Genomic DNA, 138,846 nt, shown 5'->3' with positions numbered 1-138,846 from the left:
TCAGAATATGGTCGGGAGCAGATTTCACACATGGAATCATTGGTCTGGATAAATATGAAGAGTCAAAAACACTGGGACAGCTCCAAGACTCCCCCAGAATATGTGTGTTTTAAAGCTACAAACAATCCATTATATAACTCACTCTTAATGTTATGTACTGCAGGTACTGACTCCTTGCGCACCTCTATTGCTGTGTATTAGAGATGTTTGTCCTCATCCGAATCAAAAATGAAAGATATATTGTTATTTTTGATCTAAAGTCTATATTATGTGCTGTGCTAATTAAGATGGGTTGGCTTTGAGAACAAAGAGACAAATTAAGGTAAATGAGAGGATGAAGGGAGAAAAAGAAGTGATTCTAAAAGAAAAATGATAATAGATGTCGGTGGTGGGAGGATGTATCATAGCTTCGACCCTACAAATTAAGCATAGCTTCAAGCGTGAACCTTCATTGCAAGATTCACAGCAGCTGGAGAAACCACATCTCCTCCCATGGAGCAGAGCCAGGGCCACAAAAGAAAAAGAAGGCAAAACTGAGTGAAAGACAGAAGAGGGGGGAGAAGACGGTTTAGAAGGCTGCAGTAAAACGGAGGCTGCCTGCGTGGGGGTTTGGGGGTGTGAGGCTGAGGAAGGAAACCGCAGGAGGATTTCAAGCGAGGGGCTCTGTGCTTCAGTTAAACTTTTCTCTGTCTCAGAAACCTTTATATAGACTTGCTGACCCTCTCTACCTCAGTGAGAGCTTCCTGCCTCTGTCTACCATGCAGAACCCATCACCCGCTTTGAGCTAAATCACACCTCTTAGCCGGACTGTGCCAGTTCATGAATTGCTCCGCAGAGAGGTTTTCTAGCCTAGACTCACTTCCGTGACTCACTTGTAGGTTTTCCTGTTTGGCACTCAGGAACATAGCTCCTCTGCTCTGATGAATAGTAAACAAAATATAAAAGAGGTAACAGGAGAGGATGATTCACATACTCACCGCTGTCCAAAATCTGTATTATTTAACCCCATCTGAAACTTCCTGTTGACCCTGGTCATGTGACAGGGATGCCAGTCGTTATTGGGTCTTTTGGCCTCATCTGGTCAGTTTTGGTTCCTTGGGAGGAGCTGTGCTTGGCCCTGCTTTACTTCCCTGCCCACAGAGGTTGGTGTTAACAATGGGTGAATGTTACGGCTTGTGTGTTTTTATGTCAACACAAGATAATTGTACCCTGTCCAATGGTCATCCTTGGACCAGAACATTATAAGCAGTGGGTGTGCGTCGTTTACATTTTCGGCCCTTTTACGATTCTTTTCTTATTTTACTTTTCACTTTTATATGTTATTTCCTTGCTGTTAAAAGTTTAATGTACAGCTGTCATTATTGCAGGATGATCAGTAACTGTCTCTTGAGTATAATGTGTCTTTTACAGTTTACAGTAAGGTCCTAACCACTTACATTGTTCAGTAGAAGCCCTGGAAGTCGTTCCAGCTGCTCTATTTTTGCTGCAGCCTGTGTAGTACAGCACTTGGCTTATAAAATAAGTTAAATTAACACAATTCCACTGTATCCTTTTGCTTTCTACATTTTGTTTATTGACTCAAAGATTCCCTTTTTTAATGTAGTTTATTGGAAGACTTGCTACTTCAACATTGGAGCTATAGTTTAGAATTAATATAACACACATCACATCTCTGCTCATCTCCACAAATCTGGAAGCTAGGAAGAAGAGAGGGAACATCTGCAAAGAGCCTTCGTAATTATATCTGAAGATGTGGAGAAAAAAGAAGGAGGGGGTATAAAGGAATAAAATGAGGGGGGGTGAGGAGACAAAAAAAAATGTTCTGACTGCGAAATGACTGCCAGATTCCTATTTGTGTGTCTTGAAAGGCCCGTGTCTCTGCCGCTGCATATGGGATGTGGGATGAGAGCTCTGGCAAATCAAAGCGCGCTGGATAAAGATCTCTGGAAGCCCATGCTGGTAAACAGGCCTATAAAAGCGGCTTGAGGGGTGGAGCGCCAAAAGGAAAAACTTGAACATCTGCCCACCTCCAATAAAGCCGAAGCTTCTGCAGGCGTCAGTTCCAGTGCCGCGCACGGCCAGGCGTTTGGCTGCTGGTGGTTTGGATCTTCATTGTTGTATCATATCCTCTGATTAAGGGCTATCAGTCATGCAGAGCACTACTGTGCCTCAGATGGATTTTCCAACTTTTCTATGGTCTTTTTTTCTCAACGTTTGCTCTCTTTTTGCCCAATTTGCCCACCACCCTGCGTGCCAACCCTCTCGGTCTCTATTATACACATTTTGAACACTTAATTTTCACATTCATCCTGTCATTTTGTGTTATTATTAACCACCAGTTCTCCTCAAACTAATCCACAAAGCAATGCCTTTTCCAGCAAACAAAGCCCGCTCCTGCATTTGCACTTGTGGCATTAACGCTAGCAACGCAAAACCGCTGAGTCAGCAGATCTGAAGGTTTTTGCAGTTGCTTCTTCTTTTTTTTTTTTTTTTTGCTCTTTATCACTGCCAACCGTCATTGCACACTGCGCTTTTTTTTCTCCACCATCAAGGATGTAAGTGCTTGTGACATTGTGGCTTGGGAGGTGAAGGGGGGGAGGAGGTGTTGAGGCTAAAATATTTCATTTGAAATAACTCAAATCCGGTAGCATTCCAGTGCAGGCAACCATCCTGCAGTTTGCCCAAGACAGGGAGAAAAAAAGGAAATAGAAAAACATGGCTGCGAGGTTTGCGGTACACAGGCCTTCATGCTGTGTGGCATTTATGTGTTGTTGTTTTTCAACTTGGGAAGCAAAGCACTTCCCACCTTTTAACTCTGGCATTGGAAACATGTAAATGGCACATATGGGTGGATTTTTTTTGCCTTTTCTGTTACCAATACCAGTGAAATATCTGGGGATTTAGACTTTAACATATACTAGGAATAATTCAGGGAATTAGCCTGCATCAATCTTTTTTTTTTATTTTTTTTAATTGAACATCACACTCATTCTCCCAAGGTTTTAAGAAAATTGAAAGTTTGAAACTTGCATTACACATACAAAATGTGTCAAATATTTCATATAGCCTGAATTTGTTCCTGTTAATCCTCCCCTGTGTCTGTTTCCAAATCATCTGCCAACAATGAGCCCTCTGTGTGAAGGCAGACGGAGCAGTGCCCTCCAGTGGTGTAGCAGCTTAAAAAGGGCCCCTCAGAGCCGAAGAGCCTTACATGCATTCCTCCTCGGTCGTAGTCAAGGGCTTCGGCTGACAAAGACACACACAGCAGCTTTAAAAAAAAAAAAACTGTTTCCACCACAGTCTGAGGAATGTTTATCAGTGGTAAGCACACTGCCCTGGAAGCATATGGTGTGGTTTCACTGCTTTGGGTGCACGAGAGGTGAACTTCAGGAAAAGTCGTATGATCATAGACCTAACGGATGGTTGAACATGTGAGTTTCTAGTAGTAAGTTCTGCTCTGTGTGGTCCTATTTATCTCATAAAATAATAAATAAAGGAAAAGCAGCATTTCCTTTGACCTCTACTTTTTTTACACCTTAAGTTTAAAACGCCCTGAAATCACTCGCACACACGCAGATATGCAGTCAACAAGCAGTATACTAAGTAAGGAGTGAGCAGTATGCTGCTGCCAAAATAAACACCAGTGACATGGGCAGCTGGCCCTCACAACCAATCACACTCTTGATGTAAGTTTTTGTTGTTGTCATTTGCTGACTGGTTTGTATTTTTTAGGGGGGAGTTTGATAAGAAAATAACTGGTCCCTCCATTGTGTCATAATTTTGATTTTCTGATCTTGGTAGGAGATAAATAAGTACATTTAGTCAAGTATCGTTCTTGCTTACTTTAATGTTGTACTATATTACCTTTCATGACAGGATTGGACTTTTAAAACATATGATCAGTTTTGAATTTTGGACACATTTTCATAGATTAAACAAACAAAAGGTATATTAAGTATTTAGAATAAGCTTCACTTCAACCAGCAACAGGATAAATGTGCTACTTATCTGCTTATCAATCAGTAATGATCATCAGTGATATACATACTGTACATTTAGTACTTTCATGTAATTAAATCATTTCTCCACCTCTGAACGCACAAGTGCTGGATATTAAAACATGAGCACCTGCAACCAGCAAAACAACTTATTCATTTTCAGATAATATTGAAGAATTGTTTATTTGGCATTTCATTTTGGGATTTTTGGGGGGGTGGGGGTTGTGTTCGAAGATACAAATCACACATTCCTTGAGGTTCATGCTTTGCTTTCTTTATTAAAGTTTGGTTAGAGGCACCTGACAAACAAATTCACACAGAGTTGGTGCTAATGAATCACATGTAGTTAGAATTATGCCATTTCATATGAAAAAAATTTAACTATGTTAATGTTACAGAAGAAGAAGAAACAAATATAGACATTTATGTACGTTTACATATTACGCAAAATGACTGGTTAGGCTGACAGTGCAGGGCGGTGTGATACCCTGTTACTCTTCATAAAATGATACAAAAACATTTTTAAAATGAAACCTAGTCGTAACAGGCAACATGACTCGATGTGTTGTAACCACAATATTTTATGACACCAGGCCACAGCAACATGTAAAAAATGAAAAATGCATTGTCATGAGCGGCAACGGGATCTTGTGAGGGCGTCAGACCAATTGTAACCGATTACTTTGCATAAAGCGTTTTATTTGCATGAAAATGTTTTAAAATGTTTTAAAGGGAAGTGAAAGAGAATGTAGAACTCATAAGTTTAATCTTTATTTTTTGGATAAGAAGCAATAGTTCCAGTGTTTAATTGCAGTTAATCCAAAAGTCTTCACATATTCTTTCTTACTGAATGGATTGTGTTATTAATTACAAAATTTGAAGATTTTTATTCAGTTACAGACATTTAAAAGCCTGATTCCTCATTTCATTCTTGCCTTCTTCACTCCCTAACTCTTGCACATATGTCACACTTTGCCGACACATTTAGCCAACATGCAAGAAAACATAAATTCCACATGCATGCCCCTTAAAAACACTGCTAACTCTTCCAACTCATCATATATACACACAGCCTCCTAGCCTCTGTCAACAAGACCTCCAGTGCCCCTCGCTTTAATGACCCTCTCCCCAGTAGGCCTCGTTAACTTCTCCTCAGAACAAATTAGGAGGTGTTGCACATGTCAGAGGTCACTCCACTGCTCTCGAGGCAGAGCACAGTCCTAAATTCACAACATGTGTTCACATCATCTGTAACCCTGAAAGGTGTGAACTCAAAGTTCGTCACCTCATTTCAACTTGTGGTCGCTGACATAGCTGAGTCACTGGGGATGGCAAACGGCGATGGTTTAATCAAAGATGGACACGGAGCAGTTTCAGCAGTGTGGAGACGTTTTGCTGGCAGATACGACTGCCTGTGACAGACCTCTGCTTTTCTGTGGTTCAGTTAAATAGGACCTCTGAATGGCTGGAAATAGAAGAAAGGACTTTTGGTATTATGCAGCCATCCAATGGAGGGATAGAGTGGGGTATAATGCCGTTGATGCAGAGATGTTGGACCAGAGGATGAAACTGTAGACAATGTGGTGTTATGCCACATGCTACCAGTTGATATTTTATATGGTATTTTTAGATCAGAGGCAAGACGCATGTTGCTCTGAGCTTTGTGGTGTTAAAATAGCAGCCTGTACATAAGTGTTTCATCAAATGTTGTATTGTACAAAAAGATTGATATTCCACCTCTTCAAAAGCTAAAAGAGCAAGCTGATAAATGCGCTCTTAAATCTGCTGCTTCCAAGCTTTTCCAATATGAATCAAATCAAGCATGCACAGCTACATCTTCACCCAACAGATTATCAGTGAAATCGGAGCCCACTGGAAGGGATTCATGTAACACCCCCTGCACTCTTTGGAACAAATACACTTGTTTATTTTGGTCTGGACCCCGTGATTTCTCGAGTATATGTGTAAATTACATGTCGCCACCATTAAAGATTAAACCCAGTGGAGCATTAATAATTGATTGCATCGCTACTTATGCGACGGTGGCTGAGAAGCTGGTCCAAAGAAGCTCTTTGCATTAGGCTGTTCTTGAGGTTAGAGACTGTGGCCACCATGCCCACCCACTTCTTTTGAGCTGGCTGATGGATGATTGCAGGAAGTTCGTAAAAGAAGATCTCCCCCACCAGAATGGCAGCATCTTGGGGAGGGAATGACTGGCTGCTTGAGTGGGTGTAAGTGCTTCTTCAACCACAACTAAGTGTGTTCTGTGGACTAGAGGACTCTCAAGCTGTGGGCATGATGGGTATAATGATTGGTTTGACAGACTAGTGTGTGTGTGTGTGTGTGTGTGTGTGTGGACAAAGTTGTACACAGGAGGTTACCCACACGGCTTCCAAAGCCTGTTAGCTACTCCCTCCACCTCCAAAGTGGTGTGTTTTGGGTGGTTCTGGTATTTGAACGTGCTACCGCTTCAAAGTTTTTTCAACAAATGGACATCCATAATTATTGTGATTATAAAAGCTAAAAACCACTGATGGAATTTGATCATAAACACATCTTCTCTGATGTAAGTCCAGAGCCAGCACACATATAGAAACCAGATAGTAAACAGTGTTTATTGTGAAACGCTATAAACTGCACATTATTATAGTACAGAGTATTTTAGTGCAGGGAGCTGTAAAAGTCTCTCCCTGTACAGTTCAACAGTCTCCTGCTCTTTTAGTTCCTCCTGGCAGTAATCAATACAGCTTAATAATGACCTATAATCAGTCTCGTCACTTTGAGAGTGATGGTGACTGATAGACCTCTGCTGTCCGCCTCCTGCTGGCACTAATGCACTGACTGTCTGTGAACGACTGTTTATTACTCAGTAAGGAGATTTGGAAATAGCCTGATCAATAATGAATGGTGTTTCCTTAACTCTGCCTGCATGAAGGCGGCAGAGAAATGACATCTAAACAATAAAACGTTCTGTGCAGAGTTAGACGAGTTGCTTGAGCTGTTTTATTTGCTTATTCAAAATTCACAAAGGCAGAGTACACCCTGGACAGGTCGCGACTCCATCGCAGTAAAAAATGGTTTTCCCTTTTACCTAGATAAGGTGGAGGACTTGTTGTGTCAATAAAAGGTGAAGTAAGATGTGTTCACACTTGACAGGTTTAGTTTGATTAAATAAACTCATTAGCAGTTAATTACAGGTGTCGAAACCATCGTTTTGCTGCAGCATATCTTCATTAGTGTGTGAACAAAAGGGCTTCTGGCACTATTTTGAGTCCTCTATACATTTCAAAAGTTCTTCATAACATTTCTGCCAGTAAAATATATCACCGTATATAGTCTTCTCGCATCCAATAAGAGCATTTATCCAAACATACTGCTTTGCTTTGGAAGTTCTTCCAACAGATCATACAACAGAGAAGCTGTCCAATCAGTGTCTTACCTTATCTAAATGTCTTTTAACAGGCATTTTTTGGTTTGATTAAAAAACAAAAAACTTAATCAAAACTGTCAACGCACCCTAAGTGGAATTGGAACAGGTTGATGAAATAAGTTCAATGGAAGTTGTATCTATTGAAAAAACAACATCCATAAATAAATTTAAATTAGTGTTCCACCTATTATCTCTGCTTTTAGTTTTGGAATTAATTTCAAACCATTTCGGATGGAATTTTTTAACACACCCGCTCATATAATTTAATTAAGTCTGTTTATGACTCAACATAGCCTACTTGTGACAACAAGAGATACATTTTTAGATTGCGTGTGTTTTTGCCCTTACATGCAGACGTGGAACAACTTTTTAACAGGTATTACCATCATTGTCAAGGTTGGGGTTGCTTTCTAAGACTATATGTAAAATATAATATAGTATTTGAGTCTTTGGCTTCGGTTACAGAGGAGTCTATGAGTTTTTGTTCAAGTCTTCCTCACACAGCAATATTCATTAAATAGATGATGGTTCCATTTACAGTAAAATTGCTTTGAAGCGGGGTTACATTATGATGGACAGTGGGTGTTTTGCGTGTCTGCAAGTTCTCTGTCAGATCTTTCACTTATTCATCAAGACCGGTTTAAGAAAATCCAGATGGAGATCTGGGAAATGCAAAATTCAAGGTTCAAAATCTTATTCCACAGCCAGTCAATATCATTATGATCATCTGTCTTTTATATACAGTCTATATTCTGTGCATGTAGCCAGTACATTGTAACTTCATCACTTAGTCAGTGACATTAAGTCTGGATCTGCTGTTATGGTCATATACAAATACATGGCAGATTAAGAAGTTAAAATCTTAAAATCTATCTGAATTTTATATTTTATGCCATCTGAACAACATCAGTAACAATTTAATGTTCAAATGTAATCAGAGTTATGATGTTCTAGATGCTAATCTGACTGGCTGTATACATTTTAGGTTATTTCGTTCATACGATTTTATGTTTAAAGTAACAGCAGCAGCTAAACAGATATATGGTGAGGTCCAACAACAGTTTTACACTTGAAATGTAAGGGAATCTACAAAAACCCCACAATTAAGTGAAAATACTGAGCCTCTGATTTCACCACTGAGTCATCATCATGCTGAAGAGAATGACGCTGTTGAGGAAAGACAGAAAACTGCTCAAAGCAACAGAAAGTTTCACTGTTTTACAGAGATTTTCAACTGATTTGAAACGTTTAAACATGACCAGTAATGTCTAAGGAAACAGACATTAGATACTGCAAAGCTGTAATTCAGTTCTGCGGTCTGAGGTGTCCCTCCCTCTCAATAGAAGCCCATTTCACATGGTCAGAGTACTTTGATTCTGCTTGGTGAATGGTCCTTTTCAGCTGACACTCTCACTTTCAAACAGCAAGGGCGACAGATATATAAAAGCAGCTCTTCAGGCCATAGAAAATATTTTGGGAAACCAAAATAGCCTGGTACTTACGAGAGAGGACACTTTTTTTTCTCAATGTAACTGGAAAGGCGACAGGCAGTTTTTCTGCCTGTTGAAATCTCATTGGATAAAGAAAGTATTTATTTTTTTCCCTCCCTTGGCCACAACTTAGAAACCGAAGGAATCTGCTGTCCTCCTCGCTCCTCCATCTGATGGTTCAGTGTTAGTGTTTGCCTCCCGAGTCGTCGGGGCGGGATTTCGGTTATGGTGGGGGGGCTGATGGACTCTAAAAGTGGCTGAGGTTTCCTCAGGTCCTGTTTGGGCACAGCAAGACCATCCTGTGCGGAGCCCAGCCTGCCACCAGAAGTAATCCGCTGAGAAAGAGAGGAGACGCCCCATCGCCTGACCGTCTCTGTCATAATATTTGTTCCACATGGTTGGAAGCTGTGTGAGTGTTGTCTGTGAGTGTGTATGTGTGCTCAAAAGGACAGTTGGTGGCGCTCCATGTGTGGGCAGTACCCTGGCAGTCTTGCCACCCTTTGCCACCACACAAATTCTCTCATCTCACCTTTGCAGGACGGGTATATGTCCGTCCCTGTCCACACACACACACACACATACACAGTAACACCACAGTCAGACCACCCAGGCATGAGGACAACCATGAGAAGGCCACTTTATGCTCCCAGACAGCCCAGTCCGACCACAGTGGCGCCCCTCTAACACCCATGCAGCCGCTATTACCCACAAAGCTTGTGAAGCAAGCTTGTGTGTGTGTGTGTGCATGTGTTTAGAGGTCTTCCGGCCCATCCGCCTGCCTTGACAAATGTATGTGGATGGAGAAGTGACTCTTCTCTTTATATTCTGCCATCGACAGGCACCAGCACATTTAGCTGGCTTAATTTAGCTAAATGGCTCCAGTGAATCAGACAATTCAAATTTGCTACCTGGCAAACTTCTACGTGTTAGCCTCAAATCCAGCCTCAGTCATCACATCACAACTTTCTGCCGCACAGCCATTTATGCTGACTAATATTTATGGGGCTGGTGTTTGTTGACAGAAGAAGAATAGGAGGCTAGAATGGTGAAAGTGCTGACATTTATCCTGCGTGTCTGTGGCTGTGATGGTTTGGTCGGAACTTGTCATGTGACCGCCTCGGCTTTTGTTATATCTCCCTCTGTAGACCATCACCCGACCATGATGGAAATTGCCAGGGACAAATTAGCCACATATGTTGAATAATGGTTACAACAATTGATTGGGCGCAGCTTGCCTGAGGCGAGTTTCTATCTGCATGTGTGTGTGTGTGTGTGTGTGTGTGTATGTGTGATTGAGGATGTATGCCTGCTGACTTTGTGTTAATGTTGGATGTGTGCAGTTTGCAGCACCGCGCCAGCGGGTACTGTAACAGTACTGTGTGATACTTGCATTTGTTTGTTTTCATATTTGTATCGATTCGTTGTCAGCTATTAACAATCAGCCGCTGACATCTTGTCTGATTGCCGTGACATTCCAGATGAGGGAGGAGGAGACACATGGGAACTGCACCAACAAATCTGGAAAGGCATGAGTCATTTTCTATGATTCTTTTCCAACACAACCTCCCACCATGACAGACGTTGATTGATGAGTTCTTCTATTGTCGGACTTCGTGCCTATGATCTTTTAATAAAGTTTGTTTTCACACCCAGAGAGCTGGTTGGACTCGCTGCATGGCGGGAATGTTGCTCCATCACAAACAGTATAGACTCATGAACTCAGCTGCTGAGAATGTTTGAGGCATGATACAACCATTCCAAAAAGGCTAAGACACTGAGTCAAATGGAAATAATAATGTGTAATGCAGTGATTTGCAAATCTGCAGCAACTGTTCCTGTGGTGAAATGAAAATAAATTTGAAATCCCTTTGGGAAATCTTGAATGCTGGGTCCTCCAGACTAAAGAGGAGAAGAACTATCTGGTTTATCATTAGAGCCCAATTCAACAGCCTGCATCTCTGATGGTATTGAGGTAAATTAGTGCCTATGGAACTGAACTGGCAACTTGCACATCTGGAAAGGCACTATCAATGCTGAAAGGTATGTACAGGTTTTAGACCAATGTATGCTCCCATCCAGAAGACATCCTGCTCATGGAAGTCCTTGTATGTTTCAGAAAGACAATGCTAAACTGCATCTATTAAAGCAGCATGGCTTCACAGTAGAAGAGTCCAGATGCTGGACTTACCTGCCCCGCAGTCCAGACCTTTCATCTACCGAAAACATCTGCAGCATTAGGAAACACAAAATACAGCAAAGGTGACCCAGGACTGTTCAGCAGCTAGAATCCTATATCAGACAAGAATGGGACAAGATTCCTCTTCCAAAGGTCCGGCAGCTGGTCTCCTCAGTTCCCAGATGTTCATAGACTGTTGTTAAATCAAGAGGGGAATCTACACAGTGTTAAACATGACCCTGAACATTTCTGAGACGTGCTGCCACCATCAAATCAAAGATGAGCTAATATTTTTCATGATATAGTAAAATGTCTTATTCTTAACATTTGATACGTTTTTCTATCCTCTTTATGAAATTAGTAAATCTTTTTCACAACTTTGTTGAAATTGCGGTTGTATATTTATATATATATTGTTCTGAGGAGCGTTCAATTTGTACAGTTTCTTAAATTTGTAAAAGAAACGGTGCATCCGTTTTATACTTAAAGCTCAGCCTGCTCGGCAAGCTGATCCTGCTTATAAAAATACTTTGTAAAATGAACTAAAAGTCCCACATTTCAACCTCTACTGCTTATAAACTCATCTCTGTTATGTAATGCACAATGAATTTTGTTTATAAATCACTTTTACCAGACCATAATGACATTTCATGCACTGTGTCTAAAAGTGGTCAGCACTGGAAAAGATGAGAGGGAAGGAGCAGCAGGGGAAAAATGGGAAGTAAAAACATTCTTACAAACACTGTCGCCATCGCACCCGACACACTAGCAGGATGATGAAACCACCAGTGTGAGCTGCCCGTTAAAGGACAGAGCCTCCTTTTTATTTTCCTTTCCTGCCGTCTGATTGGCCGGCAGAAGAGTGCGCAGCGAGCTTCCCCTTCCAGAGCCCGATGACAGATCTAAAGGATAGTTCCCTATCCCTCTTGTTACAAATAACTTCCTTTGACATGCTTGGGCACGCTGACAATGTTATGAGTGAAAACAGCTTTCAGGGTTGGATGGGATACAAGCTTTCAACCCCTAGGGTGGGCTACTTCTTCAACTGCTGCTTTATCCCTCTGACGAGAGAGAGCAAGAAGCATCGAAGAGAGACACACAGACCCCAAGTAAAGCTGGGATTATGGACTGCTCAAGACAGTGAAGTATCGTGAATAAAAACAGTCTGAACTGGCTTTACACTGTGACACAGGCCTGTTTTTTTCTCCCGTACCCTGTGTCAGTGCTTTAAAGACATGCAGGAGAAGGGAGGGGACAAGCTGGAGCAGAGGTGTGTCATTGCTGACACAGACGGTGAAGAATGCCTGGACAGTTTTCCTCTGTTTCTGTGGCTGGATCCGCTTCTGTGGTCTGGACTGTGTGTTTAGAGGCCTTCTCAGGTCGTTGCGTGTGATCTGTGTCGTGGGCCCAGACAAGCTTTGTGTCTGCTCTTTGTCCTCCAGGTCTGAAATCATTGAGCAGAACACGTTCTTCTGCTTTGCGTAAGCCACAAATCATTTGTTTTGAATCAGTGTAGTCACAGAAGCATTGCTGCTGTGCCTTCTCTTTTAACTCATTTACTGAATGGCAGCTCTTAAACAGAAATGGACAATTCAAAGGTTGGCAGCTGTAACTATGCACGTCAAGTCTTTGAACCTTGAATTTTTCCATATCCATAACTATTGCGTTTGGAAGAACGTTTAGTGTATATTGCATTAGTGTGAAAGATTTTGAATCCTCTTTTAGACTTTCCAGAACAGGAAAGAGAACAGATCAGATTAAAACTAACTCGTGCTGCTCATGTTAACATGAAGGTGTAGCTGAGTAGCACATCATTAACCGTCTTGATCTTTTTGAAAAAGAAAACAAACTCTTGTGTAGTATTTCCCTACAGTGTGGATGCAGGTTCTCGATGCTAACACAGTTAGCAGCTCTGTTCTGTGTTTTGCTGCTTTTAGCCAAGCTAAAGTTGCCCCAGTTACACCGTTGCATGTGCCAAACGTGTTGGTTCGTACTCACCTTAAAGATCTTTTTGTCCAGGGATTGTAAATGTCAAAGCAAAATGTGTGAAGTCTATTAGAACACTGATGCAAGAGCAATGCAACTTCTGCCTTTAAAGTTTTTAGGGCGCTGCATCAGATTTGAGTCGGTCTTACTGCCAACACATCACATATCGCTGCTTTGTTAGGAAGATTTGGCTTCGCACAGCAACAAACTGGATACACCTTTTCAATGTTCCTTTTAACAATGTTAAACTGTGAATTTTTAAGCCCAACAATAATCTTTTCTCAATATTAATCAAGAGGTTTTCCCCCCTAACTTTAGCCAAGAAACTTCTGGTACTGTTATGACCCAGCTCAGCCAGGGAAATGGAAGTAACATTAGAAACCGAAATCAGTTTGAAATCAGGGCCTGAAGATATTAATGAATTAATTAAATTAGTAGATCAAAATGGATATTAACAAGGGTAACTGAGATGATTCTCATCTAAAAAAAAGGAAAGTAAGTAAGTTGTTTGCTGTGATCCATGAGATCTGAAGAGGCATGAAAAACAAAGTGTAGAGCCAGTTCAGCCACAGTTATTTGTCATTAAGATTTAGGGCCATGTTAATTACTACAGCTTCAAAGAAGAAATAACAAGGCAGAACGTGCCTTGAAATATGAGAGAAATATGAGAAAACAGGTTTGTTGACAGGATAGTGCACTTCATTTAATCTCTGACTGTCTGGATGACGCTTTGGAGCATTATGAATATGAAATAGCAAAAGCTTCATGAGCCTTAAAGTTAAACCTCATGTTTCTTTAACCTCATTTTAAAGCTAAGTTGGCTGTTGAGGTGTTGGAGAGAAGTGGTAGAACGTTACATTATTAGCCACTGAAGGAGTGAGCAGGTGGAATAAATGATGCACATTTGTAAAGTATTTCACTTGGGTGGGAATGACAACTGGATAGAGACAGAGTTCAATTAGCTTATTTTTAGAATATGTCAGCTGAAAACATTCAAATATTTTCTGGAAATAACATATTCAAACAGCCTTTTCATAATCAAGTCAGCACCAACCAGACCCAGCTTCCAGCTGATGAAACCCTGTCCTGACAAAAATGGACCAGAAATGCAGATCCTGCTTTTGCCTGTATTTGCATCAAATCCGTGATCAGTTGTTTCAGAGATGACTAAAGATGGGGGAAACTGGTAAATCCGTCTAATCCAACATGAAAGATGTTCCCAGTTACACGCACGGTTGAGGCAAGCTACAATTATAGTTTGACTTGATAAGTTAATTGGACCTCCCAGTATACACCTACTGGCGGATAATCGTTTTAATAACAGAAGTGTGTCGAGGCCACAATGCTCTTCCCTGAGTCATTCTGCCACTTATAACTTTTTATGTGGGCGATCATCGTACCTGTAATTACAGTATGATTAACTGCCAGGACATTGTCTGATGATGCTGTGGTTGTGAAATCAGAATTTTATTAGAGCAGAGTGATAGTCTGGAAATGCTTGAAGTGAATGAGAGTTAATACGTAGTCTTAATGGGCCGATTTTCAGTCACAATTTCTGACACCTTTAGCTGTCTGACTAAAGAAAGAGAAAAGTATATTTGAACGAGAGCTTTATTAGGAATTTGTTTGTATAGAAATAGACTTGTGCTTTACTATTTTTACAAAAAGATGCAAAAAGATTCAAGTTTGGACAAAAAGCCTGTATACCCATTTGAGTCTAGTGGAGTGTAGACATGCAGCAATTCAATCCCCAGTTGCATCATCTGGGTATTTTAGTCTAGCTTTGAGCGATTAGTTTTCATGATTTTGGTTGGAATTTGTTTTGGCCAAACAAACAAAATAGTTCATTTATCCCTGATGTGGCTCAGAAACGAAGTGGAGGGGAGCTTGGTTATTAGTCAACTCTGGCCCAGTCCACTTTTTGTCCTTGTCTTTATTACACTTTTACCTTCTCTTTTTATCAGCTGTCCTTTGGGAAGAGTCTTCCTGATCAGGCCCATCGGAACACTGTTATGTGCCCCTCAATTGCCTAATCGGAGGAGATGGTGAAATCAATGCGGTGGATGGATCCTAACAGGAATCTGAAATGAACACCAACACGTAGGATCAATGTGAGTGTTAGTCTGTGTGTTTCTGTATGTTAGTGTGAAGAGCTGAGGAGGTTCGACCTTCGCCAGGTCAACACTCACTGATGGGACTGGATTGGATTTTGGGAAATGATGCTGGGGGAGGGTTTTAATTAGAGGCTGAAGGTCTACACAAGGCTTCACCGCAATCAGAGCTTAATCTTAAACCATATCAATCTATTTATTGTATGAAAAGACAACTGATCCTTTAGGATCAATCACAGCCACCATGAGAGATGTGTGAGTTGAAGTGAAGGAACATTGATTTAGTTCACTGCAATTATATTGGAATCCAAAGGCAATTAAAAACATCTTGATGCAGATGGCAGAGGAGGACGAATCCCCGCAATCTGAGAGATAAGATAAGCAAAGAACTGAAACAAAACCACATGGATGAGAAGTGAAGAAGAGTGGCTTGTCACCATCTATTCACCATCTGGTCTCCATCACCTCTGTCATGACTCCAGTGAAGTCACTCTGAGAGGAGATGGTACCAATTAGATCCAAACTAGATTGGAGACATCTCCTGAACAGGGAGATATGGGCTCAGTTCCAGCCCTAAGTAGTCTGCTAAAATCAGTGGGTGTCACACCTTAAAAGGTTTTGACCTTTGCCACCCAGGTGAAGTGTGTTTATGTTTACGGTGGCAGCTAATTCATTGATTATTGATCTTGTCTTAAAAGAGGGTGTGAAGTAAATCACATTGCTTTTATTCTTGTGACTCAGTTTTGCAGATGACTGTGTGGTTGGGGAAATTCATCACATTTTAAAGCTCCTCTGTTACCTCAGGAGCAAGACGAGCAGCGTCGGCTCTTTTATTTCTTTATCAGGACCGGAGACGGCTTAGGCACTTTCCCAGAATCTGTCAGGGCTGGGCGAGCGCAACGCTTCATCCATCACAGGAGCCAGCTCCACAGGCTTTTCATTTTACTGGGGAGGCCAACTTCAGAGGCCAGGCCCATTAAGTCTTCACATTCGTGTCCCAGCGCCTGTCATTTGGCTCACATCAACCAAAACACTCTTTCATTCTCGCCGTTTCTCCTTTTTCCTCTCGTACCATTTATCTTTATTTCTGAGTTTTTTCCTCTCTGCCCGCCGTCGCTCCTTCACTTTTCTCACTTCTAATGAGGAGAGAACTTGTTTTGAAAATAACGACGTGATGGCAAAGTTGAAGTCTTAAATGAAACACACATTTCGAGGATGTGCGAGGGCTCTCAAAATAAAGCTGTTTCAGGCACTATTAGTTTCTCCATGAACACAGAGCATCCCACTTTAATTCTTAATCCTGAAGTGCGAACAATAGACTGAGAATGGTGCTGTGTTTCTCAGCAGTTAAGCAGAACATTTCTGGATCTGCTGGATGGATGACTTGACCATTCAGACGCTATCGGGTTCCCACTATTGCTCCATTTCCTCTCCAAAAAAGCCTGGCATGCAGTGTGTGTCATTCTGGAGGGCCCGTTCACAAGCAAACACTGTTGACGGTCAGATTAGGTCTTGGAATAAACCTGATGCCTCAATCGCTTTTTCCTTCTTCATCTTCTGTATTTAAAAAGTGGTTCTGGTATCATTGCCAATCATTCCGCAGACATTTTCCCTAATAGGAATCTGATGACTCAAAGCAATTTAGCCCTCATTTTGGCGCTGCCTGAAATTGTTGTGAGGCCACAAATTTTGCATGATAGCATTTGGTCTCAAAGGAGGCTCAGTGGAGTCAAACTATCCCTGTTAGGTTTTATATGTAACATTATGATGCAACACTTCTGAAGCTACTGTTATGTGTAAAAAATGTGAGCTTAAACTGCAGGCTTCCAGCATAGAGTTCTTTGTTTAGGGTACCAGCTGCCTTCAGATCAGGAAACGCACTCAACCACTGTAGAATATCTAATTTCTTTACTTTCCAAATTGCAGGGTTGTTTCACATAATCTTTTGGGTTGTGTCCATTTGTACAGCTGCATTTGACTGAATCTGAGTAGACGGTCTATACCTGACTTCTGTCACATTATCAATAAACACCAGGGACTTAGTGTAATTCAAAGCGTGCCCATGCTTCCCACTGCCACTGATTATGTTGTATGTTGTAGATTATGAGGCCTTTTTTACTTCTCATCACTCTATTACAGGTTGGTCATAGTTTCATCAGTCCAAAGAATACTGTTCCAAAGCTAGTTTAGCTTTTTGAGATGAAGGCTAATCTCTTGTTCCTGAGGCTTGTGAATATTTGCTCTTCGTGATTAACTTCCTGTATGTCTTCTCATATTGTTTTCTATTTATGGCTGACTTGGATGATAGGTCTTCCTCCTGTAGAGTTCTTCACTTGGCTTGATGTTGAATGGATTTTCTGTGCTATAGAAATGATCATACAATCATCTTCTACTGTGACACTTTGCCCAGCTGCTGTGGCCACTCCTGATGGCCCTACTATACCTCGGATCTATTTGTTTTGCTATAGCAGATCAAGGGTGGCCTGTTTCACTTGAATTTAGAGCTGCGTTAGCTGAATGTTTGTACAGCATCCAGATGTAAATGTAAACATTTTATCTGCTTCATTGACGGAAAAAACTGCAAATTGATAGACCAAATGTGTCGGTGGAACACTGTTTGAGTCAGTTTCTTTTGAGTTACTGGAAAAGACCAACTTGATGTCATACAGAATGTGTAATACCTGCATCGGTCCACAACATGTTGCAGCTGGGCAAAAGTTGTGCAATGACATTTTCCTGACTCAATTTCCTTTGTAAAAACTCATGCAACTAACAACTTTCCACACGATAACATCAACACTAGGCATTTCGCTAAATGATGGCATTGATGTTATCTCTATGTATGTTATTACGTAAGTTTTTGACATCTTGCATATGACCATCTTCTCATTTGACACAGTTGATTTGACCACAAACAGTTAGAGGGAGAAAGGAGAAAGGAGAGGTGGACAGGAGCATTACACCACTGAGTCCCATGTCATAGGCCAGTAGTTTGATACCCATCCTCCTCAACGGTTTCCACGGTCATTCCACTTTTCTACTTCATTTTCATTGTCATTAGGCTTAGAAAAATATACATCTTAGGTATCAGTTAGGGCTTTCACATGTAAATACTCTTTTCTGCGATGTCATGTGGATGCTACCCTTCACAAAACAACTGTCTTGGAATATGTTGCCATCTCATGATTTCTAACCATGCATCACAACACTACAATGCTTTGGATATGTGGACAGTCAAGTTTTCTAGTTAGACCGGGCAGAAAAGAATGCTCCACATGTGATTATTGTGACCATTTCCAAGGATTGCTGCAGACCTCCAATCATGTATAATTTTATTTTCGCTAAAGTTATCCATTTGACATGTAAAGCACACTGAAAATAATCACGTGTTAAGTAGGTTTGACCAATGTTGGAAGCGTAAAACAATTAGTGTCAAAATACAAATTCTCAGCTGTTTTAAAAGCACAATGCTTCTGCTGAGAAATTCCCTCAAGCTCATTATTGCCAAACATGCCACATTCTGTAGTTAATCCCATGTAGTATTTCTATAATAGGTGCTCTGATTGTAACCACAGCGCCCACTTCATTAGACATGATCAGACTTGACCAAGGTTGGGTTTTGCCATCTCATTTAATTTTATGTTGCCATTGTTGCTGTGCCAAACAGTAATTTATGGCAATCCACATCAGACTGCCAGTAATGCGAGATTTAAAGTAGACATACAGAATATTCCTGTGTGTTGTGATTGTGGTGCAGTGTGTTCGCACATGTTTTTTGACCATGTTTCAACCACAAGTTGCCGTCAACAAAGAACATTCAAGTTCCAGAGCAAAAGTATTGATTTGGGGTCAGCAGTCAGTAGGCAGTTTATTTACACTTCTCTGCAATTTGAAGGGAGGAGCTGACATACCTTCTTGAACAGGCTCTTTGTCACTTTTGACTTGCCCTCCTCTCTTATCCATCTCCACCAGTCGTACCTCCATCCAGGAAGGAAGCAGTTGTTGTGAAACGCTCGGCCGATCGTGTTCATTATCTGCAAGCTCTGAGAAAAACAACCACAAAAGCAGGAGGAGATGTTGACAGTGTTTTATCTCCCCTTCAATGTGCTTTCTTGCAAAGACAAAAAGAAAATACATCCAGCATTTAGCTTGCAGACTTTGTGCATATGTGCAGCATTTAACTGAAACTCTTATCTGAAAAGACGTTTTGCATTTTGACTCGTTCCCTCGCTTCCCTCTCTCTCTCTCAGCCCTTTAAGGTGTTTACATAATGAACATATTGAATTTGTTACCGAGCCCAAGTCTTATTTCCACTTTGCTCTGGGTAAATAAAAGGACAGACCCTATATTAAAACATATTTTTTAAATTATATGATAATTAAACCAATTACAAGTTGTTTATGGGCCCATGCTAGGGTTATGGCCACTTTGGGCATGCCATTGAACAATGTGGATCTTGTTTGGCTGCCGTTTGAAGCGGTTTTGCTGTTTGGAGGGTCCCGTTAACTGGAACTTTTAAATAGCTGCTTTTTGAAGCTCTGTCGTGCGCTCTGCACTCAGCCTAATCCACGGGCTCCGAGAAACCCAAGGGAAACATTATCAAATTTAACACAAAAACACACTTTCTGTTTTATATTTTGTCAACCATATCCCGTCCACCAGCCCCTGCCCCCTAATGCATATTTTTTATAAGAGCTTCACCGGCTGTATTCAGGTGTGCTGGTGTTTGTCATGTTGATGAATCAAGCACGCCCTGAAATACATCTATACAGAACAGGCTTCAACTGTATTGCTTCAGAAACCACATCACCATCTTCATCTTCATTGCCACTAACAGCCAAAACTACAAACTTGTAGAAATGTTCTTCTATTTCAATGTTAGCGTTCAAAATATCAGAGTTTGTTTTGAGAATTTCATCAGGAAAAGCTCTGATGCTCAGTTTCATGTCTGTCCCACTGCAGCAAGACAGTGGGACAGACATGAAACTGAGCATCAGAGCCTTTCCTCTCATTCATTTGAGAGAAGGCTTTCACAAACCACTGGTAAAAATGTTTGTCTCAAGTTAATGGTCCTCTCCTCACACTTGAGACCAAACAGAACAAACAAAAAGCACTTATGTCAAACAGCATCCTTCATTACATAGGAAAGAGAATGTTTTATTCACTCTAAATAAGCCCCACACCTATCGTAAACACCTATATTACTGTAATGCTATCATTAAATGAGCAAGAGGAAGGCTTTCAGTCTGATAAACAGCAAACAGCTCTCCATTTGCTTCTGACTAAAATGATTTAATGGACAGATCGAATCGGTGAAATTAAGTTGTTGTTTCAGTTGTAATGTATAAGCGGTCCAACTTCAGCCAATAGGAACTTACAGTGTATTCCTCCTACTCCAGGTAACTATAACTTTTTAATGTTAGCAGACATTTACAGTACAGAGGCCCAACACTAACAAAATGTATCAGACTTGTTAGAAAAATGTTAAACATGTCTTAGTTATCTTTACTCCAGACCTTTTGACTTTTTCGACTGATTTGGACTAAAATTAAAAGTGTGAATCTTTTCCTGGATCAAGGTGCAACACAACCAAAAGAACTATGGTCCCAAGTAAGAGTTGGTCCAGGTCCAGCTGAACCATTGTTTGGTTTTTAAGGATGATTTAGACTTTTTGGAACACAAGAAGTTACCATAAAATTTCACCAAAAATCAGAAGGAGGAAAAAATTAGCTGATGTGGCCTTTGAGGAGAAAAATAAACCAAGTTTTTATGTGAAATGTTGTCTAATGATGTGGAAAAATTCCGTTGGTGAAAAAGCTGTAAAACGCCAAAAGTTTCCAGATATTTTCAATGTGCAAGGTAGAGAGAGGGGATCTGAGAGGATGGGAGTGCAATGCCCCAACAGCAGTACACAGAGCTGGAGGATGCCATGAGAAAAGCAGAATGATGACTGATGTGTGAAGAGCAGGATAGCATCATAGACAGTTGGCCAACAAGCTCATCTGTAAAGGTTGCAATAAAGACAGTCAGCATGGTTACATGCAGAGTTGAGATGAGCTATGGTTATACACATTTAACTAGACCAACACTCTTCTAACTGTTTACGTAACTGGAATGGGAAACTGAAGTATTTCAGATGCTGTGGACTGTGTGAGGAAAAGTTCAAGACATTCTGCAGCTTCTAACCTTTGCTGTGGGAGATACATTGTACATGTAAGCGTAGCTGATGTCACTGCACGGACATTGTCTTCAAGTGACTTGAATCGTGGTTTTGTCAGATGATCAGGATTTTGCTTTAGGTGACCCTGAATTGACACGTAGTCTTATTGGACCTAATGTGTGAACCTTTCGAGCCGAGTTAAGCATATAAATGTAGGAGTGATTCAAACTCCAACCGCATTATCTGGCAGTGTTGGTCTGGCTTTGAGAAGCTCGATTATGTACGATTATGGTCAGACTAACATGTTTACATAGATTTAAAAAATCTGATATTAACTAACACAATTAGTTTTTTTTCTGGTGTATTTCATCATCTGTGATCAATCCGTAAGCAGGTTCAATGATACAAGAAAAAACCAAATCTAATTACTGTGTTAGTCAGAGCAAAATACATCTAGGTGGTCCTATTAAATGGCCAAATTGAACTTAAACTGTAGCTCTTGACTCGACTGTAAATGTAACTGCTGAGTATTGTTGTCTCCCTCAAAACAGTCTCGCCAGCAGCCACGGAATTTCCCAAGGTCTTCGCCTTCCTGTTTGGTCAGCAACTGTACAGTTTTTGTGTGATGAGGAGGTTCTCTTGGTGAATTTAAACTGGCCCTATTTATTACTCTTGAAGTTGTTGCTTTGGTAATAATAAAATCATAACAGTGACAATGAAATGATCCCATTCCTTCAATTCTCTCCATTAATTCTGAAGGTTACTGGCCATTTGTTAGCACTGCAATGATTTCCACCTGTCTTAAAACAAATCATTGTTAAGTTTTGGGAGACGCCGATCACAAAAGGAAGTAGGTGTGTCACATAAAGTTTTTTGGTCTGCTTGTATAAAGTGCAGCAGGTAACAGTTTTGTTTTAGTCTTATGACATCAGTTGTTATTAAGTGTTTCACCTGAGAAGGTTCTATTCTGGTGGGTCAGATGACAAAACCCTGAACTTCTCCTTAATGTAATAAATTTGGTAATAAATTAACACAAGTCTTACGTTGGAAGCTAAAAGACATGCCTCAAAAGTGACCATGCTGGCTTCAAGTTTTGTGAATGCTCTGATTATTAAATATTGGCCTACATAGCTAATTCATTATTCGTGGCGACAGCTTAGTTTTGTCTGTTTTGAACACATAGTGGCTTTGTGGTGCCGTTTGTAACTTTCTCCGCCCGGACCCACCAGAGCAGAACCATCTCTGTGATCTCGGACCTCCGTGTTTACACATTAAGCACTGAGAAACGCAATACGAATACTAAGAAAATGAAACAGTGGCACACCCTGTGTCATGAGGCATGATGAGCAGTGAGGAGAGAAAGACTGTTTATGATACTTAAATCAATTTTGGACGCATGATCCATTAAATATTCAAATTTTACAAGGGTAATGGCATGCTCTCAAAATTTCAAAATCTCACAAAAATTCCCGAATCATGCCTTCGGGGGACTTTGTGTTTAACTGATCCAGACAAACATTAGCGTGCCAAGCAGCTTTAGGATGAAATGCTGCTCTGTTGCGTGAATGAAGGTATTTATTTCAGAGAGACAAATTAACTTAAATGTGCAAACAAAATAACTAAAATTAGCTGATTAAATAATTCAAACATGTAGGCTGATTTGATCTATTGTTGTAAAATGTTGTGAAATTTCACCTCAGATATATATGCTTGTATTTTTGCTTAGGCCACTCTCAGGCTCTGTAAAAACCTAACATTCATCTGAATGTTACCTTTACATCATAAGCATCACATGACACCCTCATCTGTCCTGTGCAGAGCTGTTTTGGTGAAGGGGGCCCTCACAATGTTAGGTTATGTTTTGATTTTGTGACTGCACACTGCACATGTGGTGAAGGGGAATACGGATTGGTGACAAAACGTGTGACCATCCATCATAAGAAATCAAAATTAATTATTTTCATATAATTTATTGCAATTAATTTGCAGAAAAAAGGGAGACATTTATTTAAATTGAAAAATTGTATTTATTCACCGACGGCGTTATTTGTTTCTGTGCTCAATCATTTTGAAAACAGGTTTTAACAATAACTTTCTCATGCACCCATAAATCTGTCGACCGTTTCTAATGTTCCCGACAGAGCACATGCAGACACAGCATCACTGCAGCATTGTACTGCATGATAAGGTTTCATTTTGAATATCAAACAATTTGAATTGCACAAGCAGGGAACCCACACGCCTTCTTGTGTGGGAGGACTCCCAGCCCTGCACTCATGCCTCTGGTTAACCATTATCTAACATCAGGTTTAATATGCTAGGCCTGAAAAAAGTGGTTGATGTGAAGAGTCTATGTGGGGGCGGGGAGGGGTGGGGGGGGGGGGGGGGACTAGGTCGGCCCAGTCGAGAGGCGTTAGCTACACCAGTAGTACTGGTCCTGCTCTGAGTATTTTTAACTGTCAGCACTAAATGCCTCATTCAGCCCCAGCGTACCCCCCACCCACCTCGTAACCTCAGCCAGAATACCTTCACTTCTGTGTACACAGCACCACAGGCAGGCTTGCCAGCTGTTTACACATAGACACACACCCTCAGACATACACACTCACTTAAAAAACACGAATGTGCAGCAAGCTCTCTCTGCTACAGTACGCACACTGACAAACAGATACAGATCACATCTATATAAACTCAGTCTCCATGAAAACATATTCATAGTTACAAATGTAGTCACACAGATACACTCCTCTTTTCCAACACACCTACACACACACAAACGCATCATGTGATTTGGCCTGAGCCTGTTCTGCCTGCTGGCAAGTTGGAAGTGTGGAATGCAAAAGAAACGGTGCCCACACATCGAGCAGACACCCAGCACTCGGGTGGGTATAGCACTGCGTGGGGAAGTTTACCAGCTGAAGAGCAGGAGAGGAATGCAGACATATAACTTGTCTTTGATAATAAATACTGCAGCAATTAAACACTCTCAGTCTCACCTGCTGTCTTACTCTCCCTATGTTGGATCGCGGAGATAATGAGTGGCACTATGATGAGACGCGATATCTTTGTGAGCCAGCCAGAGAGCAATCAATCATTTCGGTGAGACAGCTTTACGACTTCAAATGAATTTCTCCCACGCCACCACCAATGCCAGATATTTAGTCACAGCCAGAAGATGTTTTTGTCTCCAGGCTGAAATCTGAAGGAACGAATCTGAAGTTGTACTGTCTCTCTTCAACACATATTTTTGGGTATAAAGTTGTCTCGCAGTGGGCAGCCATTGTTTTTCACACTTACTACACTGTTAGAAACATTTAATCTCTCTCAGTGAGCAGCCATCTCTCCGCACTACCTGTTATGTCCCGAGTCTGCTCAGTGCTAATGAATGAACGAGGGGAGCTGTGGCTGAGCTGCTCTGTATTTTTAGGGCTGTGCGCCTGTGGTCTATGTGGCCTGTCCCAGTCAGAGGAGCCATGGGGGGATATTTTTGGCCACGGGCTGAGCTGAGTCCAGGCCCACACAGAATCGCTGACAGACGCAGGCAAGGAGGAAAGAGGGATGTTTTCCTATTGGGAGGAAACCAGGCCTGATTATGGAGGGTTTGAGAGAAACCAAGAGAAAAGGCAGATGACTGTGTTTGAATGTCGGCAATAGTTTTTTTTTTTCTTGATTGCCACACCCTTCCTCTTTGAAACCAAACTACTTTTGAAATTGACATTTGCATCAAATGAGGAAAACACTTTTAAATAGTTTCTATGTTTGTTTGTTGATATTGGCTGGTGACTCACATACAGGGTAAAAGTAGCCATGTACCACAGTGTGTTCTCATGTAAATTAATGATAATTACTGTAATTATTTCCCAGTTTTATATTATTTTTTCCCTCTGCAGTTGGTTTAGTCCATATTAATGATATTAAAGATAACCATAGTCATATTTTTACAACTCTCCAGATGCTATTTCAGTTGGCTCACTGATTGGAGCGATTTGCATGCTCCATGTAATGTGGATACAGCTCTCAGGCTATGATTCCCCCATATTAATATTTAATTGCCATCAAAGTGTGTTTTCAAAGTATTGGGTGACGCTCCTGTCTCTCAGCACAGTCACGATAGAGCTGATTCCGGAGAGGGGTGAGGAGCTTTGTGCGGTTCCAAAGAGACGAGTTTTCGGTCATCTTATCCACACCCCCCCCCCCCCTCGTGCACTGGCACCTGTAGCGCCTCTCCAGCAACAGTAAATCACGTGACCATTTCCTCGAGAAGACATCCTAATCCTTGTGCCAGATCCGTCCAGGCGCAAGCTGCTGCCTCGGCCCAAGACATGTTGAAACCCGAGGCGGCGGCATTAAGAATTAAAAACGCCAGAAAGTGGTCCCTGTGCGCACCTTGTTTTGTCATCAGTGTTCCATTAGTGTCACTTTATTCCACGCCTACCCTCCTTCTCCCCTCTCTGTGTTTGAGTCAATATCGGGAAAAGCCTGCCCGTTTCTGCCCAAATGGTTACAATATACCTTCTTCACGCCTAAACAGCTGACAAAGGCTATTAGACTGACCTGGGTTTTGAGTAGCGGAAAGAGCTAAACAGATAAATCAGAGCTGTAACAGATATGTAATCTCAAGCTCTGGGAATTTGCACTGAGACTGAAAGTGTGAGGGGGCATATTGAAGTCCATTAATTGTTATGAGCCCTGGAAGTTAAATCACGTTAAAAATCCAGACAAATAACCAAACACACTCGTCGCTCAGTGGTTCACGCTTCATGCAGTTACCTTTTAATATTCTCACAGCAGTGCAGCTGACTTCCTGGACAGTGGCCTCAGTGTTTACAGGCTTGTCCTCCAGCAGGAAGTTGCATGGATATAATACCTATGTGTGGCTCCAGCCAGTGGCCAGTGTGGTGATGTTGATACAGAAGCAGACCTGACACACAGCTGTTGTTTATGATGTGGCTAGCCCAGGTGGACGGGCCACAGCCACAAGCCAACCTAACCTCTAATCCACAGATCTATAGTCCTGACCAGAGTTGTTTTGGGGAAAGTCAAGTGAGGTCTGTCCCAGCAAGTAAAATTCCAGCTCCTTTCGAGCAAGTCTGAAGCAGGTCTGTATCATATTAATATGGCCAGTTACTGCACAGGTTTTTAAGGCTTTAAGAGATTTTAACATTTCCATTTGAAGTTGATTTAGTAGTGCTGACAATAGATGGAGTCCCCCGAGGTGATTTTGATGGAAAATTATACAAAATTTGTGTTGTTGTTCGTATGTTAATCTGGAATGTGCGCACGTTGAAATTTATGAGAACGCACCAAAAGGATAAATACTCTGCCCCTCTCCAGGTCATTTTTTTGTTTTTTTGCTTCCAGGATCTGTTTTCTGATAATTTCAGGAAATTAGTTTATATGCAACCCTTAATTTACTTTCAAATTTCCTGGAACCATTGTTGTCTATCCATTATAATGAAAATGGAGTAAAAGTGAACCAGATATGGTTGATAAAGGCCTCTCAGTTTATTTAACTTTCTAAGAAAAATGGCAGTAATTATAGTATCGTATAGTAGTTATGTGAAAATAAAAAAGGGTCAGTTTGACTGAGTTCATAAGAAACTGCTAGTACCTAAAAAATATTTTCTTGGAAGGAACCGTCAGGATTCTGGCAGCACATCTGGAAAAACCAAAGCAAAAGAAACCTCCTTTTCATTTCATGTAAGTTGATTCAGTTGTTGTAGAACCGTTATAAAGTGAGCATTGCATGCCAGCAGTGTTGGGAAAATTTACTTTTAAAAGTAACTAATTGGAGTAAGTAGTTAGAGTACTTCAGTGTGGCTATTTAAGAAGAACTCCTTTCTTTACACACTTTAGTGCACTGCCTTTGGATGTACTTTTTCTACCTTGTTATGAAGCCTATACTGTGGTTCATAATCAGAAAATGTTGGCTTAACACAGAAATGACAGAGGCAATATTTAATTTACGATTTTATGTGGTCCAGCAAACGTTGGATGTGGGCCTAAATGCATACAAGGTGCATCAAGTTAAAGGGATTTGAATGTTGATCTTACAAAATATTGAATATATACTTGATTTATGCATCAGCCAAATGTGTACCACTGAAGCTGCTGTGGAGGTGTGGTGCATGTGCTTCTTCAAATCTAAAATGTAGATGACAGACATTTATTATCATCCAAAAACAATATTCCTTTCACTTTTACTTCTTTCTTTCTTTCTTTCTTTCTTTCTTTTTCTCTTTCTCTCTTCCACGCTTACATTATTTTAACATACGTGCATATATTGTGTGGTAAAATAACGATAATAACTAACTACTTATTCAACAAAGTACCTGGAAACAGATTACTTTTATTGCAAAACTAAAAGGTTATGTTACTAATTACAAAAGAAAAATCGGTATTTTGCTTCCCTCAACACAGCATGTCAGTAAAAAACAAAACAAAGCAAATAATAGTTTTTTAGACAAAGAAACATCAATCAGTGTGTTTACTTGCACAATTAACTTGAGCTACACTTACAGCTCAGCTCAGGCATTTTATTGGAATACTGTTCTACTGTTCCCAATGTACGAACACAGGAAAGAAATCAATTCATTGATTGAAATATGTCTCTGCCACAACAGGTTCACCTGTTACATCACAGACCAAAACAACTGACTGACCAAAACTTAGCTGGTGAGCGATAGTTACCATGTGAAGCAGTGAATTGGACATCTTTACAGCTCTGCAGATTTCACATGTGAAGTGAGCTTTTTTTATCTTCATTCAGTTTTACAAAGGAAATGCATACTGTCCTTTGTAATTATTCTGACGGTACCTTTTTCTTCTTCTGTGATTAGGTCAAAGCCCATTGTGGGAAATGAAGCATGCACAGAGTGTCAAGGCCAGTTTGAGCCCAAGTGAACATATACATGCTGGAGTCCTTTGAATCCTGACTGCATTATCTGGCTGTGTTAGTTCGAATTTGAACATTTTGATTTGTTACCGTTTTAGTTGGAATACATTTTAACATGTACTTTAAAAGCCCAGTCGGTTTTAGTTAAAGTAACAATAACTTAACAACAATTATTTGATTATCGTTGAATGTCATGTAAACATACTGAGTTACAGGTTAGTTGAGTCTCTGTTGTGAGTGGAGACCAGACTGCTGTATCAAAGTCGCTGAGCTGCCTTGTTAGCCTCACTGTTGAATGAACTACACCACAGTTGGAGTTAGAAAGTTGGAAGATTAACATCTCCTTTAGATCGGTTTTCTAAAAGTAGAGCTCAAGCTAGAATGAATTTGGCATAGCTTTGCATAAAGATTGGAAACAAAGAGCAATCGCTTGACTGGTACTGCTCGGTTTTGGCACAGATTAGAGTAACTAAAAAAAGCTTTTTCACTCTTTCCAGTTTTTATTCCTAAATTAACTTAGTGCTGCTGGCTGTAACTTTACTGAACTCCAAACACCGCAAATAAGTGTTATTTCCCAATTAGATAAGAATAAAAAATGCTTAGAGTTGTTAGCAAAGTACTATCATAATAGAAAAGGGTTATGTGCATTTTGCTCGGGTACAGTAAAAATGTGCATCAAATGTAAATACCACATCTCTTACATCTAACCTTACAATCATTACAGATCATTGTACAGAACCATGATTCTGTACTCAGCCTTTACACTTACCAAAGAGACTGGACTATAGTGTGTTAAGTTTGATAGCACCCTGACTGTCAGTTTGCATTAAATTTAAAAAATGCATTCCCAGTTAGTGGTTAAACTTTAGCTTTCTGGAAGACGAGAAGGCAAATTCATGATCTCTTGTCTAAACAGCCCATAATATGCTCATTCACAAGTTCATAATTGTACTTCAAGGTCCATTTGAATGGGTTTACATGGTCATACATACATCACTGCTACACTTCCTGTCACTTTCTGTTCGTAATGCTAAGTATTAGCCTCTGTGTCTTTAACTGTCACTCCTTAAAGACCCGGTTCAGTTGCAATATGTCAGCTGTTGGGTCAAAAGTGACAGATTAGCATTACACACACTGTGTTGTAGACAGGTGGTGAAAGGAAAGCCTGATCTACAAATCAGTTCTTAAGGATTGGTTTTAAGAGAATTACTTTCTTTGGTGTCAACCTTAGGATTAGTAACTCAGCAGACCTACTGCATGCACAAAAAAAAGCTATGTGGCATTGAAGATTAGAGAAAAAAACAAAAACCACAACATGTCCCCTCATTAACAGGCCACTAACCAAAAGGCTCCAAACACACTGATCCCAACAGATGCCATTCTATATCTATTGTAGCAGAGACTAAAAATGAAAACTTAGACCTGAAATTAGTTGCTGTTAAAATATTCTTAAACTCACAGCATCCTACAACCTTTTCTGAACGCTCCAGTTGCATTTTCTTCACCAACAACTAGTCAGTTTCATGCCTCTTCCCTAGAAATTCATGGAGCTATTAACCATATGTTACAGCTGTGCTATTTGTCACATATCAATATAATTAGACTAAAACATTTCTGAAGAAATAATGTGGAAATAAATTCCTTTTATAAGCACTTACTGAGAAACAAGGGATCTCAGAAAATAAAGATGCTTATCTGTTATTTCAGTACAACTAAAGATATTGATCTACAGGATGCTTTCAGCGTTGCATAACACAGACTTAGCAACCTTTATATAGGTCTTCTCCTCTGATTTATGAGATCTGTGGACCCCTAAACAACAAATATCCAAAAACACGGTTAAAGGTTGATGCCTGCAAGTGCAGCACATGCACTAAGTAGAACTGATATGCATCTACACACAAACACAAAGGCAGTAACAGAACTCTGCTCCCTGGCCTTCGCGTCATCTCCCTACATCAATAAATACAGCGAAATAGCATTAGCAATAACTTCAACTATATGACCAGGCTCTAATATGATAGAATTAGTATCAGTGTTTTAAGGTTTGGCCATTTAGGTGAAATTCTAAGCCGGGCAGGGAGTAATTTGGACACAGAGAAAATTGATTTTGACCATCAGCACTTTCTCATTTTCAAACAGCGCCTGTGGCTAAATGGGTTAGCCTGTTAAGCACATTACACAGGTAGCCTCTCCTTTCCTCCCCAATGATTATGTGTCCGCCTTGAGCAATTGATATTTCTTGCAAATAAGAAAATTATCATATTCCATGACTGGAAAGAGAAATTAGGGCCTGCTGTTATAGAGTAGAGTCTCTGAACTTAGAAAGAGAGGCCAAGATACATTTTCCTTTTTTTGTTCTGTTTTTTTGGGGGGTTCTTGTTTTTGAGGGTGGGGTGTGCGTATCAAATGTCCGAAGCTATATTGGAATTGGGGCACTGTCAAGTCTCATCAATAAAAATATACAGTGATAGACTGTAAGTGGTGGAGGTGGGGAGGGGTAAAGGAGGGATGGAGGGGCACCGAAACAGAAGGACTGGCTTTGACTCGAGCAGAAATAGCTGGGAACATGCACAGCAGTGAAGGGTGTGCCTTAAGAAAGCTGTAATTTCATCACCAATCTGTGCACTGGTCCATAAATCATAACTGTAACAAAATTTCTCCTCTGAATGTTTGCTTTGCTTCTCTGTCTGAAGTTTTATCCTGATCATCCACAGTTTTCCATAATTTAATTGATGCACTAATTTTAAGAAAACATTCCATTTCTTTGTTCCTTCACGTAAAACCTGACCTTTCTTATCATTAATTGCAAGCAGCGAAGCTCTATAATAATCAGAAGACAGACACACATGCACTATGCCTCAAAGGCACCACAGAGGCCACGAGGCAGCAATGAGGTGTGTGCCATGATGTGGATTATTTGGCCTGCTCCATACAGTCGCTGGGGCCTGCCCCTCTTGTGGCCTAAGAGACTGTCTGCAGACTGTAGCTGGAGCCCCTGGCGGTCTAAGTGGAACCACATGGGGGAACCTGATAGTGGTGCTTCATGACCAGAGCAGAAGTTAACCTGGGCTGCTCCACACTTGTAAGATGGATGATAATGCCGGGCTTGACCCTCTGCATACACTTTTGAACAATATGATCATGTTGGGTTGTCATACATGTAAACTTTTGCACAGAACTGATCCACCCCTCTTTTCTGTATATTTAGCTTCCAAGCATCCAGACATTCTTGTAATCTTTTAAAGTGGTCTTGGTCAATATGTCCTCAAGGCTTTCTGATGATCTTTCACAGTTTTACTTTGGACATTGACTGCTTTTTCATGCATATTCAATCCAGTCCTTATACCTGACTTTTCATGGGAATATGCTTTATATTTGTTAGGACACTTCACACTGACCTGTAAATCCATAAAGCATAAAAAAAAGGCCCTTAACGCAAGAGATGAACCAGTGTTGAAAAGAACCTTTTTCAAATTGTGTCTTTAGTTGTTACTGGCTGCTTGTTGCAAAGACATTTGTCTTTGTTGTTTTCCCTTTCAGTTGCCTTTGTTAAAAATGGCAAAGATAGCACAGTTTGACTGAAATATTACTTTATACACCGACCAAATGATTCCCAAAGAACGATTTGCCAAAGATATGGCACATGTCAGCATTGTGAGCAGTGTGCCTTGAAAAACAACTTGGAAAACTGGACAAGTGGAGGACAAAAGAAGAAGTGTCAAGCCTCAAGAAAAACAGCAGATGAACAGTATCTGAGAGAGATGTCCTTAACAAAGGGGAAAAATCCAGCAAAGACCTGAGAGATGCATCTGGACCTTCGGTTGATCCATCTACTGTTGGCCGAAGCCTCATCAGAAATGGGCTCCATGGAAGGGTGGCTGTCAAGAAGCCGTTCTTAAGGAAGGGAAACAGGGAGAAAAGGCTGAGATATGGCAAATGACACAAGAAGCTGTTTGAAAATCAGTGGCAACAGGTCTTATGGAGGGATGAATTAGAATTGTACAAACTCTGTTTTTACTTTCTATACATTTATTCCACTTCGGTTTTTAAATAGTTTCCTTAAACCACTGTACGTATTTCCTGTTTTGCTGGCAATATAAAAAGAAAAGAGAGGTGACCCAAGTGTTTTGGACAGTATTGTATACATGCACATTTACATGCATACCTGAACAGACATACACTTTCTCTCACGTGCACACATCATCCATTCTACACCCTCAGGGGCTTCTGTGGCCGCAGTGCCCTCAAGAGTGGCCAACCGATAAGCAACATTTACCGGAGGGCCAGTCGGCATGCGAACAACACCAAACTCACTAATGGGAGGTAGACAAAGCCACAGGCCACAGACATCCAGTAAACAGCAGACCACAGTCCACGAGATGTATGCTCTTTCCTCCATTTGACTATGCAGGTACATCAACCAGAGTTGTGACTTCCTAAACTCTTTTGTATCTTTTACCACTTGGCCTGTGGCTTGGGGAACTTGAGTAAGTCCCTGCAGTAGGGCTGAACATACCAGCAAAAGGTCTGCTACTGTAGGATAGCAGCGTCATTAGGCTGCTTGCACCTCTCAGAATATTTAGCTGGTGGGTCACTTAATAGGAAAAATCAGTCTGTGTCTGTCTCCCTGTCTATCTAATGTGCTCTGCGCCCATATGCTTCTAGTTAAGTTGGCGCTCAGCGCTGAACAGGGGTTAAGTGAAACTACCTGCTCCTCTGTGTCTGGCGATTATTTGCTTTGTCCACGGCACTGCCAGATCATAAAACACTTGCATCCATTTTCCTCTTGCCGCCCCCCCCCCCAGTCCCTGGGGTTCATTACTGTTACGCCTGGATGTGTGGCTATACAAGCCTGCCTTTTTAATGTCACACAGCGACAGCCCACTGAGGCTTTCACTAACAACACGTACCGCAGGCCGGTATTTCATCAGCAAACTATCATACACTTCAATCTTTATCCAGAAAGATCTATGCCCCCCTTCATTTTCACAGTATTGATGATCTTCAGTCTGGAAGTGATACAATAAATAATGAAAAATGAGGTTTCTGCTGGCAAATGGGATGAGACATGAAAGTGGACTGGAGTGCTGGCTCTGGTTTCCTGTCTGAATGGCTGTTAATTAATGGAGCAGACGAAGGCCATAATTCTTCACTGGCCCGAGACTGCCACATTGCCAGGCAGTTCAGTGATCACAGTCATCCACATGCTTCTTGCCTCAAGCTTACATTGTTGCAGCACAGTGATTTTTTTTTTTTTAGTTGGAGTTTGCGCCATTAGTTTTCAGGGAAACTCTCTAATCTTTCTTTCTGTTCACCCCCACACACTTGCAGAAATAAGGAGATAGGTAATCTGAAGCAGCAGCGATCGAACAAAGATCAAGCCTTTTTCACCCCCTATCAGTATGGAAAGTCAGTCAGTTCTAAAGGAATTTCCCAAAACCGCAGGTGATTTGTCTCTGTCTGTCCCTTTGACTTCATTTGCTGAATTCAAAGATCAAAAGGACCTGCTGCTCCTCCAAGATGAGCCCTAAGTGCTTCAACTTCAGCTCGTTCATTAGATACAGTATGGATGTCTCTGCTCCCTGGCAGTTGAAAACCGTCTGCTGAAAAGTTAGTCCTAGAGAGTCCTTCTCTCTTTAGCAGACGCTGCTCATGTGGAATCATTGGCAGCTCCCATAGACTGTGATTAAATGAACTAAATGAATGAAATAAGATATGAGGAAATGAAAATGATTAGTTTTAGAACAGGAACGTCCAAGCCAATAAAGCTACTGCATTCAACTGTAAACAAGGGGCTAGGCAAGCAGGCATGAACACTGCAGAGGAAGATGAAAATTACACTGATTGTGTACTCAGACCCATGGATTCCTCTATGAAACATGGTCTGATTTCAGAGGTAAAGACAGGAATCAACTTAGCAGTGTCTGGTTCTGTTCATTGACTTACACTGACATGTCTGTAAGGCAAGAGCATAATTTCCACCAAATTACCTCATTAAAATCCATTTGACTCCAATGGCTAATCTACTCATACATTTTTAAGACAGCCACCCCCCCCCCAAAAAAAAAAAAATCTGTCCACAAAAGGACTGATTTAAAATAGAAAATCTCCCTGATGAAAGTACAAAAATACAACTGAAACACTGTCATAAACATGCTAAAGCCAACTGGAGCCGTCTTCCTCTTTGTCTCTAATGAAGGAACGCCGCCTTGATTTTCCCTTCTGTGGGGGGGGGGTTGTTGGCCAAGTTAATGGTCGGTTGCCAGGTTCTTACTGTATTTTCACTAACTTCTTCTGGTCTTTAAGCTCTGTTTGCTAATAGTTTGTTTGTATGCTTGTCCCATCACAGGGTATTGCTACCTGTTCTTCTTCTGTTGGCTCCAGGGCAGACTACACACTACGGGGACAAACATCTATCTATCCGAAAGTGTTGCCATTGTATATCTCAGGTGCATAGTACATAGATTTTTTTAAATCATTGAAGGTATTGCTTTTACTTATTCATGAATAGCTGTAATTTAATTTTTGATTTTTTTTCCACAAAGAGCACCTTGAAAGCAGGCTGTGTGGTTACCATTTGCAAACGCAGCATTTAAACTTAACCACTTCTCCACATGCTTGACAAGCTTGAATGTTTTCAGATAGCGAAAGATAGATTACAGCCAGTACCGGAATAAAGCAGAAATAAAATGTAATTCACCAGCTGTGTTACTGCAAAGAAATACACCAGCACACACTTACAAAGGGTTATAAAACATGATTGACAGAGATTACTTTTGGGGAGCAATATTCCATTTAGTCTATCTTTAATTTGATAGATTTATTTAATGAATAGTTTCAACTGATTTAAAAGAGTTGAAGAAGTTCATCGTAAAATCTGCTTTAAAAAAAAAAAAGCTAAATTCTACAGCACCATAATAAGCATCCAGGCACTGAACATGACAGATTTCCATGATATATTATATGGCTCTTTTTAAAATTAGATTCAGACATAGTTTATCCATGCTGTTCTTGTTTGTTGACTTATTGACCCTGCTTTACACAGTCAGTTTCACTCTTCACGGCTGTATTTCTTGTTTTATTTGTGCACGTTTACTCCTCACTCATCCTCTGTCTTCAGGCGTGGGTGTCAAAGGGACCACATTCCCAGTGGAGACAGTTAAGTCCCTCACCAGGGGAAGTAGTCGGAACCAAACCTCCAAATGATGAGTGTCCCCATCCGACCAGAGCCTGTGAGTGGTGGTTGGATTGTCCCGTCCTCACCACCACACTCTGGGCTGGGGTTGTCCACTGAGATCCCGCTATGATAATGAGACACTATGGGGACAACAAAGGATCTGCCCCTGCTCTGAGTCACATTGCCAGTATGTATGTGAAATTCCCATCCTCAAATACAGAATGCAAATTCTGAGTTTGAATTGTGATGCCCTTGACTGACAAATTACAGACGCTGGTCATGGTGAAAATGGTACACGCTGTGGAATATGTTTTGAAAGTACACATGGAAGAGGAATTAAAAACAGAATTGAAAGCATAAACACCTCACATTATCAAATCCTTTAGTTGGGCTTTTCATCTTTAGGATAAACTGTCCAAAAGAAATCTATTTTCAGTTGCATGTCGTGTGTCATTTCTTATCAGAATAGGAAATGGAACTAAGCATTTTAATGAATGTCTCCTAAATGGCGTCGGTATATGAAAAAAACCACAACTGACATACATGAATGATTTGGGCAACATTTGAATGAGAAGTCTGAAACATCCATTTGGTTCACCACTCCTCAGACTCAACACACAACCACCCCCACCCTCCAAGAGTCTGTTTGATTCGAGGCCTGGGTCCACTCACCCGCCTCCACAGTGCCCTCTTTCATCCCCCTCCCACCTGGCATTAGAAGAAAGGCTGCCACTAAAGTCGAGATAGATTGGGACGGGCCGAGCCGGCATCCCGCCATGCGTATATTTCCACTTTCTCTCATTGCCTGTTCTGTGTGTATCCCCTCCAGAAGACATACACGAGCCACTGCTAGGCCTCCGTCTCACCCTGCCCAGCTTCTTTCCGCCTCACAACACGACTACAAAGCCACGATCTAAATGACGAGAGAGGAGATGATGCACAGCGTGACGAGGGAAAAAAAACAAGTGTGTGTGTGTGTGTGGGGGGGGTTGATTTTAACATGGCTGTATTAAAATGATCAAGTTGGAATGAGGTCACAGTCAAAAGCTGCATCACTGAAAGAGTGTGAGTCTGTGGATGTCATGGCTGATCGCCAAGCTGGAAGCTTCGGGGCCTTCCTAGTCGTGCACAAATTGTCACATGCACCAGTGGCCAAACCTAAACCACCATGACCAAGAGTGGAAGTGACATCATTCTCTATGGCTTGGCAGGCAAGAAGGATGGCATTATAATAGCGATGGCGTCGCTCTGGAGGGACGCGGCAAGAATCAGTTAACTACTTAGGAAAGTCTTGGGGGTACAATGAATGATAAGAAAAGAAAAGCGGGATAGAAGTGAAGTATTTATGGCTTTGATTAGAATTTAATATCTGAAGTTAAATCATATTTCTTATATATGCACACTTATTTAGTTTTTTGCCGGCCAAATATCAATTTGAAGCAGCCTTATCAAATGGCCCAATTTCACACCTATTTCACTCTGGCTTTGCTCTCAGGGCACTGAACTTCTCAAACGAATGATACTCCCGCAGCATCCTGAATGTGTGTTTATAAACAAGACTCAATATTATTGTGATGTCTGAGCTGAATTCGATAGATTCCTCCTCTGTCAGTTTTGCTTCCGCTGCAATCTGATCTGAAATTACATTCAACAGCAACTAGAGACGATCAAGGCTCATTCTCTCTGTGCTGTAGCACTCCGGCCCCCTCTCTAACTTCATCATAGGGGCTCAACGGGGCTCGCAAGGGGCCATGGGAGTCTGAAAACACCCTAGTCCATTACTCAGAGTGAGACACTAACCTGGAGTTAGAGTGTCTTGGCTATCTCCATCAGAGTCCCATGTCTGCCTAGAAGCGTTCCCTTCGAGGCTTTTGGCTTTAATGGACTCTGCTAAACTCATTCTCTCTGCATATTACCTTTAGAATTGCCCCATATCTGGTTTCTATACACCCTATTTACACGCAGTTCAAGCTTGTTTCTGCCTGATGCTCCCTCTTTTTCATCAGTTTATATCTGAAAATATCAATTTTTCACCCACTGCATTTCTGTCTTTCTGCTTGTCTTTGGTGGGCACACTCGCACAGTTTTTCCTTGCATGTACAACATTTCAAAATGGACCTCCAGTCCTGAATTTTCAGTGAATATTTTCCATCGTACTCCGCCTGTTCCTCCCATGAGGGTCAGGTTATTGCTCACATTAGGGGAAACACCTCATTCATTCACACACGTAACCCTACATCACTGCAGATTGTCTAACTGAGACAGTCCATTGACTGTGGAATATCTGTCATTGTTTTCCCTCTCCTGTTTAGCACTCCCACATGTGCATCTGGTTTTAATGACTGCAAGTCACCCACAGTCCTGTTGTGAGTGGATAAACCAAATAGTGCCAACCCCACACTGGAAATTTTTACACTTTAGATTTTTCTAACAGCAGCAATTGCTTTAGTCATTAATTGAGTTTGGTTGTCATGGTTTGGGTTTGCGCCACGGCTCTGTCCCCCTCTCTTTCCTCCTCTTCTGCTTCTAATTCTGCTTCATAATTTCATTTTGAATTGTGCGCTAACCAGCTGATTAGCTCTTTATTTCCTGCAACAGGCTTGTCACCTTCCTCCACAGCTCCACCTTCACAGATCTTCATAAGGTGTTTACAGAGCGGTTATCGACCGGTATTACCAGGATGCCTTCATGTCAGTGGCTCAAATTAAATAAAATGTGACATCTGAGCAAACGCAATCAAGCAGAAAGCGCTGCAATAAAACCAAACCACAAATCAAACACAACAATGTTCAATTATTTGAAAAGAAAAGAAAACACAAAACAGATAAAGCAATATTTCCGACAACAAAAAACAAAAGGAAACACATTTCTGTAAACAAAACAGGAATTTCTACTAACAAAATGGAAAATATAACCCAAAAATAAAACAAATAACACAATAAAATAACATGAAACAAACCGTAACATTTCCCAATAGCAATTTGACAACAGCATTTTGTTTTTTTTTTCTCCATGTGATCCTTCGCTGTGCTTTGTTTTGTCTGCACTGTCCATGTGAAAAAATGTCCAATAAATGATAAAAAGCCTGCTTATATAGTGCTTTTCTAGCCTAGTTGTGCACTCATTCACCCATTAACACACACACTCATACATCACATCTTAGTCTAAACAGCGTTACAGGCTACACTGCACAATGTGGGGTTCGGTGTTTGCCCAAGGTCACTTTGTAATGTGGTCCAGGTAAGCCGGGAGTTGAACCATCAACCTCTGATTGGCATGTGACATCTCTTCCTCTTGAGGTGTAGCTGTGAAAATGAGCAGCTTACCAGAGGTATAAATGAAATCTGCTTATTTTTTTTACTTTTAGTTGCAATTATTAGTGCTAACTGTTGGACTGTGTTACCTACCTGTACATACAATACTACTATAATGCAATATGTTAGTCATTAGAGTAATATTGTAGACAACGTTTAATGTGTTCTTTCGTATTTACAAGCTTTTTTGTTTTATTGTTTCATCATCTGTTTATGCTGCTCTTCACCTACCACTCCTCCTGTTTTGGTGCCCACAAACTGTCCCATCTGAAACGCATCTTAATTGTGTGTCCAGACAGACAGGGTCGGAAAGGTCACCATTGTCAAGATAGTTTACAGTCATCTGCATGTCTGTGTTTTCATGTTTTTATTAACAAACACATCACAATTGTAATTCACCACTTCAATTCATCACGCAACGTTGTACAGAAAACGGTTGAAGAATAAATATGGGCACGTCAAAATGGTCATTATAAGAAAAATCAATACACATGAAAGTAAAAGCAAAGTCAAGTTTTATCTTATTGTTTTCAGTGTGGGAGACAACCTTTGAAGCACAAACTATCCTTTGTTTTGTTACAGGTGGTTATAGGTTCAATCTGTCTTCCATTAAAAGCTGCTGCCGCCCGTGACTGTGGATCCTGTCGAAACGTTTTAAAAAATGACCTCCTACCGTCTTTTCCTAAGCTCTTTTCCTTGACCTCCTGGAAAATGTCATGGGGTTAAGGAAAGATGGTAGGAAGAATTCTTAAAGACTTAGGAAAAGACGACCACACTGCAACGAGAATCCAACCACACTTACACTGAGCAGCGATGTGGGTCTGCAGCACGGAAACTACAAATGTTCAAAAAATCTTCCTCAATAAGTGCTTTAGATACTTGATACAATTTGTTACGCTGTCATTTGAAAATTATGCCACATAAATCATAATCATATCATAAGAACAATAATTATCCCGTCCTCATATTTACCCACATGAATCACAGTTAGTACACGTGGATGAAAATAATCAAGCGTTGTTATGAAAGCCCCGGCCGCTGGTGACTGTTGGACTGAATTATGTCTTTTCTCTCATAAAGGATGGTCCGGGGTATCCTCTGCTAAAGGAGATAATTAGGGAAGCATTTGAGCTCCTTTCCTTTGGCATTTGAAGAATTCAAACAGCTCTTATTTTGGCTGCTACTCAGATGCTTCCATCATTTCCCTCTGTCAGAAAGGTTCCTAAACAAAACACTATGAGACTATTCCACCGGACCCCTGTAGTAACTTGTGTATGTGTTGAAATGGTCTCCTTCAATCCTTTGCATGGCAAAATGATCTGTATCATGTTTACTGAATTTGTAAAGCTTTTATGAAACCGTAGAGGTACACATTCCCCATTTTTTTCACTTCACTTATCTTTACATATGTTTTAAAGCTTTAGTGTCTTTTGGTGAACTTTGTTCTGCCAATTATAAGACTAATTTTTCTACAAAAATATTACATTTTCTCACTCAGAAAGTTCTTCTTTTACATTTTTCCCAGGGGAAAATACTCTCCACTCTGAAAATTACTTAATTCGAGTTTTCTGCCCTGCAAAATAAGTTTGCCCATTAATGTAAAAGACCTCTCTAATCCCTAAATAGTTCAGAGAATAAGCCATATTGTCAGCGAAGAAAGAGCTCATTTATCACTTAGTTCACTGTGATGTTGTTGTTGACGCTTGTTTTAGTTATTTGGCTCTGATTTGTTCATCATCAGATTTGAAATTAGATCATCGGCGCCTTGAACCTAAGATGAAAGAAGCCACCGCAGTTTAAACAGATTGTTTGTTCTCAGAGAGCAGAATTGGGTGGGAATGGGACTCACTTCTTGTGTGTGTGCGCGTGGGCGTGCGCGCGTGTGTGTGTGTGCATGTGCGTTGGCGCAGCCTCATGCATTTTGACACGTGTGTGTGATTCTGTGTGAAGTTATTTTATCTGGCAACTGATTTTGCGTGTCATGCCGGAGACAAATAGAGAAGACTGTTCGCCTACACAGCTGCATGTCCAGAGGCTGTTGAGTGGCCACCTCTTATCACGACCGTATACAACAGAGTATTGTTTGGCCAGATGAGAGCTTTACTCTCTCATTAAGGTCACTGGGTAAGAGGATGGGAACTCAGAAGCGGAAACCCATGACACTTTTGGGCCCCGCTCAAGGGAAGACACTTCTGTTGAACTTGTGTGTGGGTCTGGTGGTGAATGGATGCTTCACAGTTGATATATTGGGCCCTCTGCTTTCTTTTCTGATGGTGAGAACTCAAATCTGCTGGTAATAGTGGCATTGTGAAATGAGGGTCATGTAGCTTTAGTTAGAACAGGCATGAAAAGTGGCCTTTTCATTTAATATCGTCACTCAAACTCTGGTGAAATATCAGGAAAATGGCTCCCTCTTGTGTTAAACAGGAGTGGTTTGAGTAGCTTCAGACAGTGCTTGTCATCCCCTCAATAAATTCTCCTCAGAATGAGCATCTTACAAACACTCTTCTCTGACAGTCCCCCTTGGCCCCACTTACCGGAATCGCTCAAACTTTTTTCTTTTTTCTTTTTTTTATTGCAGTCCTCGGAGTTTATATTGTTGTTGCACTTTAATTTTGATCAGTAATTATGATCATAAAGTTTGCGGATCAGTCTGAGTTCCTTTGGATGACAACACAGGAGACATCTGTGCGCCCGCAATGTACGGGTCGTGGAGCTGCTCTCCCTGCGGTTGCTGCTAGTGGAGAACCCATAATGGCCTTTAATTGGAACTTTAATTGTGTGTGGTGGAGCAAAAGCATTGACTACAAAACTGGTGGTATTTGAGTGCATGCATGCATCTTTTGTGTAAGTATATGTGTGGCTCACCAGATCCTCTTCCCATCTCTGCCTGAGGAAGGCTTCAGTTGGAGCCAGTGCAGCTAGAACTGTGTCAAATCATATATGTCACGATCTACGTTATGTTAGCATTATTTTGCCTGCAGGGGAAGACTTAATTAGTGAGGCATACACTGTATAACAACACACACACTGTCATTTGTGCCCTCACAAAGATGCATTAAGTGATGGGGGGACTATCATCCAGTTAGAACCTCATTCACTCCATACATCCATGCCCTTTGGACATGTGTTTATCTTAAGGCAGCAACAGCTTTCAAATCAATGGAAAGCCTTTAACCGCTTATGATGGCTGACAACAAAATGCTGCGAGGAAAGCCTCAGATGAACATTTTCATCATGACATATGACGCTGTCCCTTCTTCGAACAAGTTTAACAGTGTTAAGTATTCACAGATTGAGACTGTGTGAACAGTCTTATCATCACCCTTTAGGTTATTTTAACAAGGACGAGAGAAAATGAATACATTGGAAGCCTAGTATAAACAGAGAACAGGGTCTCGATGCATGTGTCGAACACATTGAGAGGCAGCGAAATAACAAGAGCAGGAGGGGGTAGGGGGATGAAACAGGACTGCTTTTGCCTGTCATGATCATGCTGGCACCAGCTGGGACATTTGGAGGAGATGGAAAACAAGACGGCATCTTGTCTTCCAATCATGTCTGTAGCGTCCTGGCCTCTGTTCACTACACACACTCACTCAAACGCACACTGGCAGAGCGAGGCAGGAGCTTGTGGTTCCAGTCCAGTGACAGCAGCCTGTAGTCAGGGTGGCGACGCTTCGGAGCAGCTCCTCGTATTGGAGAACCATGTTTGTGTTGGCCCTGAATTAATAACTTTTCATTTAGTGCGGAAATGACAGGAATAGTAATTAAGGAAATGGAATGATTTTATTGGCCATGATGTTTATATTAAGTTCCAGATGTGAAGCAGCTGCCTGCTCAGCAAGAGGCCCTGCCCCCCCTGTGTGCTATCTAGAGGAGCTCTTATTAAGAGCGTGATAAGAGCACCAGTCAAACACGTGCATGTGTGCAAAAAAACATATAGTATCTCATTCATAGCATTAAGCAAACTCAACAAACTTTTTCCTTTATTAATGGGAGGCTGTTATAAAACACCATGAAGTCTGTTTCATATTTATAAATCTGCCACCAAAGTGCAATTTATTTGCAGATATAATGTTACCCTATTTCAGAACTGATTTGCTTGACTGGAAAAGTTAATATTGAGGAGTGACTGTTCAGCATTTTTGGGTGGCCCCAACATGTGAGATCCATGTCCTACTGCACTAAAGTTTAGTATTCTTTAAATGGCCACGACAACGTAACTGAGATCCTTAGGCTGCCCGTCACACATTCAGTCTGGATTTAAAATTGAAAGCAAATCTGTGTCTATTGCAGGAAATGAACATGTTGTAGGCTCGTAAGAAGTGTTGTCAAATTAGTGATCTTCCATCCATCCATTTTCTATACCCACTTAAACCAACTCAGGGTCACAGGAGAGCTGGAGCCTATCCCAGCTCTCATTTGAGGATTTGAACCAGCAACCTTCTTGCTTCTTGATTATGCAATTTTTGGAGAAATTACACAGGATTGCAGAAATTGTCTCTGTCAACACTTCTCTCTTGATGAGTGCTTAAGAAGTTGAAGTTAAATCTATCAGACAGAGGTGGGAGAAATTGTTGATTACAAAATGTCCATCAACTGTGAGTTGAGGTTACCTCAAAATTTACTTTTGCTGTCTCAATCTGCTGCCTTTCAGAGGAAAACTGTAACTCCTACTGATATGACTGAGCCTCTGTGAGCACTAGGCCCCGCACACATCAGTAAGACATTACAAAATGTGGCGATATGAACTACTTAAAAACAAAGTAACCTCTGGATTTCACTGAAAAACCTGCTCTCATTTTGTGTTGAAGTTTATGTTGGCTGTTGGTGGTATTCTTGTCATTTGGAGGCTTCCAGCTCAAAAAGTGCCGGTTTGTTGCCTTTGAGAGTTGTTTTATGAGGATAAGAAAAAAATTCTTAAAAAATTATTCAGGTAGAGTGAAAACTGTGGAAACTTTCTTTGTTCCTCATCTCTGAACATTTTAGGCATTGATTTTGAATTAGGATATTTATTTGTTTGTTTGTTTGAGTTATTTCACAGTTACTTGTGAGTTATTTAATCAGAAAAGGCACTACATACTGTATTTATCTGAGAAAAGTCATAGCAATCGTTGCTCTGCTCTCTGATAAGCGCTGCAGGACAAATTTTCAAGTTTTTTTTTTTTTCATTCTGGCAACATAAAGTGGGATTGTGCTTCATAGCAACCCCACAAATAAAGCATATATATATAAACTTAGTGAACTTAGAATGCTGCTTAAGCCTAATGTGTTCATGATCCTGTTGTGCTTTTGTTACATTCTCCCAACTGAGTCTTGGAAACCATCAATACTCTTTAATCGTTTGAATGTGCTTTGAATGTTGCAAAAATCAAATATACTACACATTAAAGTATGTTTTATTTACACGTATTGAACATCAAACTTTATGGTTACCAGTGCAGAGGGGAGGGGGGGCATAAAATTTGAGTAATTTATAGGGGACAGATAGGTGGCAAATGAGGTATAGCTGCAAAGTAATGTTTGTTGGCAAGCAAATCCTGATCAAACGCCAGCTATGAAGTCAGTGATTAGTTGAAAACAGCAGGGAAAGTTATGGGAATGCATTTATCCTTCACTTTGCAAGACATTCTTCAGATTGACAGGATTTTATCTGATCCATCTGAAATGTCATACTCTGGATTTATGTTATTTAACACAAGAATGACTCTACACTCATGTAAAAAAAAAGAACAGAACAGAACAGCAGAAAGGGTTTTAAGATAACAGCTTGTTTGCAGCATTTAATGTCGGAAGGGCTGTTTTTGTAACTTATGAACTGATGTGGAAGTCTGGAGAGGGATGTTGTCATATGTCAGATTTGAATGTTTATAGCTGTATAACTCTCGCAGTCAGCATAACGTCTGTAAATATTTCACTGGTTTCTATACATCTTTTTTTCTCTATATTCTTGTTATGTTATGATTCTTGCAAGATTATGAATCTGTAAATCATTGCTTCCCTAAAGATCCATAATGGAGGACATCATTACTGCTAATGATCCGTTATCAGGCACCAGATCGGGAGATCCCCTATTAATGAATTGTTAGGTAATAATTGCTTCATTGATATCTGTGAGTTGATCACAGTCAACACCTCCTGCATGAGTGGACTCTGTTTAACTGAGCAAACTCCTGCCGACAAGCTGTCGACTTCTTGGCTCCGTTTCTTTCTGTTCTCGATGGACAGAGAGCACAAAATGTTCGAATCTCCATGAGAGTGAATGAATACACCCTGAGGGAAGTTGACATATGAGAATACTTGAGAACAGTGAATAATGTGTAAATGACATCAACAGAGAGAGATTAACAGCTATCAAGAAAAAAAATATTCACCCATAAGACACACTGTAAACTCATGACTGTTCTGTATTTACGTCTGGAGATTTTAAAGTAATAAACACCACTCTAAGTTGTTGTGCTCGTGTCCATTTTGAATTTTAATCAAGCACAGAGGAAATGCTCTTTATTTTTCATCCTGTTTCTTACACCAGCCATTTTTTCAGTCACTTATTTGAGAGTCATTCGTTATGAAGATGTTTTCCTTTTTCCATGTTAATAGTAGACCCATGCCCATTACAGCACCCAGTGATGTTTTGCTCTGTTGTGATGTACTCCCATCTGGTTTCCAGTGAAAATGCATCACTCCATTAACATTGCCTGTGATCTAGAGGATGCTTTAATCTAAGACTATAAACTTCACTTAATTACATCCTCCAAAGGATCTCTATTAGTATAATGCAATCAAACAGGGAGCACATCCATTTCGGCAAGTCAAACATGCTCAGATGGCTTTTGGAAAGTGTTTACTTTTGTCTTCTGATCAGATCATTGAATCAGATTTGAAGGTCCCGTGTTCCAAGGCCTTGAATGATACTCGTGTGTTTCTGGGTAAAAATAAAATGCATCATAATACATGCAAGATTTAGTTTCTTTGCAGCAAAAACGACCATAACAATTGGGTTTAGGAGAGTCTAAACAGACTCTCTGTGTGGTACACTGAAGACTTTATGCCTGACCTTTCATGCCTCTCACTTTATAACCTCCAGTCATGTTCATAATTGCTGTCAGTGTGTGCCATGCCAGTTTCCAATACAGTCCGGCAGGATTTTTCGGTGAATTTAAACTTCAAAAGGAAGCAATATGGGCGGGTTTAAAATTATACACAAAGACATTTCTGTAAAACACAAGACGTCTGGCAATTACTTTTACCATGGTGCCATGATGAAATGAGCAAACATGCACACAACTGAGGAAGCATAACAACAAACAGTTATGAGTCTCTTGTGATGATACGACCAGTTTTGGGGGTGGTTTTTATGTGTCATAATAATTTGACTCTGTTTACACAAACGTGCAGTCGTCAGACTAAACAACACCAAATAAAATCAGCGAGATGGATCGCCGTCTTACAAGAGGAGTTTCCACAGGAGGTGTGGAAAATAACGAAACACACACACACGGAAAACGAATGTATCAAAGAGGTTCATTTTTATTCATGACCGGGTAGTGCGTTGAGTTTTCTTACTCTGCTCAGACAGCTTGAAAATAACAAAATAATGTACAATTGACGCAGATAAAAACCACCCAAGTGATGAGTGTATTTGTGTCTTTTTTGTTATTGTTGTTTCTGTGTATTCTCATTTACGAGCGTTAATTAATGATGCTCAAGAAGGATCTTTTTGATGGATATAGAAATTGTTCTGTTAAATTGTAACGTTGGCAAATCAGATGAGTCTTTAAAATTCTCCGCAGCTGGAAACAGTTGTAGAGGAAGGCTTTATGTTTTCTGCTTTTTTTCTTTAGAAAGGACATATTTCAGCAACTCTTGAAAGAATTACATTTTTACTTGGAATCAGATATGAAATGATTAAAGTTTTGCTGTCAAAAGTCATTGTGGCCTAAAAGATATAAGGATTTTGGATGTAACTCAGGACCAGATGTGTCAATTCCTACAAAACATTATGCAAAATTAAATTGTTTCTTGTGTAAAAACGCATTTTTCCCCTTTATTCAAAGTCAGCAGAAGTTAAGAATGTAAACAAAACTGTCATTTGATCATATACAAAATGATTGTCACTAGTCTTCGTTGCCTACCTTGAAACTGTTGTGATTCTACTTTTCCCGATATCACAAATAATTAATCTGTCTCAAAAAGTGTCTATCTCGGCTTAGAAGAAAAATAAAATTCCAACTCTGCATCTTGACTTGCTGATTTAGGCATACAGTACAATGACAAACACAAGTGGATTTATTCTTCAAATAGAAGCATCTGCATTTAATTTCCAAGTGTAACTTAATTGTTTTATTGACTGTTAGTTTAAGAAATCAAAGTGTAAGTCAGAAGCTGGGCTTGACATTATTTGAGGTGTACTGAGATTAATATTTTGAATAAAGCATGAACAGCAAATATTATATGAGCAGTTAAAAATAAGATCTCTCTCATGTGAGAGAAGCACGGCTCACAAAATAATGATGGGTTTAAAATCTATTTTGAAAAAGACCAACAACTGAAAGAGCAGAGATGGATGTACTATATTTCTGTCTAAAAGTAAATTAATGTATGGTTAAAATGATCAGGAAAGACTATGCTGCTGTTGTTTTATTCCATCTACTGAGTAGACCATGACGTTTATTTTTGAAGGGAGAGATCGACATTTCCGGATGAACTAGAATTACTTCAGCATCCCTTGAAAAATAGTTGTCTTATTATTTTGTTACTATTGCTGTTATTGTTACTATTACTATGACCGTTGTTATTGTTATAATAATAATTATTATTGTATTGTTTTGTTATGAATATACGTGTTTAGATTTTGACGTAATATCCTGTATGAAAGTCGCACTTCCGGTCCCTTTCCCCTGCCTAGCACAACAATGGCGTCGTGTAGCGAGGTTCGTACTTTTATGTTAAAGGATTTGGAAAATAGTTTTTGACATTATACGTGGGATTAACAATTGATAAATACTGTTGTTCAGAGTAATTCAGTTTCTGTTTACCGGAAGATTATGTCTCTTTTCCGTCTTTTTTACCGTCGTATGTTGTCGTGCTAAGCTAACAGTTCTTAGCGTATGTGCTAACTAACGTTACATCTCTGAGGTGTTTACATTTGTCTCACCCGTAGTAGACTACTCTTCGCCATAAAACAGGACGATTTTATATTTTGAATAACTGTTCTGACTTGCAGGAAACTGTCACAGCTGCTGAGGGGGAACCAAGTGAAACTTTGACTGGCCACAAGAGAGAAGCGAGACTTCGTAAATTTAGAGAGTTACATTTTAAACGGGTCAGTTGTTTTTACTTTAAATTATAAATCAAAACCATGCTTTAATCAACCAAGAGAAACCACTGTAACTTGTACAGGTTCTCATAATTAATGGTACGTGGTAAGCTGGGCTGTCACAAAGCTAAAAACAAAATCATAGAGGGCTGTTCTATTTTCAGTTCAATAAATCATGGTTTTGATTCCAGTCGTGTTTAGCGTCACTTTCTTGACATATTTCTCCCTGTAATCCTGTTTTTCTGTGTGTGTTCATTTTCACTACAGAACGAAGCTCGTAAACTAAATCATCAGGAGGTTGTGGAGGAGGATAAGAGGCAGAAACTTCCTGCCAACTGGGAGGCTAAAAAAGCTCGACTGGAGTGGGAGCTCGCTGAAGGTGAAAAGAAAAAGGTATTTTTGGTCTTTCAGTCTACATTTGTAGCCATAGACCTATTTTATCAAGATTATTCAGTTTTTAATAAGGTTATAGGCTCAAAACTCACTCGTCCTTTCTATCAACTGCCCCACTCCATTTTGATAAATCCAATATTTCAGGAACTTCTTCAGATAATTTCTTTAAATCTGGTAAAAAATATAGTTTTTCAGGATAAAACTGCTAGGGACTTAAAGGATAAGCTCACACTATACTCACAAAAAATGTTTGGGCTGTATTTCAAGAATTCATATGGTAATCATTACAACATTAAACACAATTATGTAGCTGGATAAAGTGGTTCATTTTTTTATATAAAAAAGGTGGAAGATCCTTTTGGATATGAAATGTACTTGGAAGAAACAGAAAGAAAGAACGATGGATATAAAGTTCAACTTTTGCTGGTTTGCAGAAGCACTAGAAGGTCCTTAAAACAACATGATAATAGTGGATGATTTATTGATGGAGCAAAGCAATTATTGGACTTTGTAAAATCGGAAGAGGGTAAGTAGTCAATCAAAGAAATGCACTAAATTAGGTTTTTAAGCACTAGACCCCTAAAAACCATGAATTACACAACTTAAGAGTTTAATCAGTAGTTATCATCATGCTACAGGATCAGCTTTAGAGTAAAACACCCAAAGAAACTGTGTGATGGACCAGAATCTTAAGAAAAATAGTGTCTAAAATTTCTCCAAAGTGTGTTGTCCCGTTTTCAATCCAACTAATCTTTGCCTGTTAGGAATGTGCCTCTCGTGGAGAGGACTATGACCGGGTGAAACTGCTGGAAATCACTGCTGATGATGCAGAGCGATGGGAGAGGAAGAAGAAGAAGAAGAATCCAGACACAGGATTTGCAGGTTGGTGGCGCCTCCAAAGATGGAGGCCGATTGTTTGCAGTTCACACTTTCATTACACGTGTTTTTTAGGGTATGAAACGGGTACTAAAGTGGGATTGTAGGATATAAAGTGAGCTGAGTGGTCAGGTAGCTTACCTCATGGTTGACATAAATTAAATAACCATCATCCCCTTGCTCCCTTTCGCGTTTTGTGTTTGTATGAATAAAAATGCCTAAAATGTAAGAACAATCTTAGTAAATAGCATCACTTTCTAGCGAAAATTTCAAGAGATTTTTTAAAAGGTTTCTCTTCAAATGAAAAATTACAAATCTTTAACTAGCAGGTTAATGTTACTAAGATGTGTTCTAATTCATTGATCCCAGGCTGGGACATTTCTGTGTTACAGCAGCCAGTGCAGAGCAAAAGAATAAGAAACAAAACTATGTACAGTAATGTGCAAATGGTATGAATATTGAATAAAGAGGGTGAACATAGGTGCAGGCATTTATAAACACAGATAAATACTTTTTCACTCATTGAGTCTCTGTAAGACGGAGGTGAACTGTTGTTAAGTCTGATGGCATACGACAGGAAGGCTTTCCTGTAGCCTTCCTTGTGAAAGCGGAGCTGAATGAGCCTCCTGGACGAGGAGGAGCCCCGCTGTTTTTCCAGTACGTGATGGAGAGGGTGTTCAGGATTATCCACGATCGATTAAAGTTGTTCGGAGTCTTCCTCTCCATCACGGCCTCGAGCGTCTCCAGATTGTGTCCAATCATGGAGCCAGTCTTCCACAAACGGAATGTGTGCAACTTCCATGAATTTGATGGCAACCAAACATGTTGATGTTTCTGAAGGGTACACGGTTGTGTTTCAGTCACAAATCACAAGAACAATCTCACTTGGTCGAACCAGGCGACATTTATTTATAGCTTTCAACACAGAACAATACCGAACTACTTCGAACCAGACCTTCGAAATGTCCTATAAAGCCCAGACATTTATTTATTTTAACGATCAATTTTCCACATGAAAAATGTATTAAATAATCAAAGCTAAATTATATTTTGTCTGTATTTTATAGTGGTGTCATTTTGTTGGCTTTTGACCCACAATTATCAGAACTTGCTGGAAAAACAACATCAGAGGCTTCGGAGCCGATTGCCTTAAGCAGTTAGACAGTGAGAAAAGTGTGATAGGATCATAGCATGCGTTTATTACTGAGCAGCCATTACAGACCAACAAAATGATTTTATCAATCTAAAGCAAATGAGATTAGGTTTAATGCTTCTGTCATGGTGGGAACAAAACTCAAAGAGGCGGCAGACTGCATATGAAGAAGAAGTGAAAGATTATATTGTAAACTGGAAGCTCCTACATGGATAAATTAATTAAAGAAATCATGTTGAATATGGTATGATAGGAAGGTCGGTGTTGTTTTATGTGATATTGAGAGCCTGGAGTTTTTTTATGTGTCAAATTGTCCTTATGAGTGGTTGAGTTCTTGGTTAGAATACAAGTTCGATAAATGAATGAAAGAACTATGTAACGGTGACCAAGATGCAAGTGAAAGAATGTCGTCGCTTTAACAGATAGATGTTGTACGATTGATTTATGTTGTGTTTCAGGTCTGAAAAGAGCTTTAGGTGATGAGTTTGTTTGTGCTAATCTTTCTTCGGCGCAGTATTCTAGGTTTTGGACATGCAGTGTACTGCAGCTTGCCTCTTAAGTCGACAGTGTTCTGCGCGTTTTTGGCAACGTCTCCCGTTTGATGACTGGAGATTTTTCTGTAATGATGAGATGGCAGATACCAGAACTTGTTGCAGGTTGTTAAATGATGTTTGGAAACAATCTCATGCTGTTCGTGTCTTCTGAAACTTGGCAAAAAGTTCACTGAAACTTCCTCTGATCAAAGAGAATCAAACGGAAAAATTAAAACCATTTGTGAGCATAAACCTATCCAAACATCCGGACCCGGTCTAAAACACTAGGATGCCATCTTTTTGTTACACATGTCACCAGCCACATATTCAATCGAAGGATTAATTTACTGGGACATTTCAGTTTGAAGTGCAGACTACAGACGGCAGCCTTATTTAGCTTCAGCTGATAGCGATCTAATCTGATTGAACATTTTGTTGTCAGTTAAGGATGTTTCACATTTAACACAGTTACGAAACATTGTTTAACACACTGAAATAGACATTACTTAAAGATTGTATTGACTTTGGAGTCTTTTTGTAAGGCTTTATAGTCGTAGATCCCTTCCAGCACGCAGTGATTTGATCAAACGGTTTTATTTTAGGTATGGGTAACCCTCCTGTCATGCCATAGAGCATCAGTCTATTCATTTAGTAAATTAATAGTAATTTAATACAGTTTACAGATGGGAAAAGGGTTGCACCGTTCTCTTGTTTTACTGTGGTGCGGCATGTGATCTCTCACACAGAGAAAGGTTGGTAGAAAACTTAGTAGCACAAAATAAAGCAATACTGGCTGTATGTGAGAGCGTGGATGCCAGTCATTTAAAACGGCTCCTAATTTAATCTACTGAGAAAAAAAGACTTGCTGTGTCTGCTGAATATGGCTGCCATCTGTTGCATCAAACCCCCTCCTCTGAATTAAAACCTCTGAGAGAAAATGATCACCAGAGGGGCTCCGAGGGAGGACGGGAGGAGGAGAGCTGCCTCTTCGGCCCTCCTTAAGCAGCCGCAGGTTGTGTTGCTGAGCCTCGTGCCTGCTTGCTGTTTGTTCCACTAATTATAACTCGATTTTTTTTTTTTGTTTGTTTGTTCTCTTCTCTCACACAAACACACAATGGACGACAGGTTATGCCGAGGCACAATTACGACAGTACCAGAGACTCACCAAGCAAATCCGACCAGACTTGGAAAGCTACGTGAGGCAAAGAGAGGAAAGGTGAGTCGAGCCTCCTTTCCGTCTTCCTTTCCACATCAGCAGCCAAGAATGCAAAGAAATGTCATCTAGCTTTGTAAAAGTTCTCTGAATTCTACAAACAGGGTAATAACGAGGATTTTAAGTCAAATTTCAAGTCCATTAAAATGAATAGTAACCATTAACTTGCGTTAATGAGCCCTTACATCATCCCATCACATGTTCATAAAGCCTTTTCTATATGTTCGGTCACCCTTAATTCCCCCTGGGTTTCGTGTTGACGTGGTTGCACGATCCAGAAATAATTTGAAGATTTTAAAGCGTTAATGTGTACAGCGTGCATGCTAAGGTCAAAAAGAATTCAGCGCCTGAAGGTTTCATCACCCTTAAAAAGCTGCCACATGCAGGAGCGCGAAGGATGAGCACATCGCCATGTGCCCCGAAGCCACGTCAGCATCCCTCATTTGGACAGCCATAATCACAATGATGGAATTGAAAAGTCAGTAAATGGTGATTATCTTTAATTATGTATTTCTAATTGTTTTGCTGGTGTTCCACAGTGGTGAGGATTTCTACCCCACGTCCAACAGCCTGATACACGGAACCCATGTTCCCACAAAGGAGGGCATTGACCGCATGGTGGAGGATGTTGAGAAACAGTAAGTCACACTTGGTAGATGATAAAAAGAGATGCCCTATCCTTTCCCAGTCCTAAGTTAATTTGAGTTCAGCCTCAAGTCTGCCCATTAAATACCAGCCTGACTCACTGGGCAGATTATTCGGGTCGATTTTCCTACCGACTGTTGTTGCCATTAACAAAAAGAAAAAGAGCACAAGACTGAGCTAACGAGCTGAAATCTATCGACAGGACACAAGTTCATCTATTCACGGCCCTTTTTAAGAAAAGAAAGAGTGGTGCTCAGGAGGATTTAGCCTCAAACTTTGATGGTTCTGATCTGCTCAGACAGTCCAAACAACCCCTTTTTTCCATTTATCATGCAATGATCGCTTCAGTCAGTCAAACGTAGAGATGGAAGCCAACTCCAGGGTATAAATCCTGATACAAGGAGGCAGATCGCTGGTAACTGTAAGCGGTCCTGGTCGGGGCACGGAACCTGCTGAGACCACATACATGACCATGTGTCAAATAAATGACAAATGGTTACCACAGAAATCCAAGCTGGCGTGGGTGGAATGGTTAAGCAGACTTTATTCCACACTGAAATGGTAAAGAGGAAAGAGTTGAGAAGTAGCTTTAGTGTTCTTTATTTAAACCGTGGAGTCTTTGAGAGTTTAGCCTTCAATACAGAAGTCTCTAACCTTTGATCACTGGTCTTTCCCTGAGCTGTTCTATATTTGAGGCAGTCTCAGGCCTGTGGTAGAGATGCAACTGTGGGGCATTAGACAAGGACTCGGCTGCCAGGGTATGACGCATGACAATGCTTTGAAGACACAGTGAATCAAGGGTCGGAGCTCACAGTTTGACTGTATTTTCCTCTTAAGTATGTATGTGTGCGTTTTCCATTGCCAAATTTAAATACATAACCCTCAAATTATTGCCCGTGGCCAATTATTGTTATTGGATATGGCATGGATAGTGGCCACGCTGGTTTATGAAATCCTCCATGACTTTGCCTTTATTTGCGATTGTCAGGATCGAGAAGCGGGCCAAGTACAGCCGGCGCAGGGCCTACAACGACGACGCCGACATCGACTACATTAACGAGAGGAATGCCAAGTTCAACAAGAAGGCGGAGCGCTTCTACGGCAAATACACAGCCGAGATCAAACAGAACCTGGAGAGAGGCACAGCTGTCTAGCGGGTCCAGTCACCTCAGTGGTTCTTTGCTTCTTGGCTGTATTACGTTTTGTTGTTGCATACCAAAAGTACATATACTTAAAAGCTTACGTGGAGTATTCGTTGTAAGACGAGAGTTATTTGAAGCTGACAAATCTCTCTCAAGACGTTTCCTTTGTATAGTATTAGAAGTCAGAACAGCTGTCATTATTCTTACCCTTATTTTTAAATAAACCCCTTCTAATTATCCTGCGTCCTTCTCTGTTCCTCTGAGGGTTTACTGTGTGTGGTCTCATGATGAAGACATCTTGAGCCTGAGAATGAACCGCCATTTAACCTCTGGGCATGTTCGGCAGAGGATGTCGGCCAAAAGAATGTTTTAGTGAAGGTGCACGCAGAGATAAGGATCATCACTGGAGTACTTCAATTTAGTTATCACCTCCATCTCGGCACTAACTCGCCTCAGGCTGCGACGTAAGCAGGAAAGCCTTGTGACTGCAGCAGAGACGGGCCAATGGGTTCCCATGCTTAACGAGCTCCAAACGTGGGGGCGCTGCACCCTCTGCAGGACAAAGTCAAACCAACAGAGTGGATGAGGTACTAAGTATTTTTGAAGTCTTATCTGATTAACCTGAGGACATCAGGTAGATGATTAAACAGCATAAATTTACTGTGGCGTGTCTCAGTCTGACACATCTGAAAGGTTTGATATAAAGCTTGTAAACACGACGAGTGCTTCGTGAGGACAAACGCGAACACAAAACATTGTTTTCGCTCGAGTCCTGCGAGATCAATCATCGGGTTAACTGAATTGTGTAACGGGAGCAGAAGCAACGCTAACATTTTATGCAGCGATATTTGCATCCCGCACCCTCAAGTAATTACGCAGAATCTCAGGTCAGGTTACAGCAGGAGACGCAGAGTCTGGCAGTCAGACATTCCAAACACCCTTTTATTACAGTTGTGATACAGATCTATCAGACAGATTTTAATTTATCACCACTTAATTACTCTAATAATTCAGTTGTAATTTTAAGGTGCTGTCAGAAGCTTTAGGGTGAGTTACAAAGCAGCCAAAACAGCATGAAGCCCCCTCCGACAGTGTTATGGTGCTTGTAGTTTCACATTTAGCTTTCCTTTGACTCATTAAGGGCCCTCTCGCTCAATGTTGGCATCATGAATGTCTGCAGCCAGACATGACGATACTGACACCATGTGGTCATTGTGGGAACATCTTCATAGTGACCATATTCGTTCTGTATGTTCATGCAGGATTATTCGAGGAGCTTTTCCATGTTTAAGGTTTTAAAGTAGTCACACGTGTCCTTAACGTCAAGTTGGATTTTATATACTTAGTGAGGGGCTTATTATTTTAATAATGAGACGAAACAGCTGGGTATTTTCAAAAAAGTCATTTTATTGAATCTATAAATAAACAGTACACAAAAGGGAAAGAAATAATCCCACCTGAATGTTTTCTTCACTCTTTCCCACATAAATCTGGAGAAGAAGAAAAAAAAACGACCACGAAATGATGCATCACGGTATGTACAAAATATTTACATGATTTACACTCCCTGCTACACTAAGGTGACGTGTCTTTAGTGTCTGCGTGCACGGGAGGTTCGGCCTGAACGGACTGGAATCCAGTGGCCGTAGGGCTTCCTGCTTTCATAGCTGTCCACTCTGGGAGTTACCTTTGCAGAAGATGGCAATGCTGCTGTGGGTTTGGCCACAGAATTCTGGAAATGGAACAAAGATTTGCATTATAATCCATTTTCACATTAGGTCAGGATGAGCTTGTTGCATTAACTGCAGCTCCATGTCACTTACATTAATGCTGAAGGAAATTTTCCTCCTTGGAGACAGCCTTGGGCTGGACTCATCAGGCTCCTCTTCATCGTCCTAATTAAAAAAAAAGAAGAATGGAAAGTTAATCATGAGTGAGAAACCAACGGCACAGTGAGCTTGACAGTCTGAAGTTCATATAGATGGATTACTACGGTTACATCATTTCTTTTGCATTAAAAGTATGTTCACACTGCATCCCTCATGCAGCCCTTCCAATAATTGAATAAATGCTTCAAGGACAGACCTTAAAGCTGGACAAAACAAAGATGTCAAATATTTATCAGAAATAAAAGATGTCTTCTCTGTCTACTGTGGCAGAATGATGACGACGCAGGTCCCCCAGCCCCTAAGCACACGTCCTGTGTACCAACTTATCTTTGGCATACGGAGTGGAGTTCTTCATCTGTTTATAGTTCTCTTGACAGGAATAGTCACTATAATGCAGTCCACACGCCTGCGTTCCATCAGCGAGTGGAGAACTCTGCTAAATAACAATAACCCATTTCATCTGCAAGCATAAATACATTTGTAATGTCAACATTCTACTACATCTATATATATGAAGGTGAGTTAGTAATATATTCTGAATTGTTTGTGCATCAATGTATGTGTGCAATTAGCAGAAGTGTACATCGTGGATATGCATGATCTGTATCTGGTTAACCCCTAAAAGATCACACATGAAGACATCACAAGACTCATCTGATAACCTTTCAGGTAAACATATTGTTGTCACCAAAGTCACATGACAGCCCTTTAATCCCAGGTGCCGATGAGTGAAGGAGACCACTGTCATGTTATCTATGAAGACAGGAATAAATACAGAGAGTATGTGTATTCCCTCACAGGTCCAAGGGTTAACAGACAGGAAATTCAACAGCACAGTTCAGCAGACAACTGAATAAGACCATGTAAGTTTGATTAAAATGGAAACAAAAAGAAATCAGGAACCTGTATGTATGGTGTAAAACTAATGGTGTGTGCACCGTTACCATGTGTATAAACAATTTTCTTTCTTTTAAAAAAAAAAAAAAAAAAAAAAGCTTAAAATGTTTAGAATGATTTGAAAACAACAAAAAGTTCCCGGTTTGACGGGCTGTGAGAAAACATTCTGTCTTTAGTGTGTGCTGTGTTCCTCAAAGTTAACAGTTTCAGATGCTCACCTGTGTGTCACTTTTTTCGGAGCCATGTCTCACCCTTGCCAGTGGCTCTGGTGACAACCCTCTGGACTCAGATTGGATTGGTTTCACGCTCTCAGGAAGTTCCAGGTTCTCCGCTCCCAGGATCTTCATCGCGTTGGCCTCGGCAACCTCAAGAAGTTCCCTTTTGTCTGAGCAACAAAAAAAGATCGACAGCATTTAATGAATTGGACTTAACCAGTCATTTCTAACATTAAGTCCCTGAAGTAACTAATGTAATTACCTTGCATGCTCATACTGACAGAGTGTGCAGGAGATCTGGATCTTGACCGGGCCCTGTGTGTTCTGGTTGGGGGTCTGGAGAATCTTCTTCTTAACTGGCTCACAGGTCTCCTGTATCCAGAAGACCTAGATCTGGAGCGGGATCTGTAATATCTGCTGTGATGGGAGTACCTCTCTACAGGAGAGCGACTGTAGGAGCGAGAATGAGCCCTATCGTGACGTGGTGGTGAACAGCGAGAACGGCCCCGGCCATATCTGCGATGGTCATTGCAACCACAGCAGGAGGAACGTCTGTGGCAACGAGGGTAGGAGCGGGACCTGGAGCGAGAAGAGGAACTACTGCTTGAAGATGAAGACCTGTGGCGTGTCCTCTGGGTTTTGCGTCCTCTGTAGTTGCCAGAGCGATGGCTGCTGCGACTGCTGCTGCTGCTTGTCGAGCGGGAGCGCGAGTGAGAGGAATCGGGACTCTTCTGGTCGAAGATCACGTTAATGCCATCGCTCTGACGAGCCTGGGCCATGTCAGAGTGGGAGTTTGGTCGTTTGGCCATTGTTTAGTCGTCTGCCGCGGGCTGAAATGGGAAAGAAAAAGAACGGAATTAGAACTACGGTATTATATAAGTTTTACACTTGCACCATACAGAGGCCTATGGTGACATTCTTGTTATACAACCCGAAGTGAATGAACAGAGAATGTTGCGTAATTGTTTTTCTTAGTGCTGCCCCTAGCGACCGAAGCGCCGTTGCATAACTTCAACGGCTGACTGGAAAGTTCTGGAAATTTCCAGAATGACGCAGGCTACAAATAGCTTTGCTAACATATGCTACCGCGTTGAAATCCTGCTTGAATTCGTCTTCATACCGGCTCCGTAATAGTAACATTCAATTAATTCAAGCATCACAAAGATAATACATTTCACGAAGCCAACCCTTTGAGTAATATATTCGCTAATGGTCAAACAACACAAAGCTTTATGATGTAGGCCTACAACTTACCAGGTGAACAGCGGCGTTGAGACTCTTTCTGAAAACGGTCTGTAAAAACAAGAAGTATCTAAGAAAACCGCCTCTAAATATGTATCACAAGGACACAATTTCTAAATAAAGCGAAACGGTGATCAAATTCGTTGATTTACAGCGTAAAATTTCGGAAACCAAGAACTTTGTGTTTTCCTCGTAGTCGGTCCGTTTGATGTCGTCACGCGAATGGCTGAGCTGCGGCAGCAACGGGTTTTAAGAAGAGTCTGGGAGTTTCCATTTACGGGGGTGCCCCGGACGAGTCCATTCTTTTAAACACCTCACTCTCAAGCGTTCATTTGCTGGAGCCGAACCTGTTCAGTTCACTCTTGATTTAACTTCTGAGATCTGAATGTCCACAAAACGAGATTCAAAAGTAATGTTCATATGCATCTTTATTATTGATTAATAATTAAACTTGAAATGGAGGCTGAGGAGGGTTAAAGGAAATAACTCGACTTCGGTCCTTGATCAAATAACCCAATCGTTCAGAAAGACCCTTAAAGCTGCAGGCAATGGGACGAGTGAAAGCTGTTTTGTTTTTTAAGATAAATATGCAGAATGGGTTTTTCGCAAAAATAATCAGTTCAGAAATGACAGTTTCTGTGAATTTGTACACTCAATCTTCACACCGATTAACAGTGAAATCAAGAATAACATGAAGGCTTACCTTGAGTTTGAAATTCGATCAAAATTGCACACATTATGAATGCTTTATCTGACTATTTATTTATTCATCTGTCCTTTTTGTAGCGGAAAATGTTACTGAATTGCTGAGAGAGCAATGTGCTTATCTTAATTGTATTTCCTATGTTCCCATTTGTTGTTAAACATTGGGTAATACGATTGAATCAGTGTATTAGTGCTCTCCAAAGCTGAGTAAAGATCGTGATGTGAGAAAAAAAGGTAACTGCAAAGGAGCTCAGCCCTGTGCAAAGTGTCTTATCATATACAGTATACATCTTTTAAAAATCCTGCCTGTGTGATAAGTTTTTTCATATCTTTATTGAGAGGTACAGCGGAATAAATTCAACTGTTGAAAATATTAGAGGCATTTCCCTTTATTTGTAATCTCGCCCGTGGTATGTAATCTCGCGATGTTTTATGTAACTTCTGCTATTTACCTTGTCGTTCCCGGCGTATAAAACCGTGGATTGTTCAACAATCTATTCTACTACCCTGAAACTTTACGCAGGTCATACACCGCTCCGAAATGGATATCCTAACTGTGTTACCATCTAGCTTCGGTTATGCCATATTTATTTACCTCTACAGCTGGATTATGCTAAGTTATTTAGGAATCAAGGTTGGATCCGCCAGGAAGAAATACGATGTTAAGGTAGTTTTACTTTGTACTTTAGTGCAAAAATAATAACAAAATTTCTTGGTAAAGTCTATATTCTGCATTTATACGGCTTTTTAAGCGTTTCGATATATGTTTATGCGAAAGTTATCCACATTTCACGTTTATTCTCCAGTATCCTACGATGTACAGCGACAAGGAGCCAGTGTTCAACTGTATCCAGAGAGCCCACCAGAACACCTTAGAGGTGTACCCTCAGTGGCTAGTTTTCCAAACCATTGCAGCCCTTGTTTATCCGGTGGGTATAGTACATATTTAAAATAAGATAGTTCTTTTTGTGCAACACGTTATATGCAGGCCACTAAAATGTTCAACCATTCGCAATGTGACAGGGGGTGGGGAAACCACTCCCCATGATCTTTGGCATGAATTCTCCAGATAGCAAGTCTAAAAAAAAACGGCTTCATGGTGATTAAGCACATTTTCAGCAAACAGCATTACTTCCCCAGTGGATTTTAATTGACGTGATTAACTTGTTTTTATAACCAGCTATCTGCATCTGTGCTGGGGGCTATTTGGGTGACCAGCAAGTTTTCCTATGCTTGGGGATACTACACAGGAGGTAAGACTAACTTTAAGAGCACCAAAGAACCAAGACTCATTTCACCCACAGTGATCATGCAGCTTTCATACCCACACAAAACAATCAAATTATTATTGTAAGAGATTTAACTCACAATGATATAATTTGCACAAAAGAACAATGCTAATGTCTCTAAGGTGCTGTTTACACATACCCGGGTATTTTGATAAACGCATATTTTATAACCTTCGTTTTCAGAAAAAACTAGGTGCACACAGCCCCGTTTTAAAAAAAAAACACGTCTACATTGACCGGAGAAATACGCTATCAAGAGCTGTTAAATTACGCCAAGCCTGAGTGGCAGTGTTAGAACAATGAGAATTCCACACAAGCCAATCAGAAGCCTAAAAGAGAACTGCTGACAGGAAGAACTGCAAAAAAAAGCTAAAGCTAAGCTTCTTCTGCCTCCGAGCCCTAATGCGTCTTTGTTGGTCAATACATTGTATGACTGTAATTTTCAAAATCACACAAGCGAGTATAGCTCTCAACAACAGAAATGCTGCTAGTACCTCCATGCTTTCCGGATAAACAATGGACGGAGAGAATGGCGTTATCAGGCTAGCATCCTGCCAACATGGCGGATAGGGGCGGGGCTCTGTACTATGAGGACAACTCCTCAAAAACTCCGTTTTTGTCTCTTTCAACCAGTTTATACACAAACGCTAAACGGAGTTTTTAAAAAATCTCCACTTTTGCCGGAGTTTTTTTAGGCTTCGTTTTCAGAGGGAAAAACTCTGTTTGTGTATAAACGAAAGGCACAAACAAGGGAAAGGTCTTTGTTTATCAAAATACCCGGTTATGTGTAAACAGCACCTAAAAAGCAGTCCGGGTTTCACAAAAATCACAGCTCTTTTATTGTTTCTCTTATAGATTTGCTATAATTACTTACACAACATATTATATTTTTAATATACAGTATTATGGTGTGTATGTGTATATATATATATATATATATATATAAATGCATTGTTTTACTTTATTTCAGATCCAGCCAAGAGGATGCAAGGGGTTTATGGCTACATTGGATATTTTGGAGTCATCTTTCTGTCCATATCTGTAGCCTTGCAGCTGCTTGGAGTTTTTTAAGATGATGGTCAACAAGCATTTGCCAGTCTTGTTTTTTTTTCCATGAACCACTGACATAAAATTGCCCTTTGAGCATAAGTATGTTCTTTGTTAATGTCTCCTATATGTACTTTACAATACCTGATAATCCTCAGTAATATATAGACGCTAACTGATGCTATAACCTCAAATGCATTCTCTCTGTGCTCTGTCCGCTCTCTTATACGCAGTACAGTTTGTGTCTATATAAGAGCTGGCAGCAGCAGGATTGAAGGCTCCATGTGACCCATGCATGATGTCTCAGTCACAAATCTCCCATCAGTTAGGGCATACAACAAATGACTTCTTGAAGATTTGCAGACTATATCTAACTAACCCTGCAGGACAATGTGTTTTTACTTTTTAGAAGATTGTTTCAAGGCTGTATTTGATTGTTAAAGTGCTTGTACTTGATCAGTGACAATAAAATTGAATCTAATCTGACATGACAGTGTACACTTTTATTTCTTTCCAATAAAAAGCATTAATTAAACCTTTTTTCTAGCTACATTTCTTGACCTAGGATCAGAATCCGAAAAAGCCAAATCAGTATGTGGCTAAATGCATGTTTTTTTCTGTCTTGTGTACTTGTCTTTTCATTATTTAAAGTATTAATTTCAGTTCCACTTACGTGTTTGCTGGCTTTTACCTACAGTCCAATGATGCGTTACAGCCTGAAAAAGCTTCCTGCAGAAATGTAAAACCATATACTCGACAAAATGCCGATCTCTAATGCTGTCCTCATGGTACTTACGCTATACTTCCAAGTAATGAGTCATATGTACTGCAATTTTATGCCGTTCATAAAAAAGCAGACATATTTTCATTTTTAGTCATTTAGCTTGTGATTGTGCTTTTATCTGAAGGAACTTGAAAGTGAGGAGCAATATTCAAGTTTTTTTTACTGTGAAACCCTGGTTACAGTGCTAAACCTATTTAACTGACAGAGTAATACTGGAGGAGGTACCAGAGTGCAGGCTAGGCGCAATAAAGGGATTATGAGGGCATGTGAATTATATGTTAGGCTAGGCACCATATACTGTGGAGGTTTATCAAATGGAAGAATAAGCACATGAATCAATGAATTGACTCTGATGCAGTAGTGGGAGCGATATTTAATATTTTTATTGCCAAAGTAGTTCATTTTATTCATATTATTTAATTATTTATTTCAAATTTCACATTTTAACATATATTATTATTAATTACAAACAAAAAGGCTCAGATATTGATCTCGTCCAGTTACTTGTTGCATAAGCTTGTGGAGTCTAAACATAAAGTAAAATATGACAATATTTAAGCAAAGTACTGGTAATTTAGAGCTTCAACTGAGTAAACTTACTTTACCGGTAGTAGACCACTGCTTCCATGTGCATTTTAATCTGTATACACCAAAATATACTACTTTTATCAATGTCAGACGTGCTTACGGAGTTACAAAATTCCCATTTTTGTCCACAGCACGCGAAGGCAACAATGTCAACAGTGTGGTTCTCCCATCAAACGGGTGTGGGTGAACTGCGCATGTGCAAAAGCAAGCTCCGTCGGAAGCCAAATCGGGTTTAACCAAAGGGTCTACATAAAAAAAAAACGAAAATAAAAAGGTAAGAAACACTTTGAAAATGACTTCACGCACAATTGTTGCTTACGGAGTGCTCGTTTCTATTCATCTCCAACGCTGTCTGTCTTAGTTTCGATATTATTTATGACGACTTTGTTACCAGAAACCTTCAAGGAAATGTTTGCTAGTTGCCAAAGCGATGAACAAAAGAGCCCGACAACACAGCCGTTTTATCCTCTCGGTTCACTGTCAATTTCTGTAACTTTAAACTAGATACGTATGCTGTCTTATTGTCAAGTAGATGTGACAACTCCTCTGATTTACAGTGTAAATCTTGAGTTACAGTATAGTTTGTGCTTGCGAGCCAGGGGGTTTAGCATCATTGTTAACATTGTTACTGTACGGCGACTGCGCACCAAAGTGATCATTGTTGTTGAGCTTTTATTTCACCGTCGGGGGAATTTTACTGAACCTCTTCTATATTTGGCGTTATACGTATTTTGGCCAATTGTTTTACCGAGATGAATGAGTATTTCTGATGTTGTGTTATCGCGTTGTTGGACCTGACGCCCTGTTCCAGAGTCATGTCAGGATTTCTGGACGGAATCCGCTGCGGAGACTGCGAGTGCAATGTGGACTGGGGAGAAAGGAGAAACGCCATCGCCTCCATAGCTGCAGGAGTTCTGGTATTTACATTGATTTCCTCTGTCAGGTCACCCGGACTATGGGTGCTCCCATTGGGTTTTCCCTCCTAGATTTTTTATGATTGATGTTGATTCCTGCACAAGCTCATCATACCATCACATTTCCGTAAATAGTCACTGAACTCAGACCAATTGTGATCATGTCTTTGCAGTTCTTCACAGGTTGGTGGATTATCATCGATGCGGCGGTGAAATATCCTGATCAGGGACAGTTTCATCATGCCTATCACACGTGCGGGGTCATAGCCACAGTGGCCTTTCTCATGTAAGACTGGCTTTTCTCATCTCAGTGTACAATTCTTTTGTCGTTTCTGAAGCTTACAGCCACATTACCAGGTGTTCATCACTACAAGGAGCTGCTTATTGTCATGGATAAGGTGTAGCTGTTATCACATGACCTCAGTACAGAGTTTCAGTCATGTAACGGCTGTGAGGGGGGTTGTTACCCCAGTCGTTGATCAAGAAGGGTCTCTGGTGCCTGATGTAAATAACTTAAGCCAGCACTGTTGACGACTTCTAACTCTTTTTCTTCGGTTCTGTGATCTGTTTTAGTTGTGATGCCTGACTGAAATCTCCATGCTGCATGTCATGTGATAACAACTAATCCATCTCCAGGGCAACTGAGCAAGGCCTTGTCATGTGGCTGAAACGATCCGCAAACAGTTTTCCCTCTCATTGCACCTTCATTGTGGGGGTTGAGACCCTCCTATTGATAGACTTTAAGCTAAGTGACGAGTTCATCGGATAAAAAAATGGCCCGCGGTACTGAGTGGGGGCTGTGATTCTTTAGGTATCACATGATTTGATTCAGATTCTCTGGGTCCTAGTTTGATTCCTGATTTAAGACTTTTCTATTCAATACAAAAGATTCAAATCTGCTGTGTTGTACAGCAGAGGTGTGGTATAGGTTTATCTATGTTTTCTATTTAAAAAGTTTATATTGATGTTAAACTACACATGTACTGTGAGATAATAATGATTATATTATTCTAATAATAATAACAACTATAAAGCAAGTAGCGTCCTTTTCCCCCTCAGTATAACCACCTGATGTCCATCTTTAACAACACTTGTAACCGCTCTCATAACAATCAAGTTCTCCCTCTTAATAACTGTATGCACTGTTATACTGAGGAGACATTTTATTAAACATATCGTGTTATATTATATATATCTATATATATTAGGCTGGGCAACGATTCAAATTTTTAATCTAATTAATCACATGATTTCCCTGATTAATCGCATTTGTATGTAAAATCCAAAAATGAATCCAAAAGTAGTGTATAGCTTTTAGCATTTAGTTGTATTTTAAATGTGCTGCCATATGAATGAAAGTGCCATAACATTTGTTGTGCAAACACACTTTTAACATCAGCATCTTTCTGTAGTTTTTATATAGAAGCCTCGCTCCACTGTCTGTTTTGTCATCATTCTGCCACAGTAGACAGAGAAGACATCTTTTATTTCTGATAAATATTTGACATCTTTGGTTTGTCCAGCTTTAAGGTCTGTTCAATTGTGTGTTTTACCTTTAAGTGATATTTTAGACTGGAACTACTACAATTCAACTTGGCAGTGTTTACAGATGACTTTGGTTCTGTCGACTCCGCCGTCTGGAAGAACTTAAAAAGAAAATGGCCGAGTAAAAGTTCCGTACCCTTCTCCATGTTTGGTGGATCCGCCGATTACTTTCTTTTCCGGTTCCGCAGCAGACAGCAACAGACTTTTACAAAATAAAAGCCTGTGAGCAACAGACTTTTACAATAATAAAACCTGCGTTAATGCGTGATAAAATATTTATCGCCGTCAAATAAATAACGAGTTAACTCGCCCAGCCCTAATATATATATATATATGTAGGTATACAGGTATTTTGAGCTGAACATAAACATGTATCATTCCCAAAAGTGTGTGTGAGACAGCTTTTCTCCCCACGCCTGCTCATGTTTTTTTTTTTATTTGAAGTTTGGTAACTTATTGTCATGTGTACTTTAAACCTGTCAATCTTCTATCAACACCAGGTGCTGGTATTTGATGTGTGGCATGGTGCAAAATATTCTAAAATCCAAAGTGTGTATAAATGCTTGCTTTCGTCAGTTAGTCAGAGACTTACTTAGACCAGTTGGTTCTGTTTTGACTGTCAAGGCTCTGGGTCCAGCCCCCACAAAATAGTTGAGACGGCATCACTAACTGTATGTTGGGCGAGGAATCACTTGGGTCAGGTGCCAGGGGGTGGATTATTATTATTTTTTGGCTTTTTATGCCTTTAATGGATAGACAGTTGAGAGAGAGACAGGAAGCAGGGGGCAGAGAGCTGGGGAAGACATGCAGCAAAGGGCCGTCCGGTGGGAGCTTTGAACCGGGGCCAGCTGCAGCGAGGACTGTAGCCTCATGGGGCGGCTGCTTAACCCACTACGCCACCGCCCGCCCGCCCGCCCCCCCCATGGAATAGAAATTTAAAGTGATTAAATTACATTATTCTCGGGACTCGCGGTACTTCCCATTTAGATTCTTGTGGCTTCAGTTTGGTTAGACTGAAAGTGAAAGTTAATTTCAGCAGAAACCTACTCTCATCCCCGTTCTTCTCCAACAATGTTAAAACAAGAAATGTGGAAATAAACCTGTCAGAAGATACATTTTTCCAGCCCACGAATCCATTCTATACAACTGAAAATAAGAATTAATATACTTAAGTGAATCTTAAGAATCTTCTGGTTTATTTGTTGTTAATTTGCCTCCTATTTGACCCGTCCAGGATAAATGCTGTTTCCAATGGCCAGGTGAGAGGAGACAGCTACAGCGAAGGCTGCATCGGACAGACAGGTGTGTATGATTAACTCCCCTTCTATGTGCGTTTGATATCTTAAATCATCATTGCAGCATAAGCAGTATCCAGACTAATAAAGAAGCACAATGTCACGTCACGGAGTAACCCACCCTTCCTTATCTTTCCTTGCAGGCGCTCGAGTGTGGCTCTTTATTGGCTTCATGCTGGCTTTTGGCTCCCTCATTGCCTCCATGTGGATTCTCTTTGGAGGATTTGTAGTGCCTCGTAAGTGCCGTTTCATCTGCTTGAATGCTTTGCAGTTTGCCCTCACTGCTCGGTCAGTTTGTGACACTAGAAAGCATTTTAAAGTGTTAAGCAATGCAGAGGCATGCTTTGAAACATTTACAGAGTGAAAGACTGGGAGACAGGCTGTCGTGTAACTTCTATGTAACTGTTGTGTTTTGCAGAGAAGCCTGTGGTGTACCCCGGTATTGCCATTTTCTTCCAAAATGCGTTCATTTTCTTTGGGTAAGTTAATAGTCTTAACTGGCATATTTGAGTCCTTTCGTGTTTAACGTACACAGATGGAATTTACTCATAATTTTGCTTGTTTTTCCTAATTTAGGGGTTTGGTTTTCAAGTTTGGACGCACAGAGGATCTCTGGCAGTGATGGACCACGTGTGTCTTTTTGTCCACGGTTATACACTCTTTACTATCTGTGTTGTATGAGATGACATGCTTCAGCAATTCTACGCTTTATATATTTTTTTAGCTTTCAAATTAACATGTTTAATTTATGGTATTTGCTGTATAATAGATCAATCACAACTAAGCACAAAATTTCATAGGTTTGTTGAAAGGTTGAATATTTTCAAATGTGGCACATCTTTAAACGTGTCTGTTTGCACTCAGACTGTGTAACCATGTTGTTAAAATGGTTTACAACTCGTGTATATTGGGAGCTTTGTGACTACTCCACCTTGGGTTGACTTTTTTTCGAAGACATCTTTTAGTTAGTCGGCTGAGTTCTTATGGTACAAGATATCATTGAGGGAAATGTTTCAGAACAATTGACAAATTTGCTGAATGTAACCAAATGGGGTTGTTTGCTTTTTATTTTTCTGTAGTAACACATCATCATCTCTGTAACTTTGCGTGTATTCAGATTTATTGTTGAATTCTATTAGCCCACACTGCAGACCTGCAGACAACAGCATGTTGTTTGTGTAACAGATTTGGATTCATGTGCATCAGCTCTCCATTTTTCTCATGTAACACCCCAAACATTGGGTCTGTTTCTGACACCATGGCAACATTAAACATACTGAGCAGTAAATGGGACTGACCTTTCTCTTTTCTACAATCTGACCTTATTTTTTTTTACCTCCTGCACACAAAAGCATGTAATAACTTCTTCACATGAAAAGAAAAAACTACATGAAATTACGGACACCAATCAGTGCCCCGATGTGTTGTGTTTCTCCATCTTCTTATTTGCGCACTGCATTATGTGGAAACTGCAAAACACAAAAATATATTCATAGCAGCTTCGTAAAGTCATCCTCAAAGGTATTTCAGAGCACAGCACGAGCTAATGCCAAACATGAGACCGTTCAGGAAAGAAATATACTGAAATTATGATTACACACCTCCCAGAAAGCTTGATCATCAAAGCATTTCTTGTTTTGAGATGGTCTCCAGAAGTTCCACTTTAGTAGAAACCCTTTAAACGATGATAAAATATTAAGGAAGAAAGCAGCTTATTGTATTGATCTACACTAGATTCCATCCAGCGTATTGGTGTCTAGAAAATCCAAAATCGGCTTTAACCAGAGCCTCGGCCAATAATAGAAAGCTCAATTTTAAAAAAAAAAAAAAAAAAAAAAAGAGAGGCATACCTGTAAGAATTCCCATGGACAAACTCGTACTGATGGTGATAAAGAGAGTACTGATGTGAAACACGGAAAAACGAATAGCCCTGCAAAATAAAGAGCAGTTACACAGGCTGCCACACCTCCTGCGTGTTGTTGATGCCTGTTGTATGCTGGTTACATTCTTACACTGTGTGATCATTGCAGTCTTTAATCTGCAGGAGGAGCTGTGCAAGCCATCCCAGGAGACCGGGGAGTCCGTGTGTGCTCAGAGTGGCACAGGTGTCGTGGCATTCGAATGCAAATAGCATGTGGATCTGGTAAAAAAAAAAAAGAAGTTAAGCATGAGGTGTATGTATAGATTGTTTAAAGTAGAGGCACATTTGCATCTTGTGATGAAAACCTTAAGATATTTGAATCCAGCGGTTGATATAATAGCAGCAGTGAATCCGATTGCCATGGCTTCCCATGGCTGATGAATTGCTGACATGGCAACCCCAACAGAGACACCACCAGCGAGGATGCACGACTGCATTTGGATCTGCTCAAAGAGTGAAGCAAAAGCCCCTTCATATCACTTGACTTGTTGGGTTCTTTTTTGGGATGTTTGACAAGAGTTTAGTCCCTGAAGCTGCATGATAACGTATTAACATATCCAGTGTCAGATCATACCAGGTTTAGTTTTCCTTTGGGACTGGAGAGCACGGACACAGCAGCTGCCGTCACTGCACTCACAGCCAGGGCCAGGTAGGTGCTACATATGGCCCCAAGCTTCCTCTCAGGAGTACGGTGGTCCACCAGGATCGAGTTAAAACTGGGCCAAAACATCCATAGAAACAAAGTGCCTGGAGAACAAAGACATCAAATCCCAGAATATCGATTCACATGTACAGCAGTAATGCAGATGCTGGATTTAAACATGTTGAAAATAAAAACATAACTTCAGGTTACAGACAGCCTTCTATTCACCGAACATGGAAAACAATCCTGATTTTCTGTCAAATTTCTCTTTTTCAAATCCTTGCTTTGAGCCTTTACGGTACAGGATCCACGTCAGCATGAGTCCAAAGAAGGCCCCGAAGACATGAAGCAGCATGATGCTGCTCAGAGGTCGGACCTGCAGACAAGGAAACATCATCGTCAAACAGATTGAAAATGTGTATGACACAGAGCGTGGGTAAAACACGGGCACTGTTTCATACCTTCAGGAGGGTCTGGAGGAGCCATTCATTCAAGATAAATCCCGACACATTTAGCAGGGCAATGAGGATGAGGTGGACAGGGTTGGCCTTCCCCAGCATTGCTCCGATTGAAATGAGGGCAGAAGCCGTACACATCTCACCAACCAAGATGCTACATCAAACATTATTAGCAGTGACTTAAAAATTAGGACAGTAGAAACTTACAAAATGGATCTCACATTCTGTCAAACAGATTCAAATTAAGTCATTTCTACTGTGTCATTTGAATTCAAATGTGACATCCTACCTTCTCAAACCAACTCGAATCTTTCCTAAGTTATACCAGGACTCGATGCCATTCAGTATGATTGCCCATTGGGAGGCGATGCCAACCACCAGGAGGTTGAACCCTGAACCACTGAAACCATAGCGTACTAGAAAGGTGCATAGGAAGCCAAAACCTAGAATCACCATTACATTAACATCCTGGAACTCTGTGAAAAAAAAGAAAAAGGCACAAGGTTTGGGTCACAAATAAAATAAATTGGATGTACTTCTCTCTTTTGGACTATATTAAGTTGATTTAGCTTTTTTTTAAGGCATGTAAAGTTGGTTTGAAATATGTTTCTCCTCATATATACAACACAAATGAAAAATAAACTGCCCCATTATAGACCCCAACTGCCCCAGTCCTCCACCCGTCCAAACGCACAAAACCTCACCTGCGTAAAAGTTGCTGAAGGTATTCCCATCCACTTCTACATTTTTTTCGATTTCAATGTAGAAGGCAGCTATGACGATAAAGCCTGTCTGCAGAAAACACAATAAAGGTGCCAAACGAGAGCGCAGACTTGGAGCGTACTGAGGAGCCATTGAAGGTGTTTTCTGCTTGGTTCAGTCGCCACGACGGTTTAAAAAATGGGCGCAACCAGCACAGGTCTTTATCAGCCGCTGGACACGAAGACAAGTATGTCTTTGAAGAAAAAAAAAAAACGTTGCCACGAAAAAAAAGGTTGATCTTTAATGCTTCAAGAGACAAATTTGAAGAATTACAGTGACTGTGTAACATATTTCACTCATGGTTTGAGTCGTGAAATTTAAATGTACCGTTTTGACTAATTAATTTGGGCCACTTTCTGTAATTGTTTTTTTAATTAACTATTTTGAATACTTACAATATTTAATCAAGCCTTCGGTTGTGATATACAAACGGTTTCATCATAACATATACAACAATAAATACAACCCCTACTTTTTAATAAAACGCGCACACGTCTGCTTTCACCGTGCGCACATTTTAACCTGGTAACAAAGCATAAATGGCATTCAGCGCCCTGGGGCAAATCTATCAATGAACCTCTCACAAAGACCCTGATATAAATATGTATGCTGGAATGGATGGTTTTGTATCTGACACAAATGGAGTTTTTGTACCAAAGACTGCATATTTTCTGCTCATAATAAACCAAATCCAAAGGCTAGAACCAAATGCCCCGCCTCTGCAATCATCTGATTGGTTAATGAACAATGCCCGATTTGTTCACAAAGATTTGATTGGCTGAGCGGTGAGACATGTCCACATGGAGTTTCTATGCTCTGTTCCGTTTTCTTTGACAGGGAAGATGTGAGCGAGCGGCCTTTGTGCAATTTGATTGGCTCATGTGCCTGCCAGTCAAAGAAAGAAGCATACTCAGACAGGTTGATTGGACATTCCAGCCGTCTGACAACTTGATGTCTGTAAAATACAGCGCTGTTTGGGCTTATTGAGCCTGCGCTAACAGAAAAAGAGGAGGTTCCCGAATAGAGTCCTTTATTTATTTCTTTGTGTTCACTGGGGGAAAAATAATAAAGCGACATATACCACAGGCACTTCATTTATTATCTTTGTCCGTATACACAAGAAAACTGGATAAGATTACAGTTGTTATTCGAAGGCCAAAGCCAAGGGGAGGAGGATGAAGCGGCGCAATGCGGACTGCAGCAAACTCCGACGGCCGTTAAAACGGAACCGAATCACCGAGGGTATATACGGCAGGTAACTTGCATGGAGCTAAACGAAAGGGGCTTCCTCACGACAGGATGTGGGGACACTGGCTAGACACGATGCAGGACGTTTAGCTTCCTGTCGTTATCACATATGCCAATGAACTGTCACTGCTTGATAGCCCGTTAACCTAGCTGGATGCTAGCTAAGCTAGCTGTAGCGATGTTTTCGTTGTACACTAGCAGGTAACGTTAGCTGTTAAGCTAACTGTACCGCTAGGCCCCAAAACAGCCAGTTATTAACCAATGTCTCTTTTACAGCAGTGTTGGTGTAAGGCGTATGTTGTTGCATATTTTTGCAAAATAACTCAAAAACCCTGACTTTTGTTTGCCCATGTCACTTGACATCTGCTGGTCCTGTCAAAACTAGCTGCTTCCCTTTTAGTGAACGTAACTTAGGTCAGCACCACAGCAGCTCTGCCTTCTCACTGCCAACATCATCACATGAGCCTTACTAATGCTAAAGTGCTGTGAGCTTTGTTAACACCAAACATCCCTTGATAAGATTGCAATCAGTCTCGACTTGTGAGGCGCTTGTTATGCACTCACGGGTTGTCTAATCTGAACAGAGGCTGGGTTGTTTTTTTTTTACCCTGACAGGTTCCACCTCTGTGTGACTTCCTATATATCTGATCAGCCACTAGTTAAACACGTGGCATCAAGATATAAAGATATAGGTCAGTTGCTGAATTATTGAGCAGGTGCCCCACATCATAAAATGATCCGATCGGAGAACCCCTCGACCGACCGTGTCCAAGTCTGGATCAGTCAACTATGGTCAAATATATCTTATCTTAGGGTGACCATACGTCCGTATTTCCCGGGACATGTCCGTATTTCACGGGACGCCCGGGACAGGAAGTGAAATACGGACGTGTCCCGGGAAATACGGACGTATGGTCACCCTATCTTATCTATTCTTTTAAGTTAATTGTAAAATTCAGTCAAAACCAGTTGCAAATCACAACAGTACCTATTCTCTGTGTGTGCAAATAATACAGCTCTTGAGAGATAAACATACTCTGAAGTAGTTGTGCATTATTGTCATGTGCAAATCTTCAGAATAACATATGAGAACATAATTGAGCATCGGTGTACTGTAGGCTTTTTCTCGAATGCCTTCAGAAGCATCCCTGCATTGTTTAACATAAGCTGCTTAAGATAATTGATGATATTCTTGGTTGATTGAAAGCAAATCTAATTGCCAGTGCATAAAAACACTCTTAAATGTTTTGTGTTTATATTGCAAAATATAATTTTTCACTCATTTTGTCTTTCATTCAGTACCTTCCTGTACCTGAAGTTCCTGGTGGTGTGGGCACTGGTATTACTGGCAGACTTTGTACTTGAATTCAGGTTTGAGTACCTCTGGCCATTTTGGCTCTTCATCCGGAGTGTGTACGACTCCTTTAGATACCAGGGGCTGGTGAGTAGCTTTGGATGTTTATTTATTTATTGGCCAAGCTTCTCCAAAGACTTATAAAAGTTAAACGAAATATGTAAACACAACAAAAATAAATATTAATAGGAAATACTGTTTGACAGAACAGAGATTCCTGAATTTTGCTGATAGAAGTTGTTCATAAAGTATAGATGCATGTCCACATTAAGACTGAAGTGTCTCTCACACTGCAGAATGTCCGTCATCGCTTGGCTAACTGCTTAAAGACCAGATGATATGCTGCTGATTGTTGTAGCGCTGTTTTATTAGTCAGCCTTGATTCAAAGATGCACTGGCGCCTCACCTGATTTCTAACAACTATCTGATATCTTCTGTGCACACATTTAGGAATTAGCATTGATAAAGACAAAGTGACAGCGTGGAGTACAGAGTCAGACCGTGTGCCGTCAGATATGCCACAAAATAAGCCACAAGATGGTCACATTGTTTCTGAGGCGGCCAAACCCAAACAAATATAGTAGAAACTTAATAAAAGTCTAGGAGGCAAAGCAGGGCTGTGTACACGGGTAAATCTAATCTGGGATTATTTTGCCTTTTTTTGTTTCAACATCTGTATTCAGTATTTCTAAGGTTCGAGGGTTGGCGCTCTTTAAATGTTGACCTCTCACTGTCCTCCCTTTTCCTGCTGTGCTTTGATGAGAATTTTGTAGAGAATTAGTCTCATCAGCTGTTTATCTTGAGGACAATTTCTACCATACAGGCGACGCCATGTTGATGACTCCCTGTTGATGTTAACATCATATATTTGCTTGGAAAGCCGCAGTAAAAATACTACAAGACAGCGTTTGACACATTTTTGTTTTTTAGCTAAGAGAAAATGGAGCACCCATTAACTTGGAGGATGCAATTAGTCAAATTTATTACAAAAACAAAGGCACTAATACCACCAATCTGAAATCCAACCTCTTTCCTCATCATAAGGTGCATGTGTTGATGACAACTGACCAGATTCATACTGTAAACGTGGCATAAAACACTATAATTGCAGTTATTTGTTTGATCATTAGCTTTTCGTGACTGTAAATTGAGTGGAGCTCTACTGCAAACCTAAAAACAACACGTCATGTTTATCTTCCGATCTAAGTTCTCATCATGCAAACAAAGTTGAGCTCTGATGAGACTTGCAGGTCATCAGTCAGCCTTACATCTGCTAAGTGTATGCTGATGGTTAATTTCTTATAGTTTTATTTAGCCTCTGGTCCATTATTGGTGCCGGGCAGCTTGCTATTATTAAAATGTGCAGTGTGCGTGTCTGTTTGTCTCTCTGTGAAGGGAGAAAGAGAACTGAAGAGGTCATATTTATAAAGCTAGTCATGGTTTTGTTTGTTTAGGGAAAGAAGTGGTTTATTCCACACGTTTTAAAGGATTACAATATGGTAGACATCACGTCTGTCAAACAGCTAATTCCTAATCTTCAGAGCATAATTACTCTTTGGGGGGGGGGGGGGGGGTTTCTTTGTTTCCTGCACAGTTTATCATAACCTCCTCTCTCCATCAGGCCTTCTCAGTATTCTTTGTGTGTGTGGCGTTTACCTCGGACATCATTTGCCTCCTCTTCATCCCAGTGCAATGGCTGTTCTTTGCTGCCAGTACCTATGTGTGGGTGCAGTATGTTTGGCACACAGGTGAGTTCATCCTGTGTCTGGGTTTTTCTTACTTTTAAAGTTGTTTTTTTTTTCAGTGTGAACAGAGGAATATGATCTAACTCGCGACAGTGAAACGATTTACTTTCGATAGTGAGAAAAAAAAAAAGTATGGACGGTTTTATGCATGAGCAGTGCACATTGTGTTATCTTGTTTACAAACAGTTGGCTTGTTTCTCAGAATTTTACATGGTGTAAGCGAGCTGCGCTCTGCAGATTAGCTGTCAGATTGATTTAGTGACAACTACCCGTGGCGACCAAAGGCCAGGTGTCAGATGGAAATCCCAGTGCCTGTTGGGGGAGGGACAAACCGAGTGGTTCCCATTTGCTTTCCGAGCTCTCGAACTTAACTCACCGGTGACATTCAGAACCATAGGATGTCACAGGGGTATTAATATCTTCTACAGCTCGGTGGTGAATGTGTGTGGTGATAGTGGTGGGCAGCAGAAACCTGTACACAGTGTAGAGTAGGGCTGTCAAGATATTAGGATTTCAAAGTAATGTTTTTCAGTGCAGTGGAGGGAAAAATATCAAATTAAGAGGTGTATAATCTTCAAATCGAAACTCAAAACCCATCTGTTTCAAGCTGCATTCTCCCTCTAGCCTCTTTAACTTGTGTTATTTTATTTATTGTATTTTTAGTGTGTTGTGAAGTGTCCTTGAGTGTTGAGAAAGGCGCTTTTTTTTTTAAATTAAATGTATTATTATTATTATTATTATTATTATTATTATATATAAAGTGTTTTAATAAAGAAGCATCCAGACTACATTTTAAAGTCAGAAACCTTTTTAAAAGAAGCAGCCCTTACATCAACTTCAGTGCAACATGTTCATTTTTATTTCTTTTTCTTTTTGTTTAAATCCAGAGGCCAACTAAATGAGCATCCCTCACCAGTCCCTTCCTTTAGAATAAAGAGCACTTTGTATTTCTGTAGGTTAAACTGTCTGTTCATTACCAAAACATTTATTAGTAATGGCGTTAATATGGAATAAATATTCATGAGCTGACTCACTTCCACTGAGCGGCTCATTCTCTAAGGTCCAGTTCTTTAGACTTCCTGCAGCCCAGTCTGTCTGTCTGTCTCTACAGAGTTTATCCAAGTTTGGGGTCGAGCGAGCAAATAAACATTTGCAGTAGTTATCGCCACAAACGTTGACCACAACATGAGTGGTACACCAAACACACGCAGCGTTGTCCCTTCTTTGCAGTACTTCTACATGATAAACCGCTTCACGCTGAATCAGCAGGATTTGGTGTCACAGGTCTGGCTGCTCGTCTCACCGGTGCGCCTCGTTGTCTCGGTGGTCAAAGTTTGGACCTCTTCCAACAATGATAAGAATAATATTAAGTTGCTTTTATGCCGCAGCAGCTCTGAGCTGATCAGTGTTCGCCGCTAGTTTGTCAATGAAGACGGAACATTCCAATCAATACCGCTGCAAATGAGCATCTAATTAGATGTTGATTTTTAGGATCTATTTGTCTCTGAGGATTTTGGACAACCCCAGTGTAGAGAAGCTATAAAGATTTCTATGAAAGCAGGATCTACCTTCTTTGACCACATTGATGAGTGGGACAAATCTTTGTGAAAGTCTTTACTGTCTTGATTCAGATTTGGTCTCTAACTGATGAAGTTTCATTACATTTTTTTTACAAGAACAAGCGTATTTTCATCTGGTGTCATGAAATGGGCTTTTTTTTTTCTTAAAGTCCAAAGTTTTGTCATTCGGGATCCAGGTGTTCTGTATACTTTGAACAAATTTGGTTAGGTGTTGTCATGAACACATTTCAGGTTTGAAATGCAGTTCTGACATTTTTGTTCCCTTTTTTTTTTGTCCCCAGAGAGGGGCGTCTGTCTGCCCACCGTGTCTCTATGGATACTCTTTGTGTACATAGAGGCAGCCATCAGATTCAAAGACCTGAAGAACTTCCACGTGGACTTGTGCCGTCCTTTTGCCGCACACTGGTAAGCTTCTGTTATGTTTAAACTACAGGCAGTGTGGAATAATAACAGTATTATAGCTATCGATCTTAATGTTCACAAAGCTTTATTCATCGATACGCAATCTATGAAGTCTTTCCACATTTCGGCTGATATTCTGAAGCAGATTTAGCTTTGAACCTGTGTCATAGAAAGAAATGTGATTGTTTCTTTGTATAGTTAATAATCCAGTTGCTGTTTGACTCAGTTTGACTTGATTGAATGAGCACGTTGTGATTTGTGTGCATTTTGTGTCCCATCTCTTCAGCATCGGCTACCCCGTGGTCACGCTGGGTTTTGGCTTCAAGAGCTACGTTAGTTATAAAATGCGCCTGAGGAAGCAAAAGGAGGTGCAGAAGGAGAATGAATTTTATATGCAGCTGCTACAGCAGGCTCTGCCTCCAGAGCAACAGATGCTTCAGAGACAAGAGCGAGAAGCCGAAGAAGGTAAGAACGAAAACCCACATGCATGCTGTGTACACTCCTGATTCACGTGCACGTAAACGAGTGAACAAAAGTCACTTTATTCCTCTCGTCAGACATGAAAAAAGTAGATTTTATTGTCTTTCTACTGTCCAGTGGACAAGCTCGCTGTCTTAAGTCAGTAATGGTACAATCATGGATTGGGTAGTTGGATCCCCTCGCTGTTTTAATTGTGTTTTTTCTTTTTTACACTTGGTAAAGTCATAGTTCTCTATCTCTCTGGGCAGTTTTGTAGATTTGGGCACGGGTGATACATTCACCTTAATGTTTTGATGATTTTCCGATAATTTAAGGGGAGATCTATTGAACATTTGTACATATTTTCCTTTGTTTTATTGGTTTGTCATTAATCTTAAAATGTTTTTCTTGTTCCTATTTACTTTAACAAAGCCATCATTATGCTAACATACATCTGTAGCACATGCTTTCCCCTTCTATTCAAAGGCTGCGGTTACAGGTGCACCTGCCTCACAGTTTAAGCAAACACACCATGCACACAATCATTCATTTGGTCATTTGATGGGGTTCCATTGACACATGAAAGAAGTCCTGCTTTTCTTACAGAACGAGAAGTCGGCGAGGAAATGGTTCAAACAAATTCACATCACCTGAGATGTTAATTACCACAAACTACATGTGGATCATATCAGTGCTCACAGTAGATAGAGAAAATCATTTTTTAAATAAAGAATATGCAGAATTGTATATCAGGGATTCTTATAAATGATCAAAAATGGATATGATGCCTGTAATTCTGGGCAGATGTTTTATGTGCATCTCTTTTATTCTCCTCTGTATTCATGCAGCAGCAGCAGCAGCTAAAGGAATATCTGAAGTGGACACACCGCCAGTGTCACAAAATGGTGCTCCGGGCAATAAAAAGACATCAGCGCCACTGCCAGAGCTCGAGTATAGAGAAAAAGGGAAAGAAGGAAAAGGTGGCGGGGAGGCTAAAAAGCAACACAACATCCTGCCATCATCAGTGGACTCTAAACTCCAGGAGATGGAGTATATGGAGAACCATATGAACAACAAGAGACTGACCACAGAGCTGGGCAGCACAGAGAATCTGTTGCTTAAAGAGGATAACAATTCCTCCTGTTCTTCTTCATCATCCTCCTCCTCTAAAAATTACAAAAATGCCAGCAGCAACGCCGCAGCGCTTAACTCCTCACCCCGCGGCCACTGCGCCACCAACGGCAGCGTCCCCTCCTCTGCGTCGTCATCTTCGTCCTCCTCAGGGAAGAACGAGAAGAAGCAAAAGTTACCAGTTGGGAAAGGGACAACAGGGGGCTCCCACAGGGATCCCACCGAAAACTGTATCCCCAACAACCAGCTGAGCAAGCCAGAAGCACTTGTTAGGTAAGACAGTCATGATCAGGCACAGATGAGTTCTCATTAACGCCTCACTCCAGTGTTTTCATAAAGTAACTTCACTGGTTTAATTGTGCAGTGAGCTGTTTTAAGAACTTATCTTGACTTTAAGGACTTTGGTCTCTTCCACTTTTAAGAGGCGACTGTGTCGAGGCTCAGGAAGACCAAGCAGCTGTGTGCATGCTTAGCCATGCAGGCCACCATTAAAGTACCTGTCACAGCTTCATATTGCAGATTTATTTTGTGACTTTAACTGTAAATTTGAACTATCTCTCATCACTGGCATGCACAGAGTAGTCGAGGTGAAAACCTTTCCGATACCAGAAATGTTTTGATAAATCAGTGTGGCTGATCCACACAAATACCATTTGCATCAAAGTGCACTCTGTTCCGTCTGTTCTTTGCTCATGATATAGCCATGATTTTTAAATAGTTTTCGTTACGCTGTGAATTTGACTCATTACAAGTTGAACTCAGGATGTCTTTGTTTAATCGAAATTCATAAATATATGTGAAACCCTAAACAAATCATTTGTTTAGCTGGGTCATCGGACCTAAATTTACTTTGTGTGTGTTTACATTTCCACCTGGGACAGGTTGGAGCAGGACATTAAGAAGCTGAAGGCTGACCTGCAGGCCAGCCGGCAGGTGGAGCAGGACCTACGCAGCCAGATCGGCTCGCTAGGCAGCGCTGAGCGCTCCATACGCACTGAGTTGGGTCAGTTGCGCCAGGAAAATGAGCTGTTGCAGAGCAAGTAAGTGGGGCGACTCTTGTCTACACAAAGTTGGGCTAGTGATCAGTTTTGGTCACGATTAGCTGGGGTTATAGAGTTTTTAATGGTATACAGCACTGATTATAGATGAGTTATATGCTGACCTTTTGATCAAGTTCAAAGTTTTGTTTGCTAACAGCTACTTTCAGAGAAATCTGCCTGATCTGTGCAGAGTTTTCACTGTAAATTAAACTCACACACCGTATACACTGGAAAAAAATCGAAATCTTACCAAGTATATTTTTCTCATTGAGTATCTCATTACACTTGATATAAGACACAATTGCCCAACAAGTACCATTTCAGCAAGATATAGGGACTTGTTTTAATACAATACATCTTGAATATCTTGTTAAAAACATCTGTTTTGAGTCATATTTCACATGAAACAAGCTTTTTTTTTCATTTGAAGAGTTTTTTTTTTTTTTGCTAATTTCAAGGTCACTTTTAACTCAAAAGTCCTAAATATCACATTTTATTTCAAGAAATCTTGACAAGCCGATTTTCACTAGTTCCATTGGCAGATTTTTTTGCTTATTTCAAGCAAAAACGTCTTGTATTTGTTGTTTTTTTTACTTATTTTTGGAGGGGCATTTTTTCCAGTGTACTTAAGACTTTTACTTGGGTTGCTTACCTTGTAAAGCTTGGTGTCAGCATTGAGTGTATATAGAGCACAAGTATGAAGGAGTGATTCTGTTACTTATTCTGTCAAGTTTGCTCACCTGCTCCATGTTGTGTGGTTGGATGTGTTAGGCTCCATAATGCTGTGCAGGCGAAGCAAAAGGACAAACAGGCTGTGGGCCAGCTGGAGAAGAGGCTCAAAGCAGAGCAGGAGGCCCGAGCTTCTGCAGAGAAGCAGCTCGCAGATGAAAAGAAACGAAAGAAGTTAGAGGAGGCCACAGCAGCCAGAGCAGTAGCGCTAGCAGCAGCATCCAGGTGAGGGCAGACGCGATATATATATGAAATGAGCTCCTCAGCAACCTCTTTGCTCTGCTCTCACACATCTGTTTCTCTTTTCTCTCAGGGGAGAGTGCACAGACACGCTGCGGCGGCGGATCGCTGAATTAGAAACAGAGTGTAAAAAATTAACAATGGACATCAAGTTAAAGGAGGACCAGATACGAGAGCTCGAATTAAAAGTACAGGTTTGTTGTTTGACACTTTGGTTTCAGACTCGTTCCTCTTCAGTCATTCATGAAATGTTTGGATTTTTTTAACAACTGAACGAAGGCCGATTATCCTCTGATAATCACGTCATGTTTCTGTGCCAAGTAACCGGCTATTGTTTGATATCACTAAGAAAAGGAAAATGCTTTGAGGTTCATAATCCTCCTCATCAACCTTAGCTCTGATAACTTGCCTCAGAAAGCTTATTTCAAAACGACACCATTTTCACATTATCACACCAGTGAAGCTGCGTGTCCCTCCTTTTATTTGCACAGGGGTGTGGATAGTTTCATACCATGTTCTGTTTGTATTTGTTGTGCTCTGAAGAACATTAGAAGTGGCCCAGTCTTTGGCTATGTACACACGTAGCCGGGTATTTTTAAAACCGAATATTTCCCCCCCTCCGTTTATAAAATAATCTGTATCCACATTACCTCGTTTTCGAAAAAAAACACCTTCCACACATAACCGAACATCTGCGTTTTCACCTGTCTTGACAACCCAAATGCATTTTCTGTTTTGCGCAATCTGCCCTCGTCAGCTAAATAATAAAGTGTGCACGCAACTTTTTTGAGCACACTGACAGGTAATCGCATGACTGCCCCTCGATATGAGGACGTAATAATTCCGACAGCGACAGGAGTGAGGACACCGGGACATGCGAAATTGTCACGCCATTCCTCTGGGAGTACGACTTGGGCGTCTAAAATCAAGGCAGTAAACAGCGCCTGCACAATAGTAACCACCACAGTTCTCAAGACATCCATGCTTCTTCAGTAAACAAAGGTCGCACGTTTAACGTCAGAGCAGATTTGTTGTTGTTTTGGCGCATATTGTGACGTTCGAAAACGCAAAACTCCGGTTATCTCCGTCTACACGCAGCTGCATAAACGGAGTTTTCAAAAATCTTCACTTTGCCCGGAGTTTTTAAAAATATTAGTTTATGATGCGTTTTCATGTGGATGACAGGTCCAAACGTAGAAAGATATATTCGTTTTAGCAGATACCCGGCTACGTGTGGATGGGGCCTTTATCTGCTGCCACTTTGATTAAAAACGCATGTTTAAAGATGCTGAACCCAAAGCCTCGTTCCCACTGGTCAAAAATACTCACTAACATCTGGTTTTTGAGTGCCGTGGCGACGTGTTTAATCGGCATTCGGTCGGTGATCTTTATTTACCGTCTTTGTTTCATACATGTAATCACCAGTGTACCAAAGCAACGAGCCCTGGATATTAACCTGTGATGCTGACTCTGACTGCATGTTTTGTCTTTCAGGAGCTTCATAAATATAAGGAAAATGAAAAAGACACAGAGGTGCTGATGTCAGCCCTGTCAGCCATGCAGGACAAGACCCAGCATCTGGAGAACAGTCTGAGCGCAGAGACCAGGATCAAACTGGACCTCTTCTCTGCACTTGGAGACGCCAAGAGGCAGCTGGAGATCGCACAAGGTTCATGCCATGTCCATAATGCTCGAATCACCGTGACGCCTCCACATATCGTCAAGTCGCCACATCTGACGCGTTTTTTTTCTTCTGTTTTCAGGTCAAATCCTTCAGAAGGACCAGGAGATCAAAGACCTGAAGCAGAAGATAGCAGAAGTGATGGCCGTCATGCCCAGCATCTCCTACACAGCCGACACCAGCAGCATGACCCCCGTGGCCCCCCACTACTCCTCAAAGTTCATGGACACCAATCCCTCCGGCCTGGACCCCAACGCTTCCGTTTACCAGCCCCTCAAAAAGTGAAGGCTTTGTCCCGCCCCTCCATCCATCCTCCCAACATTTTTACTTTTCCCGCAGGTCCATCATCTTGTGGCTGGGAATAGTTTTGTTCTGTTCTCTCCTCGCCAGGTCAGAAGGAAGTTGTTGTATTGTGTGACTGTATTTGTTGTAGTTAAAACAAAAGACAAAAAAAAAAAAACAACTTAAAAATGGACATCCCACGTCAATTAGGAAGCGTCAGTTTTTTTTTTTTTTTTTCTCTTTAATGTCTAGTGAAACCTCACAGATTCGGGTGTGCATCTTCATCTCCGCCATCGCTGCAACCAGAAACTGGCTCTCTGTTCCTGGAACAAGCTACCGTATTTACTTTAGGTTGATTAATGCCTCCTAAAATTGGGAAAACGTCCCGACCTGCATCCTAATTTATTTGACAGATCATTATCCTCCGGATATAGTTGGACAACATTTGTACAACCAGAGGAATGTAGTGCAAAGACTGGCACAGACTTGTTTAACTTATTGTTTTAATCCACAATCGGTCACCAAAATTCACCCTTTTCTAATCTGCTTGGGCATGTGGCGTTTTCATAGTTTTTAAAGCATTTTGTGTGGCTCTGTGTTCACCAGGCTTCTTTCTTTCTTTCTTTTTTTTTTTTTTCTTCCCAACAGACTGGAAACGTTGATGGCAAAAAGCTGTGAAAATAACTTGTGTTATAAGCAGAAAACTTTAAAGTAAAGTAAACGGACCCGAGCAGATATTCTGGTTGATATGATCACAGTGCCTTGAGTTGAGGACATGAGATGCCACCCAAACCATCTGAATTTGGTGGGGAAATCTCACTGAGCTGGAAAGAAGAAGGCTTCCAGTCAGCATAGTGAAGTGGGACATCGTTCCCTTGTGTTTCTTTGTCTTTTTGACTTCCCCGCTGGTAGGGAAGCTGATCGTCATCCACTTTCAAAGAGCCGCCGTGTCCTTTGTCAGGCACATTGAACAGCTCTAAATTTCACAGTACTTATTTTCACACTGTCAGTATGTTGACACGAGGGAAGCCACCACCGTCTGCAGCTCATCGTGTTCTAAAAGACGCTCATCGCTGCTGCCGTTTAACCCCGAGTCCTTTGGTTGAGCCGCCTCCCTGGGTTCTTTTATTTTTTTATTTTGATGGCGCGCCGTTGAAAACGCGTGCAGCTCTGAAAGGGAAAACTGTAAAGATGAACTGTGCAATGTAAACAAAGCTTTGGAAATGCCATGTTCCAGATAAGATAGTTATCTGCCACTTCAGTTTGTGTGCCAAGACTGGAGTTTCTCTGGTAATGTGTTGGAGAATGTAACTGCTAATACTTTGGCTCACGTCTTGTCAAATACGCAGTTAAAAGTTTCTGTTGATCGTTCAGAGAAAGCCGCTGTCTGTTTGTAGTCGACTGTGTAGTAGAAAGTGAGGAAGTAGAGCCACGTTTCTTTTTGTGAATGTTATTCAGTATTTGCAACGTGGCTGTTTTTTTTAAAAGCAGTTTACTTCACTCCTGTTTCTGGTATTATCGTTATTTTCCTGCGGGGGGGGGTGGTCTGCTTGAGCCCCACGGGGGTTTCGGCGTCACCTCGCGTGCGGTTTTCACCTGCCGCACACAGAAGAAGCTTTTTCTTTTTCTCGCTCAGATTGCCGTCGTTGGCTTCTTGAAAATGTTGTGAAAGTGACAGTTTAGTCGGTTGTTCGGCCAACTGATGGTTGAAAGTACGGAGATGTGTTTTTGTTTTGTTTTTTGTTTTCTATGCCCCACAGTCACTGTTCTGTTCTCCCCCAGGTCTGACCTTGGCTGCGCTCTCGCTCTGTGAGGTTTACAGAAAATAAAAACCTTTTTTGTTTTCTTGCAGACATAGTTTTTCATTTAGTAAATCCACAATGAACATGGTTCAGTTTCTAAACTGTAAATCTGGCTCCAAATACAACATCATCTTTCTGCCACTAGGGGGCAGTTTCCATCTGCTTCTCAGCTATAAGAAATTCTCTCTTGTTCAGACAAGCTCTGGTTAATTACCCCGTCAATAACCATCATTCTGTCATTTCAAGAACATAAAATCCCATTTAGCTCAGACAGAAGTAAATTGGGAGTAATTTCTTCTTGAGTGATTCTGACGACTGCTAAGTCAAAAGATGCTGCTTTTACAACGCTGTCCACCAGTGCTGAGTTTAGTGGTGGGCGTGCCCCATTTAAATATTGCCAAAGGGGAAATACTTAGCACTTCAGCACATTTGTTTTTCCCACAGTCTCTCTTTGTGCACATTTTGTATTTAGTCATTCACTAACCAGCAGGGAGATTCTCTGCTTTTCTGACCTTTTTAGATTTGTGATTTCAGTCTGAGATGGGAGCACAAAAGAGAGCAAAATGATGTGCTGCCACACATTTTGATTTGAGCGATAACTCCTCAGATGCAGATACATTTTCTTGAGGGGATAAAGAATCCCTCGGCCAAGGACAATTCATGAAAGAAGGCCTCTGCTCAGCATTCTGCATCGCACAATACTTCCCAAGATACAGGCTGAATAGCCTGTGTGGCGAGGCAGATTTAGTCTGTCTGTGCATTTAGCAGCGGTAAATCCAGCTGTTTAAAGAAAAGATTTAAAGAAGGAGATTACACATGAAAGCTTTTCTGTTTCCTTTGACTTATTGGTGTAAAGTTTATGAGTCACTTCTCGTCACTGCAAAACAATTTATAAACTGATAATAACGCTGCCAGCGTGTCTGGGCAGATGGGTGCATTCAGGGTTTATGCTCATCTTCAGGGTGAGGATCCCCACAGCAAACACTCACCTTCTGTGAAAAGTACAGTTTAGAAGGTCAGTGCATGTCCTGCACACCTCAGTAACCCTTCAGACTGCAGCTGCCCGCGATGAAGCGGCGATCTACAGGGAACGCACCGGCCTGAGCGCCGAGGAGCAGGTTTGTTTAAAAAGCTAAACTAATGATATGATAATCCTTTTTGATGCAGTTTTTTTTTTTTTTTACAGCAAAGCATGTCCTGTCACTGCTCACTGAGCTTCTGATAGAAGAAAGCGGTGAGGTTGCCTAACATGTCTCCAGGGAGGCGTTAGCCTCCTGAACTGACGTCTCTGAGCTTGTCGTCTCCCATGAAATCTGGTTTTGCGAGATTTTTTGCAAGCCATTCCCCTGAGTGATCCGTTTTATTGGTGGTGATGTAAACTCAGTGAAAGCTTCTGTGTGCCCAAGAAAGTACGAGAAAACTTTGAGGATAGTTTTACAACAATAATTGGGATGTTGGGTATAATGATGCATGGTTGGCTCGTTGTTTTCATGCATTTGGAAAGGTCTTCAGATATAAAAGTTACCTGAGGTTTCCTTTATTCTCAAAGGAAATTTCAAACATAGAAATTGTTCTGAGGTGATTGAAGCTTAAACCGTGTTAACCTTTATTCTTATTCATGCTCAGTATAACGGGAATCCCTCTTGGCCAGAGATTCTCTTCCTCAGGTCAGTGAAATGAACCAAGAGTCTCGACCTTCAGGGGACTTTTTCATCCTTACTCTGCAACTGTTGGCTTTACGTTGGCCATTAGATCTGGCAACTGGGGTGAAATATTGAAGCAGATGTTATACGAAGCATAAGATGCATATAATAATATAATATAATATACAATGCTGTAAAGTTAAAGAACCCAAACTGATGCTGTTCAAGGCGGTCTACTGGTGTGTCTGACATCTTAATCAGCAATAATATTCTTCAAGATCTTTTACAACCAAAGTTGAAGGATTTATGTAAAAGGATTAGAAAAATTGGGAGCTATGTTCCACCCAGATTACATATTATATTTCCATTGATTACTTTATTACATCGTGGAATATTGAATGACAACGTAGCACAGTAATGCAGTGTATCTGATGTTTAATGTAAGATCAATTGGATTTATTCAATGACGCACACTAAATCCATTCCATTGTACAACCTCAGCTCCAAAAAAGCTGGGATGCTGTGCGAAAGCGGATTTTCTTCACAATAGAGAGCACAGAACCATTTGAAATGTTGAAACCGAGACAGATGGAGATGGACAAGGCAAAGACACAAAGAAACTCCGTTCAGCCTTTAACCGGCAACAAAAATGTACACAACAGTGTGTTAAGTGTCGCAGAACACACAGGATATCTGCCACTTGAACATTTGATGGATATCTTTTGAATATTTGGAAGCAAAGTCCATTTTTCAGCAAAACGTTAATTATCTTTACTATTTGGGTTGAAAGCATTCTGACAGTAATCTGAAAATATTCAGATTAGATAACATTTTTCATTGATCTGTTCTCAGTAAGTGACTGAACACCACAGTAATCAGACCCTGCTTACAGCACCTGCCCAGCACCTTTAAATTCACCTGCTGAGGTGAGGTGGCTCCAACTAACTTCCGCACGTTGCTAACCCCTTTCGGGAGCTCAGACAGCGAATATGACGGAGGTTTAAGCGCAGTCTGCTGCGTGTTTTGCTGATCTTCTACCGCAAAACGACACTGGACGGGAACAAAACTGCTCGCGCGTGTGTTAACGGAAACCACAGCAACAGCACCGCCCGTCTGCTGCCGCTGCTGCAACAACTCGCGTGACAGCCCAAACGGGCGTCACGCGCGTTATCCGGTTAATTTACATACATAACACCGCCCAGGGGACGAACATGATAATCCACCATCGGCTAAAGCCTAACCGTGCAGAGAGGAGAAGAAAACAGATGAAAAAAAAGTTTGGACGGGAGAGTGCTGTTTTCAACCCGAAGAAGTGATTCGACGGACACAAACGGGGGCCAGTTGGGCTTTTTGCCCCACTTTTGGATTACGATATGGACGCTTTGAAATCCGCCGGGAGGGCAATTATACGGAGTCCCAGTATCGCTAAACAGTCCTGGGGTTCGGGCAGACATAAAAGTAAGTGTTCAGTTTCTCAACACACTACCACGACTCTTGGCATTAGCTGGTGCTAATTTGGCTATAACCACGGCTAACTTGGCTAAACCAAGCTAGCTTTCATAACCGTTAAAAGCGTTGAAAACGGTGTTTAACTCCGCGGCACTTCACAGCCCGTCTGCTGGCGCAGTTGCAGGATACACACAGCCGATAGTCGACACCCTGAAAAATGAATAGTTTTGCTGTAGAACTTGACACTCAAACTGACAGCAGCGCCCTCAGATCGGAATCTGACTCCTGTTGCGACTTTACGCGCACGGTAGCCCAACAAGTCCGGCTCCTAAACCGGTTCTCCGCAAGTCCTTCGAGTTTCTCACGTTTGTTCACCGAGACACGGCGCTACAAAAGTTTGAGGAGTGTCGTGAAATCGTGTAGTTGTCGCCTGCCACGTTAGTTTGCAGACTGTACGTGGTTTGAAATGTACCATGGGGACTTTGCCGGGAGGTGAAATTCTTTGACGCGGGCTGGAGAGCCGCATGAGCGGGGAGGCTCAGAAATGTGAGGTCGCCTTCGTGGCAAGCCCGTACAGTCCTAGTAACGCACTGTTGCTAGGCAATACATAATGTGAAACAAAAAAATAAAAAAATAAAAATAGGAGACTGCATGAAGGAGTGGTTATTTCAGTCTGAAGCCTCGTGCTTGGGTTTAATTTAGGGGTTTAATTATCACGAAAGCCACCGCAGGCTTTGTTGGGAATGCCTGGTTTAATTTTTCCAGGGTGTACAACCATCACCCTGCAGGTTGGGCATGATCACACCGAGCATGCTGCTGGCGTGGTTTCTATCTGCCTAGATCCTTTTTATGTTTGCTTCCACAGAGGGGAGGGGAGGGGAGGGGAGGGGGGGGGGCTCTTTGCCTTTTTGCCTTTTTGCCTTTTTATTTCACAGACAATGAAGCGGTGGGCAGCTCGCTGTTACACATGCTGCACGGCGCGGTCGATGCTTTGTTTTGGCCCACTCCTCTCCGGGGAGCGATGCGTACACAATCAGCAGGGTCCTCACACATCTGAGCAGGCGGTGGTCACACACTCATCAATCAATCAATCAATCAACCAACCAACCAGCACAGGAAGCTGAAGCTGATGTTGAGCTTTGTCATGACTATACATCGAGTCTGCAGTTAAAAGTCACATCTGCCACAGACGAACAAATGCAGTCAGTATTTTTTATCCCTCTATTTCACACATTTACCAGAGGTTCCAGTTTTGTCTGTGTTCAAGTATCTTTTCATCTTCCTCTTTCCAAGGGTTGCAATGTAATTACAGGCTTAACTTTGTCTCAGTGTTGTGAATAAACTGTGATTTGTTATGTGATGTGTCTAAGCTTCTGCTCAGAGTTGGGACTCTTGTCTTTTGCATCGATGCGTTTGTAGTTCAGAGTGAAGATGGCTCCAATAATGTTCCCTCTGCCCTGGATTGTATTAGCGCAGACGTTCAACTTTTCTAAGTTTAGACAAGTCCATAATTAGAGGTAAGGGTTTTTGGAACTGTAGAGCTTGAGTGTGGGCTTGGCCTTGTCAAAGCAGCCTATTCACTTCTCAGGCATCTATCAGCACTGCATTCCTTCTCTCTTATTGTAAGTATTGGTTTGCAACATGTTCAGTTATTGTTTGATAATGTTTTTTTTGATGTACTCGCCTCGTGTCAACATAAATAAAGCCTACTTTCCTCATTTGCTCTGCTTTTACACTCGCTCCCTGCATGCTTTTACTACTCAGTGCTGAGCTGACAGATCCGATTCCCTCCCACATCACTGGTCAAACATTCAAACAGCTAGCAATCAAAAATGTCTGCTCAGTCAACCCATTCAGATGGGTAAAGAGATCCTAAACGAAATGCAGTCCAAATGGTTTAACTCCCACATGTGTGAGTGAGTCTCGAGGATGCTGCCTCCAGAAGTCTTAGTTGTTACTAATTAAGATGTTCATATGCCACGGCAGCGTTAGAAGTTGGGTTGGTGTGAAATGGTACATCTGCAGCTTCCCTATGACATGTTGCTGAGCAGCATGGCTGGTCAGCGCTGTGTCCCCTGCACAAAGTCATCCGAAGGGGGGGGGTGCCAGGCTGTAATGGAGATTGCCTCCTGCAGGATTTCTTTATGGTGTAGTAAAGTCGCCACTGAATTACGACCCCGTTAGATGTTATGTATCTGTAAGCTGCTTCTGTGTGCCCAGTCGGTGTCATGTGGAGACGGGGCTGCACAATCATGCTTTGTCACAGTTTTTCTCGAAGGACATTTGCATATTTGGCCTTTGTCTGGTTTCGCCTGACTCGGCTGGATAAATACGATACTTTTAAAAACATCCCAGTGCGTATTTACAGTAGATAAATATGTGAAACTAAAAGCTGGTTTGGTTATATCTGCTCTCGGCAGTGTCATGTTTCCCATTAGTCATTTCTCACTGAGAAAGCATGGTTTCATCCTGTTTTTGTGATCTGCTGAAACCCCCAAAACCATCTTATTTTCTCACCTTTTAACTGTTTAGACTTCTTTGAAAGGCTGTCTTGTTTTATTAAACCAGTCACGGAAGTGCTGGCATTAAAGAATATGGGCTAACCAGTTCACTTTTCTCTTAAGAAATAATTGATGTAATGCTCTTTAGCCATATGTCTAGACATATGGTCTCCATGACGGCTGAAATCTTCAGTTTTATTGTCAGTATTGGCTAATGCTGACTAAAAGAACACCATCTGAGACTTCTACAACAAGAGGAAAGCCTTACAGATACTGATTATGTATATTTAGACGGTATTCTCAGCCTGGGAGTAGTTGCACTATTGTTAAAAGGAATTAGATCTCCTTCCCTTTAATCTTGTCTCAAAGCATGAGCTAGACATTATTGTAGGTCTACAGGATGAACGGCCCCCTTTTATCTAACTTGTCAGTCGAGCTTCGATGGCTTACGGGTGCCTTTTGGGTGTTTGACCAGCAGTCAGGAATGAAACTCAGTAGTTACCCCCCCCCTAGCCTGGGTAATTCAGGTAAAGAAAGCTGATGCTTGCTTCAAACTTTGCCCCAGGACACCCGTATCTACACCTGGGAGAAAACCCCTGAGGTTACACACCTGCTTTCTACACTAGGCTTGTTTTGTATATGAAGTTCTTTGCAATTAAAAGGAATTTTTGTCATATGATATACTTCTTTTCCCTCTCTCCAATCCATCTTTCTTTCCTCTGTAAGGTGGATACAGATCTGTAGAGGAGCTGATGGGCTCCCTGTTAAAAGGCACATGGCTGATCTGTGATTCAGTGTGTTAACTGGTTAAACAAGACAGAATAGTGATGAAGAATATTCATCGCTCCTATAATATGTTACGTGCTCTGATGCCTCGGTGTAGAGGTCTCAGTGGGTTGTAACTCCTTCCCAGAGCTGGTTCCAAACTACTTTCATTTTAACTGGATCCAGGCAGGATCCCATTTTATTGGTCAAAGTGTCAAATACCTTTTTTAGAGGAATCATTATCAGTTATTTTAACCACTGGTGCGTTTGAGAAGTTGTAACCTGTCAATGTTTGGCTTAATAAAGAACCCAAACATTGAAATTAAAAGTACTATTTTAAAAGTCTGATCGTTACGAGTGTATTTGACTGGAGGCTGTTGATTAATGACTCCTTCTGCCCCGAGGCTGCGGCTCTGCTTGATCGTAATTTCAAATAAGTCTAATTATAACTTTATTTTCAACAGTTCTGACTGCCAGTTCTGATTTACTGATTGTAAATCAGGTCCTGGATCAGGTCCAGAAACTGTTTGTGGATATTCACTTGAGAATTGATGCACCCATTGTCCTTTTTATGGAAGGCGTTCGTATTTGTGAGTATGTTTTGAGTTTCGATAGCATCCAGAGCCTCCTGTTTGGCGGGGCTGAGAGCAGAGCTTGTCAGGGATCAGTTTCATAACCCAGATTCTTGTTGAGAGTACATTCTGGCCTCAGCTGGTCATGAGCTTTAATCCCTGACTGGCATGGCCACTCATATTTATTTATTCTATCTCTCTCTGTCCCTCTACTCACTTGCCTCCTTTGAGTGGATTTAGCCAATACTGAAAGACACGTGTCTCAATGTTAGGACTTAAACCATAAGACTCTTACTCGCTTCACCCTGATGAAATTGATTTGGATGGTCTTCAAATCTAATTCTGATAGCTGCGACACATCCTTTTTATATTTGGGAATATTCCAACAAGCCTGCTGGACTCGAGGAGGAGGGAAGGGAAGCATCCCGATTTTCCATGATGGAAGAGAAAAAGAAGAGGTCACTTTTCATTTTGTTTTTCATTTCTGTGGTAATTTGTGTAAGTCACGCAGGGAGACTTTGACCTTGGGCTTCCAATAATATGTAAAACATTTTCCACAGAAGCTGAGGTTAAGAGTGGAGGATCAGTCCTGAATCTCTCTTTGTACCAGGCGGGGACAGACGGCGACAGTCATCCCGTGTGGACAAACACACTTTCCCCTTTGACAAACAGAGTCTTTCTCTTCTTTACAATGCTCTCTCTCAGCCTTTTCCCATAATGGCGAGTCATTATTGATGATTGTGCTTGTCTCTCACACTCCCTCTCTCACACCGCCAGGCTGAACAGACATCGCATCAGTTTGTCAGAGCAATAAGACTTAACTTCTCTGTGGCGTAGGAGGAATTTTGGAAATCTCTATCATCAAGCTTGTGCAATGTCTCTGAGTATTCCCTCAGGTATCTCCTCCCCATCTGAGTGCAGTTTCTATTGTAGCCCAATGTGTTTTGATTGTGATCTAATAAGGCTGGAAAACGTCTTTTTATTTAATGTGCCCGTCTTGTCGTGAGATTTTTAAAAAAAGAAAAGGGAAAAAAAGGGTCATCATTACAGGCCCAAGAGAGCTGAGGATGCATGACGAGATTCAGCTGGCTTTCATTAGAATAACTGGGAAATGTTGATCTTTTAGGCATTTGTTGGTTGTTCCTAAGATGTCTTGCAGCATAAGGTCTGTGGTGCTGTTCTTTAAGCTCTTCCAGAAACTCAGTGGAAAGACCAAAACCAACAGGGAAACGCTCCAACAAGCAAGTGCTGCCCGTGTACTCGAAGCCGGATATGTGATATTCCTCTGGGCCATAAACTAATAAACATTAAAGCACATAAATGCCTCGCACCTTTGCACCGCATAACATCTTCAATCATTACGATGAACCGACACACAGAAGCTTATATAGGCTGAAATTGAGCTGGGAGCTTGTTTGGCTGATTATTCTAGTTTTTTTAATTTATTTTTTTTAGGCGAGTACAAAAGGGATAGATAAAAGTAGCTGAAAAATCTGTTTTCCTTTTGAACATAAATGCTAACAGCAAAATAAGAAAATCTAATGGATTTAAATGCATTTCTCACCAGCGTCCTCCATTGTTTAAGCAACCATAACATTAGCTTCTTTACTGAGAGGTTGTCGGGGAATTCTGACTCATACCAGAGTGCCATTGGCTGGATCACAAGGCCAGCTACTTCTAACATCTGTCCAAACAGGCTATGGTCTCAGACACTTACAGACTGTAATTGTTCAGTCTTAAAACATTACTGATGTTTGAAGTCTCCCCACGGTTTCAGGGCTATTTTCACATGATACATCACGTCGTCCTGTTCATCATTGCAACAAATGTGGAAAGGACCTCGCACGCTGTATTAAAAAATAAAAGGGCTAGGTTTAATGTTTTAAAATGTTTTATATTTTTAATCCTCAGTAGGAATGACAGAAAAGAGAAAAATGCAGACTCATTTCGGGTTGTTTCCTCCGGTGCCAGTTTGTTCGGGTTGAGAGCCGACCTTGACTTGGGTATGAACAGACAAAACCTCCCTCCCCGGGGTGCAGATAGTGTTACTTCTGTCCACAGTTGAACTCTAAGTCTCAGAAAAGATCATGTAAAAGAGATCCAGAAAACACAGCTTTTCCCAATATCCCAGAGTGATGCACATTTCCAAGCAATGCAAGCTGAGCCTCTAGAGTTTCTTCAGAGATTTCTGTCATTGTTCCTTTGTTTCGCCCCGAAGTGTTCAAATGAAGAATTAATTTCCCCTTATTGTTCAGGAGAAAGTATGCAGGTTGGCAGAAGTTGGAGTATTCGTCTGAGCCCACTGGATTCCAAACTATGACTGTGACTCATTGTTTTTGGATTGGCTCGACAGAGTCCTCCTGTGACACACAACACCGAGTGGAAAGTTCTCGGAGCCCTCAGGCTTTCCAGTGTCATTTGAAGTGTACTGGACCTGGGTTTCCTGTCCAGCGTTTGAAAGAACATCTCCCAAACCCAGAAAACGAATTAAATAATGCTTCATCAAATAGACTTTTCTTGCAGATTACTCATAAAAAATGAGAACCATGCAGGTTCGCTGTCATGTAGCGTGACGGATCGGTCATGTTGGACATCTCACGTCCTGCAGGGGTGACGAGGCTTTGACCGAGTTTGTGAAATCGTGATCGCTTGTAACAGGAAGTCAAAAACAGTATTTTCCAAGGTCCCGTTGGAACATTAACTCACCCGGGTAGGTGTGACTGTTAGTCATCTTGGTGGATCTGATTCACTCAATGCACCAAGTCATTACGTTCCTGCCCTATTTGGTCATTTCTGAGCTGGTTTTGTGTTGAAAGGAGAATTTTAATCTTTTATCTTTTTTTTTGTCTGTTCTCAACAGTTGGGCAATCATATCGTAGGTTTTAGAGTCCATCCATTTTCAGGCGCGAAAAGCCTCTCGATGTTGGCTGGAAGCTGGATTGCAGTGCTGAAACTCCAGAGCTGTCGGAGTGGCTCTGTGATTTATGATTTGTGTTTCTTTCAGCGATGGCTGCCGTCTCACAGCCTCGGGTGAAGCTGACTGCACAGCTTAGCAGAACGCTCCTGCTGTTTCCACGCTGATCAAACTGTTGCTTCTCCCCAATTCTCAACATTTATTATGTAAACCTCGTATGTATCTTGTTTTATAGTGAAAATGTTTGACTTGGAGCCTTCACAGATTTGATCTGGTACACAACTCTATTCTCCTCTTTTATCTCTTTTTTATGAATCTCTCATTTCCTCCAGTGCTGTCTCGCCTCTTCAAATTTCTTGTTGCATCAAAAGAACCCAATTCTCTCTGTAGTTTTATCATCATTAAAGCTGCATGAGAAGACCTGGCCTAAGTATAACCTCAAATGATGGAATATTCAAGGAGAAGCAAAGACCTCTGCAGACCCACATGTTGTTCTCTACAGTCTAACCACAGATATCTAACAACGTTGGGGATGGAAACGTTGGTATAAATGGCTTTTGTTCTGCCTTGTACAGTTTTAGTATTTGGGAAGTTTTGGGTTTTTTTTGATGTTCAAAGAAGCAAAACTGTGAAATGCAGAAGGGTTCAGGAGCTTGAATTATGGAATAAACGCTGACAATCTGATGCTTTGTGAGGCACCATGAGACGTTCTTTGTGCAGAAATCATATTGCTTTAATGACCCGTCTTCACACTCCTTTTTGGTGTTTGATCCAAACATCTAAAGTCTCTGAATGATCAAATCTGTTTTGCTTTTGCATGCTTCTCGTGAGGTTTTTGGAGTTAAATTTAAGATCAGACGAACTCGTTTGTTTCTTTCCTGCCTTTCCAGTGAGTGGAGTGTTCAGACTTGTCTCGAGCAGGAGGAGACGGAGGGGATGGAAGAGGGTTTTGATTGGCAGAGTGGACTTCACTGTTGGCTGTCTTATTACTGGCTGATTACACTTCTACCAGCTGCTGCCAAAAGGTTTTTGTCAAGGCTTACGAGTGTGTTCTTATCACATCCAAAACTTCATGCAGTCATGGAGACCTTGTACGAGATGGCTGAAAGGTGTCGGAGGAACAACTTTTTTGGAGACTGGTTGAATGCTTTAAAATACCCTCTCCCTGACTCAAAGTTATAATCCATACAGCGGCACGCAGTGATCTTTTTGGCTGTCTTACAAACGATGACACAAGACGAGAGCTTTCTTGAGAAAGGTTTGTGGTGTCTTATGCAATAACCAGACCGTTGTGTCTGTCTCACTGCTGTATCACACAATGATAAACTTCTGCAATGACAATCGTCTTCCCACCAAACGTTGGATGACCTTTGACATCTTTTTGGGGATTTTGGGTCTTTTTTTTTTTTTTTTTTTTGCCCAAGAATAAAAGAAACATTTAAAATTTGTTTAAGCTGTGGGACATGATCGTTCTTATATGACTTAGAAAATACCTCTTAGGTTTTTTTTTTTGTTTACTACTTGGACCTATAACAGGCTCATTGAAGACAAACCCTAAATCTTTTAGAGGGTTATTAGCCAGTCATACCCTCCCATTTCTAATCCCCTGTGCTGTTTGCATCAGCTCTGCCCCTCTACCTGTTACCCCAGTCTTGGCCTTTCCCTCTGAGAAGACATTAGTGCTCCATCACCTGCTTTTTGTTGTTGCTTTCGGCCTATTTAGAAGCTGTCACCCGAGCAACCAGCTCACACCGACCAGCCAAAGCTCCAACGCGGTTATGAAGCCTTTGAAGTTTTCTCTAATCACCACCGCAGCTGCAGGAAGCTGCCTGGGTGGGTCCCAGTGGTGGTGGTTGCTGGTGTTGGTTCAGTGCAAATATGACCAATATGAAATTGGGTTATTACACTCGGCAGAATTCTGGGTATAAACACCAATTTGAATTTGAAATTAGCCTCGGTGCACAAGTTGCTCTTTTGAATAACCATCATGTACATATTTGAAGATTCATCCATCTCAGCAGCAAAGCCCAGAAGTCTGCCCTCATTTGTGCCTCCTGGTCTTGCAGGCGTTATGCTCTTGATGAGGGGGATTCTTAAGTCTCTGCTGTCTGAGAGAACTTTTGGGTATCCTGAGAGACTTGCTTCTTTCAAACATAAGCATGTCCTGTTTAAGCGGAGAGGCTTGCTTTTGAAATCTCTGCAGGGCCATCACAACTTTCCTCCTTCAGCTGTATGCGTTGTATGATTGACATTCCGACTAAAAAAAAATCGCACGGAGCATTTTTTTTTTTAAATACATCCTGCCTTTTTGTTGAAATTCAGTGTGTCCGACCCACCTGCATGGTTTCCTATCGTCTCCACTGAAAATATCTGGACTCAAAGTTGATGCGAGGCTAATTAAGGCTGATTGTTATATTTTTGTAAAAGTCTTGAGCGGCTACTCCTCTTAATGGACATTTATAGTTCACCGGGTAACCTGATTTAGACCATGAGTAGCAGCCAGTGATTCTGTTACAGCAAAAGTGTTACTTATCCAGGCACCAATGCAGCTGCAGGTTCAGAGAGGATAGCCTGGTCTGTTCCCAACACTTAGGAGCTAAGAGACCTTGACATGAGACTGGGTGTTCACCGTCAGACTCGCCCATTATTAAAGTACGGGTTTGGTCACAGCTGCATTTAGGCTATTAAAAACCATTCTCCATAACCACTCACAGTCTGCTCGGTTTGGCTTCTGAAGAAAGGAATATTATAGGTTAGACTCTGCTGCCTCTTCCAAACGGTTCATATTCTCTAATGATATGCTATCTTCAGCTGAAATGCGATCAGCGAGCATTGAAAATGCTAAACCAAACTGAGTAACGGCTCTCTATTTTTAGTGTTTTAAATGAAATGCATATTTTATGCATTATTCCGTTAAATGGATGTTGAATTGTTTTATTCATGCAGCCGTTACAAAGTTTGCCAAATACGGAAGCTTAGAAAATAAATCGCTTTCTATCATCAACTGATCATTTATGAATCGATGAACGCTCAATCACACCACAAAGTGTCAATTCGATAAGCTTTTTATGAGCTTAAGGAGAAGTTAGGATGCATATTACTGTGCCAAAGCAGCTTGTGTGAACTTCCATGTTGTTCCTATTGTTTAAGCAACTAATTTGCTTAATTTTGCTCAGTTTGAATGTTGCTAAATGTTCAAATTATCTTGCAGAGTTGTTCATGCCGCCTGTATTTCGAACATAGTTGGCAGGATTGTAAATTAACTGAGAGAAATGGGCAAGAGGAACCAGTTTTTGATGTTACTTACTACCTCATAGTGTTTTTAATTATAATAGCCTAATAATAATGAATACTGCATGGAGTGATGAGAAGAAAGTAATGGTTTACAGTGGAGAAGGGACAGTGTTTCTTGTGTTTCTGTGTTTGACCCCATGCAGGGAAACTGTAACAGCAGGTTAGGCCATGAAAAGATGCATGATGACAAGTAACTTCAAAACTATGCTTCTCATATTTGTCACCAGAAGGTGCATTTAGCCACTGAATTTCCAGAGTTGTCACAGATTCATCTTTGTGGATTTAAAAACTATTAATGCATTGGATATTAAAAAAAGAAGACTTTAACCCCTTGTCTTAATGAGCTCTTTTTGAAAGACACAAGTTGCTACATTTATAAATGGGATACTTTGATTTTACTTTCATTTGCATAGAAATATGTGTGCATTGTTCATATTTTTCTGGAGTTTGTGGATTTTGTTTGGCGCCGACTGGACTGGTGCAACTTGAAGAACAGGTTGAAACCTTTTTCTCTGAAAAACAGATATTTTTCTGCATGATGCAACGGGAAAGAGAATGACTGTTTAAAAAAAACAAAAAACGAAACAGAGCTTTAGGTGCTGTTTACACATACCCGGGTATTTTGATAAACGAAGACCTTTCCCTTCGTTTGTGCCTTTCGTTTATACACAAACGGAGTTTTTTTCTCCGAAAACGAGGCATAAAAAAAACTCCGGCAAAAGTGGAGATTTTTTAAAAACTCCGTTTAGCGTTTGTGTGTAAACTGGTTGAAAGAGACGAAAACGGAGTTTTGGGCAATATCCGCGGTAAAAGACCGATGTCCATTGTTTATCTGGCAAGCATGGAGGTACTAGCAGCACTTCTGTTTTTAAGAGCTATACTCGCTTGTGTGCTTTTGAAAATTAAAGTCATACAATGTATTGACCAACAAAGACGCATTGTGCTCGGAGGGCAGCAATTGCGGAGCTTCTTTTGACAGACAGAGCCCGGCCATACCACCGCCAGCGACGGCGATTCTGGGTTAGACCCGGACGGACTGCGTATTTATGCTGATCAATGTAGACGTGTTTTTTTTTTTTTTTTTTAAAACGGGGCTGTGTGCACCTAGTTATTTTTGCAAACGAAGGTTAGAAAATATGCGTTTATCAAAATACCCGGGTATGTGTAAACAGCACCTTAGTGGTGATATTGTCCACAACCAATGCTCTCGCTTCCTCGGCTGCTCTTCTAATTACATCACACTGTCCACGTTAGTCGAGCTATTTTATAAGCATTGGCTGATAGTTAATGGTTTGGCTGCTGTCTTATCTAACATCCTACAAGTGGACTGAAGTCTTGCCCAGACATGTCTCGCAGAGGATTTCCAGCCGGCCTTATGGTGTGATCAGCAGGGCTGTTGTTGAGCAGCAGTGTCACCGGTGTGTGTGTGTTTGTCTTCTTGCAGAGCTTCCAGAGAACTGGACCGACACGAGAGAAACCCTTCTGGAGGGCATGGTGTTCCACCTTAAGTACCTGGGGGTCACGATGGTTGAGCAGCCCAAAGGCGAGGAGCTGTCTGCGGCAGCTGTCAAGAGGATAGTGGCCACGGTGAGAGACGACACACACACACACACACGCATTGAAATGGCTTAAACACCCAATTCTCTTCTTAATGCTTCTCTTTTAAAATAACCTCCCAGGAAATGAGTTTTCATCAAGCTTTTGTAACATTTTTTTCCACATCATCAACTCCACCACTTAGAAATCACCCAGCAGATTTCTCTTTTTATGACCTGACCGCCGCCTCAGTGAATTGTGACTCCACCGCCCCACACCCGAGGCTCAGGTTGACATTTTAGGAGAGGATGCAATTAGCGCGGACACTGTTACTCAGTGAATGGCTCAGGCGGCTTTATCATAGCAGCAGAGGCTTAATGTTATTGGATCTGGCAGCTCAGTGGATAATGAAGTTAGCGGTGGCACAATGGTGCGACTTGGGACATGGTAACGTTTTTAAGAGAGAGGCTGTGATTTAGCCTAATCTGCTGGCTGCCCTCGTTGTCCTTCTGAAAAGGATAATGGGAAATATTTTCTGGGGCTTGTCATTTTGTTTAATGGTCAGCCTCAATGAAAAGTAGGATTGAGGGCATCATAGGTTTGCTGTTTCACACAGTTTATACAGTTTTGATGCATATTTCCCTACAGTTTTTTCCTTTGTGGCAGAAAATCAGCTTTTCCACATGACCATTTGAGTGTTTGACTGTCTAGTCTTATTAGAAATAAACAGCCAAAGTTGTAATTTCCATACACAGTGGACATTTTGAAGGACTGGTGTCTTTTCTCGCTCTAACACACATCCTCTTTTACCTTTTTGCTGTCTCATCACTTCCCTTCTTTCCAGGCCAAAGCCAGTGGAAAGAAACTCCAGAAAGTCACGTTAACGGTCTCCCCTCGTGGAATCATCCTTTACGACAGTGCCTCAAACCAGCTGATAGAAAATATCTCCATATACAGGTCAGTCTTCCTCTTTCCAGCCTTCAGCCAGTGGTTCAGCCTGTTACACTTTGTGTCCCCGACTCCAGAGTTTGAAATGCTTTGCTTGTTCTGATCATCCGCACTAAAGCCAAAGCTGTTGTTCTGGTCCTGCTTTCATTCATCACCGGGTGTTTGTGTGGTTTCCTGAGGCAGCAAAGTGTTTCTGTTTCTGTGCACGAGGGGGAGAGCAGTCAGTCTGTCATCTGTATGTCTCATCAATCTCAGCTCTCTTGAGAGCACTGCAACAGCTGAGCTTTTACCTCGGGGAGTCGCACACTCGCATTCGTCTTTTCTGCTAAATACCTACACAACTCGCTCTGCCTGTCCCAGCCTGCATGCTTGTTTTACTTCTATTGGCCTCAAGCTCATGAGCCAAGCTTGAATCACTTCCCTTAAATCCCCCCTTTTGTGAGGCTGCATCATCAAGGACAGATGGGAATTTCCATTCTTTTCCCAATTACAAATAGGCTTATGTTTGATTTATTTTTTTTTTTTTTTTTACCTTAAATCTCATAGGCTTAGTTTCAGCTGAAAGTTTTCTGAGGTTAACACTGACTGAGTATTTGATTTCAGCGACCGTGTTTCTTCCTGCTCCACCTATGGATGATCAGCGATCTCCTTGAAGAGTTTCAGTCTTTCCACCTGTTGTCAGCAAACATCTGTTCCCTGTCTGTACAGGATGGGGTCGATTTCATCCACCATTCACCTGTTGAAAATGAATCAAAAGTTGTAATAAAGCTGTAAATGCTTCCAAGCACATCAAAGCCAGCTCTTCATTTGGTCTTTAAAATGTCAAAGTATATATAAAAAAATAAAAGCCCCATAAACTCTTTTTATTTTTTATGATTGGTGCAGAAACTTCAAAAAGCAAAAGGAAGCTTTCGAGAAACGTAAAAAGGAACTACAACCTTTCCAGGGTGGAGTTGGGCAGTCGTGCTTTAGTTTACTTTTTTTATGGATATACACACGACTGTCACCGAGTTCGGTTAACACAAGAAGCAAATCTCCGTCTCTGCTTTAATTTTCTCTTTCTTTGGGACGTGTAACAGACTGCATGTGAAATCTGAAAATAACATGTTGCACGACTGCGTGCTCAGATTTGACTAAATAAAGCGTGGAAACTTAAAGCAGCTGTTTGTCACACCCCTCTGCGCCTTTTCGTCTCGGACATCTGCTGAGAAGATGGACGGCCAATAGAAAAATTGATTTGCCTTGACACCCAATTTCCCCAATGCCCTCCCACCCAAACACTTGCTGTAAATCTTGAATGTGTTGTTCAGACCACAGCTGGGATTCTTCTTCTCCCCACGCTCTCTTATATTTATTTACCTATATAATAGTCCTTAGTTGATGTTTAATTATCCCACAGAAAAGTTGGTGCAAATCAATGACAGATGGCAGACATCTGTTATTGTATTTCTCCATCGTTTTACCCTCTTTGCCAATGTGCTCTTTACTTTGGAAACGGAGTCATGACATGGTGCTCAAATGTGGAGAATAGCTATACTCTTACTCTATAAGCTTACTCTGCAGCTGAGACTGATTAGCAAGAGTGATGCCTCACAGAGGAGACGGGAATCGCACCTCTACACCACAAAATGACACCAATAGTCGCCTCCTTTCCTGTGCGAGTTCCCTGGTGTATTTTCGAGGCCGGTGTAAAAGCTTTTACTTAAACACTGCATCAGTTGGGCAAAGTGGGTGTGTGAACAGAAAGAAATGGGACAGATATCTGCGCATGTGCTGCCTTCACATTCATGACATTGTTGAGCTGTGTACCTGCACAGCTGGTGCCTGTTTTTGATCATGCTTACAGAGGTTAGATCCTGAGTGCAGCTGGCTGTAAGAATGTCGGGGATTTTATTCTTTCTGTAATAGTTCGTGAGCGGTTTAAATCAGATTGTTAGACGAGCTTAAAGGCTTAGAGCAGATAAAGTTTTGCAGGGTCTTGCTTTATCTGCGACAAGTATGAAAATAATTAGTTTTTATTAAAGTCTGCATCTGTCTGTCTGTTTCAGAATATCGTACTGCACTGCGGACAAAATGCATGACAAAGTGTTTGCCTACATTGTCCAGAGCCAACACAATGAGAGTCTCGAGTGTCATGCCTTCCTCTGCTCCAAGAGAAAAATGGTAAGCGACTTAGATCTGTGTGCTTGGTTTACACAAAGCAGTTTAACTTTTCATGTGAATTGAAGTGAGCACGGTGAGTCTGAATCCAAATAAACCCAAGAAAAATGTTCACTTCCTTTTCTGTTTCCCTTTTTATTTTATTTTTTAAACATTTTGGGAAATATGTTTCCTCTAAGCTAAAAGAAGCAGTTTTTACCCCCATCTGAGACTGAAAAGCTCTGTCTGAAAGTCACAAAACTGCCCACCAGCACCTCAGTGGGTGTGGTGTTACCGAAATGTGCCCAGAAGGATTTATTCCTGGGTCGGGCTGGGGAACAGGAAATGACATGGATAGGCTTTTTAAATACAAACAAGCTCCAGTAGCACTGTCATGGGAAGAGAAAACATGTTGAACTATTCCTTCAATGCCATTGTTTGTTTTTTTTCTATAAGAACATTGTTTAATTGAATAATAATGCAGACAGTTCTTGATTCAGCTTGTGTCCACGTGAAGCCCTTCGTACGGACCTGAGGACAGCCGCACTGACACAGTTGTGCTTTTATCTGCTTATGCAGATGTATAAATGTGAAGTCAGGATAAAAAAAAAAAAGAAAAGGAATGAGTGCTTGAAGGGCGAGGAGGCTGCGATTCCTCTCTTGGCATTCTCACATCCCTGGAGGTTTTTTGAACAAGCGAGCCACTCCCTCCTTTTCCTTCCCCTCACTAATTTAGTTGTGGCCTAAAGGCCACGTATCCTCCCAGTTACATAAACAACTTGTCGTGGAGTCCGCTGGTTTCTCTTCCCTCTCTCTTCAAGTATCTCCGAAGAAACCTCATGTGCTTGAGGTCAGTTCCTGTTTGTATCGCAGCGATATCTCCTCGCCCTTGTGGATCTTCCTTCCTGTTGGAAGGATGCATGTGGGTATTATTCATCCCTCACTCTGGTCTGTTTCTCTGTCTCCCTCCTATCAGGCCCAGGCAGTAACCCTAACGGTGGCTCAGGCTTTCAGAGTGGCGTTCGAGTTCTGGCAGGCTGCCAAGGAAGGTATGCACGGTTGCCCCCAACAACAAGAGTCTGACGGATGAGTTGCTGTTTTCTCTGCTTACTGTACTCATCCTTCATCTTCCTTGTTTGCCTTTCATCCTGCGTTTGACCCGTCGACATGAAAGCATAAATGTTCTTGTCTTCCTGACACCGGCCCTGACATCCTCTGCAAGAGGTCGTGTGAAATGCTGCACCGTGCGCCTCGTGGCTGTTCTCACAGTGGTTAAATCACCGCCCCAAAAAGACCTGTTTCAGTTTAGTGATGCCTGTTTCTGACAGCCAGCTCAAGACTCAACTCAAGGTTTTTTTTAAACGGGGCGGGACGGGAAGGAATCACAGGCAGATGTAGACTCGCTAGAATAAATCTGTTGCCTTCAGAGATCTTAATTCTCAGATGAGCTCAGTGCGTCTTTACTCCACCCTCTGAGCACAAACATTCTTTTTTTCTCCTGAAAAAATATTCTGTTTTTATGCAAGTCTGGTAACGTCTTCAGCCTCTTTGATTTTTTTTTTCTGGTTTTTATTTGTCGACTTCACAGGAAATGTCTGTGTGTCCTGAGGCACAAAGTGCTGTGTCAGGATGGTATCACTCTTTTTTTTTTTTCTTTTTACAGCTCAGCAGAACATGCATGTAATTTACTGGACGTATGACTCCGGGGTAAACGAGCAGTTCTTTGCCACATGATATTAGTTTTTCTGCATCACCACCTCTCCCAGCCGTCTTCCTCCTCGTTCCATGCGCGTTGCCTTGTAGGTGGTCTTTAGATTCAGTGATTATCCACACGCTCCCTGCTATGTTTTGCACCTGCCACCTTATTGTTGAGCTATTTTCTTTGCCTCTGTTTTATTGGAATGGATAAAGAAGAGGGGAGCAGTGGAGGGGGATGGGGGTAAGGACGCCTGAAAGGCGGGGCACGGAGGGGTGTCGGGATGGCGAGTGTGCCGGGAGAGAAAGGAAAATGATTGTATGCGTGTGTCAGTGGAAGCTCAGCCCGCTGACAGATTCAATGTCAGTGGCATTGATCCTGTCTCACACGAAGGCGCTCTTATTTATTCAGTCCTTTAGAGACGCACACTTGCACTGAATGGAAATGTCTACCACCTCTTTGTTTCTACCCCATTCGCCTTCTTCTGTTGTGCTGTTTTGGAATGTTTAAATGTGGGAACATTTCCATGTTTTGTTTTTTTTTTCTCCCCGTCGAGATCAAGGCCACAGATTCCTCGCCTAACGCCTCCTCGTGTGCTTTTTAAACGCGTTTCTGAGTCGAATATTAAAAAAAAAACACCAATTTAGTGCAGACGGCCTTCTCGCTTTCTAACATGGCTCCAAAACACAGCCTCACATCTTTCTCCGTCTCTCACCACTTCTCAGCTTTCATCCTCCTTGATATTTCTGGGTGAGCAAAGTATCTAGTTTATTCAGATTTAATGAGTTGTCCTCTTGCTCATTTAGAGGTTTATGGAGGGGAAAGAAGTAGTACTGGTGTTCCTTTTTAGACACCGAAGAGGAGGGAGAACAAGAGGAATAAAAACTCTTCTCAGTCTGTTTCACTAAAGTTACAAGACCCCGCAGGGTCCCGGCAGGAAGGTGGTATCCACTGTAAGTCTGTCTAGTTTCCTTGTTTCTTTCAAACTCTCTTCCACCACCCACTGTAGTTCTCTTCGGTGCACCACACATGACTGACCCACATTCCTCTGTATATTACAGCTACCATCTCTGCTCTTTAAAGTTGTTCTCATAGAATATTCACTGTAAACACTGCAGCGATCTGTGAACTGGTACAACTTTGCTCTGCTCCCATGTTTACGAAAGGCAGGAGAAAACTGCGCTGATAACAGGTGCCTGGGGAAATTTTTGTTGCTCTGCCATCGCTAAGCTACAAGGGCTCATGGGAAATTGGATTTTTTTTTTTTTTTTCTTTTTTGGGGGCCTGGCGAAGGATAGTGATGAAATGGAAATGTTTTCCTACCGTAAACAGGTCTTTATAAGGATTGACTGAGTGGATGTTTCATCTCCAGCCTCGGTATTGAAAGCCTGACTTAGTGGGTCAGCATCGTGGCCCCTCGGGGGGTTATCACAGTAGCACACACTGTCTTGTGTTTTTTTTTTTTTTCTTCATGAATTCCTGATTTGTTTAAGTATCTGCTTAACCTCGGTGTCAGGGGAAATTATGATATTTTAATGGGGGCAGAGATTGGCTGTTTTTCTCTGAGCATCCTGAGTGAACTCATGGTTAGAAAATATGTATTTATCAGGCACATCAGCATAGGAATGGAAAATCTCTTCTAACAAGCCAAATAATGAGTGATGTCTGTTTGCTTTTTACTTTTAGAACACAGCTTATCAAAACAGGAAATGCCTCTTATGTAAACCAGAATGAAACGGTTACTGATGGAGATACCAATTTGGTTCGAGGTGCTTGATGATGAAACGATCAAAAGATTGTTTTGATTTAAAGAAATTCAGACAAAACACATGTTAAAGCTGCAGAAAATACTTATGGATTTCATAATGATCACAACAAGAGCTGCCTGTTATTTAGGCTGGGCCAAAAGTAACTACATGAAAATGTATTTATCTGAACACATAATGTAGTTCTACTCCACATGAGTAGAGTCGACACTCTTCCGTGACTGAAAAGATAAAAATGGACAGAGGAGGGGAAACATATTCTATGTCATGGTGAGCATGTTGTTGCACAGTTGGAACATTTAATATATTCTACTACTATCCATGATTTCAACATACATTTGCATGTGTCATAGGGCGTGTCATGATTTGGTAGTATTGACTATAAATGATATTAAAAGAATACTTTTTTGATATTGTGCAAATGATCCACATCTGATAACCTCCTGATTTGATGTAGGCTAATAAAATAAAGCATTCATGGTTGCAGATTGGTTTTTGTACTGTTTTTAGTTGCTTACCTCCAATTTTAAGTGTAATTGAAATCTTAATATTTCAATATAAGATAAAAAGATTAAATCATAAGACTGAAATGGGCCGAAACGCTCTGCTCATGCCCCAAAGTTTCATCTTTTAATGCAGCCACATTCCTAGTAAAGCTGCTTTCACTCACATCTTTTTCTCTTTTTTTTTTTTTTTTTTTTTTTTTTTTTGTAATGACTAAACTCATCACAAATTGTGACTGAAAATCCACCCATGAAGACTGCCACTCTAATAAAATCCTTGTAGAACCACCTGACAAAATCCACCATTCAAGTAACTTAAAGTTAATATCTGTGCAGTGAATTCAGCTGTACTTGCATGTAAGATGATCTCCCACAGACGAAGCTAAAGGAGCAGAATATCTTCAACATTTTCTCACTTTATACTTTCTTTGGTCAATAACTGGATTCCTCTCCCGTGTATCTAAATTATTACAAGGACAGTGGTCCAGTTAAAGGGCTCAGTCCAGCTGGAACTGAGCATGTAACCATGCTGACTGTCTATTAAAACGTAAAAGAACAACAACAAACCATCGTATATTTTACATGATGGAGTGTTTTAAATCAACACTGTCAGACTCTTTCCGAGGAATATTCCAGGAAATCCTCCTAAACTGGAAGTCGGTGTAGGACGATTAATAAATTAGTCTCAATTCCACTTTGTTGGAGAAACATTCTCGGCCTTTGCTTTAACTCAAATTGCAATTCAGAGGAGCGTTTCTGAGAAGCAGAAAAATGGGCACCGAAACCGTTCTGCTCCGCTGATTTATTTATTTTTGCTGTGCAGAAGTCTGATGACGGCTGTTGTCACTCACCTTGGATAACCTGCTTTTTGTGGAGAGACGTCTCAGCAGGATAAAGTGGGCAAAGCTTCCCATCCATCTGACCCAGATGTCATACCTACTCTGTTTAAATGCTGCACTTACTGATGTAGAAAGCCTGTTACAGACTTTGCAGCACAGACAGGCCCCCCTGGTGTAGATTTCAGCTGGCAGATGGCTCGAGGAATGGCCTTAACCTTATCTGCCATTGTACTGCCGCTGATTTGTTTACCCACATTTAATGCTTGGTTAGTGACTCGGTTAATGCTTATATTTTCAGCTGCTAGAAAGATAACAGACACTCCGAGTAATGCGCTGCAGGGGCACTCGCCCTGCGTTTACTATTTCAAGAATCAAAGATGACTCGTTATTGCTGACTGGTCTTTTTTTTCCCATTTCTCTTACGCTTCACTGTGTTTCTGTCGCTCGCAGAGAAGGAGAAGCGAGTAAAGACGGGTTCAGATGGAGAAGGAGCCAGCAACTCTCAGTCGGACAGCTCGGCCAGTTTGGGCAGCTTGAAGGGAGGAGGTGAGTCGTGTCGCCTAACATCACATCTTTCTCACTCTCTGTGTCGCAGCATTCGTGGCCTCAGGGAGGAAGAGTATTCAGCCACTTGTTAAACACTGGCCTATATTGAGCCTGGAGCTCGGCACAACAGTTTCTCATGATAATAATGACTTACTAACATCATTACAGTGAACAGGAAATGACATTTTAAGGGGATTACGTATGATGATAATATTAATGATGATGTCTCTTTGATTTGAAAGCATTAAATCCCCGCGGCTCTGTTGTGGTCCAATAAAACAAGTCTTGGTTCAGTAATCCCATGAAATTTTCTGATAAGAAAGCTGTTATCAGACTGTGGAATCATACGGCACAATTACAGCTCAGCTCGTGTTAAAAGTGTGAAAAAGTCAGTGTTGTTCAGTTGGATTTCCTCCGATCTTTGTGTTTTAATCGGGGTTCGTGCACACAGTTTGTGTGCCAGCCCTCCCTGATCATTCTGCTGTCGGAGGTTTCAGTTTGGAACAGGCAGGGATGTTTTGAAAACATCAGCTTAGTCCTGAGCTTCTCTCTTCTGCTCTGCCATGTGGCCTCCAACCAGGAAGGGATCTCTTTCTAAATCTGTCCTGACATCACATATAGCTCCATATCCTGAATGTGTAGCGTTTCATGGCACATGGATTTATAGGATGATCCCCTGAGAAGCAGCACTGGAGCACAGATTTTTGCCAGCGTATCGGCTCTGTGACTGCATTTGGACTTGGTGGGTCACTGAGCAGCCGGTGGACTGGATTTCTTAGGCAAATTGGTATAATTGCATATCTCTGGAAGCTTCTCGATGTGTTTTGATAACAGCAGAGCGAGCCGCTCCTAAAGTGCATTGTGAAGTTTGCAAGGTTACATTCATGTGCCTTTCACCTTGGCTGATCAAATGGCATGTCACTAACAGACAGTGAGGACTGCATCGTCAAAGATGAGTCAGCTTTATCGATGAGACCCGATACCTTTCAACGATCTCCCAGTGGCAGCCCCCCCACCCCTCCCACTTCCTGTGTTGGGATTATATTTTGCTGGGGGATCTTCCCAGCTTCAGAAAGGTCATCTTTACTTTAATGCTTATTTTGTCAGTTGATTGATAGATTAGTTTCTATTTTCAGAACCCAAAGTTGCATCTTCAAATGACCTGTTTTTATCTGATAAAACTGGAAAAGACTTTGGAGAATGTGGAAGCAGCAGATATTTAATTTACTTGGAAAAGATGGAGAGCTGATGGTGACAGGTTTTGAGTGTTGGTTTAGCCTTTTTTGCCTCCAGCGTTCTACTTGAAATGACGAATTATCCTTTTTAAGGTATAAGTGCTTATACCTGTGAATAGTTAGGATATTTATCCCTTGGAGATACCTTCACCAGTTGTTCGGTGCAGGTTTTGTTTACATTGCGACAGCCAGAACACGGTCTTAACAGCAAAAGTAAGCTGGCAGTAATCGAGGGAACTTGCATTTAAAGAACAACTTCTACATGCATGCATGTTGTACGTTTGTGGATTATCAGATTTTCTTGCTGGTTAAGCTGGGCAGGTTGACTCATATTGGGTCCGGTGGGTGCGGATATTAAAAAATAAAAAGCCTGACCTGTGCATCACTACTAAACTGAGATTAGTGTTGACACACATTAATCATCAGGAAAGACCATTACGAACCAGATCAGTGGTGTCACCGTAGTTAGACGTGAGAGTCGGGGGGGGGGGGGTGTTACTCCATGCCCACTTATCACAACGTGACAATCCACAGATGGCTGAATTGATGAGAGCCATTAGAGGCTTAATGACTTTGAGCGTGCCTGCTTCTGTTCCCTGTAGCATGAGGCTGTGATAATGTCAGGTGCTGATCCTTTATGTGGCCATATTGAGTGAATTGTGCTTGTTACTGTGTTTTTATTCGTAGATGTAGCCACAGGGACTCTTCTTGATTTGGCAGAGGGAGCCAACGCAGCGCAGGCCCACTCAGGAACAGAGCGGGCTGAATCGGATCCCTTTACGGTGCATAATCACGCAGCAGAGAACAACAATACTGTATGGGTAAGACAAGAGTCGGGTTGGCCAGTAGGTTTCAGCTGTTCAGGCTCGATAAGATGGGGGGAGGAGATGGTTTGCAGTGATGTACTGCTATACCTGCTATACCTAAGACTGTATTCTATGGGTTTGCTGCTGCCACACTGAGGTAGACAATAGCCTATTGAAGCAAACTGGCCTTATCTACTAGTCACATAGCAGGACGGGGTGTGGGGCTGCAAATAGCATAACCTCCCAAGACCATTGTAGGCCTGAGAAAGGAGGCGAGAGGTGACTGCATGCATGTCGGGACACAAAAACCTTCTGTCTAACTAATATCTGTCTGTGCTCTTTCTGGCAGGAGTTGGAGGACGGTCTGGATGAGGCTTTCTCAAGGTGAGCAGAACTGTGATTTTTGGGTTTTCTGGACTAAACTCACAAGCTAATAGCAGCCTGTAAATTGGGCCTCTCATAAAGAAAGGAAAAAAACACCCAACACAGCCTCTCTCTCCACTCAGCTAAACGCAGAGCACTCCAGCAGACAGGAGACGGGCTCAGTTTACAGGCTGTGGCACAGCCGCCGCCTGCCCGGAGTCGCGCTGCTTTTGTAGGCCCCATTTACCATCATATTAGGCCCACACTCTGATTTCACATGAAATCTGTGAACCTGTTATTACCAACAGTCGCTGCGGAGAAACAAACTCCTTGGTATTTGCATTCCAAACCCAATGGAGAGCAACTTACTGTAGCTCCAGGAAAACTTCAGTTTTAGCTTTGTAGTGGAATAACAGTCGAGGTTTAGGTCGCTGCTGATTGGACGATCTCACACTTTGTGCAATCAACAAATTAATCAGACGGGAGTCAGAGTTCACTGTGATTAATGTTTCGGTTCGGTCTGTATTGGCAGCCCTTTCAGATGAGCTGTTAGTCTGAGGTCAGATGGCACCGTGTTTGTTTTGGACCGCCATAAACACTCAGCTGACCCTTTATTACTGCAATTATTTCCCCTGGCTCTACTTCTCCTTTTAATCCCACGGCGTACCTCTTACTCTCTTGCCATCGGTTAGTGCTGAGAGAATGGGCTCCACGGTTTTTGTAATCAAGCTCTAAGAGGCCATTTTAGACCTGTTATCAAACAAATTATTTGTCTGCACACACTGTAATTACACCCCGACGCTGCTGGACTGCAGCTCTGTGATTAACGAAGATGCTCCCCACGAGCAGAGACGCCGCCGCACGTCTGTTCCTGTCGGAGGCTGATTGTGTGGCTGGATGCTGGTGTCGGAGCAGCAGAAGAAGAAATTAGAGAAAACTTGTTAGTCTGCGACTGTGGACTTTGCTGAATGAGGGTTTAGCTTCAGTGAGCAGCTTTGTGCGAGGATTTAATGAAATGATGCGATGTTTACAGAGTTAAATGAATGTTTGTTTTTTTTGTTTTTTTTTTATCCCTATGCTAAGTTTTGGAGAGGGAAACGAGGAGGGATTCTAGCTTATCAATAATTAATTTTGGCTTGAGAAAGTCATTAAAACGCTGCTCTGAGACTATGTTTTGCTGTATTTAAATATACTTGTTTCTAACTGATTATGACCTTTATAAAATGGTTCAGCCATCAGAGCTGCAGATTATTCAGCGGGGAGTATTTTGTTTTAGATGACAGACATTTAAGTCGTCTGAAATCAACAGATTTTCTTGGAAACTTTGCTTTGTGAACTGCAGATGTGTTGCTTTCAGCAGTCATGTTAGTTTTTTCTTTAATTCTTTACTGCCATCTGCTGGTCGTAAATGGTAACATCTGACTTTTGATAATGTTTTCCGTCTTTTGCAGTGACAAAAAGGATTATGATGATGATTAACCATCATGTTAGAGCCTTTTATAAGTCACCTGTAGGCACAAGTGTTTCAAAATTAAACCAAACGGCAGCCAAAGAATGTAGCTGATTACTTTGTGAAAAGGCTGCCAGTTTAATTGTTGCCTGACTTGTGATGTTTCCTTTGCACCCCCCCCAGCCGCAGTCTGGATAGCTTTGAATCCTACTCAGGTAACAATATCATTCACTGGATATTGTGACTTCCACCTCATTCTCCCCTCGTCAACCCGTTATTCAAGCCTGCTCATCTGTGTGGATCAGCCCGAGTAATATCTCCACGTAGTCTTGCATTACTTTTCAGTGGCGCATCTCATTAACGTAGCTCCGAACCTTTTTCAACTCACTGTCAGACGCACTGAGTAGGACACTCCCCTCTTCACCATTTCACAGTTTAACACGCCCTGGAGAAGAAGTCTTTGCTTCAGAACCTCACATTTCCTTCACTGCGTCCACGTCTTCATCACAAATGTAGATTATTTTATTTTTAAACACTTCCATCAACTTTCCACTGTGTTGGTGCCGTGACACTGAATGAAAGTGCTGTGTTTAACATTTAGGTCTAACGCTGTATGAAATGAGCGTCTGCGCCACCATGGGATGCTCTCATGTTGAATTAGTTCCCAAAGGGAATCATTTCATGTCCACGTGTGTCTGAGTTTTCTATTTTCATTTTTATTTTTCCTTCTGAATCATGATCTTGTCATTAGAAATGCACATTTTTACATTCAGTAAAAGCTGTTCGAACCATCCTTCATCAGCTTTTTAAAAAATAAAAAGGTTTTAATCGTCATTTTGATTCAAATTTTCATGTTCTCTTTTTGTCCCTTCAGACTCGCTGAGTCTCGCACTAACCCCCAGGTCTTGGACATTGGGGTAAACCCTCAGGACTTCAACACTGAAGAGTGCCTGTCCCCGGGCAAATGGGACCAAGACGAGACAGACTTGACTGCACAAAAAGACACTTTTGGGTTCTAATGTGAAGCCTCTGCCAAGAAGGGAAAACCAGGAGAAAGATGACGAGGGACGGTGGCAAAACAAAGACAGACACCGGCGCCGTGGGTACGGTTTCCCACCGCCTTCGTGCTGCCACGTCCGCTCGGCGCTGCAGTCCGATGCGGCTACGTCCGCACCGCCCGAGGACAACATGAGCGACTCCTCACAGAACAGGCCAAAGCAATACAAACCAGTTTATCAATTTTCTATGAAAAACATGCAGTCACTTCATGTTTGTTACACTCAACGTATTTTTGTGTCTCGTGTTTACCCACTCACTGTTGGTGGTGTGTGTGCATTGTTACAGGAAGTGTGTGTGTGTGTGTGTGTGTGTGTGTGTGTACAGTATATAAATGTACAGAAATGAGAGCTGAGATACGAGTTGAATTTGGAAAACGGTGAGGTAAATGTTAACATGGGTGCTCTTAGTTCTCTTATTTACTGAGAGGTGGAGATGTAACTGATCAGAGGCCAACTCACTGGTGAAGGCCACCGATGCACCAGTTCCATACTGGGTGAAACTTTAAAGATGCTACCTGCTTCAGCCTGTTGTTGGGCAACAAAAGCTTTAAAAAATATATTTACATGTGTTGTTCAGAGTCTCCTGAGAGGAGAACAAAGTGACAATCCTATTTTTTTTCTTCTATTGCAAAATCTATTTTTGCACTCAGCTTTCAACCATCGTAAAAAAAAAAGCACACATTTCTTGTAAGGGAATCTAACGTCAGTAACCATAAAACTTGCTTTACGCTTTTATACGGTGCCTCCATTCATTCTTCTTCTTGAACAGGAAAAGATTTTACTGCTTTGCGTCGAAGGGTCCAAAGTCGCATTCACGTTGCTCGCTCGACGCATCGATGGCGGTGTTTAAGTTCAAGAGACTCCAAAAATAGCAGCACGTTTAAAAGTAAGCCAGTCCTAAGTCCCGCTCGGGTTTAAGGACGAGACTTTACTGGAAAGTAAAGGGAAGCTGAGTCTTATTTAACATCAGTCTCATGAACAAACAGCATGGAGTGAAGAAGACGAAGGTGTTATGTGGGCACTCCACCGACATACGTTAAGTTGTGTTCCAGTGACTTCCCAGTTTACTATGTTTCCCCTCGGACTGTTCCCAGTGTTACTTTTGGCATTTGTTTATATATTAATTAAATTTATTTACATAAATTTTAATAAAAATATTAATTGTTTGTGTTGGTAATGTTTATTCCAAACTCAGGATATGATGTTTTCTTCAAAGTTTTGTTTTGTTTTTTGTGCTGGTTTAGTTCAATGTTCTTTTGTTTGGCTTGCAGCCAAATTAAGTGACAATGGATCTGTTTTTAACACCAAAGAGTTAATTATGGGCATCGCTTATGCCAGTTTCCCCAGAAATTAAACTGCACCTTTTTAAAGCATTCCTATAATTAGATGATGCCCTTTTTAAATATAAAGCTCTCAGGGCTTCATGGGTACAGTAAAGTTGGCAGGAAGTTTATTCTCTTTTTAAGATTTCACAGACAAAATGCAGAAGCTGTGTTTTAAAAGGATCCACCTTTAGCGGCAATAGCTTGAAGTAATCATGTTCTGTATGATTTTAAAAGTCTCATGTTGTTAATAGATCTCTCACTAAAACATGTTAAAACAGGAGTAGACATTTAAACATTTTTTTTTTTGTTCCAAAAACTCAACAGGGTCTCTGTTTGGAAGCTTGTGCATCCACTGAAACCTGCACTCTCATGACCTTCAGTGGCTGAAATAAGCGCTCTAACTTAGCATGCCTCCCGTAAATGCTCAGTAATGAGATTCACACAAATGAAGTAAATCTACTTCGTCTGTTTACTCTGTGGTCTCAAAAGCAGAAAGCACATATTATATTTGTAACACTTCAAATGGGTGATGGAGCTTAGAAAAAGTTATACAAAATATGTTATCAGATCAATACCAGCGGTGTCAGTAGTTCTGCGAGTAGTAACAATAGTAGAAGATTTGAACATCTAATCAGGCTAACGGCCAATAGCCGACACAGATTGTTTTTGTAATCTATTTTCCTTTTAATTCCAGGGAGTTTTGAGTAGTTTAACCCTCCATCACATTATAAGTTGATGGTTTCCTGTTTGCTGATTGGCCGGTTTCAGTAGAGAAGCTGAATAATGGTGAGTGTCGAGGTCCGGCGGCTGGTGTATCTGCAGAGAAACTGTTTTAATCAACAGAATCTGAATTATTTTCAATTCTAAAAGGCAATCAAACATTATTTATCAAAAGGTAATGTTGAGTTTTCTCCTCAGGAGGGAAAATGTGGCCACATCAGACATCTGGAGAAGGCCAAGTGACTCTGAGGTATTAACTTATTCAGTCATTTTGGACACATTGTGTTTGAATATCTCAATCTATGTGGTTGCTTACACACCAGGTGGCAGCATCGCTCTTGACTAATGTTTGGGTTTGATGTGTGTCTGGTTATAGAGGATGTCATGTAGTTCATGTAGGGTCAGATGAGGTAAAACAATGTGTTTGTGTTTATCTTTTGATCCGTTCTCTGTCAACATGATCCCACACTGCTTCAATAATGTTGAGGTCCGGGCTCTGGGGAGGATTCATCCCTCCATCAGACCTGCTGCCACTGATTTTCAGTCCACTTCTTGTGTATTTTGGCACAGCTCAGCCTTCTATTCCCTGCCATACTCTGTCTGATGCTGCAACAATGGGAATTCCCCCACTATAGGATTGATAAAGGTTTGTCTGATATATTTATATTTTATACTTCGTAGGGATTTATATTAAAAGGTGTCATGGTTGTAAGTATCCCCACCCTACATTTTAAATAAGCTTAAACCAGTGCAGAAAAATGGCTTTCTTCATTGTTGATACATGATATTTCATCATCACATGACAAAAAACAACATGGCACGGCAACTTCACTCAGGTGATCAAATCTTACATCAGCCGCCAACATCACCACCCATTCATTCCTGTGTCCTATTGACGAGAAATAAGAAAAACAAACACGTCCGGTTAAATTTTCAAAATAAAACCCACTGAAACAGAAAAATATAATAGAACTAGTAGCTCACTCTCTAATGGTTGGTATCGACAGTGACAGTATCAGCACAATCAGCCTCGTTCACTGTCAGGATCAAAGAAAAGTCACCTGTTGGTTTCCTTGACCAGGCAACTTTCTTTAAAATCGACGTTGCATGAACTAACTTCTATTTGAACTATTTTAATTGGATTGGATTACGACTGTACTGACTTCAGTGAAGTTAGTTTTAAGTTGGATATTCGACAGACATTCGCAAAACACTCCAACATTTCAAGTGCACCCGTATTGCAGACTTTACAGTAAACACACGGAGAGGACGACTGCAGCGTGTTCCAACTTCCTGTTTTCAAAATAAAATAAAATTTAAAAAATGTGATATTTAAAGCAGAGATGAGCTACTGTGTATAAAGTTATGTACTGTGTAGAAAATTATGAACATATATAAAATGTAAAAATAAAAGGTGTATCTCATGCAGCCAGTGTAGTTACATGATCCCACACTGATTTGGGGTCAATTGATCACATGACCTGGAAGCTATATGAGTTAATATTTTTTATGAATATTTATATGTAAATATTAGCCTTTTTGCTCAATAGCTTCCAGGTCATGTGATCAATTGACCCCAAATCGGTGTGGGATCATGTAACTACACTGGCTGCATGAGATACACCTTTTATTTTTACATTTTAGATCTGTTCATATTTTTTATGAATTTTTATATGTAAATATTAGCCTTTTTGCTCAATAGCTTCCAGGTCATGTGATCAATTGACCCCAAATCAGTGTGGGATCATGTAACTACACTGGCTGCATGAGATACACCTTTTATTTTTACATTTTAGATCTGTTCATATTTTTTATGAATTTTTATATGTAAATATTAGCCTTTTTGCTCAATAGCTTCCAGGTCATGTGATCAATTGACTCCATATCAGTGTGGGATTATGTAACTACACTGGCTGCATGAGATACACCTTTTATTTTTACAATTCAGTTCTGTTCATAATTTTCAATAAGTTTATACACAGTAGCTCATCTCTGCTTTAAATATCACATTTTTTTTTATTTTATTTTATTTTGAAAACAGGAAGTTGGAACGCGCTGCAGCCGTCTTCTCCGTGTGTTTACTGTAAAGTCTGCAATACGGGTGCACTTGAAATGTTGGAGTGGCTTGCGAATGTCTGTCGAATATCCAACTTAAAACTAACTTCACCTAACTGTATTTTGAAGGCTGGACCGGAGGGGGTTGACCTTATTAAAATGATTTTACAACAAGGAAATATTATTTTTACTCTCGCCGGCGCACGTCTCACATCACATGATTCCATCTCCTCGTGAATCGTAAAGATCAGCGCTTTCATCAGAATATGACTTTGAAAAAGATGCTGCCAGTGGTTGCGTGCCTGCTGTGTAAGTACTTTGCTCGAGCGGCTGATTTTAAACTAAAACTTTCTCCTGCAAAGCAAATAATAACAAACTTTTAGTTGACTCAGACTGGTTTCATCATCTGGTCTGAATCACATATTGAATCATCGGTTTGAAGGGAAGTGACTCTGTGCAGAAAACGATGAAACCCGTCTGATAAATCGATCGACTATCAATTAGATTAGATTAGAAAATACATTAAAGAAGAAAATCTGATGTTCGTGGACGCAGTTAACTTTCACTGGTGATGTCATCATAGGGAAATTCCATCACACCTCTGAACTGCTTTAGTGTTTTTCATATCTCGACTCGGCACCATTTATTGAACTGATTGTGACGAGTATACGTGCGATTTATAGGTTGTATTTTTATTAACGTTGTAATGTAACACAGTAAGTTGGGTTGGTTCCGTACACTGGTACCTTTAAACTCTGTTAGAGTTATAAACAATGTTTAAATGAGCATTAAGACAGAGATCATAAGTACAGTGAGGTTAATGATAAGTACACTATAGGGACCAGCTGTGGACACTATATAAACTGAAAGATGTAGGCTTGCATAGGTCTGGCAAGTAGAGACTCCATGTGGGAAGTCCCCAATAATAGTAAACTGTAACCTGTTTTTGTTTCCAGTGTTTCTATTCCAGGGATGTACTGCACATGCCCTCCAATGCAACGTTACTCGAGATGGACACCAGATGATTTACAGGGTCTCTGCTGTCTCAGAGAGGATGAAATGCAATGGTTACTCGTGGACAAACATGAGTGTAAGTTGAACTCACCACAACAGCCTCTTAACGTGAGCCTTTTTTTCCACCCACGTTTTTCATGACACCTGTTTTGCTTTGTCACGACAAGAAAACTAATTCAACTCGTGTAATAACTGCTTTAATTGTTGCTTCCGTTGTCCCTAACGCGTCTGTGGGCAAAATCAACGAGTCAGCATCCTCCAAAGCAGTCTTTACTTATCAAAATGTCTGTTACTAAAAGGGCATGTGCTCTGTTTTTTGTTAACCGTTGTTAATCAGGGACTAACTCTTTTCTTTCTTCATTAACTTTAGGGCAACGTCATAGCAACCCACTCCGGACACGTGGCTCCTGTGACTAACAGCAGCCCCGACAGCTTGACTTTGTCAGGGTGCCTTTTCAACGTTTCTTTAGAGAAACACTGCATATTGGAGGTATTAAACAAAAAATCAGTGGTGTCAAAAGTACACACATTTGTTACTTAAGTAGAAGTATAGATACTGCAGTTTAAAAACACTCTGGTAAAAGTTGAAGTATCAACTTGACCAATTTACTCGAGTAAAAGTGAAAAAGTATGTGCTCCAAAACCTACTTATAAAAGTATAAAGTAACCAAGGTAGATGCCACTATATGAATTGCAAACTTAATTTGAAAACTGATTAGTTCTACATGTGGCCCAAGACAACAATCATAAAACCATTACTGTCAAAGACAAAGTCACTCAAGGAGCATGTTCTTTCTCAAACTTTATTGGAATTCAATTACACGTGAGGTAGTATTAAAGAGGTAGGTCGTGAGGTATTCATGTTCGTCCCATCAAAAAAACAAAAAAAAATTGTAAGGAATAGAAAGTACAGATACTTGTGTGAAAATGCAATGAGTAGAAGTCAGAAGTAGGCAGAAAAATAAGTAATGAAGTAAAGTACAGATACCTAAAAAGTGTACTTAAGTACAGTAACGAGGTATTTGTACTTCGTTACTTGACACCTTTGAAAAAAAATGACTGCACTCTAACTCTTCAAACGAGTTCTTCTAATGCAAAAATATGAGCGATGGAAAGTGTAATAGCAGCTACTTCTTCTTCAATGACTTCTCTCACCTTAAGAATGCTAAAATTATGTGAAGTTTAAGATGTGGTCCTAACAGCAATAATTTGTTTATTTTCTCACAGAATGGTCAGTTGATCGATGTAACGGCTATCTGCACCTGTGAGTATAAACAATTGAACATCAATGAAATAAGGTGTGAATATCCATTTCCTCAATGTTCTAATGTGAGAATGTCTTTGCTTTCCAGCCGACTGCAGAGAAGAGGCTTTGCCTCACCAAGAAGGTAGTACAATTTACTTTACTTAACGGTTTGATCAGATATGGGCTATAGATATGAACGGGTAGACGAAATGTAAACAGATAATATGAATAGAAAGCTCAGCAGTGCACATGCCCGTTGATATTTGTTGTGAATAGATTTATAAAGCAATGACTCAGAGCAACCACGCCCAAAACAGTTTCCATTTTACGGTTAAAGGACATGAATGAGGCATCCAGACTGCATATTTTTCTAAAGCAACAAACACCTTCTCAGACATTAGGTAGCACTGTATGTCTTTTATTTTAGGACATTTAGCAGAAAGAGGAATATACTGATGTTGTTCCACCTCTTTCCTGACCGACTTACCAGCATATTTCAGCATAAATCGGTGAATTTATAAAGTAAACTGACTACCATGGTATAAAGATATCTGAGCCTGTACTGCTTCCCAAATATTTTTATGTTTCTGATGTGCTTGATGTAGTTCGGGGAAGCTTTCTTTCTGTATAAAGCAAGCTAATGGAACATTTGTCCTGTTGCATTTGGTGATAAAATGAATTGAATATACTGTCTGTTGATAGATGGATCACCAGCTAAATGGATTAAAGTTGCAGTTCCAGTTGCAGTGGTAGTTTTCATATTTTTGGTTCTATTGGGACTTGTACTTTTCTACAAGAAATACAAAGACAAACTTCTCAGGTACTTTTACACCACGTTAACTTATAAAAATGTCTTTATTGATCCTCACCCTCCTCATCTAACAGGACTGAAACAATTCTCTGGCTTTTCATTAACAGGACCTGCAACTGCCTCCATGTTTACACCTTAGTGATGAAGCCGAACAGCATCCCCAACCCACCTGATGTGGAGGCAGGGAATCACATCTAGTCTGTTGCTTCAGTGCTATGATTTAACATTTTAATAGCTTTATAACGTCTAGCTTTAGTATCACAGAGCATATAAGCATGAAATGGTATTGGGGAAGGGTTGTCTAACTATCTTAAACGTTTTGACTGTTGGGAACATTATTTGTGCTTTTTACTTTTTCTTGTATTCTTTTAGTACTGGCATGCTCTTGACACTACATTATCGGTTAATTTCACCAAAATCGGTGCAGTACATAAACATTTTCGTCCTTTTTTCCCTTTTAAAGTGTTTATATTTTCCATAATGTCCTCTGCATTAATACAAGAGTTCACATGATGTAACTCTTATCAAAGTTTTGGTTAATTAGCTGGATTAAAGTTTGATGTAGCTTATTAGCTCTTAATTAGTTTCACAAACCCAGACTACTTCCTATCATTCACTACTGCCATCATGTCAGCATGCCACTGCTGGAAGAAAACAATTTTTATTATTTGTCTTTTTGCTTTACTTCTGTCTATGGTTATGCTTCTTTTAGTTGACGATGTATACTGATGGGATTTCAAGAGAATGCAATAATTTCTCTTTTTAGTGTAAACATATGAATTTAATCAAACTCGCAGTGATAATGTCGGTCCTGAGATTAATTCAATGCGTCATTGTTCTCAGCCGTATTGAAGACTAGTTCTTCCTTACTAGCTGTGGCCACATTTGGTGTTTCGCAACGCGCTTTGCATGATTTGTGCTCCAAACAAAAGACAAACTGTAGTTCCACTGTCGATTAGCTGGAATGAATTGGTGCATACATGTACTGTTCTTGAGGCTGTGGAAGCTGACAGACTCTTTGCTGCATCAGTGAGTGCACCTTGAGGACCCATTAGTAGCCCTGTGACCTCCTCATGTCTACAAAGTCCCACATTCCGATGACCTACTTGAACCAACGCTGTGGAAGCTTGGAGACCCGTAATGCAGCACCAAGGAGTGTTCTTTCGGTGTCCTTTAGCATTACAGCATATGATATATAAGTATATATATACATAGTAAATTATATGATAACAATATATTTTATTATTATTATTATTGATGTAAAGCTATTAATATAATACATAAAAATGTGATATAAATATAAACATTAATCTATATTATTCATATTGTATACACTATTATTGATACTCTGATTATCCACTGTAGTATCTGATGGCATTTTAATGGATTTATATCCCGTTACTTTCTGTATTTTATGCATAGTTTTGTTTTCTCTGTTTATCTAATCAAATCATGCGTGACAATATAAGCGTTCACCTGTATAAGCTTTCTTTCATATAAGTGCAATAAAGATGTTAAATCTGATGATGACGGTTTCATGGTTTTTTAGCATTGGGGCAGGAAGGGTGGGTGGGTTTTCTTATCTTGTGAGACGTATCGGCCAATCAAGGTGCCATGGCGTGATGGCCTGACAGGAAATATGAGTCATCGACATCGTGCTCTCCTTGTTGGGGCTTTCCTTCTCACTTACACACTCTCTATTGTAACCTGATATCTAGTGTTGATATCAGGTCACCAACAACCTGAAGCTACTGTAGCAATTCTTAAAAGCTATTTGCTCCTCTTTAAAGTCACTATCCCAATAAAGCTGTCTCACAACTTTCTAGTGCTATAATTAGATTGTGCATGTGTGTTGTGGCTGGGGAATGTGTGGGGTGATCACTTTTAACCAGTGAGGATGAACGGGAAGAGCTGACAAAAACAACTTTGTGGTTTTTCCTGTCGTACAGTGTGAACAGAAATGGTGATGCAATGATACACTGTAACGGGGCACCACAATAACGAAACATGCTTTTGAAACAGGATTTTAAAAGGTGAAGATGATCACACACAGGTGACATTATTGCAGGTGAATGACCTTTCATTCCTCACGATCATCTTTGTGTTTTGTGCAGCAGTTTCCATGACAACACTGATTTCAACACGGGCATCTGACATGTGATTTACTGTAAACAAAGGGTTCAGATTTATGGGAACTCTGGGCAGAATGCCTTGCTGCAAATAAGACAAAAGTCATGTGATCGTTCACCGGTATTGTCTGGAAGTATGTGCGTGTTTGTGAATAACTGTAACACCCTCACTCAAGCCTTTTTTTTCTGTAATTTGAAGGTTTAAAGGGGAAGTCTTACTCACAGCTACATACAGTCATGTGACAAATAAACTACAGCCTTCTCAATTTTAAGTTCTCGTGTAAAAGAACTTCATAAGAGATCATCTGCACCTTACCATGTTTTGAAATTAGGTGAATACAACCTCTTGATGAACAGCAATGCATGACATATTGTTACAAAAATGAAGCCAAAAAAACCAGAAGTGGTATGTAAAGACCTCAGTACACTCCATAAATCACTGGCTGGTAGAACAACCTTTTTTAGTAATAACTTGATGGAATCATTTTCTGTATAACGTTATCAGTCTCTCACATTGTTGTGGAGGAATTTTGTCCCGCTCTTCTTTATAATGTTGGACACTTTTCTGTTATCAGCCCTCTTCGGGTCCCACCTCAGTATTTCAGTCTAGATGAATATCAGCCCTCCACTTTTGTTCTTCACAGATGTGTTTGTGCTGAGTCATGTGTTTGATGTGTTTAGCTGGTCCCACCGGGATTAAAAAAGAATATCCCCGCGTGTCCAGCAATCGGGAATAGTGTGCTTGTATTATTCTCTCTCATTACTCAAACGGAATTCCGGAAAATTGGAAAAAAATGGGAATTTTGGCCCTATGTAAATGCATATATAATTATACAAAAACAGCTCTATTTGGAGGCCTCATAACTTAAGATTAAACTTTAACTAAACTAAAGGGTTTGTTGATATATTGTATAGCTTTGACACAATGGCAGTTTAAGTTTTAGGAAAAATCAGGACTCCTCTCACTCTCCTGTCCTGGGGTCTCACACTCTATTTTGACCAGCTTGAAATGAATACCAATATCATTCAAACAAACGCCTCTCACGTCCAAAATGTCTGCTGCACCTAGACAAATTGTACTGCAAAACGTAGGTATTTCCGTCCTCTTTCACCCAAAGTCACCATCATTGTGCTTGGCCTCACAGTTTTCTCTCAAATCACCTCTGAGCGCAGACAGTGACCACTCGGGCTCCCATCCACGGCCATTATAACCAGGTTGCCTGTTATAACACATAAGACCCAGTTGATAAATTCAGAATAATGGAAAAATGTAAGTATGTGCGCACTGATGTGCGCATGTGTGTCAAGATTGGCTGGCATAAACCTGTTTCCCATTATTCTGAATTCTTTAACTGTGCCTTATGTGTCAAAACAGGTTTATGCCAGCCACTGTGTTATGTCTGCTCCCAATACAATATGACTATATCATGACAGCCTCTGTCTCTCAGTGGGCAGTAGCTCCTTTGGCACCCATCAAAATTTCTTCAGAAATGTTCTTATTGTACTGTTTAACATGCTAACTGAGGCCTGTAGAGTCTGACATGTAGCTCTTGGCTTTTTTTTTGCAGTTCCTCTGAACATCGCTTGGTCTGACCTATGGGTGAACTTCTGGGAAGATTGGCAACTGTCTTGTGATGGGAATAATAAATCTGTACAGTAAATTTACTTACTGATGGACTCTGGATAGTTTGGAAATGACCTCATGCTGAGTTGTGAAGTTGAAGTTGTCTTGTTATGGTAGTTGCTGTACGGTGTCCTGTCCTAAGAATTTCAGTGCCCAGTCCGACTCTGTTGTTCTGTGCATCTGACAATAAAGACTTGAAACTTGAAACTTGAAAATCTATATTTTGTCATTCTCTTGACTGCCTCGGATGCCTCCATGTGGGGCTGCTGAACAGATTATTTAAGAGACTACACTGCCATCTGCTGGCAGGTGACTGTAGTAGAAGTTAAATACAAATGTGGAATTAACAACTATATTTGACTGAAAAATTCTTCGATTTTGTCGCAAAGTGTAACATTAGTTTAAGTCCAAGGAAAGTTATTATGATGTAGAGCAAAAGCCAGATTAAAACAGTATTGAAAATCAAAACCACAAGTAATAAAAAAATAGAAGAAGATAAAGTAGAAAAATTGTGCATAAAAAGACAAAACAAATTTAACTGTGCATAAAAATTAAAGTGAAATGTGCGGCTCAGATTTCTAAAAGTAAACTTAATGTGCATGTTGGGTTCCTTTTTCGGGTGACTTGTGACCTTAACAACAAAAGCAACATTGAATGGTGTAGATTCAGAGGTCACCAATGAAGCAAAACTAACAATAACTCGCAGATTGTAAAGCAGAAACAAAATAACATTGAAAAGGTAGACTTTTATTTACAGTCTATACAAAAACATAAAAATATAACGTAATATTTGAACTTGAACAAACCACGCCCACACTCGCCCCACAACCTATGCGTGCTCGTTCTCGCGTCAACCACCTGCTTCCGTAACCGTGACCGAGAGAACAGTGAGTGAATCCGCCTTTTGATGTAGCGCGGCGAACGTTTAAACTTCATCGGGGTGCTTTTCAAAAAGATGTGAGTGTAGTGGGCACCATTGTTGTCACATTTAGTATTTTATTCAGTTTAAACGTAACTGACCTTTCTGTTTAAACATTTGTCTCGTAAAGCATTTATGACGTTTCCGAGGTTAGCAACTAAAATTCAAGTGATGCTATTGCTAACGCTAGCGTAAATAACCGCCGAGGATTTCTGCTTCTGAGAGCCGCCCTCACGACTTAATATTATGTCTTTATGGTCTCTATTATGGAGTAATGTAAAAGTAATAAGATATTTGTAATTTGCACACTTTTGTGAGCACAGTGCTTGCACGTGTTTAATATTTGACCTCGAGCTAAAGTTGGCCTACGACCTTTTTTCTACATGGAGTGATTGAGCAAATTGCAAATTGAGATTAAGATTTTTAGATAGCTTTTAGCTTTATTGGGTGATATAAACAAAGAGCTATTATACTAGTGTTTAAGTAAGCGTAGTAAGTGTTTTCTTTCAAATTCTGAATGCGTCTGACGTCACGTTACCGAACTTCTACTCCCATGTTTATGTTTGTTCATTTTGTCTCGATTTGAATTATTTTTCTTAATTCCTCTTTGGGTTTGAGCAAAGCTAGGACACCCAGTGGATGTTCGTGAGTGTTTTGGCCGTGTGTCTCCATTTATTAGAGGGTTAATTAATTTAGGTCCGCTTACTTGTGTTGAAAGGGTGACCTAAACCTGCTCAGCCCGAACATGCATTAATATAAAACAACGATGAAGCCAAAACTGGATGATGGTGGCATTAATTAGTTTCTACGCCTACTCCCTTGGGGGGAGAACATTACACTAGCCTGATATATTCCTCCCTCTTTGTGTTTTATATGAAAACTGTTTCTGGCAGCAGCAAAGATGCCTTCACTTATATCAATCAATTATATAACTTGAATATATATATATATATATATATATATATATATATATATATATATATATATATATATATATATATATATATATAAAATGTGTTTTCTGTTTCAGATATTTGGCTTTGACAACATCAAGAAGTAACTTTATTAGGAAAGAAGAGGCGAGCATGGCCCATACAGTTAAGGGTGAGTAAAGGGTGTGTTTAAAACTTGTTCGTATGTTTGTGAGTAAAGTTATTGAGAATGAGGAGTTGTCGTCATAGTACAGAGCCCCGCCCCTATCCGCCATGTTGGCAGAATGCTAGCGAGAAAACGCCATTCTCTCCGTTCGTTTACATTGTACGGGTGTGTTTTTAAATCAGTAAGTGTAAACAGTACGGAATTGCAAGAACATGCCTGGAAATCACTGCTGTGTGAAGAACTGTTCCAGTACCTCACATAATACGTTTGGGAAACATAGGAACAACGAAATACATTTTTTTTCGGTTTCCTAAATGGATGCAGCATCAGGGAGAGCTGGTTTCTGACCTGACGAGGAGACGCCGGGTTGCCTGGCTGGCTGGACCTTACTTTCGATTGCACCCCTCCGTCGATGAGAGTGTGTTCTCTACATTTTCACTCGGGTACGTACGTTCTCTAAAAATCTCTTTATGTTGTTGTCTCTTAAAGCTACGAAGTTACTTTATGTTGTTGCAAACCCTGAAGTGCACCTGACGTTGCTGCCTAGCTAGCTAACTAGCGAACTGTTGCCACTTCGAAAATGCTCAATTTGCAAACTGTTGCCACTTCGAAAATTAATGTTAACTACCCCCTAATGTGGCTAATGTGTTAATGTGTACCCCCTCAGCCCTTTTGTCATACCATGAGCAGCGTTACCCTCTCAGTCTGTATCTTTATTTTGCATGTGTTCTGTGATGGGTTTGCCATTGATTGCATAGAATCTTTTCATAAACTATTTATTCTGTTGTAGGTAAGCCTCATATGAGATGTTGGAGAACCACGCTGACTGGACAAATTCAGCTTTTTACATTCAACTGTACCTGTGCACATGCTGCTCAAATGTGAGGTTGAAAACCTAATGCCTCTAGATAAGATTGTCACTGTTTGCTGTGCCTTAACGAACATGTGCAAAAGTGTTGTTTGAGTTCATTCCTCATTGTTCATTACTTTTTAATTTGTTTGAAATAAATGTTTGAGTGCCTTGTTCATTACCTTTTAATTTGTTTGAAATAAATGCTTGAAACAACTTGATATGGCTTAACAATGTTTATTAACAGAACAGGAAAAAAGAATAAGGGCGCAAGGTGCAGAATGCAATATACCTCTAGGAAAAGTTAACAGTGCAAAAGAACATGTGTGCATTCAGAATAAAAAGTATAAAAATTTCCAGCATGTAAACATTGACAACAAGCAATAATAAAATAATACTGTTACTAGTGCAAAAGAACAAAGAAACACTATTCAGCACAAGAAGAGCAAAACCATGGCATGTCAGCGGAGGGTCTGTCCACAAGCCCCACACAACTGAAGTGATACCACTGGACTGGTAAGTGGAGGCTCAGAGTCTCCGTGAATGCAGGACCTGTAAAATAAATAAAGTGAAATAAACTAAACAGTAAAAAGCATTTATTTCAAGTTACAGTCTACACTTTAGACACATTGATAATGGCTGTAATCTAACCAGGACATGTACACCTTGCATTCAAAATGTTAATGGCTTAAATCTAACCAGGAATGTACGCCTTGCAATCACACATAAGTACCCTAGCCAACCCAGAACTGGTTTGTTCACTTTGCAGCCCCCAACACATACTACAGTATGTGTCGTTGGGCTAAAATCAAATGACAACTAAATACCTAAACATAAGCTTTAGCATACATCAAAACATTGGAAACGTTTGTGTACATTGAACATCTCGTAAATCTAGTGTTTACAAAACAAGTCGCAGTTAATTACGTTGTCGTTTTGGTCAAGAAGTGTCTAAATGCAATGTAATTACAACACTAAAATGCATGACAAGAACCTTACCTTTGCCAGTACAACGCTGTTATCATCACCAGAGCCACCTGGAGGCTTGTAGATGGCCAAGTCCTGCACCCAGCCACAGCAGAAAGTCTTGTACGATTCCAAAGATTTGTGACTTTTAAACTCCTGCATAGTGTAGTAACTTACACCAAAGACAATATAATTGACTATGTGCACGGAGGTAACTGGTCCAGGTCTCTGTGCCATTCTGCTGCAGGGAGCTCGTAAGGATCAATATTTTGGATGCTGGACAGTTTCTCCAAATACCGCTGCTTTGCGCTTGTAATAAGCTTGTCCCTGCAAGGTCCCTTTTCTTTCGCCTTATCTCTCTCCATTGCTTTGCTTTCTTTCTTTCTTTCTTTTGTATTCGTCTCTGCCCTGCCGAAATGACAAATGCGGGAGGATATCCGTTAAGTTAATGACGTTGCCCCTGGCAACCAATAGATTCTTCTGCCAACATGGCCGACCGGCCGACCGGAGTCACGTGACTCCTCATTCTCAATACATTTTATTAAACCACCTACCAGTAATAGTAATAGTTTTTCTTTATATTTGCAGACACAAACTCTTTTGTAACCCTTCTGAGAGACAGTCCAGCCCACGGTATGGGTAATTTTTGTCAGGTGACACAGCAGTTAAAAAAAGATCTTGATTTTATTAGAGCAGAGCGGCAGTCTGGAAATGCTTTAAGTGACCGCAAATTGACACGTAGACTTAATGGGCTGATTTTCAGTCGCAGTGTCTGACAGTTTAGCAGGCAGAGACTGAAAGCTACATGTCTGACAGCAGCTTTATTGGGAATTTGACTGTATTAATATACACTTACTTACACTTTATTGTTTTTACAAAAAGATCAAACTCTGGACAATGTGAAGTGCACTTGGACCCGTTTCGGTCTTGTATGCATGCAGAGTAATTTGATCTCCAACCACATTGGCTCTTTGTTAGTCCAGTTTTGAGAAGCTTGATTTTTGTTCCACTAACATGTTTACATGTATTTTGTATTCATGTATCCCATCTCTACTGATAATAAACAGAGATGTGATAATAAAAAGACAATTCATAGAAATAATATCGCGCTCCTTTAATGTAAAGGAAGAAGCTGCGAAGCCAAATGGTGCAAAAACCTGCGACACACCAAATTAAATAATCCTTTATACTTGAGTCTTGTGAACACACTTGAAGACTTCTCTTCAAACGTATTCAAACTTAACAAAGGTTTTTTTGCTTGTGATAGACATGATATAATTTGTTGTCCCTTACAAGCATGTGTTTAACGGTCTTTTCCTGCAGATGTTGGGCCACACACACAGCTGTACAGACAATATTGTTGCCACTGATTTTCAGTCCACTTCTTGTGTCATTTGGCACAGCTCAGCCTTCTATTCCCTGCCATACTCTGTCTGATGCTGCAACAATGGGAATTCCCCACTATGGGACTGATAAAGGTTTGTCTGATATATTTATATTTTATACTTAGTAATAGGGATTTATATTAAAAGGTGTCATGGTTGCAAGTATCCCCACCCTACATTTTAAATAAGCTTAAACCAGTGCAGATAAATGGCTTTCTTCATTCTTGATACATGATATTTCATCATCACGTGACAAAAAACAACATGGCACGGCAACTTCACTCAGGTGATCAAATCTTACATCAGCCGCCAACATCACCACCCATCGTCCCATTGACGAGAAATAATAATAAAAAACACGTCCGGTTAAAATTTTTCAAAATAAAACCCACTGAAACAGAAAAATATAATAGAACTAGTAGTTCACTCTCTAATGGTTGGTATATCGACAGTGACAGTATTAGCACAATCAGCCTCGTTCACTGTCAGGATCAAAGAAAAGTCACCTGTTGGTTTCCTTGGCCAGGCAACTTTCTTTAAAATCAACGTTGCATGAACTGGACTAATTTCTATTTGAACTATTTTAATTGGATTGGAGTACGACTGTAGTGCAATGAATGGATTACAATTAGTTTGAATTGGAGAGTGTCTTTAAGGTGCCTCGAGATGACATGTAGTGATTTGGCGCCATAGAAATAAAACCGAATAGAACTGAGTTAATACCCAGACTTGTTGGGTAATTTAGAGGTAGTTTATGTGCACGTGCTTACATAATCAAATCAAATCAAATCAAATTTATTTATATAGCACATTTCATGTACAAAACAATTCAAAGTGCTTTACATAAAATAAAAGCATTACAGCAGGTAGTGGAAGAAGCATTAAAATACATAAAATAATATAAAGAGAAACAAATAAAATCATTTAAATTTATTTAAAAACAAACAACAGTCAAGATAAGTTAAAAGATACCGTACACAAGCACATGCTCACGTGATTACGTTGTATTTTGAAGGCTGGATCGGAGGCGTGTATCCCTTGGGCGTGGTTTTGTCTAAACTGGGTTGGAAAAGGGATACACGCGGACCGGAGGGGGTTGACGTTGACAAAAGCATTATACTAAGAGGAAATATGATTAGTTCACTCTCCCTTGAGTTCGTGTCACATCACATGATTCGTCTCCTCGTGAATCGTAAAGATCAGCGCTTTCATCAGAATATGACTTTGAAAAAGATGCTGCCAGTGGTTGCGTGCCTGCTGTGTAAGTACTTTGCTCGAGCGGCTGATTTTAAACTAAAACTTTCTCCTGCAAAGCAAATAATAACAAACTTTTAGTTGACTCAGACTGGTTTCATCATCTGGTCTGAATCACATATTGAATCATCGGTTTGAAGGGAAGTCACTCTGTGCAGAAAACGATGAAACCCGTCTGATAAATCGATCGACTATCAATTAGATTAGATTAGAAAATACATTAAAGAAGAAAATCTGATGTTCGTGGACGCAGTTAACTTTCACTGGTGATGTCATCATAGGGAAATTCCATCACACCTCTGAACTGCTTTAGTGTTTTTCATATCTCGACTCGGCACCATTTATTGAACTGATTGTGACGAGTATACGTGCGATTTATAGGTTGTATTTTGATTAACATTGTAATGTAACACAGTAAGTTGGGTTGGTTCCGTACACTGGTAGCCTACCTTTAAACTCTGTTAGAGTTATAAACAATGTTTAAATGAGCATTAAGACAGAGATCATAAGTACAGTGAGGTTAATGATAAGTACACTATAGGGACCAGCTGTGGACACTATATAAACTGAAAGATGTAGGCTTGCATAGGTCTGGCAAGTAGAGACTCCATGTGGGAAGTCCCCAATAATAGTAAACTGTAACCTGTTTTTGTTTCCAGTGTTTCTATTCCAGGGATGTACTGCACATGCCCTCCAATGCAACGTTACTCGAGATGGACACCAGATGATTTACAGGGTCTCTGCTGTCTCAGAGAGGATGAAATGCAATGGTTACTCGTGGACAAACATGAGTGTAAGTTGAACTCACCACAACAGCCTCTTAACGTGAGCCTTTTTTTCCACCCGCGTTTTTCATGACACCTGTTTTGCTTTGTCACGACAAGAAAACTAATTCAACTCGTGTAATAACTGCTTTAATTGTTGCTTCCGTTGTCCCTAACGCGTCTGTGGGCAAAATCAACAGGTCAGCATCCTCCAAAGCAGTCTTTACTTATCAAAATGTCTGTTACTGAAAGGGCATGTGCTCTGTTTTTTGTTAACTGTTGTTAATCAGGGACTAACTCTTTTCTTTCTTCATTAACTTTAGAACGACGCCATAGCAACCCACTCCGGACACGTGGCTCCTGTGACTAACAGCAGCCCCGACAGCTTGACTTTGTCAGAGTGCCTTTTCAACGTTTCTTTAGAGAAATTCTGCATGTTGGAGGTATTAAAAAATGACTGCACTCCTAACTCTCTCTTCAAACGAGTTCTTCTAGTGCAAAAATATGAGCGATGGAAAGTGTAATAGCAGCTTCTTCTTCTTCAATGACTTCTCTCACCTTAAGAATGCTAAAATTATGTGAAGTTTAAGATGTGGTCCTAACAGCAATAATTTGTTTATTTTCTCACAGAATGGTCAGTTGATCGATGTAACGGCTATCTGCACCTGTGAGTATAAACAATTGAACATCAATGAAATAAGGTGTGAATATCCATTTCCTCAATGTTCTAATGTGAGAATGTCTTTGCTTTCCAGCCGACTGCAGAGAAGAGGCTTTGCCTCGCCAAGAAGGTAGTACAATTTACTTTACTTAACGGTTTGATCAGATATGGGCTATAGATATGAACGGGTAGACGAAATGTAAACAGATAATATGAATAGAAAGCTCAGCAGTGCACATGCCCGTTGATATTTGTTGTGAATAGATTTATAAAGCAACGACTCAGAGCAACCACGCCCAAAACAGTTTCCATTTTACGGTTAAAGGACATGAATGAGGCATCCAGACTGCATATTTTTCTAAAGCAACAAACACCTTCTCAGACATTAGGTAGCACTGTATGTCTTTTATTTTAGGACATTTAGCAGAAAGAGGAATATACTGATGTTGTTCCACCTCTTTCCTGACCGACTTACCAGCATATTTCAGCATAAATCGGTGAATTTATAAAGTAAACTGACTACCATGGTATAAAGATATCTGAGCCTGTACTGCTTCCCAAATATTTTTATGTTTCTGATGTGCTTGATGTAGTTCGGGGAAGCTTTCTTTCTGTATAAAGCAAGCTAATGGAACATTTGTCCTGTTGCATTTGGTGATAAAATGAATTGAATATACTGTCTGTTGATAGATGGATCACCAACTAAATGGATTAAAGTTGCAGTTCCAGTTGCAGTGGTAGTTTTCATATGTTTGGTTCTATTGGGACTTTTCTACAAGAAATACAAAGACAAACTTCTCAGGTACTTTTACACCACGTTAACTTATAAAAATGTCTTTATTGATCCTCACCCTCCTCATCTAACAGGACTGAAACAATTCTCTGGCTTTTCATTAACAGGACCTGCAACTGCCTCCATGTTTACACCTTAGTGATGAAGCCGAACAGCATCCCCAACCCACCTGATGTGGAGGCAGGGAATCACATTTAGTCTGTTGCTTCAGTGCTATGATTTAACATTTTAATAGCTTTATAACGTCTAGCTTTAGTATCACAGAGCATATAAGCATGAAATGGTATTGGGGAAGGGTTGTCTAACTATCTTAAACGTTTTGACTGTTGGGAACATTATTTGTGCTTTTTACTTTTTCTTGTATTCTTTTAGTACTGGCATGCTCTTGACACTACATTATCGGTTAATTTCACCAAAATCGGTGCAGTACATAAACATTTTCGTCCTTTTTTCCCTTTTAAAGTGTTTATATTTTCCATAATGTCCTCTGCATTAATACAAGAGTTCACATGATGTAACTCTTATCAAAGTTTTGGTTAATTAGCTGGATTAAAGTTTGATGTAGCTTATTAGCTCTTAATTAGTTTCACAAACCCAGACTACTTCCTATCATTCACTACTGCCATCATGTCAGCATGCCACTGCTGGAAGAAAACAATTTTTATTATTTGTCTTTTTGCTTTACTTCTGTCTATGGTTATGCTTCTTTTAGTTGACGATGTATACTGATGGGATTTCAAGAGAATGCAATAATTTCTCTTTTTAGTGTAAACATATGAATTTAATCAAACTCGCAGTGATAATGTCGGTCCTGAGATTAATTCAATGCGTCATTGTTCTCAGCCGTATTGAAGACTAGTTCTTCCTTACTAGCTGTGGCCACATTTGGTGTTTCGCAACGCGCTTTGCATGATTTGTGCTCCAAAAAAAAGACAAACTGTAGTTCCACTGTCGATTAGCTGGGATGAATTGGTGCATACATGTACTGTTCTTGAGGCTGTGGAAGCTGACAGACTCTTTGCTGCATCAGTGAGTGCACCTTGAGGACCCATTAGTAGCCCTGTGACCTCCTCATGTCTACAAAGTCCCACATTCTGATGACCTACTTGAACCAACGCTGTGGAAGCTTGGAGACCCGTAATGCAGCACCAAGGAGTGTTCTTTCGGTGTCCTTTAGCATTACAGCATATGATATATAAGTATATATATACATAGTAAATTATATGATAACAATATATTTTATTATTATTATTATTGATGTAAAGCTATTAATATAATACATAAAAATGTGATATAAATATAAACATTAATCTATATTATTCATATTGTATACACTATTATTGATACTCTGATTATCCACTGTAGTATCTGATGGCATTTTAATGGATTTATGTCCCGTTACTTTCTGTATTTTATGCATAGTTTTGTTTTCTCTGTTTATCTAATCAAATCATGCGTGACAATATAAGCGTTCACCTGTATAAGCTTTCTTTCATATAAGTGCAATAAAGATGTTAAATCTGATGATGACGGTTTCATGGTTTTTTAGCATTGGGGCAGGAAGGGTGGGTGGGTTTTCTTATCTTGTGAGACGTATCGGCCAATCAAGGTGCCATGGCGTGATGGCCTGACAGGAAATATGAGTCATCGACATCGTGCTCTCCTTGTTGGGGCTTTCCTTCTCACTTACACACTCTCTATTGTAACCTGATATCTAGTGTTGATATCAGGTCACCAACAACCTGAAGCTACTGTAGCAATTCTTAAAAGCTATTTGCTCCTCTTTAAAGTCACTATCCCAATAAAGCTGTCTCACAACTTTCTAGTGCTATAATTAGACTGTGCATGTGTGTTGTGGCTGGGGAATGTGTGGGGTGATCACTTTTAACCAGTGAGGATGAACGGGAAGAGCTGACAAAAACAACTTTGTGGTTTTTCCTGTCGTACAGTGTGAACAGAAATGGTGATGCAATGATACACTGTAACGGGGCACCACAATAACGAAACATGCTTTTGAAACAGGATTTTAAAAGGTGAAGATGATCACACACAGGTGACATCATTACAGGTGAATGACCTTTCATTCTTCATGAGCATCTTTGTGTTTTGTGCAGCAGCTTCCATGACAACACTGATTTCAACACGGGCATCTGACATGTGATTTACTGTAAACAAAGGGTTCGGATTTATGGGAACTCTGGGCAGAATGCCTTGCTGCAAATAAGACAAAAGTCATGTGATCGTTCACCGGTATTGTCTGGAAGTATGTGCGTGTTTGTGAATAACTGTAACACCCTCACTCAAGCCTTTTTTTTCTGTAATTTGAAGGTTTAAAGGGGAAGTCTTACTCACAGCTACATACAGTCATGTGACAAATAAACTACAGCCTTCTCAATTTTAAGTTCTCGTGTAAAAGAACTTCATAAGAGATCATCTGCACCTTACCATGTTTTGAAATTAGGTGAATACAACCTCTTGATGAACAGCAATGCATGACATATTGTTACAAAAATGAAGCCAAAAAAACCAGAAGTGGTATGTAAAGACCTCAGTACACTCCATAAATCACTGGCTGGTAGAACAACCTTTTTTAGTAATAACTTGATGGAATCATTTTCTGAATAACGTTATCAGTCTCTCACATTGTTGTGGAGGAATTTTGTCCCGCTCTTCTTTATAATGTTGGACACTTTTCTGTTATCAGCCCTCTTCGGGTCCCACCTCAGTATTTCAGTCTAGATGAATATCAGCCCTCCACTTTTGTTCTTCACAGATGTGTTTGTGCTGAGTCATGTGTTTGATGTGTTTGGCTGGTCCCACCGGGATTAAAAAAGAATATCCCCGCGTGTCCAGCAATCGGGAATAGTGTTCTTGTATTATTCTCTCTCATTACTCAAACGGAATTCCGGAAAATTGGAAAAAAATGGGAATTTTGGCCCTATGTAAATGCATGTAAATGCATATATAATTATACAAAAACAGCTCTATTTGGAGGCCTCATAACTTAAGATTAAACTTTAACTAAACTAAAGGGTTTGTTGATATATTGTATAGCTTTGACACAATGGCAGTTTAAGTTTTAGGAAAAATCAGGACTCCTCTCACTCTCCTGTCCTGGGGTCTCACACTCTATTTTGACCAGCTTGAAATGAATACCAATATCATTCAAACAAACGCCTCTCACGTCCAAAATGTCTGCTGCACCTAGACAAATTGTACTGCAAAACGTAGGTATTTCCGTCCTCTTTCACCCAAAGTCACCATCATTGTGCTTGGCCTCACAGTTTTCTCTCAAATCACCTCTGAGCGCAGACAGTGACCACTCGGGCTCCCATCCACGGCCATTATAACCAGGTTGCCTGTTATAACACATAAGACCCAGTTGATAAATTCAGAATAATGGAAAAATGTAAGTATGTGCGCACTGATGTGCGCATGTGTGTCAAGATTGGCTGGCATAAACCTGTTTCCCATTATTCTGAATTCTTTAACTGTGCCTTATGTGTCAAAACAGGTTTATGCCAGCCACTGTGTTATGTCTGCTCCCAATACAATATGACTATATCATGACAGCCTCTGTCTCTCAGTGGGCAGTAGCTCCTTTGGCACCCATCAAAATTTCTTCAGAAATGTTCTTATTGTACTGTTTAACATGCTAACTGAGGCCTGTAGAGTCTGACATGTAGCTCTTGGCTTTTTTTTGCAGTTCCTCTGAACATCGCTTGGTCTGACCTATGGGTGAACTTGTGACATCCACTTCTGGGAAGATTGGCAACTGTCTTGTGATGGGAATAATAAATCTGTACAGTAAATTTACTTACTGATGGACTCTGGATAGTTTGGAAATGACCTCATGCTGAGTTGTGAAGGTCTGATTGAGAGGTGACCACTCACCTTCAGTGAATGAATGTTGAATGTGCAATCAAATGTTCATTAGTACGTATCTATAATTAGCGTGAAATGTATATTTTGTAATATCCATATTGCCTATTTATTGTACACTTATGTCATGTCATGTTACGGCATGTTATGTCTTGTTATGGTAGTTGCTGTACGGTGTCCTGTCCTAAGAATTTCAGTGCCCAGTCCGACTCTGTTGTTCTGTGCATCTGACAATAAAGACTTGAAACTTGAAACTTGAAAATCTATATTTTGTCATTCTCTTGACTGCCTCGGATGCCTCCATGTGGGGCTGCTGAACAGATTATTTAAGAGACTACACTGCCATCTGCTGGCAGGTGACTGTAGTAGAAGTTAAATACAAATGTGGAATTAACAACTATATTTGACTGAAAAATTCTTCGATTTTGTCGCAAAGTGTAACATTAGTTTAAGTCCAAGGAAAGTTATTATGATGTAGAGCAAAAGCCAGATTAAAACAGTATTGAAAATCAAAACCACAAGTAATAAAAAAATAAATCACCATTATAAGTCTTATAAACATCTCACCTATTTGGAACAACCAGCTATTCTCGTATTTGAGACCCAGTAAGTGAATGACAAACAAGGCCTGCTTGGACTATTGTTCAGTTAACTAGTGATTCAGATTCAGATTCAAGATTTATTGTCATTTGTACAGAGAGACACTGGGTCATAATGTACATTGAAATTCTTGGTGACGAGACGTCGCCAACAGCATTAAATAAATTGAGAAGGGTGAATGAAAACCAAGGAAGAAGATAAAGTAGAAAAATTGTGCATAAAAAGACAAAACAAATTTAACTGTGCATAAAAATTAAAGTGAAATGCGCGACTATATATATATATATATATATATATATATATATATATATATATATATATATATACACAGGTGAGAATATGTACATAACTAAAGTGGCTGAGTGCCAATGAATTATTGGTTGAGTAGCCTGATGGCCTGGGGGAAGAAACTGTTTTTTAATCTGCATAAGGTTAATTAAAACAGAAGAGCTCAGATTTCTAAAAGTAAACTTAATGTGCATGTTGGGTTCCTTTTTCGGGTGACTTGTGACCTTAACAACAAAAGCAACAGCTGAATGGTGTAGATTCAGAGGTCACCAATGAAGCAAAACTAACAATAACTCGCAGATTGTAAAGCAGAAATAAAATAACATTGAAAAGGTAGACTTTTATTTACAGTCTATACAAAAACATAAAAATATAACGTAATATTTGAACTTGAACAAACCACGCCCACACTCGCCCCACAACCTATGCGTGCTCGTTCTCGCGTGAACCACCTGCTTCCGTAACCGTGACCGAGAGAACAGTCAGTGAATCCGCCTTTTGATGTAGCGCGGCGAACGTTTAAACTTCATCGGGGTGCTTTTCAAAAAGATGTGAGTGTAGTGGGCACCATTGTTGTCACATTTAGTATTTTATTCAGTTTAAACGTAACTGACCTTTCTGTTTAAACATTTGTCTCGTAAAGCATTTATGACGTTTCCAAGGTTAGCAACTAAAATTCAAGTGATGCTATTGCTAACGCTAGCGTAAATAACCGCCGAGGATTTCTGCTTCTGAGAGCCGCCCTCACGACTTAATATTATGTCTTTATGGTATCTATTATGGAGTAATGTAAAAGTAATAAGATATTTGTAATTTGCACACTTTTGTGAGCACAGTGCTTGCACGTGTTTAATATTTGACTTCGAGCTAACGTTGGCCTACGACCTTTTTTCTACATGGAGTGAATGAGCAAATTGCAAATTGAGATTAAGATTTTTAGATATTTAACTTTATTGGGTGATATAAACAAAGAGCTATTATACTAGTGTTTAAGTAAGCGTAGTAAGTGTTTTCTTTCAAATTCTGAATGCGTCTGACGTCACGTTACCGAACTTCTACTCCCATGTTTATGTTTGTTCATTTTGTCTCGATTTGAATTATTTTTCTTAATTCCTCTTTGGGTTTGAGCAAAGCTAGGACACCCAGTGGATGTTCGTGAGTGTTTTGGCCGTGTGTCTCCATTTATTGGAGGGTTAATTAATTTAGGTCCGCTTACTTGTGTTGAAAGGGTGACCTAAACCTGCTCAGCCCGAACATGCATTAATATAAAACAAAGATGAAGCCAAAACTGGATGATGGTGGCATTAATTAGTTTCTACGCCTACTTCCTCGGGGGGAGAACATTACACTAGCCTGATATATTCCTCCCTCTTTGTGTTTTCTTTGAAAATTGTTTCTGGCAGCAGCAAAGATGCCTTCACTTATATCAATCAATTATATAACTTGAATATATATATATATATATATATATATATAAAATGTGTTTTCTGTTTCAGATATTTGGCTTTGACAACATCAAGAAGTAACTTTATTAGGAAAGAAGAGGCGAGCATGGCCCATACAGTTAAGGGTGAGTAAAGGGTGTGTTTAAAACTTGTTCGTATGTTTGTGAGTAAAGTTATACATTTTATTAAACCACCTACCAGTAATAGTTTTTCTTTATATTTGCAGACACAAACTCTTTTGTAACCCTTCTGAGAGACAGTCCAGCCCACGGTATGGGTAATTTTTGTCAGGTGACACAGCAGTTAAAAAAAGATCTTGATTTTATTAGAGCAGAGCGGCAGTCTGGAAATGCTTTAAGTGACCGCAAATTGACACGTAGACTTAATGGGCTGATTTTCAGTCGCAGTGTCTGACAGTTTAGCAGTCAGAGACTGAAAGCTACATGTCTGACAGCAGCTTTATTGGGAATTTGACTGTATTAATATACACTTACTTACACTTTATTGTTTTTACAAAAAGATCAAACTCTGGACGATGTGAAGCGCACTTGGACCCGTTTCGGTCTTGTATGCATGCAGAGTAATTTGATCCCCAACCACATTGGCTCTTTGTTAGTCCAGTTTTGAGAAGCTTGATTTTTGTTCCACTAACATGTTTACATGTATTTTGTATTCATGTATCCCATCTCTACTGATAATAAACAGAGATGTGATAATAAAAAGACAATTCATAGAAATAATATCGCGCTCCTTTAATGTAAAGGAAGAAGCTGCGAAGCCAAATGGTGCAAAAACCTGCGACACACCAAATTAAATAATCCTTTATACTTGAGTCTTGTGAACACACTCGAAGACTTCTCTTCAAACTTATTCAAACTTACCAAAGGTTTTTTGCTTGTGATAGACATGATATAATTTGTTGTCCCTTCCAAGCATGTGTTTAACGGTATTTTCCTGCAGATGTTGGGCCACACACACAGCTGTACAGACAATATATGTTGTCCCTTTCTTTGTAATGTCTCATCTATGTAAACTACACGAGCCATTCCTTTTGGAAAGGGTTTATTTTCCGATTTCACCACAGGTTCAT

At 40.6% G+C, this 138,846-nt stretch overlaps 7 protein-coding genes across 12 annotated transcripts; 5 read left to right on the top strand and 2 right to left on the bottom strand.

Annotated features, from left to right (window-relative positions):
- Nucleotides 1-47,625: 47,625 nt before the first annotated feature.
- Nucleotides 47,626-54,254, top strand: syf2 (SYF2 pre-mRNA-splicing factor). Its single transcript, XM_075448881.1, has 7 exons — nucleotides 47,626-47,676; nucleotides 47,970-48,068; nucleotides 48,330-48,455; nucleotides 49,220-49,337; nucleotides 52,143-52,233; nucleotides 52,770-52,868; nucleotides 53,864-54,254. Exons 1-7 carry the CDS (start codon nucleotides 47,659-47,661, stop codon nucleotides 54,027-54,029), a joined length of 717 nt encoding a protein of 238 aa, XP_075304996.1. The 5' UTR covers nucleotides 47,626-47,658; the 3' UTR covers nucleotides 54,030-54,254.
- Nucleotides 54,255-55,404: 1,150 nt separating this feature from the next.
- On the bottom strand, nucleotides 55,405-58,496 carry rsrp1 (arginine/serine-rich protein 1). Its single transcript, XM_075448880.1, has 5 exons — nucleotides 58,273-58,496; nucleotides 57,281-57,848; nucleotides 57,022-57,188; nucleotides 55,841-55,912; nucleotides 55,405-55,749 (listed from the first exon to the last, which is right to left on the bottom strand). Exons 2-5 carry the CDS (start codon nucleotides 57,825-57,827, stop codon nucleotides 55,609-55,611), a joined length of 927 nt encoding a protein of 308 aa, XP_075304995.1. The 5' UTR covers nucleotides 57,828-57,848; nucleotides 58,273-58,496; the 3' UTR covers nucleotides 55,405-55,608.
- An 894-nt stretch (nucleotides 58,497-59,390) lies between these two features.
- Nucleotides 59,391-61,787, top strand: mgst3b (microsomal glutathione S-transferase 3b). The gene is made up of 4 exons (XM_075447575.1): nucleotides 59,391-59,632; nucleotides 59,772-59,894; nucleotides 60,146-60,218; nucleotides 61,225-61,787. The coding sequence occupies exons 1-4, from the start codon at nucleotides 59,507-59,509 to the stop codon at nucleotides 61,323-61,325; spliced, it is 423 nt and encodes a 140-aa protein (XP_075303690.1). The 5' UTR covers nucleotides 59,391-59,506; the 3' UTR covers nucleotides 61,326-61,787.
- Nucleotides 61,788-62,836: 1,049 nt separating this feature from the next.
- On the top strand, nucleotides 62,837-67,715 carry tmem50a (transmembrane protein 50A). Its single transcript, XM_075447883.1, has 7 exons — nucleotides 62,837-62,947; nucleotides 63,485-63,590; nucleotides 63,761-63,873; nucleotides 66,367-66,434; nucleotides 66,571-66,663; nucleotides 66,846-66,906; nucleotides 67,004-67,715. The coding sequence occupies exons 2-7, from the start codon at nucleotides 63,489-63,491 to the stop codon at nucleotides 67,047-67,049; spliced, it is 483 nt and encodes a 160-aa protein (XP_075303998.1). The 5' UTR covers nucleotides 62,837-62,947; nucleotides 63,485-63,488; the 3' UTR covers nucleotides 67,050-67,715.
- On the bottom strand, nucleotides 67,483-71,905 carry rhd (Rh blood group, D antigen). Of its 2 annotated transcripts, none has more exons than XM_075447878.1 (10): nucleotides 71,797-71,905; nucleotides 69,739-69,925; nucleotides 69,453-69,603; nucleotides 69,220-69,367; nucleotides 68,923-69,095; nucleotides 68,654-68,791; nucleotides 68,440-68,567; nucleotides 68,278-68,357; nucleotides 68,029-68,102; nucleotides 67,483-67,896 (listed from the first exon to the last, which is right to left on the bottom strand). In XM_075447878.1, exons 2-10 carry the CDS (start codon nucleotides 69,903-69,905, stop codon nucleotides 67,870-67,872), a joined length of 1,086 nt encoding a protein of 361 aa, XP_075303993.1. In that variant the 5' UTR covers nucleotides 69,906-69,925; nucleotides 71,797-71,905; the 3' UTR covers nucleotides 67,483-67,869. The 2 variants fall into 2 exon arrangements, with proteins under 2 accessions (XP_075303993.1, XP_075303992.1); XM_075447877.1 differs by lacking the exon at nucleotides 71,797-71,905 and adding an exon at nucleotides 70,154-70,672.
- On the top strand, nucleotides 71,184-83,953 carry maco1b (macoilin 1b). 2 transcript variants are annotated; one of them, XM_075447876.1, is made up of 11 exons: nucleotides 71,184-71,466; nucleotides 72,759-72,900; nucleotides 74,435-74,561; nucleotides 76,420-76,543; nucleotides 76,827-77,005; nucleotides 77,851-78,403; nucleotides 79,012-79,170; nucleotides 79,942-80,124; nucleotides 80,213-80,333; nucleotides 81,634-81,808; nucleotides 81,903-83,953. In XM_075447876.1, exons 1-11 carry the CDS (start codon nucleotides 71,387-71,389, stop codon nucleotides 82,103-82,105), a joined length of 2,046 nt encoding a protein of 681 aa, XP_075303991.1. In that variant the 5' UTR covers nucleotides 71,184-71,386; the 3' UTR covers nucleotides 82,106-83,953. The 2 variants fall into 2 exon arrangements, with proteins under 2 accessions (XP_075303991.1, XP_075303990.1); XM_075447875.1 differs by having other exon boundaries at nucleotides 71,185-71,466; nucleotides 77,848-78,403.
- A 2,619-nt stretch (nucleotides 83,954-86,572) lies between these two features.
- On the top strand, nucleotides 86,573-113,093 carry ldlrap1b (low density lipoprotein receptor adaptor protein 1b). Of its 4 annotated transcripts, none has more exons than XM_075447882.1 (10): nucleotides 86,573-87,005; nucleotides 98,487-98,629; nucleotides 99,423-99,535; nucleotides 101,575-101,689; nucleotides 102,642-102,714; nucleotides 106,920-107,015; nucleotides 108,938-109,032; nucleotides 109,406-109,440; nucleotides 111,053-111,084; nucleotides 111,744-111,878. In XM_075447882.1, the coding sequence occupies exons 1-10, from the start codon at nucleotides 86,921-86,923 to the stop codon at nucleotides 111,788-111,790; spliced, it is 834 nt and encodes a 277-aa protein (XP_075303997.1). In that variant the 5' UTR covers nucleotides 86,573-86,920; the 3' UTR covers nucleotides 111,791-111,878. The 4 variants fall into 4 exon arrangements, with proteins under 4 accessions (XP_075303997.1, XP_075303996.1, XP_075303995.1 ...); XM_075447881.1 differs by having other exon boundaries at nucleotides 86,576-87,005; nucleotides 108,938-109,071; XM_075447880.1 differs by lacking the exon at nucleotides 111,053-111,084 and having other exon boundaries at nucleotides 86,582-87,005; nucleotides 111,744-113,093.
- Nucleotides 113,094-138,846: the final 25,753 nt, after the last annotated feature.

The sequence above is a fragment of the Odontesthes bonariensis genome, chromosome 17 (genome assembly GCF_027942865.1).
Source record: "Odontesthes bonariensis isolate fOdoBon6 chromosome 17, fOdoBon6.hap1, whole genome shotgun sequence".
Classification (NCBI taxonomy): domain Eukaryota; kingdom Metazoa; phylum Chordata; class Actinopteri; order Atheriniformes; family Atherinopsidae; genus Odontesthes; species Odontesthes bonariensis.
Note: the sequence above shows the minus strand (reverse complement) of the source record. Positions and strands in the feature narration are given on the sequence as shown.

Excerpts from the sequence above, each read along its gene's own strand:
- syf2 (XM_075448881.1), top strand. Across the intron at positions 48,069-48,329 it reads GAGAGTTACATTTTAAACGG|AACGAAGCTCGTAAACTAAA; the intron begins GTCAGTTGTTTT and ends TTTTCACTACAG. Across the intron at positions 49,338-52,142 it reads TCCAGACACAGGATTTGCAG|GTTATGCCGAGGCACAATTA; the intron begins GTTGGTGGCGCC and ends AATGGACGACAG.
- rsrp1 (XM_075448880.1), bottom strand. The coding sequence starts at position 57,827 with ATGGCCAAACGACCAAACTCCCACTCTGACATGGCCCAGGCTCGTCAG. Across the intron at positions 57,189-57,280 it reads TGTCAGTATGAGCATGCAAG|ACAAAAGGGAACTTCTTGAG; the intron begins GTAATTACATTA and ends TTTGTTGCTCAG. Across the intron at positions 55,750-55,840 it reads AAATTTCCTTCAGCATTAAT|AATTCTGTGGCCAAACCCAC; the intron begins GTAAGTGACATG and ends TTCCATTTCCAG.
- mgst3b (XM_075447575.1), top strand. The coding sequence starts at position 59,507 with ATGGATATCCTAACTGTGTTACCATCTAGCTTCGGTTATGCCATATTT. Across the intron at positions 59,895-60,145 it reads TTGCAGCCCTTGTTTATCCG|CTATCTGCATCTGTGCTGGG; the intron begins GTGGGTATAGTA and ends TTTTATAACCAG. Across the intron at positions 60,219-61,224 it reads TTGGGGATACTACACAGGAG|ATCCAGCCAAGAGGATGCAA; the intron begins GTAAGACTAACT and ends ACTTTATTTCAG.
- tmem50a (XM_075447883.1), top strand. The coding sequence starts at position 63,489 with ATGTCAGGATTTCTGGACGGAATCCGCTGCGGAGACTGCGAGTGCAAT. Across the intron at positions 63,591-63,760 it reads CCATAGCTGCAGGAGTTCTG|TTCTTCACAGGTTGGTGGAT; the intron begins GTATTTACATTG and ends ATGTCTTTGCAG. Across the intron at positions 66,664-66,845 it reads TGGAGGATTTGTAGTGCCTC|AGAAGCCTGTGGTGTACCCC; the intron begins GTAAGTGCCGTT and ends TGTGTTTTGCAG.
- rhd (XM_075447877.1), bottom strand. The coding sequence starts at position 70,304 with ATGGCTCCTCAGTACGCTCCAAGTCTGCGCTCTCGTTTGGCACCTTTA. Across the intron at positions 69,926-70,153 it reads CTTCAGCAACTTTTACGCAG|AGTTCCAGGATGTTAATGTA; the intron begins GTGAGGTTTTGT and ends TTTTTTTCACAG. Across the intron at positions 68,568-68,653 it reads CTGGATTCAAATATCTTAAG|ATCCACATGCTATTTGCATT; the intron begins GTTTTCATCACA and ends TTTTTTTACCAG.
- maco1b (XM_075447875.1), top strand. The coding sequence starts at position 71,387 with ATGAAGCGGCGCAATGCGGACTGCAGCAAACTCCGACGGCCGTTAAAA. Across the intron at positions 77,006-77,847 it reads AGAGCGAGAAGCCGAAGAAG|CAGCAGCAGCAGCTAAAGGA; the intron begins GTAAGAACGAAA and ends GTATTCATGCAG. Across the intron at positions 79,171-79,941 it reads AATGAGCTGTTGCAGAGCAA|GCTCCATAATGCTGTGCAGG; the intron begins GTAAGTGGGGCG and ends TGGATGTGTTAG.
- ldlrap1b (XM_075447879.1), top strand. The coding sequence starts at position 86,921 with ATGGACGCTTTGAAATCCGCCGGGAGGGCAATTATACGGAGTCCCAGT. Across the intron at positions 98,630-99,422 it reads TCAAGAGGATAGTGGCCACG|GCCAAAGCCAGTGGAAAGAA; the intron begins GTGAGAGACGAC and ends CCTTCTTTCCAG. Across the intron at positions 109,072-109,405 it reads AGAACAACAATACTGTATGG|GAGTTGGAGGACGGTCTGGA; the intron begins GTAAGACAAGAG and ends TCTTTCTGGCAG.